At 40.5% G+C, this 144,179-nt stretch overlaps 3 protein-coding genes and 3 pseudogenes across 15 annotated transcripts; 3 read left to right on the top strand and 3 right to left on the bottom strand.

Annotated features, from left to right (window-relative positions):
* Window positions 1–5,427: 5,427 nt before the first annotated feature.
* Window positions 5,428–7,910, bottom strand: LOC309612271 (N-acetyltransferase 8 pseudogene; annotated as a pseudogene). The gene has a single exon. The product of its transcript is annotated as an N-acetyltransferase 8 pseudogene (transcript).
* Window positions 7,911–19,531: 11,621 nt separating this feature from the next.
* TPRKB (TP53RK binding protein) lies at window positions 19,532–30,094 on the bottom strand. Of its 4 annotated transcripts, none has more exons than XM_082356655.1 (6): window positions 30,073–30,094; window positions 27,121–27,280; window positions 22,218–22,340; window positions 20,698–20,874; window positions 19,968–20,003; window positions 19,532–19,803 (listed from the first exon to the last, which is right to left on the bottom strand). In XM_082356655.1, exons 2-6 carry the CDS (start codon window positions 27,259–27,261, stop codon window positions 19,717–19,719), a joined length of 564 nt encoding a protein of 187 aa, XP_082212781.1. In that variant the 5' UTR covers window positions 27,262–27,280; window positions 30,073–30,094; the 3' UTR covers window positions 19,532–19,716. The 4 variants fall into 4 exon arrangements, with proteins under 4 accessions (XP_082212781.1, XP_082212780.1, XP_082212782.1 ...); XM_082356654.1 differs by lacking the exon at window positions 30,073–30,094 and adding an exon at window positions 29,802–30,066; XM_082356656.1 differs by lacking the exon at window positions 30,073–30,094 and adding an exon at window positions 29,410–29,601.
* A 279-nt stretch (window positions 30,095–30,373) lies between these two features.
* Window positions 30,374–46,651, top strand: LOC309611807 (RING finger protein 11-like; annotated as a pseudogene). Its single transcript, XR_014249756.1, has 3 exons — window positions 30,374–30,524; window positions 44,618–44,954; window positions 45,173–46,651. The product of XR_014249756.1 is annotated as an RING finger protein 11-like (transcript).
* Window positions 38,239–57,764, bottom strand: DUSP11 (dual specificity phosphatase 11). 4 transcript variants are annotated; one of them, XM_082356610.1, is made up of 9 exons: window positions 57,508–57,762; window positions 56,027–56,102; window positions 54,915–55,046; window positions 51,511–51,634; window positions 48,129–48,189; window positions 41,652–41,698; window positions 40,957–41,032; window positions 40,546–40,728; window positions 38,239–38,712 (listed from the first exon to the last, which is right to left on the bottom strand). In XM_082356610.1, the coding sequence occupies exons 1-9, from the start codon at window positions 57,606–57,608 to the stop codon at window positions 38,517–38,519; spliced, it is 996 nt and encodes a 331-aa protein (XP_082212736.1). In that variant the 5' UTR covers window positions 57,609–57,762; the 3' UTR covers window positions 38,239–38,516. The 4 variants fall into 4 exon arrangements, with proteins under 4 accessions (XP_082212736.1, XP_082212739.1, XP_082212737.1 ...); XM_082356613.1 differs by having other exon boundaries at window positions 40,546–40,734; window positions 57,508–57,760; XM_082356611.1 differs by lacking the exon at window positions 40,546–40,728 and having other exon boundaries at window positions 57,508–57,764.
* A 1,755-nt stretch (window positions 57,765–59,519) lies between these two features.
* On the top strand, window positions 59,520–74,701 carry LOC309611764 (uncharacterized protein C2orf78-like; annotated as a pseudogene). The gene is made up of 4 exons: window positions 59,520–59,528; window positions 62,091–62,247; window positions 65,437–66,182; window positions 67,451–74,701. The product of its transcript is annotated as an uncharacterized protein C2orf78-like (transcript).
* Window positions 74,702–85,123: 10,422 nt separating this feature from the next.
* On the top strand, window positions 85,124–126,876 carry STAMBP (STAM binding protein). 4 transcript variants are annotated; one of them, XM_082356590.1, is made up of 10 exons: window positions 85,124–85,225; window positions 87,085–87,302; window positions 114,197–114,272; window positions 114,590–114,685; window positions 115,829–116,192; window positions 117,239–117,363; window positions 118,246–118,383; window positions 123,842–123,954; window positions 124,552–124,651; window positions 126,219–126,876. In XM_082356590.1, the coding sequence occupies exons 2-10, from the start codon at window positions 87,100–87,102 to the stop codon at window positions 126,273–126,275; spliced, it is 1,272 nt and encodes a 423-aa protein (XP_082212716.1). In that variant the 5' UTR covers window positions 85,124–85,225; window positions 87,085–87,099; the 3' UTR covers window positions 126,276–126,876. The 4 variants fall into 4 exon arrangements, with proteins under 4 accessions (XP_082212716.1, XP_082212718.1, XP_082212715.1 ...); XM_082356589.1 differs by having other exon boundaries at window positions 85,183–85,299; XM_082356591.1 differs by lacking the exon at window positions 85,124–85,225 and adding an exon at window positions 85,646–85,877.
* Window positions 126,877–144,179: the final 17,303 nt, after the last annotated feature.

The raw sequence follows: 144,179 nt of genomic DNA, 5'->3' as shown, positions 1-144,179 counted from the left end.
ATAAAATCCACATTCACCAAAATTGCCCTCAATTTTCAGGAGTATAAAGGTGTCAAAAGTCCAAAAACTTTGAGAATTATTGCTTCATTCTGAATGTCACAAAATTTAATTAATAGCAATTACATAGTGTTCATTGTGTGGCAGCTAATAGCACTCTCACCTCAGCAAGAGGAGTCCTTGCTATATGGGACTATGAAGCTCGCCTGCAAGAAGGTAGGGCATCTTCTGAAAGGTATCTGTGCTTTAAAATATAAGTATAGTTGTAGGGGTGGATTAAATACCCATCTTCTAGGAAGAGACACGTTTTAAATTGATACATTTTCATTAGAGTACTTCTGTTCCATTTTATTTCTGATATGGCCCCCTTTCAAAGAAGCCATCTACTTCCATGTGAGAATCATAGAGTTGAATGGGATCTTAAAGATCATCTAGTCTACCTTTAACTTTTAGGAAACTGTAACCCAGAGAGAGGTTGCCAGCAAGTCAGGGCCAGAGCTGGGGTTAGAGTCCGGCAGCAGGCTCCCCACCCAGCACTCCTTCAACTGTATCATGTGGAGGACTTGGAGCTCTGGATCTCTGTGTTACTCATCATCTTTTCCCATCACCTACCTCTACCAAAGATGTTTAAATGTTTCTGGTCAGAGAAAAGATTTGGAGAAGAGAGAACCTGACTCTCTTAACTTGAAGCATTTCTTCCAATGTGTCCTTTAATAGAAGTGTTTTCACTAACTTATTAATGCATATATTTGGGTATGCGCCAGGCACTGGACTAGGTACTACAAATGAAAGATAGTTGACTCCAGACCATAAGCAGACAGACAGTTCCAATAGTATGTAGTAATTGCTTTCAAGGATCCATTTACAAAATGCAATTTCTGGCTACTCTGATTAGCCCGACTCCCAGCTTCCAGCCCTAGAATACAACATTTCCTGGCCCAAGCAGATTTTCTCTTCACATCACATGTTCTCCTTGGGATAACTCGTCTTTTTTCCAATGGCCTTTGTTATCCCTTCTCTAACCGTGACTTTTTTTCCAGCTTTACTGTGATATAATTGACATTTAACATTGTATAAGTTTAAGCTATGTAATGTGATGATTTGACATACATTTGTATTGCAAAATGTTTACCACAATAAAGTTAGTTAGCACATCCTTCACCTCACATAATTACCATTTGATTTTTCTTGTTGTTGTTATAGTGAGAACATTAAAGCTCTACTGTCATAGCAACTTTCAAGTATACAGTGCAGTGTTGTTAACTACAGTCACTGTGCTGCATATTTGCTCCCCAGAGCTTATTCATCCTAAAACTGCAAGTTTATACTCTTTGACCAGCATCTCTCCACTCCCCCATCCCTCAGCTCCTGGCAACCACCATTCTGTTCTCTGTTTCTATGAGTTTGATGTTTTTAGATTCCACGTATAAGTGAGATCATACAGTTTTGTCTTTCTCTGTCTGACTTATTTCATTTAGCACATTGCCTTCACGGTCCATACATGTTGTTGCAAATGGCAGGATTTTTTTCTTTATTTATGGTGATTCCATTATATGTATATATGTCACATTTTCCATTATATGTATTCCATTATATGTATGTTCCATTATATGTAGATATATATATCACATTTTCTTTATCCATTCATCCATCGATGGACACGTATGTTGTTTCCATGTCTTCACTATTGTAAATAGTGCTGCAATGAACGTGGGGGTGCAGATATCATTTTGAGATCATGATTTCATCTCCTTCAGTGGGATTGCTGGATCATACAGCAGTTCTATTTTTAATATTTTGAGGAACCTCCACACTGTTTTCCATAGTGGCTGCACCAGTTTACATTCCCCCCAACAGAGCACATTCTCCGCCTCCTCACCAGCATTTGTTATCTCTTATTTTTTTGATAATAGCCATTCTAACAGATTTGATGTGCTATCTCAGTGTGGTTTTCATCAACAGTGACTTTTTAAAATATATGTTTGTTCTTCTTTGCTCTCTTTCCTGACCTCCACTTTTGTGTTTTCAGTTAGTGATTATCCTCACTGTGTCCAAAGTGGAACTACCCATTTTCCTCTCCCACACTTACTTGGGCCACCCACTCACCCGCTAGAAAAGCTGGGGAGCTATTGCCTCCAGCTCCGTGACCCCGCACTGCACATGCAGCCGGCTAGTGCGTCCCGGAGACTCGCCTTCACGATTGCTCCGCAGCCCATTCTCCTCGCTGCCTGCTGCGGGCTTGGCCTCCGCTCTCGGAGGACTGCTCTTCTCCCACTTCTGCTCTTTATCTTCTCTAATCTCTTTCCCACAGAGCCTCTACATCATTAGCAATGATTTTTTTTTCAGATTATAGAAAACTTCGGAAAATATAGAAAAAATTAGAAAGAAGAAAACAAATGTCACTCATAATTCTTCCATCTAAACATAACTAACCCTAGTCCTGTTTCTATGGGGATTTTGCAGAGACCTGTGTTAACACACTTCTTTCTCCCCAGATTGTTTATCATACTATATATACAGGTTTGTAGCCTGCTTTATTTTGCTTAACATTGTATTGTGAACATTTTCCCATAGCATAAAAACTATTTGAAACATTTTATGCTTTGTAATAATTTTATTACAGCCCATAATTTGTTTAACTGTTCTTTTGTTGGAGATTTACATTATTTCCAGTTAGAGTGTATTTATCAAATGCATGTTTGATCATGTTCCTCCCTACTTAAAATCAGTGGCATCCAGTCCCTGATAGGACAGAGCCCAAGGTTTTCACATGGCTACGAGACCTTCACCCCATCTGCTTCCCTCCTGTTCCCCTACATTCTCTCCGTGAAGCCTTGACTCCATTCTTACCAACACTCCCTTCTCCCCACCTCCCCTTTCTGCTCCTAACTATTCTTCAAGACCTACCTCAAGCTTAGTCTCCTCTCTGGTCTTCCTTGACCTCCTTCAATCAGAATAAGTTTTGTTTCTTTTCCTATAACTCTATGTAGCATTTTGTAGATATGATGATCATTTTCTTTTGCATTATTTTTCATGCTTAAAAATATGGTAGTAATACAAAGTCATTATCTTATATTGAAACCATACATTTTTCCATATAGAGTGAAAAGAAGTTCATCTCCACCCCTTATTCCACTTCTTTCCCATAAGTAACCACTATTAGCAGGATTTTATTATGTTTTTATCTGTATCCCTTTTCAGATCATGAGCTCTCCAGGCCAGGGTTCTTTGTGTCCAAGTGTCTAACAGGAAGCTGGGCACACAACAGGCCCACAGCCTGTCTGAGGGACTGAGTGCCTGGAGAGCAGTAGAGCTTATGGAGATGTGGGGAGGAGTGATCATGTGCCTCTGTGGTCAGGTGACCTCACTGCTTTCTGTCTTTCCATCGGTGCCATTTCTAAGGGTTTATGAACAGCTTCCAGAAGTACAGAAAAAGAGAGAAGAGGAGAAGAGGAGATTGGAATATAAGTCATACCGGCTGCAAGCCCGGCTATATAAAAAGGTCAGTCAGTCCTAGAGCAGGATTGATGAGATTTATCAGGGGAAAGAGAAATTGAGAAAAACACATCTGACCTGTTTGAATTAACCACATTTGGAGAGTGAACTTAAGCTCATAATGCATTGTACCACTACTAAAATTTAGAAGATAAAAGCACCTGTAACTAGACTTCAAATCTGAAAATCTAGAAAGGCAAATCTAAAAAAGGCATCTTCCAGGGACTTCTGTGGTGGTCCAGTGGTTAAGACTCAATGCTTCCACTGCAGGGGGCACAGGTTTGATCCCTGGCCAGAGAACTAAGATCCCACATGCCGCATGGCACGACCAAAAAAAAAATTGTTTTAATGTTTTAAAATTGTTTAATAAATAAATAAATAAGGCACCTTCCAGGCATACATTTGGAATGAAACCAAATTTCATACTTGGGTGTCAGTTTAGATGCCATGCTGGAAATGCCCACATCTTTCAGAACTGATGAGTTTTCATCCAGAGTCCCAAATGATAGTTTTATGCCCCTTATGGGTGAATTATATACCACTAGAACTTTTTAAATAAATTGGAAAATGTCCAAGTGTAGCATACAAGTTGGCAGTTTGGGTACTCAGAGCCTTGAAGCCACTACCATTTCCTGCCCACAGCCCCAGTAGAATCAGTGGTACTGCAAGTCCCAGAACCTCACAGGCCAGGGGACTTGCTACCAATTAATTCCTTGAGAAAGCAGATGGGTTACTATGCCTGAAGGTCCAGATCCTCCAGTGTTCTCATTTCTTTCCCAACCCCCTCACTTCACCCCCAGAGGACTCTGAAAGTCAGAAACCAAGAGACGAGTTCATACCAGACCGATGTGGGATTGGAGAGCTGCTTCTGGAGCGCATACCGCAGCTCAGGCTGGGCTCCCTCAAGTGGGGACGCCCCAGGCACTACATGACCTGTCTGGTGTGTCAGCATCACAAGGCCAGGCCTCTTTTTTTTTTGTTTTTTGTTTTTTTTTTTTTTTTTTTTTTTAATTTATTTATTTTTGGCTGTGTTCGGTCTTCGTTTCTGTGCGAGGGCTTTCTCTAGTTGCGGCAAGCGGGGGCCACTCTTCATCGCGGTGCGCGGGCCTCTCAGTATCGCGGCCTCTCTTGTTGCGGAGCACAGGCTCCAGACACGCAGGCTCAGTAGTTGTGGCTCACGGGCCCAGTTGCTCCGTGGAATGTGGGATCTTCCCAGACCAGGGCTCGAACCCGTGTCCCCTGCATTGGCAGGCAGATTCTCAACCACTGCGCCACCAGGGAAGCCAAGGCCAGGCCTCTTATTGTGCTTGTGTGTTTGTGAACTGATGGATGGATTAGTCTATTAGGATTATATTAATATATTTCTGTATAGACTATAATAGACTACAGATCATCTTCCCTAAACACTTCAGGAAGTATTTTTTGTATAATTACCATAGTTTCTGTAGCTGGGAAAGATAAACAAGATTTGGGGAGAACAACACTGGTCTCTTCAGCAGCATGTCTGGGGTGAGGAGTGGCTGTCTGCCTCTAGTGGCAAGAGTATCTAACTTCTTTCCTGCCCTTCTTTTCTTCCACAGAAAGTGACCAATCAACTCTTGGGGAGAAAAGTTCCTTGGAACTGACATAAGAGTATGTTCCTCAGAGCCTTGGAATTTTATTTTATCAGCCTGGAGGAGCACAATCCTTACTTTTATGAGTCTGGTTTAATAAAAACTTATCTTGTTGTCCATGTGTAATTTAGAAGTAGTAACCTTCTAAAGAGTCTTGGGTAGAATGATGACTAAGATTATTAATGGTTTAGGAGCAATACTTTCTCCACAGTGGCCTTACCCACAGGGATGTTTGTTACAATGGTATTATCTTAATTCTAGGCAAGAGTAAGTCCCTTTTTGTATGTGTTCTTATAGAAAATGACTTCTGATTGACTCATAGTAAAGCAAGCAGCAGAGGGTTATTTATTTCCCATCTGTAGAGGTGCAGGGAGCTATGCAGTGTCTCCCTGAGGTGTGTGGGGAACTTCAATCTAAAAGCACCAATCAAGGAAAAGAAATGCAGCATAACACGGTGAGAGCCCTTTTGTTGACTTGGTGTCAGACAGTGTCCGGTTAGGGTAGCCATCAGGTGGGCCCAGAGACTCTCAGCAGACACAGGTGCCTTGGGTCCAGAGCTACCTCCTAGCCTCATTCCAGCTTCCTTCGGAGCCATTAGCCTTTAGTAGACACAACTCAAGAGGCAACAGAAGCTTGATTTAAATCATGACCTGGCCCTGGCCAGTGGGATGTGGGTTGTGCCACTTCTAGGTCTAGTCCATGTCAAATCCCACACTCTGTCCCTGGCTGCCTTCTTCCCCTTCAGCAGAGACCTTGGGGGCCATAGCAGATTGGTGGCATCATTGGCCCTGATCCTTCTTACGTGGATTCTTCTCACACTCCTTCTCCACGCCCTTTCCACATGACTTTGCATTTCCTCTCACTGAAGAGGCAGAGCATGACACCTGGAGATCTAAGGGGTGGCCCAGCCGAGCTCAGCCTAAGCTGCCGACCCACAGACTCATGAGCTAAAAAAATGTTTATCATTATTTTGTGGTGGTTTTTTATGCAACATTCTCGTGGCACTAGATAAATGAAACAGTAGCAACCCCAAAAACTGAATGGAGCAGAGCCACCCCACCACCCAGGCCATTGGGTTCCAATGTGAACAAGCAGTAAGCTTTTACTGTGCCGTCACAGTGAGACTTCAGGGTTTGCTTATTACTGCAGCAGAGCCGATCCCTCCTAACTAATCCACAACAAAATGGATCATAGGCCCCCTCCTTGCTCCAGTGCCTGAGAGACCTGAGCAGAGGGGAGACGGTAGATAAATTGAATTGCAGGGACAGCAACTAGCCTATAGCTTGTGGAGAAGAAAAACTAGCCCATCTTCCAGAAGTCGAGGCACTGGTAAAGGGCCAGGGCAGAGTACTGCAGTGTGCTGGTGCTGAGGACCACTTCGCTGTAGCCCTGGTCCCATGCAGACTTGGACAGTCCTGACCAGGGCTTTTACTTATCCCCTGACCACGGTGCTCCAGGGCCACACGTAGGTGAAGCAGCTGCAACTGCTCATTCCACAGGGTGGGCTTCTTAACGGGCAGCGCTCCCACCATGCCCACCACCTGCCCCTCAGACTCAACCACCCAGAAGCAGGAGCCACTCTCACTGAAGTAGGATTTGGTGATGTCAGACATGTCTGTGTGCAAAGACATGATCTCAAACTGGATCCAGGGGTATTTGGCAAGAAACCTCAGGGCAGCAAGGAGGGGGGGGCTGGCCATGAAGGCCAGGACCCAGGAGCTAGAGACCAGGAATAGGGCAAGGGGCCCCCGCAAGCAAGAGCACAAGGGTTCGGGGCAGCTTTAGGATGTGGTGGAAGGTGGTGGGAAGGTGCTCGGTCATCACCTTGGAGAACAAGCCCACGACCCATTTGCAATAATTTTCCTGGTATTTGTGGATTTGATAAGGAGCCATGGAAGACTTCTGTGTCTGGATCTCAAAGTTCAAGAGAGAGGTAGGAGTCCCTGTGTGACTTCCTGGCAGCCCTGGGGGAGAGAGAAGAAGCCATGTGAGTGGCTTATCCTCCCACCCCCCAGAACTGGGGATGACCCTGATCAAGGATGTGTCTTTCTGCTTCTACCCAAGAGGAAATAGGCCACAACCACTGGGAGAAGGTGTAGAGTCAGAAAGGTCTGCATTTGATCCTGTCTCCATGCATGACCTTGGGCATATTACATAATCTTCTCTAAGAGCCTGCTTTCTGAAGTTGTGTAGCGGATTTAATAAAATAACACATACAAATCTCTGGTTATAAGTCCCCTCCCCTCCCCCTCTTTCCCCTTTCCCTGGCTCTCTCAGCTTCTCCATACATTGGGGTGGCACCATGCAGCAGCCAAGCGTGTGTCCCTCTCCCAGGGACCATACACTGCAGTAGTCCTGTGTTTCCAAGTACAGGTTTCAACAAAGGCTTCTTCCCACTTGCTTGCAAATTTTCAGGCTGTTGAGGTGGCATAAGAGCCAAACACCAAAAATAGACCAGCCTTGAGAGCCAGAGGAGGGTCCAGAGCTCCAGGCCACACCTAAGAACACTGTCCTTCCACCCATGGCCTCTCACCTGCTATCACAAGAGCCTTGAGTGTCCAGGGCAGCCTCTGCCCTCAGCCTCCAACTGGCATCCAGGAGAGACTGCAAGGGCATGCTCCACTTCCAGGGACCAGGTCCTGGATGGCACCTCATTGGCCAGCTCCTGGATATTTGTTAATCATAAATCCCAGGCTCAAGTAGCTGGGCTATGATGGAGCAGGGAGTCCATTCTCTGATCACTGGGTAATTAGCCTGGAGGGGGTACGCAGGGTCTGGAACAGCTCAGGAGTCCTTGCCCTTGTGGACGGCCTACACCCCACACCATGGCAGTCCACCCAGCACCTTGGTGCTCTCTGATGTCCACCCTCAGCCCCTCCACACAGCTGCTATGACCCTGGGGAATTTGCCCCTCACCCTGTGCTCTGTCATCACAGACCAGAGTCCAAGTCCCCTGGCTCAGCATACGAGGTGCTTCACAGCCGGATGAGGGCAGCAGGGACCTGGTCATGCAGGGCCTATCATCCAGGTTAAGAAGTTTGGACTCTATTCCAAGAACACCAGGAGGCCATTGCTATGTTTTTAGCTGGGGAGTAACATAACCAGAGGTGGGGGGTGTGTGTGGTGTGTGCCTATTACTCTGGCTACATGTGGAAAATGGATTGGAAGAGCCAGGAATGGAAGCATATATCCCCCTGCCCCCAGAGGCTAGCACAGCAGTCCAGGCAAAAGACGGGCCTCCAGATACAGACATGCAGGCTGCTCACTGTAAAAGAGCACCTCGTCCAAGAAGGCTAGTGGAACTAAAATCCATGAGCCCTGGCACAGAGCTGCGTCTGACCAAAGGAAAAGGCACCTTTTTCTTATTTGCTCAAAGGTGTCACTGCTCACTGAACTGTGTTTCCAATAGGTTGTGTCTTTGTGAAGGGGGTGCATTGTTCTATGTTCACAAAGAGCCATCTAGGCTAGCAGGGGTCCTACGAGAGAAAGCAGTGACTTAGACCAGAGTTGGGCCATGGGTGTGACCTGGCCCACTTGGAGGTGCACCTTGGGGGCAGAAATGGCAGGAGTTGATGATCTGAGGATGAAGAAGTGGTCAGAGATGACAGCCAGATTTCTGGCAAGAGCATCTAGGAAGACGCTGGAGAGAGACCAGACTTGGAGAGAAAGATCATAACCGCCCCAAAGGTGCCATCCTGGCAGCTGGAATCCAGGGCTGGTGATGGAGACTGCTGAGGCTCCAGATCTTTGGCACGCAAAAAGGCCACAAGGGTTTAGCTAACATGAAGGCAGGGTGGTGAGCCATGGGTATGTTACATTGTTTTCAGTACATTTTAATATTTTTTTAAATGTTAAGCAAAACTTGAACTAAGAATCAAAAGAGAATAGAAGGCTCCAAAATACAGCTGAGTATCCCTAATGAGTCTATCTAATAATAACCAATCAGAAACCTAATAGTCAAGCTGAGGGGCCAGAGGTCCTTGATCTGTCCCTGCCCTCTCTTTCCTGTATTCTCACTGGCTTCTGTGGCTTCCTCAACACCCAATGGCCTTGGTTTACATTCAGGCTTTTCAACCTTCCTCATAGCCATGAATAATGAGGAGGATTTATTGACATGAAAAATAATTGTCAAAATATAGCACCAAGCTATAAAGGTTATAAAACAGTATGTTTTCATTCATTTTTGGAAAAATATAACAAAAATAATTTATACACACAAGCATGCAGAGAGAAAAGTCTGAATGGTTACACCAAACATTGGCAGCATTTGTCTCTGGATAGAGGAATTATAGGTAATTCTCTGTGAAGGAAATGAAGTCTGGAAGTCTCAATACATTCCAGACTCTTGGCCCTGCATGCAGATGATGAAACTGAGGCTTGGCCTACATCAAGAAACAGGAAACATCTCGAATAAACAACCTAACCTTGCACCTAAAGCAATCAGAGAAAGAAGAACAAAAAAATCCCAAAGCTAGCAGAAGGAAAGAAATCATAAAGATCAGATCAGAAATAAATGAAAAAGAAATGAAGGAAACAATAGCAAAGATCAATAAAACTAAAAGCTGGTTCTTTGAGAAGATAAACAAAATTGATAAACCAGTAGCCAGACTCATCAAGAGAAAAAGGGAGAAGACTCAAATCAATAGAATTAGAAATGAAAAAGGAGAAGTAACCACTGACACTGCAGAAATACAAACGATCATGAGAGATTACTACAAGCAACTCTATGCCAATAAAATGGACAACCTGGAAGAAATGGACAGATGCTTAGAAATGCACAACCCACTGAGACTGAACCAGGAAGAAATAGAAAATATGAACAGACCGATCACAAGCACTGAAATTGAAACTGTGATTAAAAATCTTCCAACAAACAAAAGCCCAGGACCAGATGGCTTCACAGGCGAATTCTATCAAACATTTAGAGAAGAGCTAACACCTATCCTTCTCAAACTCTTCCAAAATATTGCAGAGGGAGGAACACTCCCCAACTCATTCTACGAGGCCACCATCACCCTGATACCAAAACCAGACAAAGATGTCACAAAGAAAGAAAACTACAGGCCAATATCACTGATGAACACAGATGCAAAAATCCTCAACAAAATACTAGCAAACAGAATCCAACAGCACATTAAAAGGATCATACACCATGATCAAGTGGGGTTTATTCCAGGAATGCAAGGATTCTTCAATATACGCAAATCAATCAACGTGATACATCATATTAACAAATTGAAGGAGAAAAACCATATGATCATCTCAATAGATGCAGAGAAAGCTTTCGACAAAATTCAACACCCATTTATGATAAAAGCCCTGCAGAAAGTAGGCATAGAGGGAACTTTCCTCAACATAATAAAGGCCATATATGACAAACCCACAGCCAACATTGTCCTCAATGGTGAAAAACTGAAACCATTTCCACTAAGATCAGGAACGAGACAAGGTTGCCCACTCTCACCACTATTATTCAACATAGTTTTGGAAGTTTTAGCCACAGCAATCAGAGAAGAAAAAGAAATAAAAGGAATCCAAATTGGAAAAGAAGAAGTAAAGCTGTCACTGTTTGCAGATGACATGATACTATACATAGAGGATCCTAAGGATGCTACCAGAAAACTACTAGAGCTAATCAATGAATTTGGTAAAGTAGCAGGATACAAAATTAATGCACAGAAATCTCTTGCATTCCTATACACTAATGACGAAAAATCTGAAAGTGAAATTAAGGAAACACTCCCATTTACCATTGCAACAAAAAGAATAAAATATCTAGGAATAAACCTACCTAAGGAGACAAAAGACCTGTATGCAGAAAATTATAAGACACTGATGAAAGAAATTAAAGATGATACAAATAGATGGAGAGATATACCATGTTCTTGGATTGGAAGAATCAACATTGTGAAAATGACTCTACTACCCAAAGCAATCTACAGATTCAATGCAATCCCTATCAAACTACTACTGGCATTTTTCACAGAACTAGAACAAAAAATTTCACAATTTGTATGGAAACACAAAAGACCCCGAATAGCCAAAGAAATCTTGAGAACGAAACATGGAGCTGGAGGAATCAGGCTCCCTGACTTCAGACTATACTACAAAGCTACAGTAATCAAGACAGTTTGGTACTGGCACAAAAACAGAAACATAGATCAATGGAACAGGATAGAAAGCCCAGAGATAAACCCACGCATATATGGTCACCTTATCTTTGATAAAGGAGGCAAGCGTATACAGTGGAGAAAAGACAGCCTCTTCAATAAGTGGTGCTGGGAAAACTGGACAGCTACATGTAAAAGTATGAAATTAGAACACTCCCTAACACCATACACAAAAATAAACTCCAAATGGATTAAAGACCTAAATGTAAGGCCAGACACTATCAAACTCTTAGAGGAAAACATAGGCAGAACACTCTATGACATAAATCACAGCAAGATCCTTTTTGACCCAACTCCTAGAGAAATGGAAATAAAAACACATATAAACAAATGGGACCTAATGAAACTTAAAAGCTTTTGCACAGCAAAGGAAACCATAAACAAGACCAAAAGACAACCCTCAGAATGGGAGAAAATATTTGCAAATGAAACAACTGACAAAGGATTAATCTCCAAGATTTACAAGTAGCTCATGCAGCTCAATAACAAAAAAACAAACAACCCAATCCAAAAATGGGCAGAAGACCTAAATAGACATTTCTCCAAAGAAGATATACAGATTGCCAACAGACACATGAAAGAATGCTCAATATCATTAATCATTAGAGAAATGTAAATCAAAACTACAATGAGATATCATCTCACACCGGTCAGAATGGCCATCATCAAAAAATCTAGAAACAATAAATGCTGGAGAGGGTGTGGAGAAAAGGGAACCCTCTTGCACTGTTGGTGGGAATGTAAATTGATACAGCCACTATGGAGAACAGTATGGAGGTTCCTTAAAAAACTACAAATAGAACTACCATACGACCCAGCAATCCCACTCCTGGGCATATACCCTGAGAAAACCATAACTCAAAAAGAGTCATGTACCAAAATGTTCATTGCAGCTCTATTCACAATAGCCAGGACATGGAAGCAACCTAAGTGTCCATCATCGGATGAATGGATAAAGAAGATGTGGCACATATATACAATGGAATATTACTCAGCCATAAAAAGAAACGAAATGGAGGTATTTGTAATGAGGTGGATGGAGTTAGAGTCTGTCATACAGAGTGAAGTAAGTCAGAAAGAGAAAAACAAATACAGTATGCTAACACATATATATGGAATCTAAGGAAAAAAAAAAAAAGTCATGAAGAACCTAGTGGCAAGATGGGTATAAAGACACAGACCTACTAGAGAATGGACTTGAGGATATGGGGAGGGAGAGGGGTAAGATGTGACAGGGTGAGAGAGTGGCATGGACATATATACACTACCAAATGTAAAATAGATAGCTAGTGGGAAGCAGCCACATAGCACAGGGATATCAGCTCAGTGCTTTGTGACCACCTAGAGGGGTGGGATGGGGAGGGTGGGAGGGAGGCAGATGCAGGAGGGAAGAGATATGGGAACATATGTATATGTATAACTGATTCACTTTGTTATAAAGCAGAAACTAACACACCATTGTAAAGCAATTATACTCCAATAAAGATGTTAAGAAAAAAAAAAAAAAAGAAACTGAGGCTTGGGAATCTACCTGTCTCTGCCTCAGCCAACTTCTTTTTTTTTATTATTTATTTTATCGAACTATAGTTGATTTACAATGTGTTAATTTCTGCTGTGCAGCAAAGTGATTCAGTTATACATATGTGTACATTCTTTTCCAGATTTTTTTCCATTATGGTTTATCACAGAATATTGTATATAGTTCCCTGTGCTATACATTAGGACCTTGTTGTTTATCCATCCTATATATAATAGTTTGCATCTGCCCATCCCAAACTCCCAATCCATCCCTCCCCCACGCCCCCTCCCCCTTAGCAACCACAAGTCCGTTCTCTATGTCTGTGAGTCTGTTTCTGTTTTGTAGATGAGTTCATTTGTGTCATATTTTAGATTCCACATATAAGTGATATCATACGGTGTTTGTCTTTCTCTTTCTGACATCACTTAGCATGAAAATCTCTAGGTCCATCCATGTTGCTGCAAATGTGCCTCAGCCAACTCGTTTTTTTAAAAAAATATTTATTTATTTTTGGCTGCATTGGGTCCTAGTTGCGGCATGTGGGATCTTTTGTTGCAGCGCACCGGCTTCTCTCCAGCGGTGGTGCACAGGCTCAGTGGTTGTGGTGCAGACTTAGTTGCCCCACGGCATGTGGGATCTTAGTTCCCTGACCAGGGATTGAACCCATGTCCCCTGCATTGGAAGGTGGATTCTTAACCACTGGACCACCAGGGAAGTTCCCTCAGCCAACTCTTAAGAGTCTAAAGAGACCCAGCTAAGATTGTGAACTCCTAAAGGTAAGGCAGGTGTGTTATTTTAGTCTATTATTTTATTTTTAATTAACCATTTAAATGTGTACAATTCAGTGGCATTTAGTACATTCACAATGTTGTGTAACTACCACCTCTATCTAGTTCCAAAGCATTTTCTTTACCCCAAAAGGAGACCTGTTAGTCAGTAGGTAGTCACTCCCTATTTCCACCGCTCCCGAGCCCCTGGCAACAACTAACCTGCTTTCTGTCTCTATGGATTTACCTATTCTTGATGCTTCGTTTAAATGGAAACACACAATATGTGAATTTTTACGTTCAGCCTCTTTCACTTTTGTTCTCAAAGTTCACCAATGTCCTAGCATGTATCAGTACTTCATTGCTTTTCATGGCTGAATAATGTTGCATGGTATGGATAGACCACATTTGTTCATCCAGTCATCCATTGATGGACACTTGAACTGTTTCCACCTTTCGGCTACTGTGAATAGTGCTGCTATGAACATTCTGTACAAGTGGTTGTTTCAACACCTGTTTTCAATTCCTTTGGTATATACCTAGGAGTGGAATTGCCGGGTCATAGGGTAACTCTATTTTAACATTTTGAGGAACTGCCAAACTGTTGTCCAGAGCTTTACGTTCTCACCAGCAGTGAGTCTTATTTGGTTTTACTATCTGCCTCAGCACTATGCAGGTACGTACAGGGAAGGAGAGACAGCTGTTATTCACTGAGATATTAGATGCCTGGCACTGTGAGAAAGCACTTTTCCTATGCTGTACTCTTTGATATTGGCAGCAACCTAAGAGCTAAGGTTGATATTGTTTCCATTTTACAAACGGGAAACCGAAGTCCACAAGCCTGAGATATCCTACCCACAACCCCATAGAACATGGCAGGGTGGGACCCAAGCCTTGGCAGCTCTGACTTGAAGGCCTGAACATTTTGCTTTTTCAGTACCACGTGCTGACCCCAACAGGCAGCTGTCTGACAAGTGAATTATTAAGTAGTGTAAAGCACTGTATTCCAGGAGAACCAGCTCTGTCTGCTGGGATGCAAGATTCGCCTCCAAGCCTCATTATGCCCCTATCACCAGCGGTCAGACCATACTTGACCAAATTCCAATACGTGACTAAGGCTCTGTTCTTTCTTCAAGATCCAGTTTAGTGCTACCTTCTCCATCAAGACTTCTGACCCCTCTCAACCAGATGGATCTTGTATCTGCTCCCTCTTTGAAGCCTTTGTACTTCTCATTAAGCACTTATATCACTGTTAATTTATTAGTTGCTTAGCAAGTAACTGTTAACTTATTACAGTTAATTAAACAGTTACAAGTAACTGGATAAATTATTTTATTTTTCTATTGCCTATAGGAGCCTGATTATAATAGGTAATTATATTTTTGGAATCACTGTTATTCCCAGAGTTGTGGGATTTGAGAGCAGCATGTCAGTGAAATCCCATGCTTGCATTTATGAGGAACACTTGCCTAATAGACCAGCTCAGTCCAGAAATGGGCCAATGAAATGGAAGGTAGACAGTCAAGACTCATAGAGTTCCAGAAGCCTCAGAAAGAGAAGGAAAATGTCCTGGAAAGAACACCATCTCCCCTGATCTCTCATCGGGCCTCCCAGTAACCTAGCCTCAGGTCAATGCCCTGGTCTCCCACTGAGAACTCATCACTTAAAAGAGACGAATGAGAGGAAATAACAGCAAATTATTTCAAGGGGAAAGAAAGTGGACTAATAGGTCCTTGGCAGGATGTTCAGAAATCCTAGAACAATGATTCAGCTCTACAGAAATGGTTCTAATCTAACCTAACTTAACCTTTTAACAAATTTAGCAAAAGGGAGATGGTATCAGCACTCAAATTAGGATAACTCAAGCTGATTTTACAGATATAGATCACCAAAGGGCCTAATTATGAAGGTGTGGATGGGTAGAGGGGAACCAGGAGTGTTATTGCTCAGAGGCCTGAAGGGAGGTGGAGGGAGAGGTGACAGGAGTCTGACCCAGGAGTTGAGTAGCACAGACCGCCCTGAGAGGTTCAGGGCCAAAGCCAGCCTAGGGGTCCTTGCAGGGAGGGGCCAGGAGAATAAACACCCCGGCCTCATTCTCCTGCTAGCCTCCCCCCTTCACACACACTGGCCAAACCCAAGTAGAAGCCAAGGGGAAGGGAGGACCTCTTGTTGGGTACATGGTAAGTCAGCCTCCAGGGCAGAGAGAAGAGTGGAGAAAGATGAAGGGTGACCTGGAGGGAACAATGGGAGACTGCTGGCACAGAGGATTATGAAAACAAGAACAGGCAAATCTGATGAATACAAACTTTGCTCATTGCACCCAATCAACCTAGAGAGTTGTGCTTTACTCAGTATTGTAACATGGAGTACAGATGGCATGTCAGTCAGCAAAACAAAGCCAGGAGCAGGGAAGCAGCTGCAACCCCAGCACAGGTTCCAGAGCAGAGGGATTGACTACTGTAGTTTGCAGACAAGTGGAAAGGTCATCAAGGGGAAAAGCAGAATGAGAATGGCAGCAGGAGGCCTGAAATAGCCTGTGAGCCATGAGGCTCCTTCTAAAAAGAAGGTACAAGGCTTAGGAGCAGTTCTTGTAGTTCTTCTGAGTGTGTGGTGGGGAGGGGAATAGGGGATTAAAGACCATTTCACTGTAGTTACAGCCTTAGTTGTTCCCAAGACTGGGGAGAGGGGGATTAACAATGATTGCCTGGGTAAGAGAGCCCCCTCCCCTCACCTTATCCCAGAGACAGCTGGCTTTTTACTTTAATATGTAACCCTTGACTAAGGAGCCAGATAAGGGTGTCCTACCAAACTGCATCCCTTCTCTGCCAGCACCAAAGTCTCTATAATTACTGGGGAGCTTTTGCTGGGGAGCCTTTAGGCTCTGAAGCAACCTGGTTAACTTAGGAACAAAGAACATTGTTCCTAAATTGGATCAATTTTTTTAGAGAAAAAGCTTGTGGTGCTTACGTTAACTTCTTTCCCAGGAAATGGCATTACTTTTTCTTTTTTCTTCTTCACCCAAAGGCTCACAAAGAGTTGAAAACATTATAAATAGTTACAGAAATAAACCCTTTCAAAACACTCTTCATAACAAACTAATAAACAGTTCAACTTCACCAGTAGTCTGACAACTCAAAATGGTGAAAATGTTGAAAAGTTAAAAGGCATTGTTGGCGAGTCTGCTGAGACTGGCACACTTGTGCCAATTACAAGTGCAAAATGGCACCTTTCTGGTATTAAAAAATTCATATCGTCTTCCCTAATAACTCCACTTCAGGGAAGCTATCCTAAAGAAAGAGACGTGTACAGAGATTTATTTGCAAAAGCAAAGTGAAAAATTGAAAGCAATGTTATTGTATAAAAATAGAATTACATATGTGATGTTTCATATTGATAAAAACATGTTTGAGAGTGATGGCAAGGGAAGAAGCAGTATGGAGTCATTAGAAGCATAGAATCAGGGGTCACTCAGGTAGATCTGAGTTTTAATTTTGACCACAAGCACTTTGAGCTTTAGGGAAGCTTTGACTCCCTAAGGTTCAGGGGAAAAGATGCCTTTATAATGGAGAGGTCTGGCAGGGGGTGGGGACCACCTTAATGAAGTGACCAAACTGTATCACCAATGATGAGGCCAAATGACATGATGTGCCTCCCAACAATATACAACTGGAAGGACACAAAATCTACTCTCATTCCCCCAAATTTTTAAACTGACTCGAATCATGAACAAACTCATTCTGAAATTCTGAAACACATCTAGGGTACTCGTCAAAGAATGTCAACATCACTTAAAAAAAAAAAGAAAGAAAGAAAGAAAGATTGTTCTATGGGACTTCCCTGGCAGTCCAGTGGTTAAGACTTTGCCTTCCAATGCAAGGGGTGCAGATCTGATCCCTGGTTGGGGAGCTAAGATCCCACATGCCTTGTGGCCAAAAAACCAAAACATAAAACACAAGCAACATTGTAACAAATTCAATAAAGACCTTAAAAATGGTCCATATCAGGACTTCCCTGGTGGCACAGTGGTTAAGACTCTGTGCTCCCAATGCAGGGGGCCCAGGTTCGATCCCTGGTCAGGGAACTAGATCCCACAGGTATGCTGCAACTCAGGAGCCTGCGTGCCGCAACTAAGGAGCCACCTGCTGCAACTAAGACCCGGCACAACCAAATAAAATAAATAAATATTTTAAAAAATAAAAATACTTATGAATAAATATTTATAAAAAATGGTCCACATCAAAAAAAATTCTTAAAAAAAAAGATTGTTCTAGATTAAAGGAGACTAAGAGACGTGACAACTAAACACAATGTAGGGTGAAGTGTCATGAGGTCTGCAATTTACTTTCAAATATTTCAGAAAAGCAAGCAAATGTAGCAAAATGTTAACAAATGGTGAAATCACATGAAAGTCACATGGATGTTCATTGTATTATTTTCAATTGTTCTGTAGGTTTGAAACTTTTTGAAATAGAGTTCAGAGACTAAATTTGCTTCCTTGAAGGTGGTAAAATCTCTTGGGGTTGTAGAGAGGACTATATGAGGCAGTGCATATAAAGAGCTTAGCACAGCACATGCAAGAAATGCTAACGATGTGCTTTGGTACCTTATTAATGACCACAATGGAAATAAATATGTTTGTCCCCTAAGGATTTCTACCTCTCCATTCTCTATCATGGTGCAGGATCGCACGCCCCCACCCCTTTTGATGTTGGCATGGCCATGTGACTGGACAGTGAAACATGAGATAAGCGGTATCTGTCACTTCCACATGGGAGCTTTAAGAGCCACCATGTAACTCACAGCATGACTTCCAGCTGTGCAGTGACCCACAGAGCGCATGCTGACATAAAGCCTTCGGCTGACTGGATTCCTGAGTCACTGCAATGAGTCTTCCTACTGATTCACAGTGGCTATGTGGAGTGAGCAAGACACAGACTTTTGTCGTATGAAACCAATGAGCTTTAGGGACCCTAAATTACAGCCTAATCTAACCTAGGAGTCCAGAAACTACTGCCCTCTGGTCAAATCTTGCCCATCACTTATTTTTGTAAATAAAGTTTTACTGGGATACAGTTGTGTGTATCTTTTTTTTTTTAATTTTTATTTATTTATTTATTTATTTATTTATTTATTTATTTATTTATTTATGGCTGTGTTGGGTCTTTGTTTCTGTGCGAGGGCTTTCTCTAGTTGTGGCAAGCGGGGGCCACTCTTCATCGCGATGCATGGGCCTCTCACTATCGCGGCCTCTCTTGTTGCGGAGCACAGGCTCCAGACGCACAGGCTCAGTAATTGTGGCTCACAGGCCCAGCTGCTCCGCGGCATGTGGGATCTTCCCAGACCAGGGCTCGAACCCTTGTCCCCTGCATTGGCAGGCAGATTCTCAACCACTGCGCCACCAGGGAAGCCCCCTGTGTGTATCATTTATATACCGTCTGTGGATGCTTCAGCACTACAACAGCAAGAGCTGAGTAGGTGCAGCAGACACCATATGGCCTGTAGAACTGCAAATACGTACTACCTTGTCCTTAACAGAAAAGTTTGCTGACCCCTAACCTACTCTATCTTGACTGACACAATCATATTTTAAGACAAAATAGAAAAAAAAAAAAAAACCCAAAGCATTTATAAAACATGACTTTTAGCTGTAAAACCTTGGGCAAGTTATTTATTACTTCTACAACCTTTTAGTTGCCTTTCTGTAAAATGGGAGTATTAACAGTATCTGCCTCATATGATGCTGTGATAATTAAATGAATTCTTGCATGTAAAAACTTGGAACCAGGAGGCTTGGAACAGCAATGCTGGAGTAGCCAGAAGTAAGTGCAGGAATATGAGCTGAGGGATATAAAGTCATGAAGACAAGAACTCAGTACATTGTAGACACCCAATAAATGTTAGCAATTATTCCACTTACATAAAAATAAAATATATTTGAACAGAAACAGAAGACTAGAAGACAATAACAAATAACAGTAACCATGGTTATCTTTGAAAATATTAAGAGATAGGATCAGGAATGGTTGTGTTTTTTTTTTCTTTGTTACCATTCTGTGTTTTAAAAATTTCTACAACAAACATAATAGATTTTATAATCCGGAAAAAATAATGAATGTTTTTTATAATTGCTGAAAATTTTTAATATTTCTGTCATTTCACAAAACATCTTTTGTTGACATTCTACAAATGATACCATCCAATAATGTCCCAATACTTTCTTCTTGTGAAGATAGTTTATATACCTGTAAAAATAAGAGACAGATTATGACATGCTGACATATTCATGTACTACTTTCATTACACGAGCATGTATATGTGAATTTATTTATTACTCAATTATTGGGATAATGGTGTAAAATCACAATGTGATTAAAATATGGAAAGTAGATGACAATTCATCACTTACGTCAAAAGTTTCAATTGCAGTTATGGTGATAACTCTCTAAACATAGAAATACATTTGTACCAATTTTAAAAGCATACATATAGACATTAACTTCATACTACATTTTACATTTCAAATGTACTGCGTAAGATATAGATATTTAAAATTATCTATTCTTTTAAAAAGAATGCATCAGGCTTCCCTGGTGGCACAGTGGTTAAGAATCCACCTGCCAAAGCAGGAGACACGGGTTTGAGCCCTGGCCCGGGAAGATCCCACATGCTGCTGAGCAAATAAGCCCGTGCACCACAACTACTGAAGCCTGTGCTCTAGAGCCCAAGAGCCACAACTACTGAGCCCGTGTGTCACAACTACTGAAGCCCGCGTGCCTAGAGCCCGTGCTCGGCAACAAGAGAAGCCACTGCAATGACAAGCCTGCGCACTGCAACGAAGAGTAGCCCCCACTTGCCGCAACTGCAGAAAGCCCGTGCGCAGCAACGAAGACCCAACGTAGCCACAAATAAATAAATTTATATATATAAAAAAAGAATGCATCAACTAAGTTTTTAATTATATGTTACATAAACCTGCATTTCCAATTCTTTGCATCTATAATTATTTTTCAAGTAACTTTTAATTACATTAACCTTTCTTAAAAGTTAAAAAAATATATAGAAGCATTGGTGTTCAATAAGCAAACAGTATTATTCCACATCTACCATGCTCTTTCTAAAAATACAGGCTTACAAACCTTTTTGACTTCTGTAATATTTGTTATTTCAGGGAGATTTTTGAGAGAAACTTGATGACCTTCTACCTGAGATATTAGGTATTCTTGATTTATTTGTTTTTCTCCCTCTTCAATATAAGCAATCAGAACTGAAGTGTCATTTGCCGAGATACCAAATTTTTTCAAGGCCTCTGAAATCTAAGGGGGAATAAAAAGACAATAAAACCAGTAGTTTCAAAATCTGAAATCTCTCCCCATTTGTGCTCTTTCCTGGTCAGATTCTTATTTTTCATATCCTAATAGTTTTCTCTGTCTACTGTTTTCCAACAATCCCTTCCTAATATCTACCAGCTCTGCCTCTTGAGTCCTCCCTGCTCAAAGCTGCGCCTCATTCCCATAGATTCAAGCCTGGACTTGGCACGGTGCACAAACACCCACTCCCCCTGGACCTAAGTGACCCTCTAGCCGTGCACTCCTGCCCTCTAGCCAGTCGGGACAGTTTGGGCCTCCCGTCATTTCATACTTTTTTGCCTGGGCTCACACTTTGCCCTCTGCCTGGAGTGCCCTCATCTTTCAAGGTCCAGTTCAAATGTCACTCCCCTTGCACTTTCCTCCTTACAGAATGAATTGCTTCTTTGTTCCCACAGATTTGCATTATTATTCCCATTATATCAATTATCTTAGAGCATTTGGACTTTGTCTTGTTCATCTGCCTTCCTCAGAAACATATTTGTTTCTTCTGCCCCTACAGCTGGAACAGGGTAGGGGACAGATGTTTATGAATTGTACAATCTCCTGAGTTATTTCAGTGATCTCAAAGAAACAATAGTTACCCAGTAATTTTCCCCCAGGTACTGGGGAATTCTATTACCACACATTTTATAAACTTTTCAAACATCTGTATTTTAAACTATGCCATGGGTTTCCTAACTTTTCTCTTGATGTCAGCACTTGATTGTGTTGTTAATAGTAGTAGTAATACTAAAACTTCGTCAGCAAAATTACATTTTTTTTTTCAAATGTGCCCCAGGTAGAATGTTTTTAACTCAATAACTTTGATTACTATCAATATCTCAAACCACAAACTCTTCCTATGCACTGGGTGTGTGAGCATGTGTTAAAGGGCTGTTCTAGGTCCCAGGCAGGCTTCTGGTGTATGGAAAAGACATGGGTTCTATCCTCAAAGAGTTCATGGGGAGAACAAAAGATACACATGATAACACACAAATATCCATGCCTAATTTTTATCATTAGATTTAAATATAATTTAGAGTGATCTTCCCGACTCTATATGGTCAGGAAGGACAAATAAAACTATCCTCACTTAATTTAGCAAAACTTTAGTTTACTCATATGTGAAGTGACTCCAAAGCTTATTTGTCTAGTAAGAGGCAATGCTAAACCTCAACTCTCTGTCCAGCATTCTTTCTTCACTATCATTTCCGTTTGTTACTAACAACAGGCTCCAACCCAACACTGAGTACAAAGGCTACCATGACAAGGTCAAAAGATATAAAGTAAGTAAATTCCATATTAATTACATTGTTATTTGGGGAAAGATTGAAAATAATTTCAGTAGATAGAGTTCTTGTCTTCATTTTTCCCAGTTTGTAGAGGTGAACTGCTTTGTTTGCTGCCACAAGTATCTGAAATGGATCGACAATCTACCAAAGAGAACAAAAAGAATTACACACAGAGAATCTGGAGTACTCTGAAGACATATGCCCTATATCATGGTAACTCCAGTGTCAGGCTCTTTTACTTCATCACAATTCCTATGGACTACATTTTCAAAATTTTCAAAATCTCAAGGGCTTACGGTGTTTAGAAAAATCACAGAATTTTACAGCTGCAAGCAACTTAGATAAATAATAAAAAGTTTTGAAGCAACACTTATTGAGGGCTATTATTATGGGAAAGGCCTTTTCTCAACATTTTACCAAACCCCAAAGATATCAGAAGGAAAGAAATCATAAAGATCAGATCAGAAATAAATGAAAAAGAAATGAAGGAAACAATAGCAAAGATCAATAAAACTAAAAGCTGGTTCTTTGAGAAGATAAACAAAATTGATAAACCAGTAGCCAGACTCATCAAGAGAAAAAGGGAGAACACTCAAATCAATAGGATTAGAAATGAAAAAGGAGAAGTAACCACTGACACTGCAGAAATACAAACGATCATGAGAGATTACTACAAGCAACTCTATGCCAATAAAATGGACAACCTGGAAGAAATGGACAAATTCTTAGAAATGCACAACCTGCCGAGACTGAACCAGGAAGAAATAGAAAATATGAACAGACCGATCACAAGCACTGAAATTGAAACTGTGATTAAAAATCTTCCAACAGGGGCTTCCCTGGTGGTGCAGTGGTTGAGAATCTGCCTGCCAATGCAGGGGACACGGGTTCGAGCCCTGGTCTGGGAAGATCCCGCATGCCACGGAGCAACTGGGCCCATGAGCCACAATTACTGAGCCTGCGCGTCTGGAGCCCGTGCTCTGCAACAAGAGAGGCCGCGATGGTGAGAGGCCCGTGCACCGCGATGAAGAGTGGTCCCCCCTTGCCGCAACTAGAGAAAGCCCTCGCACAGAAACGAAGACTCAACACAGTCATAAATAAATAAATAAATAAATTAAAGAACGTGAATTTCTTAAAAAAAAAAAAAAAAAAATCTTCCAACAAACAAAAGCCCAGGACCAGATGGCTTCACAGGAGAATTCTATCAAACATTTAGAGAAGAGCTAACACCTATCCTTCTCAAACTCTTCCAAAATATTGCAGAGGGAGGAACACTCCCCAACTCATTCTACGAGGCCACCATCACCCTGATACCAAAACCAGACAAAGATGTCACAAAGAAAGAAAACTACAGGCCAATATCACTGATGAACACAGATGCAAAAATCCTCAACAAAATACTAGCAAACAGAATCCAACAGCACATTAAAAGGATCATACACCATGATCAAGTGGGGTTTATTCCAGGAATGCAAGGATTCTTCAATATACGCAAATCAATCAACGTGATACATCATATTAACAAATTGAAGGAGAAAAACCATATGATCATCTCAATAGATGCAGAGAAAGCTTTCGACAAAATTCAACACCCGTTTATGATAAAAGCCCTGCAGAAAGTAGGCATAGAGGGAACTTTCCTCAACATAATAAAGGCCATATATGACAAACCCACAGCCAACATTGTCCTCAATGGTGAAAAACTGAAACCATTTCCACTAAGATCAGGAAAAAGACAAGGTTGCCCACTCTCACCACTATTATTCAACATAGTTTTGGAAGTTTTAGCCACAGCAATCAGAGAAGAAAAAGAAATAAAAGGAATCCAAATTGGAAAAGAAGAAGTAAAGCTGTCACTGTTTGCAGATGACATGATACTATACATAGAGGATCCTAAAGATGCTACCAGAAAACTACTAGAGCTAATCAATGAATTTGGTAAAGTAGCAGGATACAAAATTAATGCACAGAAATCTCTTGCATTCCTATACACTAATGATGAAAAATCTGAAAGTGAAATTAAGAAAACACTCCCGTTTACCATTGCAACAAAAAGAATAAAATATCTAGGAATAAACCTACCTAAGGAGACAAAAGACCTGTATGCAGAAAATTATAAGACACTGATGAAAGAAATTAAAGATGATACAAATAGATGGAGAGATATACCATGTTCTTGGATTGGAAGAATCAACATTGTGAAAATGACTCTACTACCCAAAGCAATCTACAGATTCAATGCAATCCCTATCAAACTACCACTGGCATTTTTCACAGAACTAGAACAAAAACTTTCACAATTTGTATGGAAACACAAAAGACCCCGAATAGCCAAAGCAATCTTGAGAAAGAAAAATGGAGCTGGAGGAATCAGGCTCCCTGACTTCAGACTATACTACAAAGCTACAGTAATCAAGACAGCATGGTACTGGCACAAAAACAGAAACGTAGATCAGTGGAACAGGATAGAAAGCCCAGAGATAAACCCACACACATATGGTCACCTTATCTTTGATAAAGGAGGCAAGCATATACAGTGGAGAAAAGACAGCCTCTTCAATAAGTGGTGCTGGGAAAACTGGACAGCTACATGCAAAAGTATGAAATTAGAACACTCCCTAACACCATATACAAAAATAAACTCAAAATGGATTGAAGACCTAAATGTAAGGCCAGACACTATCAAACTCTTAGAGGAAAACATAGGCAGAACACTCTATGACATAAATCACAGCAAGATCCTTTTTGACCCAACTCCTAGAGAAATGGAAATAAAAACACATATAAACAAATGGGACCTAATGAAACTTAAAAGCTTTTGTACAGCAGAGGAAACCATAAACAAGACCAAAAGACAACCCTCAGAATGGGAGAAAATATTTGCAAATGAAGCAACTGACAAAGGATTAATCTCCAAGATTTACAAGCAGCTCATGCAGCTCAATAACAAAAAAACAAACAACCCAATCCAAAAATGGGCAGAAGACCTAAATAGACATTTCTCCAAAGAAGATATACAGATTGCCAACAAACACATGAAAGAATGCTCAACATCATTAATCATTAGAGAAATGCAAATCAAAACTACAGTGAGGGGCTTCCCTGGTGGTGCAGTGGTTGAGAATCTGCCTGCCCATGCAGGGGACACGGGTTCGAGCCCTGGTCTGGGAAGATCCCACATGCCGCGGAGCAACTAGGCCCGTGAGCCACAACTACTGAGCCTGCGCGTCTGGAGCCTGTGCTCCGCAACAAGAGAGGCCGCGATAGTGAGAGGCCCATGCACTGCGATGATGAGTGGCCCCCCCCTTGCTGCAACTGGAGAAAGCTCTCACACAGAAACTAAGACCCAACACAGCCAAAAAAATAAATAAATAAATAAATAATAATTAAAAAAAAAAAAAACTACAATGAGTTATCATCTCACACCGGTCAGAATGGCCATCATCAAAAAATCTAGAAACAATAAATGCTGGAGAGGGTGTGGAGAAAAGGGAACCCTCTTGCACTGTTGGTGGGAATGTAAATTGATACAGCCACTATGGAGAACAGTATGGAGGTTCCTTAAAAAACTAAAAATAGAACTACCATACGACCCAGCAATCCCACTACTGGGCATATACCCTGAGAAAACCATAATTCAAAAAGAGTCATGTACCAAAATGTTCATTGCAGCTCTATTTACAATAGCCAGGACATGGAAGCAACCTAAGTGTCCATCATCGGATGAATGGATAAAGAAGATGTGGCACATATATACAATGGAATATTACTCAGCCATAAAAAGAAACGAAATGGAGTTATTTGTAGTGAGGTGGATGGAGTTAAAGACTGTCATACAGAGTGAAGTAAGTCAGAAAGAGAAAAACAAATACAGTATGCTAACACATATATATGGAATCTAAGGAGGAAAAAAAAAAAAAGGTCATGAAGAACCTAGTGGCAAGACGGGTATAAAGACACAGACCTACTAGAGAATGGACTTGAGGATATGGGGAGGGGGAAGGGTAAGATGTGACAAAGAGAGAGAGTGGCATGGACATATATACACTACCAAACGTAAAATAGATAGTTAATGGGAAGCAACCGCATAGCACAGGGAGATCAGCTCTGTGCTTTGTGACCACCTAGAGTGTGGGATAGGGAGGGCGGGAGGGAGGGAGATGCAAGAGGGAAGAGATATGGGAACATATGTATATGTATAACTGATTCACTTTGTTATAAAGCAGAAACACACCATTGTAAAGCAATTATACTCCAATAAAGATGTTAAAAAAAAAAAAAACATTTTACCTTCATTTTCTATACTTCTCAAAACTACCCTATGATATCTGTATCATTATTCACATGCAATAGATGAGGAAACCAAGGCAATGAATGAGCTGGAATTCCAGTTCTGTCACTTACCACCGAGGGAACCTGGGCGAATTCCTTAGTGTTTTATCTGTAGAAGCAGATAATCACCATACTTACTTCACAGGGTTGTTGTGAAGATTAAGTGAGTTAGCGGTATATGTAAAGAACTTAGAACAATGCCAGGAACCAAATAAGCACTATATAAAGGTTGGCTACCACTTGCTCAAAGTCATAATAAATGGCATATCTGGGATTTAAGTCCTGCTGATTCTACCACTATGCAATGCCTCCTTTACAGAGATTTTCTAGTTCAGAAGAGAAGATGGAGATCCAGGCATCTGTCATCACATCAGAGCTAGACGACCTTTCACATCTCCAAGGGCAGGCCCTGGCACTTCAGCTTCTATTCACTGTTAAATTCAAGGCTGGCCAAATCTGATTCCACTCTACAGCTTGGACAAGAACTTTTTACCTGAAGATAACAATTTTAGGCCCACCTATAACGTCATGAAAAATCATCATATTCTTAAACTCCCCATATAGTTCACTCATTCCCATGAGTACTTACCACGGTAGGATTTATTAATGAGCCATCAATGGCACCTTCCATGGCCTTTTTTCTCAAGTCTCCAGCATTTTTTACATCTTTAAATAACAGAAGGGTCACCCTGTATTCGGGAAATAGGTCCAGCTGATGTGTCAACTGCATTTCATCGATAAGCAGGATTCTATTGCACAAGACCAAAAGACCAAAAGTTAACAACTGTAAGTCACTAACAAACAAATATCCTTACTAACAATTAAATATATTAAAGTAACTTTAATAATAAGATGTAGAACTGTTAAACTAGAAAAATCCACCCCAAAACATTTGGCATTCTCATGAGACACTGTCTTCCTAACCCTGCTCGAGCTGTTTCTAGCTTCCTTTGCCATTCCTGGGAAAGGATCAAGGTTGACACCTGGCCCCCTGTCAGTGCAGATAAGGCAGGCTCTGATGCATGCAAGAAGGGCAGCTTCCCAACAGACAACTAGGAGCAGAAAACCAAAAATTTTTTAGACCACAGGTTACTTATAGCATTAAGGAAACCTCACTCTAACTTGGTCTTTTTAGCTTTCTGATCTCACCATTTATTTATATTTTAGCAGAACCTAGGCACAAATATAAAGAAAATAATCTTATAGAAGAAAGTATGACACAACTCAAAGATATTCATTTCACACATGGGAATTTAGCCAAGAGGGTACAATTCTTAAATAATAATACTGACCCTTTATAGACATAAATTTAACAAGAAAAGGACATAAAAGACAAATAACTGGAAAGACATAATCTATCTTTGAAATGGAAAAACTAAGCACTGCAAAAATCTGATCTTTAAAACAATTTCAATTAAAGTCCCAGCGAGATATTTGGGTGAGGCAATTTTTTTTTTAAATTTATTTATTTATTTATTTATGGCTGTGTTGGGTCTTCGTTTCTGTGCGAGCGCTTTCTCTAGTTGTGGCAAGCGGGGGCTACTCTTCATCACGGTGCGCGGGCCTCTCACTATCACGGCCTCTCCTGTTGCGGAGCACAGGCTCCAGACGCGCAAGCTCAGTAGTTGTGGCTCACGGGCCCAGCTGCTCCGCGGCATGTGGGATCTTCCCAGACCAGGGCTCAAACCCGTGTCCCCTGAATTGGCAGGCAGATTCTCAACCACTGCGCCACCAGGGAAGCCCGGGTGAGGCAATTTTATAGGTTCATTTTATCCTTTTACCTAGGAGGTTCCATTGCTAGCATTTTTCTTAAGGAATAAATTGGCAATCTGAGGATTTATGTAATAAGATGTCCTTCTCATCATCCTAAGAGTAAAAAGTTGAAAACCTACCTAACTAGTAACAGGGGATTGGTTTTTACTAAACAACCACTAAAAACTAGTCTTGAAGAGTAGTTAAGGATGTGTAAATATAGCAATAAATAGCATTAAGTACTTCACATCTGACTGGAAAACAAAACACAAAATGTGACATAAATTGTGGGGTTTTTAAAAGGTACACAAAAAGAAAAAATATTGAAAGAAAAATACAACAAAAAGTTATCCTTGGGCTTCCCTGGTGGCGCAGTGGTTGAGAATCTGCCTGCCCATGCAGGGGACACGGGTTCGAGCCCTGGTCTGGGAAGATCCCACATTCCGCGGAGCAACTAGGCCCGTGAGCCACAACTACTGAGCCTGCGCGTCTGGAGCCTGTGCTCCGCAACAAGAGAGGTCGCGATAGTGAGAGGCCCGCGCACCGCGATGAAGAGTGGCCCCCGCTTGCCACAACTAGAGAAAGCCCTTGCACAGAAACGAAGACCCAACACAGCCAAAAATAAATAAATAAACAAATGTGGGGTTTAAAAAAAAAAGTTAGCCTTGACTTGCTGGAATTACATCCGATCTTTTCTGTTACAATCAGGAAAGAATAAAATTTGTGAATAATGTCGTAGCACACAGCAGTTCAACCTTTATTATCATGATAACGTCCAATGGAAAAAGAATAGATACAGACAGAATGTATACCCAATTATACAAAAAGATGCACTCAGAAAGCAAAAACATAAAGGAAGCACACCAAAATACGGCCATCTTGGATAGTAGAATTGCAGGTAATTTTTATTGTTTTCTATAAAAAATATTTTTGTGTGTATGTTCTGAATTTTCTGCAGTGTGCACACAAAATATAACGAGTACATATAACCAGGGAGGAAAAAATTTTTTGTGGTTTTTGTTTTTACACTAGGGGAAAAAGGCCCCCTAGCAAACGTCAAAATGGTTTGTTTTGTTTTATATAATTCACTCAGGTCAGAAACTTCGAATCATCGTTGGATACTAACCTCTCACTCAAATCCCATATCTAATCCAAAAGTCTTGTCAATTTTTAAGTATCATCTTGACAGCTCCAATTCTCTCCTATACCCACTGCCTCCACCGTAGGCCACCATCTCTCATCTACATCTGTGACCTCCTAGAAGTGGTCGCCTCACAATTCCTGCCCTCCTATCATCCAACCTCCACCCACGGGCGTTCCAAACTCTATGATCTGGGCCCTTCCTCCCTCTTCGGCTTCCTAGCGCACCCCTCCCCTGATCGCGCTCATTCTGCCACCACCGCACTTGACTTCTCAGCTTCAAGTCACCAAGCTCCCGCCCCCGCGCGCCCTCTAGGACAGGCAGTTCCCCTGATGCAATCCTCCCTCCCTTCAACTCGCCGGTAAGAGTCCACTTACCAGCGCGCCCAGAACCCAGGACTAGCTCCCTATTCCACGAGCTCCTCTGTCACAACTTTGGTGAGTCGCGGCCTTATCAGGGTGATGTATCGTCAGCTGATACATCAGGGAGAGACTAAGCCGATCATTGCCGGGCTGCATCCCAGGGCCGGGCCTCAGGAAGCGCTCGATAAACAAGGACGCCGAGAATCACATCCGTTGTCTAGAAAATGGGTGCCGGGACTGCGTCTTCCGTTCCCGCCCGGCCAGCTCTTGCTCGGCGAGGACTCACCGTCGCCCCCCTGTTCTTCTCGTAAGATCTTCCCCACGGAAACAAAGCTCTGAACTTCCGGAAGATCAACCTCACCTGCGCCCCTTCTCCGCCCTCCTGGCACACCCTTCTTCCCCGGCTTGAATCGCATCAGCGGACGCGAAGGAGAGCCGGGGCTCCGTCCACCACTTCCGGCGAGGGAGGAGGGGAGACTCCTCGGGCGGGGCCGGAAGCTGAGGGTTGGGTATGGGTCTTCTCCCGGTCCTTAAGCACCTTGGCCTTGGACGAGACGTCCTCAGTTTCTTCCCGTGCAAAGAAAAGTATTGGCTCCAATGAGCTCTACGTACGTCTCCGCTGCTCGAGATTCAACAGTTCTTTTTCGAGGCAGGCGGGATTCAGTTTGCTTCTTGTTCTGGGTACGCTCACTGGGGAAGGATCTCCTGGAGCCGAACGCAGTCGGCGACCTACCTGAGGTACTTCAGAGAGAGGTGACAGTACGTTAATGGAATCAACCTCTTCATCCAGCAGGCTCACAAATTTGACTTGTCATCCTTAAGTGTATCAGCCTCCAAAAGAGGAGGTAATCCGCTGAACAGGCTGTAGAGAATTATTTTCCATGTTTTTTATGCTTGGGGCTCATGTTGGTCAATACTTTTCTTTAAACAAAAAGACAGGTAAATAACAAATAGGGTGGATATATGCTATGGAGAAAAAACCAGAGGAAACGGGGTAATGTCAGGCCATGGGTATTACTATTTTAAATAGGATGGTTAAGAAAGATCTCTCCAAAAAGGGCCATTTGAACAGTGACTGGAGGAGGTCTGGAAGCAAGTTCTGTGTGTATTTGAAGAGCAGCATTCCAGGCAACAAAGGGTGTTCAAAGGCTGAGACAGATATGGCCTTAGCCTATTTAAGAAAGAGCAAAGAACCTTGTGGCTTGAGCACAGTGGGAGTATATATGAAAAAAAAAATTGTTCTGACAGAAAACTGGTATCCAGATTATGTAAAGAACTCCAACTCAAAAATTATGAGACAACCTAATTAAGAATAGGAGACATTTTTGAACACACTTCACAAAAGATATATGAAAGGCCAATAAAAACTTGAAAAAATGCTCAACATCATTAGTCATCAGGGAAATACAAATTAAAAACATAATGAGATACTACTACATACCCGTAAGATGACTAAAATTTAAAAGACCTTACAATTTTTAAATACCAAGTGTTGTCATACATGCAGAACTGGAACCCTCACACGTTGCTAGTCTGAGTATAAAATAGTATAACCACTTTGGAAAAGAGGTTGGCAGTTTCTTAAAAAATTAAATGTATTCTTACCATACCCAGCAGTTTCACTCCTTGGCATTTACCCAGAAGTGAAAACGTGTCCACACAAAGGCTTGAACGTGAATGTTCATAGCAACTTGACTCATAATAGCCCCAAACTGGAAACAACCCAATGCCCAACAACACATCAATGGATAAACAAATTGTGGTAAATTGACGTCATGAAATACTATCCTGTAATAAAAGGAATGAACATACTTGCAACATGGATGAATCTAAAAACATGCTCAGCAAAAAAGCAAGAAACTAAAATTATGTTACTGTATGATTCCATTTCTATAAAACTATAGGAATTGCAAATTTATTCTAGAGTGACTGAAAGCAAATTAGTGGTTGTTAGGAATGGGCAAGTGGGAGACACTGACTGAAAAGAACCCCCAAGGGAACCTTTGCAGTGAAGCCAATGTTCTATATCTTGATGTGGTGTTAGTTAAAAGGGAGTATGAATTTGTCAAAATTCATCAAATTATGTACTTTTAAAGAGTACATTTTATAAAATTATGCCTCAGTAAAGTCAATTAAAAAATAGACATAGAAAAAAAAAAGTTGTCCCAGTTCAGTGACTTGTCTGTGACCACCAAAAGCTGGGAACAACCCAAATGTTCATCAAGTGAATGGACAAACTATATCCATACAATGGAATACAACTTGGCAGTAAAAAGGAAATCAACTATTGCTACATAAAATAACATGGATAAATCTCAAAATAGTCATGCTGAAAGAAAAAAGCCAGACATAAAAATAGTGTATACTGTATGACTCCATTTATATAAAACTAATTTATAGTGACAAAGCAAATCACCGGTGGCTCAGGTAGGGGGCCTGGGGTGGAAAAGGCGAATTACAAAGGGGCACTAGGAAACTTTGGGGTAATATCAATAGATGTGTTCTATCTTAATTGTGGTAATGGTCTCATGGATGTATACATGTCAAATTTATAAACCTGTTCACTTTAACAGTTGTACAGTGTATCATATGTCAATTATATCTCTAAAGCTGTTTTAAAAATCATGAGACAACACTACATCTGTATTAGAACAGCTCAAAGAAATGAAAAAACTGACAATATAAGTGCTGGTAAGAATGTGAGCAACTGGAACCATTCCTGTGTCATGTGAAAATAACCCCCCAAATGAAACCTGTACTTCTTTTTATTTATTTATTTATTTTTTAACTTTTGGCTGTGTTGGGTCTTCGTTTCTGTGTGAGGGCTTTCTCCAGTTGCGGCAAGTGGGGGTCACTCTTCATCACGGTGCGCGGGCCTCTCACTATCGCGGCCTCTCTTGTTGCGGAGCACAGGCTCCAGACGCACAGGCTCAGTAATTGTGGCTCACGGGCCTAGCTGCTCCATGGCATGTGGGATCCTCCCAGACCAGGGCTCGAACCCATGTCCCCTGCATTGGCAGGCAGACTCTCAACCACTGCACCACCAGGGAAGCCCCGAAACCTGTACTTCTTGATAAACTGTTAAAAAGGTATAAATATTTGTAGGATCTCAATGTCAAGTCAGTGGAACAGCTCTGGTACTTCTTGGTCTCATATGCGTGGTTGAAAAATTAACAGCTATGACTGCCAGATTTATTAACAAATAATTTATGAATTTTATTATTTTTAAATTTTATTTATTTATTTTTAGATGCATTGGGTCTTCATTGCTGCACACAGGCTTTCTCTAGTTGTGGCGAGCAGGTGCTACTTTTTGTTGCAGTGTGTGTGCTTCTCATTGCGAGTTGTGGCCTGATATGTAGCATTTCCTCCAACTCTAACATGGAGGGATGGCTGAGAATGGAGAGGGCTTGGTATGGAGGCCCAGAGTTTAACTTGGGCTCTAGTCAGCTTAGAGAGTGCTAATTAGGTTTGCTGGCAAAGGCAAAACAGGGGAGTGTGGTCCAGGTGGCAGATGGCACCTTCAGGGAGGAGGAGGAGGTTGAGGGAATCTGAGACCATTCTTAGAACCTATGTTTCACATAACAGGAGATATAAATGAAATAAATGCTAAATAGTGATACAAGGTACCTTGTAGAAAAAGGAGTAATTCAGTAGGGGGTAGGGTTGGGAGAGAAGGCTTTACTGAGGAGAGGGGGCTTCAAGAATGATTTGTTCACAGAGGCTATAGGAGAGCCATTATAGCCAAGGGAACAACCTGAAAGACAAAGATACCGTGGCATAAACATGTATAATGTTGTGGTCAAGAAACGGCTGGCACACTGAAGAATGGAGTGGAACACAGCAGAGGCTTTGAAAAGTCAGCTGGGAGTCAGATCACACAGGGCCCTGACAAGGAGTTGGAAATGGATTCTGAAGGCCGTAAGCCATTAAAGATTTCCAAGAGGGGAATAACATTAACGAGCTTGTTTTAGGACATAATTCTGGGGCAGTTGTTAGAATTACATTAGAAAGGTGGTTCAGACAGGATCTAGATAGGGCCTACCTCCATAGCAGGAGTGTTTGTAGTTGATTTTGTGGGTCCAAATCATGACTTAGGGCACTGAATGGCCTACACTCTTGGGACATGATGCATAAAAATCAAGCTTACCAGACTGAGGTTAAACCCAAAACCAATTTAATTGGCAAAGTCTCATTACACTGGCTAGATTGAACTCATGCCTATATCTCTACTCTTTACTCAAACCCTACCAAGAAGATAAGACTCCTAAAGATCAAGAACTCACAAGAGAATGGGAGGGATGATGAATGGTAGACAAGAGAGAGAAAGAGAGAGAGAGAGCAATAAAAATTTCAAAGATATTAACTCTCAGAATGGAGAAAAATAAAACCTAATCGTGTGCAGCAAGGGGAAGCTAAACAAAAAAGTCAAGGTGACTGACCACCTTATTACAAGTCTACCATACACTTCCATCAGCTCTGAGTGCCTCAATCTTAAGTACTAAATGACAGGCAAAGATCACCAGATATTTCAAGATCACATCTAACAGGAGAGAAAGGCATCAACAAACAGGAAAAAACAAAAAACAAAAACAGCTGACACAGGGAACAGAAGAAACTTAAAAATTGATAACTTTAGAGAGAGAAAAGATAATGCATTCATTTAAAAAAATAAAAGAATGAAGTACCTGGGAAAAAAACCATTCAGAAAAGAAGAGCTAGTAGATCTTGGAGATTAAAAACATATAGCAGGGGGCTTCCCTGGTGGCGCTGTGGTTAAGAATCCGCCTGCCAATGCAGGAGACACGGGTTCGAGCTCTGGTCCGGGAAGATCCCACATGCCGCGGAGCAACTAAGCCCGTGCACCACAACTACTGAGCCCACGCACCGCAACTACTGAAGCCCGCGTGCCCTAGAGCCCGTGCTCGGCAACAAAAGAAGCCACCACAATGAGAAGCCCGTGCACCACAACGAAGAGGAGCCCCCGCTCCCCGCAACTAGAGAAAGCCTGCGTGCAGCAACAAAGACCCAATGCAGCCAAAAATAAATAAATTTATTAAAAAAAAAATATATAGCAGAAAAAATATGTATATAATATGTAGCAGAAAACCTAAACAATCAACAGAAGGGTGGAAATAAAGCTGAGAAAATTCTTGTGATTTAAAAAAAAGAAGAAAGGAAAGATTAAAAATGGAAAATAAAAGAAAAAATATAATTAACTTAGAGGTACATTTCAGAAAATCCAATAGTCAACTAATAGAAGTTCCCCAAAAAGAAAATAGAGAAGATAAAGTGAAAAGAAAATTTCCCAGAACTGATGCATATAGCCTGCCAGACTGGAAGACCTCACTTAGTATCTAGCATTATGAATTTAAAAAATACCCACACTAAGTCATATCATGAACTTTCAGGACACCTGGAACAAAGATCCTAAAGCTTGCAGAAAGAAAAATTACAGGTCACAAATAAAAGTTCTGGAATCAGAATAGCACAAGGCTTCAAACAGCAACAATGAACTATGGAAAACAATGAATAAATGCATTTTAAAGTGCTTACCTACAATTGTACAGTCTATCAAACTATCAATGCAGTGGAAGAATAAAATAAACCCATTTCAGACATGCAAAAGCCTCAAAAAATTTACATCCCATTAATCCTTGGGAAACCGTGGAAGGATATGCTCCACCAAACAGGAAAGTAAACCATGAACGCAGCAGCTGTGGATCCAGGAAACAGAAGAGGGGCACAAGAAAGGACCAGGGTGAAGGCAAAGAGAAATCTCAGGGCAAGAGCTATGCCCCAGGTGTAGAGAACAACCAACGTGCCTGTCATGTGTTGAGCTGTGCTCCTGCAAAAGTCGTATGTTGAAGTTGTCCTAACCACCTGGACTTCAGAATGTGACTGTACTTGGAGATGGCGTCTTTAAAGAGGTAAGTTTAAAGTGAGGTCATTAGGGTGGGCACTAATCCAATATGACTGGTATCCTTATAAGAAAAGGAAATCTGGACGTAGACACAGAGGGAAGACCATGTGAAGACCAAGGGAGAAGATGGCCATTTACAAGTCAAGGAGAGAGGCCTCAGAAGAAACCAGCCCTGCCAACACCTTGATCTTGGACTTCTGGCCTCCAGTACTGTGAGAAAATAAACATCTGTTGTTTAAGCCACCCAGTCTGTGGTACTTTTTAATGGCAGCCCTGGCAAACTAAAAACAGTGCCCAACCTAGAACAGGTCAAGAACAAGTCCAATCAATCCAGGAAAGATTTCAAACAAAAAAGAATCTGATGTGTTTACCCTATCCACACTGAGAAATGTTACAGTAGTGTTAAGAGATTTGGAGGACGAATTAGTGATAGGTTCATAGGAAAAGACACAAACAAAAATGAAGGGGACAAAATGGTGTAAGAATGGAGACATACTCGTACATGATGGTTCAGAGGTGAATGATACTTACCTAGCAAATAACATAAACTTAGAATATTGATTTAACCAAAAGTTGGGAAATAACTATCCTGAAAAGATGAGGGGAACAGAAGTGTGTATGTGGACAGATGATGTGAAAGAGCTAAATTCTCATCTTCCACAGTAGGAAGTCAATAGATAGTATCAGAAACTGAAAAATCAAGATGTGGTAATATAAGCCTAGTATTTAAATATGGAGGCAAATATTAGAAAATAATGCTAAAATACTTAAAGTGGTTGCCTTTGGGTAGAAAATAATGCAAAAATACTTAAAGTGATTACCCTTGGGGAGTGACAATCAGGGGATAGGGCAGGGGTGCTGATGGGAAGACTACTCTTTTTCATGGAAATCTCGGTAGAACTATTTGAATTTTAAACTATTGGGTTGGCCAAAAAGTTTGTTTGGGTTTTCCGTAACATCCTGCAGAAAAACCCAAACGAACTTTTTGGCCAACCCAATACTTATCTGTGTTTTTTTAATAAAAATAAAAAATTTAAAAGCTTAAACAGACCACTAAAGACCTTTAAAAAAGGTTGCTCGTCCCTTTAGCCAGAGGACTTTCAGTGGTGTGATGTGAGCAGAAGCCGGAAACACAGTGTGTTGAAGAATAAATGAGACACGAGATAGCAAAAGGAGACTGGTTTTCAATAAGCTGTTGATAAATGAAATGGGATGGGGACAAAGAGGACAACATGATCAAAGAAGGTTTTCAAAGGTGGCAGTGCTTAAGATGACACTTCTGCTGGCAATGTCCTCCTCAGAAACTGCTTGCCAAGGAATTCCTTAAAACTATTAGATTAGCTGGACTCCCATGCCTGTCCTTGGGTGGTTCTTTTTTTGCCTCACCAGTTGTCTTACTGCTCCAGTATCTTTCCAAGGGAGAGTTCACGATGTATGCGAAGGAACAATTCCACAGTGCAGCCTTCTGGCAAGAAGAACTCTTGTATCTCTGTTAAATGTGGTGGGCAGAAAAAAACTTTCTGAGCCACCACCTAGATGAAAGGTAGCAACCTGACTGAGCTCATCAGACACAGACCAGGGAGTAGCTGAGTTAGAGCACTTCCTTAGGGTCAGGTTCCACATGATGTTCATTTATAACACAGAACAGAGAAAACAACTATCATATGCAGTATCAGACTTTCCATGATACAACGCTTCAAAATCAGAGGCTTAAAAAATGAAGCCAATTTGCCCAAGTATTCATCAAATATTTACCAAGGCTTATGATGTCATGACAGTTAGACCCTTTCTTGAGCAAACAAAGGTTTCTGGCTTCCTCTGCAACTAAAAATAATTAACACCTCCCACATGATCCAGGTGTGTGTTCCAGAGGTAAACTAGCAGAAGGGGCAACTTAGAAAAAGTCAAGGTCAAGGCACGATTCCACTGTGAGAGGCAAGTGGAGAAAGACTACAGCAGGTTACGTTCAACAAGGAAGCAACAACACAAGGAGCCACGCAAGTCTCCCCAGATATTCCAGGCTTTAAATGTCGCACCCTATTCTGTTCATCAAGCAACATTTATAGTCTATAAGAGTTTTCAAGTTTTCTGAGTAGCTCCACCCAGTTGATAACAATTACCCTGTCAGGTAAATTACCCAGCATTTAGCATTTACGTTTATCAATTGGTCTCTCCTGCTCAATTGACAATCAATCCCTAACAGTTTATCTAGTGTTAGATGGCGTATCTGACAATTCAGTGAAAGGAAGTTGGTCAAATCCAACAATAGACTGCCAAAAGAAAGAAAGAAATGTCTAATCACAAAAATACTACAACTAATTACAAATAGTGATTAGGTTCTAAAGAGATTATCTCCTAGGTAGATTTTAATAGAAATCTTGAACAGTTTGGGGGGGGGGAAGATACCCTGATGACTGGGTAATAACAGAACATGACAAAAACACTAAAAATTTTCTGCACACACAGACAAACATTACAAGTCTAGTCAGAAGGAAATACACCAGAAAAGGAAGATAGAATTTTTAAAAATAATTTACAAGGGATGTTCTTTATTACTTTTTATCAGTTCTAAAATATCATCCTCCTTTAAAAAAATTTAAGACTGGAATGACAGATTATTTCCTTCACTGTTGTAAATACTGCAAATTTATCAGCGGAGCTAAGTATCAATATAATTTTTCCTTAAGCTCGAACACATAAGGGAGCACTAAAATAGATTATAAACCTCATTTGACCTGATGTTATAAAAAGTCACTCTGTCTTCAGTCCTGTTCTGTCTCCAGATAGATTGCCAGGGTAGGCTTGTGTCACTTGGTCCATCTATAATAGGTCGGATAGGGTAGTCTGTAGTAACTGCCAGGATACCACCTTCTGTTCTGCGCTGCTTGACTGGCATTTGGCTTTACATTCCAAGAGTACCTCCTTTGTAAACAGTCCTCTCCGTGGGGACCAGGAGGAGGAATACGGCCTCTCTGGTAAATGTTCTGATTCTGTGAAAATTTTCTTAAACAAAACAAAAGTAATACACTATTATTAGTTTTAATAAATATATATAATAAGCTTTATAAAATTATACATAGATACTCTGGTTCTACTGTTTTCTACCTGTGTGATTTTAGCAGATAAAATTGCTTAATCTTTGGATTTCGTAGTTCTTTATAAAATAGAGCTAATAATACCTTCCATCTTCATGGATTGTTTTGAAGGTAAATTAAGATGATATACTTCAATTACCCACCACAATGCCTTGGCACACTGTAGGTTCCCAGAGCCTTTCCACCTTTCCCTATAGAGATAAATGCCCATACTATTCTAATCAGATACATTCTCTCCAAGTGTGGCAGGGTTGACATGAAACAGAATAAGCTATTTATTTTTGAAAACCAGGAACCTACTTTCACTTTATAAGTAAATACATATATGAATTAATTATAAAATGTAGAAATTCTAACCATGGCACACGCAGCAAATTTGGAAAATTAAACTGTTTCAAAAGCAACATCAGTAAATTCTAATATAATCATACAAAAGAAAATTTGGAAATCTGAGAAAAGTAAACACCCCCCAAAACCCCTCAATCCCACTTAATCTAAGTAAACTGGTTAATATTTACTTTTGGTCTTTTTCCCCCTAGCATCTGTTTTTGACTGCTGAATCATAACCTATTATTTTCACTTATCATAAGTAAGCTATCACTTTCAATGGCTTTAGAAAATATCATAGTATGGATATAATAATTTACTTAGCTATTCTTCATCGTTAGAAATGCAAGCTGCTACCAATTTTTCCACTACTGTAAATAATGCTGGGATTAACATCCCAGAACATATACAACTGTATCCTAAGCACCTAGTCCAGAGTCTGATACATAGTAGGGAGTTTGAGAAATGTGCTGAATGATTAAATGCATGTACGTTTTTCCATATTTTTAAGTATTTCTGTAACCTCATGGTGGAATTACCAGGTATGAACATTTTTATGGCTATTACAGTTATGTTTCAAAAGGGCTATACCATTTTTCAGTGCCCCTGGCAAGACAAGCAACACCTTTCTGAAATGTTTACATCTGCTAAAAATGCCAAAACATTTTTTTGAAAACTGAAAGTTTACAATGTGCTAAAGTACTTTATTAACTCATGTAATAATCAACAACAATCTCAAGGTATATGTTATTAAAATTTTATTTATAATATTGTTAAAATTTCCATCTAACTGATAAGAAAATAGAAATTTAGAGATCTTACTCAACATCACATACAGGGTGAACAGCAGAGCCAGGATGCAAACCCAGGTCCAGCTGACAATCAATACACTGGACTACCTTGTCAAAAACTTGCTAAATTAATAGCATAACAGCAAAAACTGTTGTTGTTTTAATTGTACTGAGGTTTTTCCTGTTTCCCGAGTAAAAGTATGTTTGTGATTTATGTGTTCAACCCCTTTGCAAGTTTCTCTACTGGAATTTTACCATTTTCCCTATAATTTGTATTTACTCTTTAAATAAAGCAACCTTCTTTATTCTGAAAACTATACCACTATTAATGCAGCCTAAGAATGTAAGATCCTTTCTGACACTCACATCAAATTATTGGCTTAAACTAAGTTTAAGAATCAATGAAAATTCCTAAGTCCTCTTCCCAACTGCCTCTGAAAAATCACCTATTCCCCCTCCTATACTTGATTTTCCAGCCCTAAATGCAAAATATGGAACAAACAATACCTCCTGGTTGACACTGATCAGCAAGAAAACACCAATTCTTCACATTATAATGTGTTTGCACTAATATATAATATTAATTTCTATTTCAATTCTAGAAAAAGGGAAAGCAGAGATACCTTTCTGATTGCTGAAAATCTTGGGTCTGGGTATGGAAACGCCGAGATGTTGGGTAACCTGGGGTTGGATGTAGGTTATACTTAGGTCCTTGGTTAACAGACTTATTAGCTGTGTGAACTGTTTCCATCATATGCACTGAGTCTTCAAAACCACTTGTTCTGGATACACTGGAATCCCGATTCCTCAAACAGAATGTTTCCACAAAATATTACTGGTCTGCAAATTCAGTAGCCAATTTATTGACTATATTTTGGCCCGTGAAAATAACAATTCCATCCTCCCCCCATTCCTATCTGTTTAGGTTTCCTCGAGCAAGTAAACAAGCTACATGAAGAAGGGATATGTGCAACTTAAATGATATAAAAATAGATCTTCCTAACCACAAATATCACATATAAAATGCAACTTACTTTCTGATGGGACCATTCCGAAGGTCTTCAATGTAGTTTTGTCTTTCTAAGCAATGTCCACGGCTCCTATTGAATACTGAGGAGCGGATGAACTGTTAGAAATAACTGTACAGAAAGCAAATCTTTCCCAGAGAAAGCAGATCAAAGCTGAAATCCAGGGACTTCCCTGGTGGCACAGTGGTTAACAATCCGCCTGCCAATGCAGGGGACAGGGGTTCGAGCCCTGGTCCGGGAAGATCCCACATGCTGCAGAGCAACTAAGCCCATGCGCCACAACTACTGAGGCCCACGTGCCACAACTACTGAAGCCTGCATGCCTAGAGCCTGTGCTCCGCAACGAGAAGCCACCGCAATGAGAGGCCCGCATACCGCAACAAAGAGTAGCCCCCGCTCGCCGCAACTAGAGAAAGCCCACACGCAGCAACGAAGACCCAACGCAGCCAAAAATAACTTAATTAATTAAATAAATTTAAAAAAGAAAAAAAAAATGCTGAAATCCACTGACTAATTATTCAGGCTGTTATATCTCGCTATTTCCAGATACATACCTTTATAAACTTTTGGTAAAAGGTTATCTTATGTCAGAACAAATGAATTACAAACTTTTCTCTTTTTCCAATATTTGAGAAATTCCCCTACACTTCTACCTTCAAATTTTATAACAAGGGAAAAGTAGTGACAACCCTTATACTTACATTCAATTGCATCATCTGGCCACATGCCTTCTACATCAATCAAATATCTACAAAACAACAAAATTCGAGTCATTTGTAAATAAAAAGAAAAGAAAATCAAGTTTTTGCAAAAAAGGTCCAATTTCGCTTTACAAATATAGATATAAAAATCCTAAGAAAATATCAGCACATCTAATCAATAATTATTAAAGAATGATATATACCATGACTACAGAAAGGCTTTATTCCAACGATGCAAGGATAACGCAACTTTAGAAAATCTATTAATATAATTATTTACATTAATACAACAATTTAATTAATAAATGAAAGAGAATAAAATACAGGACCAAACTGGCAGATGTTAAAAAGTTATCTGATAACATACAACGGTCAGTTTCGGTCAAAATGCTTTGTACACTAAAAACAGGAGACTTAATATGACAGAGTATTCATCAAGAACCAACAAATAACAAAAGACAAATTAGGACAAATATTAACATCATATCTAAAAAACCCTATCTAACCAACCATAGGAGCCAGAAACTTAGGAATCACCATCACTGACAGCTATTTCTCCCTCACCCTCATCCTCAACCCACCACCAGTGCTAACAATGATACTGCCTACATACCTCCAGAATCTGTCCACATCTTTCCACCAAAATGACCACCATACCCTGGTCCAAGCCACCATTATGCCCAATTTCTACACAAGTCTCCTAACTTGTTTCCTCGCTTCCACTCTTTCTCCCTGCAGTGTATTCTCCACTCGGTAGCAAAACGATAGGTTGAAAATGCAATTGGGTATGTTCCACACACTCGCCTTCAACAAAAAAAGTTCAGTGGTTTTCTATTACTCTTCAAGTCTGAAACCTTAAACATAAGCCTGCACGATCGAGCTCCTACCCACACCTGCAGCTCCATTATAATGACATGCTCCCCCAACAGCCCCACCTTCCTGGCCAGTTCCTCCAACACAGCATATGCTTTCCTCTTCCAGGGTCTTTTGCTATTCCTTATGCTCAGAAATCTCTCCCCAACGTCCCTATCTGGTTAATACCTACTCATCCTTCAGATATCAGCTGAAACATCCCTAAATAAACCTTCTCTAATCTCCATGATGAGATCAAATCCTCCCTAAAATATGCTCTCATGGTACCATGTCCCTCTCCTTGGCACCTGTCAGAGTTGTAATTCTACATGCAGAGTATGATTCTTGAATATTCATCTATTCCCTCTCTGGACTGCTAGAATTCACAAAGGGCAGGTCAAGTCTCTTTACTCACAAAATTTCACAAGTCTTTTTGCTAGCACCCAGCACAGTGCTTAAACATAACAGATGCTCAATAAGTATTTCCTGCATGAACAACCATACATTGGTACAGTGTAGCAACACCCACAAAAAGCATAAGGGCATAAACTCCTTGATGCAGAAGTCCCATTCTGAGTGAAGTTAACTGAGACAAAGCATATATATTCAAAGATGTTCACACAGGAATGTTCATTACTTTGACGTTTTATAATATCAAAAACTTCTGACTTTTATATGTTCATCAGTAAGCAAAGGAACAATGCAGCCTTAAAAAAAAAAACAAAAACAAACGGGACCTAATGAAACTTAAATGCTTTTGCACAGCAAAGGAAACTATAAGCAAGACGAAAACACAACCCTCAGAATGGGAGAAAATATTTGCAAAAGAATCAACAGACAAAGGATTAATCTCCAAAATATATAAATAGGTCATGCAGCTCACTATTAAAAAAAACAAACAACCCAATCAAAAAATGGGCAGAAGGGCTTCCCTGGTGGCGCAGTGGTTGAGAGTCTGCCTGCTAATGCAGGGGACATGGGTTCGAGCCCTGGTCTGGGAAGATCCCACATGCCGCAGAGCAACTAGGCCCGTAAGCCACAACTACTGAGCCTGCACGTCTGGAGCCTGTGCTCCGCAACAAGAGAGGCCACAATAGTGAGAGGCCCGCGCACCGCGATGAGGAATGGCCCCGCTTGCCGCAGCTAGAGGAAGCCCTCGCACAGAAACGAAGACCCAACACAGCCCAAAAAATAAATAATAATTAAAGGTGCTAATAATTTTTTTAAAAAATGGTAAATTAAAAAAAAAAAATGGGCAAAAGACCTATATAGACATTTCTCCAAAGAAGACATACAGATGGCCAAGAAGCACATGAAAATCTACTCAATATCACTAATTATTAAAGAAATGCAAATCAAAACTACAATGAGGTATCACCTCACACCGGTTAGAATGGGCATCATCAGAAAATCTATAAACAGCAAATGCTGGAGAGGGTGTGAGGAAAGGGAACCCTCTTGCACTGCTGGTGGGAATGTAAACTGATACAGCCACTATGGAGAACAGTATGGAGGTTCCTTAAAAACTAAAACTAGAATTACCATATGACCCAGCAATCCCACTACTGGCCATATACCCAGAGAAAACCATAATTCAAAAAGACATATGCACCCCAATGTTCACTGCAGCACTATTCACAATAGCTAGGTCATGGAAGCAACCTAAATGCCCATCGACAGATGAATGGACAAAGAAGATGTGGTACGTATATACAATGGAATATTACTCAGCGATAAAAAAGAACGAACTTGGGTCATTTGTAGAGACGTGGATGGACCTAGAGACTGTCATACAGAGTGAAGTAAGTCAGAAAGAGAAAAACAAATATTGTATATTAATGCATATATGTGGAATCTAGAAAAGTGGTACAGAAGAACCGGTTTGCAAGGCAGAAATAGAGACACAGATGTAGAGAACAAACGTATGCACATCAAGGGGGGAAAGCGGGGCAGGGCGGGGGTCAGTGGTCGTGAGATGAATTGGGAGATTGGGACTGACATATTTACACTAATATGTATAAAACAGATAACTAATAAGAACCTGCTGTATAAAAAATAAATAAATTTTAAAAATTCAAAAATAAATAAACCTTAATTAATTTTTTTTTAAAAAGAATGAGGTTGGAAGACTGTCAAAGCAGCACACAGATCACACACTCAAGCCCCGGAAGATGGGGAACTGCCTTAAGTCCCCCACTTCGGATGACATCTCCCTGCCTCACAAGTCTCAGGCCGACTGGGCTAGCTTTGGCAAGGGGATGGAGCTGGATCAGGAGCTGCTGCTGCCATATCTGGATCAAGTTCCAGTTTTGGTCTCTCATCCAACACCTAGCCAGACTCGCCTAGCAACTCAGCCGAGAGGAGCAAATTAGGATAGCTCAAAGAATAGGCCTCATACAGCATCAGCCTGAAGGAGTTTATGACCCTGGAAGAAATGGATCAGAAAAAAGGATCCGGGGGACTTCCCTGCTGGTGCAGTGGCTAAAGACTCTGCACTCCCAATGCAGGGGGCCCGGGTTCGTTCCCTGGTCAGGGAACTAGATCCCACATGCATGCCGCAACTAAGAGTTTGCATGCCACAACGAAGGAGCCCACCAGCTGCAACTAAGACCCAGCACAACCAAATAAATAAATGAATAAATAAAATAAAACAAATATTAAAAAAAAAGATCCGGGAGTGTGTGATCTGTATGATGGACTTTGTTTATGAGAACCCAATTTGATTTCTGCTGTGTATGCAGATCACCTGGGCTATACAGATGACTGGCTGATGAGATCCTTCACGTGCCCCTCCTGCATGGAGACAGTTGATGCAGCACTGCTTTTGTCCTACGAGACTAACTGAACCACTGTCTCTCACCTGACTTCAAGTGAACCATCATTTTTGGTGGTTTTGATCTTTTGTCATTGAGCCCAAAGAGCCAGGGATTAGGAATTAAGATCATGCATGAAACTTTCCTAAAGATTCCTGAATGGCTGCAGATGTTGGGGAAAAGCACGTGATATTTTAGAAATTTAGGGGGAAAAGTAGGATGGTAGGATGGTATTTTTATGTAAAGCCTTCACCCAGTGTTTAAAAATATAATTGTATTTAGATCTTATTATTGCTCTACTACATAGGAATTGTGTAAAGTGTTACAGCAGCTATATACGTTTAAATTGTGTGTCGAAGATTAGGATAAAGATAGTGGTTGTTTTTCCTAAGTGAGATAACTTTCTTCTTCCCCCTACCCAAATTCTTTTCTGAAGTTGCTGGCATTTGGGTCAAGGTTTTATTAAAAGCTACATTTTATAACACTGGCACAAAAAAAGGAGTTTTAAGCTGGTTTGCATAGTTCTTTACTTTTTAGAATAAATATAGAGCATTTATTTTTTACTTTATAGGAACTCCACAAGTTAAGGTCCCATTGTTCTTTTGCTGTGATTGTTGTTACTATTGATGTTGCTGTTTTCTGTCTTTGCTGGTTCTTTCTAATCTACCATTTGTCATTATTGGCATATGATCATCTCAGGGTCACAAGATGGCTGCTGTAAAACTAAGTATCATATTCTCACAAAACAAGGAGGAAGCAGAAAAAGAGCCCAAATGGTCATTTTCCTAATGCATATTTATCTTTTTTCAGAGAAAAATATCATTCTCATAAGCACAATAACAGCCTTCCCCTAATTACTCATTTGCCAAAACAGATTGATATGACCATTCATAAGTCAATTCATGGCAAAGAGGGATATGATAATGATTGTCTTAGCCTAACAAGGATTTATCCACTCAAGCTGAATGCTTCACTCCTCAAAAAAGTCATAAAGTTTTATGAGCAAGGAAGAACTACTAAGTGACTGTTAAGTAAACCATCAGATTTGTTTGTCCAAGACCATATGATTCTTTTTTTCCACTGGAAATGGAATTCATTGCCTTAGGTCTTTTTCAATAGTGTACTATTACTGTTGGGGCTGGCTCTGTGCTTGAAAACCAGTTGAAAACCAGTTATAACCTGTTACAAGTGCTATATCTGTTTGCAGTTAAGAAATGCAGAATTCAAAGTGATCTCCTAGCTTGTAAGCCAACTGAGATTCACTGTCCCTCTTCTATAAAAAAAATGAGTTAATGTGTCCAGAAACTAACTCTAGTAAAGTGGGGTTTAACATTACCCTTTCTTATGAGTTTCATCGAATTATTTTGGTTGTTAACATGGTGATAATTAAAAGTCAAGGTAAATTTTAAATATTAAATATTAAGAATTCTGATTTATTGAGCTTGAATTATGCCACCATGCTTATGTAAAAATGAAAGTGGCACCATGGTTAAACTGAGAAAAGTTTCTCAGTTGTAACAATTTTGATTTCTTCTTTCCTGTGACCTCCTTCCCTGTTGTCTTGAACCACGGCAAAAGGATACTGCATGTCTTCTTATTGTAGTGCTGAGGTTATTGAAGTTATATAAAACACATCTCAGTCTCTGTTTCTTGGAAGGAAAGTCCTGCTAGTTGACTGACAATTCTAAGCAGGGAGAACTAAGAGAAATGTGTTTCATGTTTTGCACACAAATGCAGAATTTGTATAATCACGACTTCACAGCTGTGATCTCAAAAAAGAAGGAATTTCTCCTTTATATTTTTCTTGCAATTAATGTAAGAACACTCTGAATCTCTAAGCTTCTGAAGTGTTAGAAGTAGAGATGGTCTAGTAAAGGTGTAGTTGTAATGTTTTACCCATTTAGCATGTGTTTATTTTTCCTTACGTACTCCAAGGTGACATATTTGTTCAGCTCAGTGATATTACAGCTAAAAAAATCATTCATTAGTAAAAGGAGAAGCAATCTCAACCTAACAAATCAGAAGTGTTTCTTATTATTTTATATTAAGTTGAATATTTGACTCTTAACACTTTTTTCTACATACACAAGTCTCTTGAAGGGTTCTTCATAAGTGCATTATACAAGTATTTAGTATGTCATAAGCACTTAAAGATTTGACATTCAACTGTAGTAGTAACCATGTTGGTTAATTTTCTTACGAGCCCCATGATGAGTTTGAGAAAAACTGAAAGAATTAGAGTATCAGGTTCTATTACATTGTTACATGTATCTTGCTTAAGTTTTGGTTCATTAATTTATATCCAACTACATAAAGCAAATTTGACAGAAAAAGAGAATAATAAATAAATAAATAAGAATGAGGTCTCCAAATATTTTCAGAGGAAGATGTCCACCATATATTAAATTATAAACCAGAATGTCTAAAACACTATACCATTAAATCACAGGTACAGTCAGTTCTGTATATCCAACGGTTCCATAACCTGCAGATATGGAAGCCCGACTGTACTACACCATTTTACATACGGGACTTGAGCATCCGAGGATTTTCGTATCCATGGGGAGTCCTAAAACCAATCCCCCTGCAGATACCAAGGGACCACTGTATATGCTTATATCTGCATTTTTTACGTCTGAAAAAATATGTGCTAAATTATTACTGGTGGTAACATCTGAGTAGGGGGCAAAATTGCCTTCCACTTCATACACTTCTCTGACTGCATTTTTTGCATTCAGCTTACATTAGCTTACATTACTATTGTAAACAGAACAATTTAAACAAGGTCTGCCTCTTGGGGTTGGCAACTCACCTGCAGATGAGGTAGCCAGTCCTGTTTAAACCATGGGTACAGTGGACACCAATAAGTCTGTCTATAAAACAGGGAATACGGAATTAAGTAAGTGAAGTAGATACACTAAAAACAAGTTATACAATTTTCTGAAGAGTAGCCTTTATTAGTTACCACAACACTACCATTATCCTGAAAAGGAAAAACTCTGAAGAAAAGAGTGTTTTTGCAGGAAAGTACTATAAAGAATGAACTACTATAAAGTCAAAATTCATTGTCTCTGGGAAATTTTGCATAGCCTCCAATCAGATGCAATAGTGTGGACTGGAGAATGCCCATCAGGAACTGATCTGACTATAGAAAAAGGGAGTGGAAAAAAAAAACAGGCCATCAGAAGAATAGAATTTGTTTTTGAGAGAAACAAATGGAATGCCTTCACTTTTAATGCTCAATATTAAAAAGAACAAGCGGTTTCTGAAGGGCTCTTGGGGTCCCCCAAAGCACTTCCATTCCTTCTCTCCTTCACTGCTCCTCACACGCCACGGGTCTATGTGCCTGTGGAGTTCTCGGGTTAAGTAGCACCGTTCTTATTTCACAATGAAAAAGTAAGGCTTGAGACGTAAGCCGAAGCTGCAGAGCAGGCAAACAGAAAAAAGACTAGAATCGAGTCTCAGATTTTTCCAACTATGCCACAGTATTTCGTGGTCCAGCACTTAAAAAAAATTATATGAGAAAGTAAATAAAAAACAACATGTAGCTGATCTCTGCAAAAGGTATGTCTGTGACTAGGTGGTGTCTGGCATTCATCATCTCCTGCCTGGATTACTACCGCCCTACAATTCTAACAATCTCTTCTATTTCAACTGATCCTCCACATGGAAGATGTTATCTCTCTAAAATATAAACTTGGCTGGATTGCTCTGTTGCTTAAAAATCTTCACTTAGCACAGAATAAAGCCCAAGTTTTCAGCATAGCACTGACAACGCTTTATAAACAAATATCAGTCTGTCTCTCCAACTGAATTAGAAGTTCAAACTATGACATACAAGGACCTACATCATCCACCTCCCTCCTTTCCCCTGCGAGCCTCCCTATCCCATTCTCTACTGCCCTGCCCTCACTCACTTTCCCCTGTCCAGCCACACTGGTCTCCTTTCTATTCCTCAAACATGCCAAGCACAGTCGTGCCTCAGGGACTTTGCACCTACTATTCCTTCTGCTTCAGAACACACCCTCCCACCCCATCTCCACTCTTCCAGATATCCAATGGCTTGTTTCTCACTTCAAGGCTCTGCTCAATCGAAATCTTAATAGAGGGGACTTCCCTGATCACCTACCACATTCCCTCACCTCTTCATCTTGTTTTGTTATTCTCCAAAGCATTTACCACCACTTGACACTCCATATATGTACTTGTTTCTTTATCTCTCTCCCCCACTAGAATGTAAAGTACGTAAGGGCAAGAACTTTATTCTGTTCCTACTTCCTAGAACAGTGCCTTCAACTTAGAAGGTGTTATACAAATATTTGCTGAAAATGAATGTATGAATTCTTTGCCCTTTCACACTACCCTCTAGTCACACCAGAGGCTGCCCCTCCAGAGCACAAGTTCAAGCCCTGTGCCTTTTGTACCTGTTCCCAATACCTGGGCTGTCCTTTCCTCATTCCGGCAAAATCCTCTTCCCCCAAGCCCAGCTCAAATGCTGTCTCCTCAGTCAGGCCTTCCTCAATTTCTCCTCTATATTCCTGCTGCACTTGATTCTTTTATTATAATTAACCCACTTATAGTCACTACATGTATCTTCCTAGATAACTGTAAGTTGCTACTGAACAAAGACTTCTAGTCATCTCTGTATCCCCGTGCCCTAACAACAAACCTATAAGCCTCTCGGTGTTTACTAAAACAATTTATTTTCTGAGTCTCTACCAATTCTAGGGAGTGGATAGTATAGTCTCCTCCTCATTATCAGTGAGCCTGGCACCTGTGGGAGGGGCTTATAGCAGAGGAAGCCACCAAAGGATCATAACTAAGGTCCTGAGACTGCAATGGCAGAGAGCATGGTGAAGTTAGCCCACTGCATGCAGAAGACCCACAGAGGAGTCAGCATATGCAATGGACTACACTTGGTATAACATGTGAACAATCAAGGTTTATAAACGTGTTCTCATGCACTTGTAAGGATCTTCTAGCCCACGTGGAACAGACAGAACACACACAAAGAAGCCTGGAGGAAGTGAGGAGGCCGGCAGCTTCACTCTAACACCTTAAGTGGTAACATTTCTGTGACTACAGTTTACACAAATCAGATAATTTGCCTCCTTTGTAGACACCCTGGTTATCACAGGCAAGGCCAAGCCTCTCAAGTTTTAAAGCTAAAGTACAGGGAAGATCTGTGAAGAGGGCTTAAGATACTTAAGAGCTAGTTACCTGCATTAAGCGACCAGGATATAGAATGAAAATTTGTCTTAAAATTCCAGTCTCTCCCTCTCTCTCTCACCTCCTATCCTCTATCTTCCCACCTCCATCTCTATTCCTTCTCCCTTACTCCCTGTTTTATGTATAGATGTGCAGCATTTTATACATACACGGAATATTTACTGTTAGATTTATTTAATAAAGTGCACACTCCTCAGGCTAAATTTAGAGAGAGGACAAAATGACCACTTTCTCATGTGGGTCAGTGGTGTTCCAAAGACAAAAGATTCCTCAGTCTTAAAACATGGCAAATACCATGTTCCTTCTGATAGTTAGATGCTAGAAAAAGGCAAGTGGATCCTTAAAATTCAGACGCTATTAAGACCTACTATCAACAGAGTAGATCTTAGAGCGGAAACAAGAAAACACCAGCCTTTTAAGTTCTTCCTGTCTGAAGAGAAGAAGAAGAGGTGGTAGTGTTCTTCCTCACTTGTACCCAAAGTGTAAAAGCAGCAAAAATATCTTAAACACATATGATGAGGAAGCCACTCTTCTGGTCCACTCTGTTTTGTTTGGCTTCCAGGGATCTGTCTCACTTCGAACCTTTGCTTTTTGTTTTCTCTTTTATATACACTAAGAACCTGAGAGTCTTAACCTTTCTTCCACCCCTCAACCAATAAATAGGACAAAAGAACATTTTAATTTTTTTATGTATTTTCCATTCAAATTTTTCAAAAAGAGATAAGTAAGCTAGTTCAGTTCCTATTTCTCACAAAAATCACTTTCCAAACTAAACTAAATTGTTTGTGACCATAAACAGGAAAAACACCATACTCTATTAGCACCATCTGACATTTCCACCTTAATCTTATCAAACACAACAGACCTAATGTCAGAGCTATTAAAAATGTTAAAAATCCCCAACCCCACTCAAAATGCATACCAAACTTCAGGGAAAGGAAAAAAAAAAAAGAAAAACAACTCACCATTATCTTTATTTTCTTTCAAAAACCCATTAACAGCACATTGGAATTTAAAAATAGTGTCATCATCTGGCACCTGATGCCCAATTGTACAAATTTTTAAATAACGAATAGTTTCTGGTAAGTCCTATAAGGCAAAACCATGAAAATATGTATTATTTCATTTGTAGGGAAATAATAAAAAATTAATTAGAGAAGGCAGAATATAAACCAAGAGAGTACATTAAACTTAGTATGTCAGTCATTCTGATAAGAGCCATTTTTTCCAAAGCTGCTTTAACCAGTATCACTTGATTTTCATTAAAACTGCAGAATGGACAGTTACTAGGCATGCAAAAGGAAAAGCAAATCCATGTAAATGAATGCACATGTAACTCAAAATGATATAAACAGTTCTACCTACATTTATGTTCTATCTGACATTTCAAGGGCCATAAAGCACCCGTAATTTAAGTAGAATAGTAGAATAGAGTCAGAAGAACTTGGATTCGAATTAGGAAACAGAGCAAATTTCAGGCATTGTTGAGAACTGGTATTCTTGGGGTGGGAGAAAGTAGACTATCAATAGAAGACAGAAAAGGATAAGTGAAAGTTCTGTAGTTCTGAATTTAAATGGAAAGTAGCAGTATGAACCTATGACATATTTTATATTAAAAACAAACACACATATTTCCTAGCTCTGACCACTGAAAAAGTCTAGAAACAACTGATGTCATGTCAAAAGGACTCAGGAGTCACTGAGAAGCTCCAACTGGCCAAAGATAGGGCCTCAGTTAGAATAATAACTGTAATGGAGTCCACGGTGATATGAATAAATAAATTTTAAAAAATTGGTCACCACTGGAGGATATTTGTGAATCAACTCATTATTTTGAAAACTGTTAAATAAAAGAAGAGAATCATGCCTCTACAACTGGGCAACCAAATAGTTGATGACGGGAATCTTCTCCTGATAGAAATATACCCAGCTAATAAGTGAAAAAAGAACAACAGAATTCACCATTTTTTGAAGCCTCAACTGCATTAATGGATGTAGGTATGAATCATCAGTGACTGCTAATATCACAGAAAGAGACAATTATATGTCTCCATGGAAGAACACATCATCACCTAGGTAACTGTCTTGCCAAAACAAAACATGCAAGCTTCATTCTGATCAACTACCAATTTAGAGGAAATAAAAGGATTGAAGAATATGTTAACAACACATGGAATGTAATCATCAAAATCTAGATGGGACAAATTACCTGGTTTCTTTAAAAATAAATTTCAAGGAGGAAAAAAAAAGCGAGAGAGACATGGAGGGAGAACCTATAATAAGACTTCAGAGACCTAACAATCAATGGCAAAGGGTGGACCTTATTTGGATCTAATTCAAAATTCTTTTTTTTTTTTTTAATTTTATTTATTTATTTATTTATGGCTGTGTTGGGTCTTTGTTTCTGTGCGAGGGCTTTCTCTAGTTGCGGCAAGTGGGGGCCACTCTTCATCGCGGTGTGTGGGCCTCTCACTATCATGGCCTCTCCCGTTGCGGAGCACAGGCTCCAGATGCGCAGGCTCAGCAATTGTGGCTCACGGGCTTAGTCGCTCCGCGGCACGTGGGATCTTCCCAGACCAGGGCTCGAACCCGTGTCCCCTGCATTAGCAGGCAGATTCTCAACCACTGCGCCACCAGGGAAGCCCTCAAAATTCTTAAAAGCAATTTTTTATGACATTTAGGAGACAACTGCAAATTTGAGCACTCACTGGGTATTTAATATTAAAAAATGATATTAAGGAATAAAAGTCCTATATTTTAAATATACATACCAAAAATGTATAGGTGTAATTACATGTTGTTTTGGCGCTGCTTCAAGATAATATGGAATAGGGTGAAACAGGTGGGGGTATAGATAAAACATGACAGCCATCAGTTGGTTAATATTAAAGCTTGATGAGTTCATGGGTATACAAGGAACACTCACAGTATTTTGTATACTTTTGTATATGTTTAAAATTTGTGATAATTCTTTAAAAACAAGACGACGTTGTAGAAAACAGTTTGGCAGTTTCTCAAAGGTTAAACGTAGAGCTACCATATGATCCAACAACTCTGCTACTACCTACACTGCACATCTAAAAGAACTGAAAGCAGGGATTTGAACAAATATTTGTACACCAATGATCATAGCAGCATGATTCACAATAGCTACAAGGTGGAAACAACCCAAGTGTCAATCAACCGATGAATAACAAAATATGGTATATACACACAGTGGGATTTATTAAGCCAAAAAAGGAATGGCATTTTGTTACATGCTATAACATGGATGAACCTTGAAAACACTATGTTTAGTGAAATAAGCCAGACATAGAAGGACAAATATTATAGATTCCACTTACACGAGGTACCTAGAATAGGCAAATTCAGAGACAGAAAATAGAATAGAGGTTACTAAGGGCTGGTGGGAGGGAAAATGGGGTTGTTACTGTTTGATGGTTACAGAGTTTCTGTTGAGGATGATGAAAAAGTTTTGGTTATACACAGTGGTGATGGTTACACAACACTGTGACTGTATTTAATGCCACTGAACTGCATATTTATAAATGGTTAAAATAAATATTATTTATGTATATTTTACCACAATAAAAAAAAAGAGGAATAACTGAGTTGAAATTTCAATTCTTCCTTTTCCGAGAGTCAGTTTCATCACCTGTAAAATTAGTAATTATAGTTGTCTATCCTCTGAGCTTAGTGCAGAGTAAGCACTCAGTAGGAGATATCAGTACTACTTCCACTTCAACAGCAAAGGACTGTTGTGAGGATTAAGTCAATGGATATGAAAGAACTTTCTAAATGGCAAACTGCTATACAAATATTAACAAACATTAGGTGTTACTGTCTCCCAAGGCCATGGAACAGGTCAGAAGAAGGATAATTCTTTTGCACTGGTATGTCCTACATGGGCCAAGAGAATATATGGGTTTCTGTATTATATCAGAAGGTATTAGGCAAAGAAAGCATAAAACTTAGAGAACAATTGTCTTTTACCATGATGCTTAAACATGTTCAGGCAACTGCTTAAAATAAGTGCTAAAGACATAATGGACATACCTTTCTTTCCTTTTAGGCTACTACTATTCTTACTAAAAGTTTACTTCATTTTCAAAATATAGAACGTGGAAGCTTACAGAATTTCTTAAGCATATCTAGAGCCTACTGCCAAATACTATAGTTCAATTCATATCTTTAATCTCATTTTGAAACAGCAATTAGAAATGTGTATTTAAGGAAACCACTAGCTTCCCTTTTTGAACCCATGAAAGAAGGCCAGGATTCACCTTAGCATAAGATGATAACTACTGAATTACTATGAATTATTACAGTATCAGAAAGAAGGTCATTTTCAATTACGGGTTCCATTTACCTCTGGCTTATAATAGCGGCGAGTATATGTTAAGTCAATAATCAGCCCAAGTTCTTCATTCTGTTCTTGGATTTTGTTAAAAAGATCCAAGGGGGAAAAACATTCTTCTGGAGCAAGATTCTTTTCAAAACTCTGTCAGAAAGAATAAAACAAGAAAGAACATGTGTTTAAAATCCTTTTTTATATTATCCAATTATTCAAACCCTGTGATGGTAACATATGAGATTCAAAGGAAAGTTTCCTCCTCTGGAATTTACAAGAGATATTCCAATCCTTTCTTCCAGAGAGATTAGACGGAAGAAAACAAGCTCACTTCTATATATTTATTTCTATGTTTGTTTATTTCATGTTGGTCTCCTAACCAGACTGTAAACTCCCAGAAGGCAGGGACCACATCAATTTTGCCTACCACTGTATTGCCAGCTCCAAGCAGAGTGCCTGTAAACAGAAACATAAATAAATACTTATTGAATATCTACATATATGAAGGATGCCTTTCACTGCTAAATATTCTTTTATGTATTTGGCTTATTTATGTACTCTGTTCCATTGATCTGTTTGGTTATTCAAGTGCCAGCAACACACTTTTTTTTTAAATTAGTAGACTAGTTTTAGAGCAGGTTTAGATTCACAGCAAAACTGAGCAAAAAGTACACAGTTCCCACTTATACCCTCTCTCCTTCATCCCACACAGCCTTCCCCACTATCAACATGCCATACCAGTGTGCTTCATTTGTGAGAATTCATGAACCAACACTGACACATCCTTACCAATCAAAGTTCATAGTTTATTGCATTCATGGTACAAGTAACTGACTATTTCTTTATTTCTAGTATAGTCATCCCCACACATTTACATATTGAAACACATATTACTTTCTTTTAAATTACTTTATTTTTTATTTATAGTTAGGGCATTACATTGTTTTTTTTTTTAAATTAAGTACAAAAGTAGATTGTATTTATCTGTGAATTCCATTTCTGGATAGTAAAGGAGGTATTAAAAAGTATTTGCTATAAAAAGGGAAAATGGAGTACGACGGGGTTGAGAGCCAGGGCTCTATATGGTGAATTCAGATTTCTGGAAGAATACAGTATTAACTTTTGCTTACCTTTTTTAAAGGAACTTTGAAAGCAATGAAACGAGTCCCAGGCATCCGCTGTCCAACTGGGAGATAGTCTTTCCACCTATTAATATATTTTTTGTTAGGCACATTTTATGTTAGGCTGTCTCCCTGCATAGGATGCAGGCGCCTTGAAAATGGAAATCATATCCCTCTATAGTAGGTCCCCCTTCTTTCTGCTTTGCAGTTTGCTGCTCCACTTGTTCAACCCCACCTAGTAATAACCTATACTTCCCTTGTTCCTGTTTCCCCATCTTGAAAACAGACAAAAGGCAACCAAACAACGCAAAGGTCTCAACAAATAAGGGATATCCAAAACCAGAGATGGCCAGAACTTCTGTATCCCTCATGAAACCTAGCCCGGTGTTCAATACTTAGGTATCATTAATACATGCGTGTTGACTGAAACAGTTGAAACTCAATTCTTCCAATTCCCAGTTTAGTTTTAGTCCTCATACAAAACCTGATAATCAAATTCCTTAATGCTAGGAATCACAGTGAAAAATAATATCTGAACTGACTTCTGTCAGATGAGTGAGAACTAAGGTTAATTCAGTGTATCTGAAGCATAGAAAGTGAGGGCACAAGTGGCACAAGATGGGGCTAGAGAAGCAGAGAGGATTCTAGACCACGCAGACTGTTAAAGGCCAACAGTGTGTTTTCTATTCTCAAAACAATGTTTGTGAGCGATGTTTATGAGCAATGTTCCAACTTGCTTTGAAGGTTTCTTGTGTGAAGAATGGATTGGAAGGAAACAAGATATATGGACACTAGTTAGGACCTAACCGCAACAGACAGGCAAGTTCAGTATTAGGATGTTGAGGAAGAGCTGACAGATTCCAAAGAAATTCAGGAGATGAACTGAAGCGGGCTTAATGGGGTATGAGATGGAGGAAAGGAAGGTCTTAGGGAATTAAAGGGTTTACTGCACATATAAGCAAAGTCTCAAAATTAATCATTTGAACGTACAGAGGTAGATCTCTCAAATGACACCGGTTAGGAAGCAACAGTACACCCTTTAGAATTCCTAGAGACAACACAAATCAACTGTTTCGATGGAAAATTCGGCGGGACGGGTGCGGTTTTTCACTCAAACTTAGTTCCAGTGCCTATTACATTTTCTGTGTCAAAACAACACAGCTTGAGGAACTGAAGGGGATTCCATTCTGGTAATTAAGGAGTGTCCCCAACACTGACAGTCCCATGTTAAAAAGCAGTCCCTCTGCATTTTACCCGAGGAGCAATGGCCAGAGCCTCCCTTTTAAAACGATGGGGAGAAATCAGAACATCACACACTGTCCCTTTCAGCTACTGTGAACTGAGCCGCGAGACGACCAATAATACCCCCTGGCACAGCGCGGACGGGCCAGCGCGCGGGGGAACACTGACAGGAGACAGCACAAGAGACGAAGCCCAGGCCCAGGGGCTCTGAGCTCCACCGGCAACTCCCAGGGGCCAAGGCCTATTACCTTTCCGGGATGTGGTTTCCGCCCTTCCTCTTGGCCGACGAACGTCCGGAAAAGCCGCGACCCTGACCCCAGCGCCCGTGGGCATGATGCCACTGGCTCATGTGACCCCCAAGAGGCCGCCCACCCAACACCAAGAGTGCCAAAGTCGCCAACACGGCGCCCCCGGTGCCAGCACAAGGCCCCGAACCACAGGCGCCTAGACACAAGCCCACGCAGATCGCGGACCTCCTTCTACTGCGCACGCGCCACCGCCCGTCGAGATGACGTCGTCACGCCGGCCGACTGGGACTCTTGATTAGTAAAGAGGACTCTGATGGCTGCAATTCCCTCCTTAGCCGGAGGGTGGTAGCAGAGGTCCATTAGTTCGTGGGTGTAACCTTCAGAATTCCAATGATACGGGACGTGGAAAGTTGTCCCACTCTCCCAGTTTCTTGTGCGGTTCTTTCAGATATTTCCCAAGTGCTTACATTCACACTTGTTGTATCTTCTATGGAAGTATTTGTACGTAGTGGATATCCTGTATTTTATATAAGAGCAGCATACCATATACATAGTCTACAATCTGTCTTGGATAGTGATTTTCCCAGTTTTTGCGTACATCCATTCTATGCTCTTTAATAGCTGCGTAACATTACATAATTTACATGACCAGTCCAATACTGGTGCACTTTTACTTGTTTTCAGTTTGGGGGTTTTTTGTTTGTTTTTTGTTTTTGTCCTCTGTTACAGATAGGCTGCAATGTGAACATCTTTATACACGTATATAGCTATATATAAATTTCTAGACATAGAATTTCTGGAATGAAAGAAATGCAAACTTAAAATAGTGAAAGATTTTCAATCAGTCTAATCTGCCTAATCAACCTTCAAAAATATTCTATCAACTTATACTCCACTCACAGTGAAACATTTATTGGGTTTCTATTATGTGCCTGGTATCATTCTGGAGGTTCACAGTATGTATTTACATTTTAGACAATACCAAAAAATGCCTGAGAGAGATAAGAGTGGAGCTCAAGTATAACATTTCCTCCCAGGATCAGGCATAGGGATCTGTACCTGTTAGAAAAACTATGAATCCTGCCACAAGTGAAACAGCAAAGAACAGCATGTTCTACAGTAGGTCTGAGGGTATAACAGCATACTAAATTCCATTCTTATTTATAATAACAAATGTTTTTTGTTACTTTTACTTTTTAGTTTCTAATTTCTGAAAGTATCTTACATACACTCTTAGTAATCTTCACAACAATTTGAGCTGGGTAAACTGAGTCAGGAAGGTCAGAATTATTCAATGAATGAATGAGTAAAAAGATCACTAGCTTTAACATATCTGGGACAATCATAGTCTAACCAAGTTTAAATCCACAAGCATGTATTTACAATTCTGAAAACTTCCACATAATTAAAAATGGGACAATATTAGTAAATTACTATTTGGATAAAGAAAAGATACAAGTTAGCACAACATAGTTTACAAACTTAAAATTAGGCACATTCAATTTGGTGCTAAATCATAAAATATTATTTGGCAGTTTATGAAAAATATCCAATAGGCATGGAATGGCCAAAAAGTACAAATGATACAAATATCTATAGACATGACAGTGTACAAATTGTGACATAAATCTATCAGAAACTAGAAAACGTATGTTCGTCTTATAGTTCCAGCTGGCTAAAAGATACAGGCTTTGGGTGGGAACACAAAAAAATCCAGACCTGGCCATAACAGGTTTTCCAGAAAGTATGGCAGCTAGCAAAGAGTAGGCCTCTGGATGGGAGTGGGGTCCAACATGAGATAAAACAATGCCTTAATGGGTATGTAGTAGGCTGGGATGGAAAATATAGGAGCAAGGGATATTTGGGGAATCAGACAGCTAAGTATTTGACACTAACAAGATCTACCAGTATCTGATAGGGCCTCAGGTACCATGCAAGGGTTTCAGGGATTCCAGTATTGAATTAAATCAAAATGTGACAATGGGAAGAATTAAGGAGAGCCTCAGGGGTAGATGAACTTGGTATGTTACACCAAGACATGTCTCAGTTAACCTGATGGGTTCAAAATGCAGGAAGTGGGTATACGGGACAAGACAATACCCTAACTATAAGAATAAAGGTTGAAGGTCAGGGTAGGGCTTGATGTTCCTAAGTGTTGAAATAGAGCTCTTTAGTTTCTTCCTCCTACATGTAAGATACTTTTAGAGGTTAAGATGATGCTGAGCCTGCAAGCTGAAGTTAAATGGCTGGAACTAGGGAGAGAAAATAAGTTACATAGGCTCGGAACGAGGAAAAGCCTAACTAAGGGTTTGCCTAAATAGAATTGAATGTTGGAACTGAATATTTTAATATGTAAACATTTTACTGATACCAAAATTTGTCTTACCACACTTCCCCCAATCTCGCACCACCCACCCTAACCTGCAGTAACTATGGGTCCCTTGATTTCCATGGAAATATAGAGAAAAGAGACACTGATCTGGCTTGCAGGTATTTAGGAAGTTGTTAGCCGGACATCACCTACTAGTATCATGTAAGTAGGCCGTCCGAAGTAGGAAGCTTAGGGGAAAAACCTGGAGGAAAACTTAAAAGCTTAAGCCACACCTCTACACTACACCACCTTTCACAATTTCTTCTCAGATAAGCATCATCCCCATCAGTGAAGAAACTCGTACCTCATGATAGGAAAAACAGGCCTAAAGATTCAATGTGTGTCTTGGGAGGTCCCATCTATGCGATATCTTCCTGGGACCAGAAAAGGCCCCAGGAAGATCAATCTCTGCACCCCTGAAAGCTTACCACCAAGGAAAATGACTAGGTCCATAGATTTCCTCCCTCAAACCAGCTTACCTCACACACAGATCATTAGCAACTCCGCCCTTACTCACATTATCACAGTCACAAGAGTGGTTAGGGAGAAAAGCACTAACCAGGGGAACTAAAACAGAGGCAATCCAGGCCAAGCTGGGCTGGTGGCAGATATCTGCTCCTTACGCTCGGGTGCATAATGCGACTCACCACAATGCCTTTTTCACAGACCCTTTTTAAAGTTTCTCCACAAAATCCAACAGCTCAAGTTAGTTCATGGTGCTTCAAGATAAACAATCGTCAAGAGAAAACATGCAATATGTCTTACAATGTTGGATTCCTTACAAATAGGACAAGGAAATAACCATGTAGACAAAGCCAGAGCATTTGAAAACATCTGTATTCTGCAAACATACCAGTGAATGCTATAAATAAGGTACTATGACATAAAACAAAATGAAAACTAGATGTGAGACTGTTCTCTTCAGTGTACAGACTTCATGGCAGTTGCTGCACTATCTAGCTACTTACATCTATAACTCTCTGTTCTGTTAATACAAAATGAGGCCCAAGTGTGTCAACTTGTTTCCCACAGAAACCAAAAAATCTACATGAATCTCTTTTCTCCTGGGTCCTTTCACCTTACCTGCTCCCAATTCTCCACCAATGTCCTCCTCTTTCTCTAATTATTCTCCTCTTCATTTTGCTTGGCCTTGCACCCAAACATACAAGACAGAGAAGCCTAGAGGTCCAAGATTCTAGAGTGGCTGTTTGCAAGGGGGAGGAGATTACAGTAACTGCCACACTGTATATACTTCTGTGCAAAGAAAAAGGGACAGTGTTCAGAATGTCTCTCACATATAATAAGAGCTGGATGGCAGGATACCTGTGTGGCCCAAGGAACTAGAGCTAGCAAACTATGGGCAAAAGAATTGCAACCAAAGGCTGGAAGAGGAAAGGTCTGCAACCAGCTCTGTCTCCTAGCTCTCTGGTATTTGCTGCCAACGGGCAGAGTCTATTTCATGAAGCATCAAGCACTGAAAAGAAGACTCCTGCTGCTGATAGTTGACAGGAAGTAACATCCAATGCAAGATCAAGGCTTGTCCTTGAAGCAATGCCCATAATGGAAGAAAAAAAAAAAAAAAGAAAGCGGAAGAGAAATGTTAAGTCGCAAGTCCAACCTGGCCCCCAGCCTAGCCCAGCCCAAGGAAGGTAGGAGTCAAGGAGAAGAAACTAAAAGAGAAGAGCCTTGGACCACAACATTCTCCACAAGGTACACTCAACAAACTTCACTCTACTCTTGAACCAAGTTACAAAAAGAGCTTCTTAATCCCTACTTTTGCTCCTTAAAAGCTGCTATCAGTTCACTCATTAGACACATATGATTTCAGAACAACTGTAATAGTTCAAACTAGATGGCTCTTTCCTTCCTAAGGATTATTAATTAAATAAGATCTATATAGCTCTAAGTATATGATACATAAAATAGAATACTCTGTAGAATATAAGTAACTGTTAGTTCATTATATTAATGAACGTCTGTAAGAAATGTTGCAATGATTTCCCTAATGGAAGAGCCTGGGGGAGGTAAATCTGTCTTCTAGGATTTCCTCCCCAGAGCTCAGAAATTTAGGTGTTGTTTTAGCTCTCCTACACTCTCTTCACCCAAGCCCGCCTTCCTGTTGGGGATCGGACCTCCCTATTGGCTCTCTCATACCTTTCAACTGGCTGCTTTGTGACATCACTCTCTTACCAAACCTACTACCACTTGGTAGAGTCTTGGGGTTTCCGTGGAGCTGTTTGGACCAGTAACCAGTGACCTTTGTACTGGACACGTGCGCCGTTCAGCTGCAGCCACTCAGACATCCTCTAGTGTTGTCTCCTCAGCCCTTGTACCTGCAGTTGATGTTTCCTCTTCTCTGACCATGTCAGGTAAGAAAAGAAACTTTTGAAAGTTTTGCGTTCGATTTCTTTTGCCCCTAAATTGAGTAGGAGATTCAAAATAGCATGGAATAATGAGGGAAAGTATTGAACTACAAGTCTGGAGACCTAATTTCACTTTTGACTTTGACGTTTACTATCTGTGTGACTTTGGACAAATCACTGGCTGTCTCACAAAGCCTGTTGCTTTCCTTAACTGTTACGTTAGGATACCACATTGGGTTGATCACTCTGATCCCCTTCTTTTCCAGTATTGAGCCTTAAAGGGTACCCATGTAGAAAATGAAATCAGAGACTTCTCAAGAGGGTTTCAACAGAAACATAGAAAAGCCAGGGGACATAGAAAACTAGCAATATATACCAAGATGTTTCATCTCTAATGGTCTCCCTCCACTAGGATTTCGACTAGTTGAAAAGAGAGAATAGGGAGAGAGGATGGAGAGTACTGGGCTATATAGGGAGGCACAGAGTCAAACGTAAGGAAGTTTAGGATTGTTTTCATTAGCACAGGCCAACAGGCACCAAGAGATGGGAAAAAATATAAGAATGAAGAGGGAAAGCATAGAGGAGCTCTCAAGAAAAACGGAGTTTGCAATGGAATGTTGATGGGAACCAAAGATTTTCAATTAAAGCAGAAACAGCACAGAGGGAAATCTGCTCAGAGCAGGGCAAAACAAAGTTGATGGTAGCAAATCCTTACATTAACAGACTAAGAAGGAAAGTAAGGCCAGAACAGGGGATCACCAGGAAAGGCAGCTTATCAGAAAAGTCATACTCCGTTTTCTTTCTTTTATTGCCTCTCTGAATACAGTTGGCACTTGACAGTTTTGAATATAAACATTTTAGAAATATGTTTTAGAAATGATGCTTCCTATAAACAAGAAACCAAAGTGGTTATCTAGGGGGCTGCTTTTCAATGTTTTATTCTTTCTAATTTTCAAACTATGTAGACATTTTACCAAGTAAAAATTTTAAATGATATCTTCTAAACTGAATCAGAAGGACTATTTCCTTTGTGTGATATGTAGGTTCTAAGGCAAGGTTGCTTTTCATTTTTACAGTTATTTCCTTCCTAACACAGAGAGCACACTGATCAACAGCCGTCGTTCGTTTTTCGATCTTAGCTACAGAAGAAGAAAAAGAAAGAGTCAAGCCCCACATCTCTAATTCCCCATTTAAGGAATTCCCTGGCGGTCCAGTGCTTAGGACTCGGTGCTTTCACGGCCAGGGCCACGCGGTGCGGCAAAAGAAAAAAAAAAATCCACATTTATCTAAAACAATATTGTGCAGTCCTTTGGATTTTCTTACATTTGAAGATCTTTTTAAATTGGATTCTAGGGATGATGGTTTTTTTAGGTTTTGGGATATCATCTTCTTGGATGTTGAAGATGATTCTAATCTAAGTTCTAGGATAAATACAAAAACCTTCTTGATACTTTTTAAGCTTCCTTTCTGCTTATCATATAGTTATATTCTTTGAAATATATATTTCTACTAGGCTTAATACCTGTTACTTGCTGGGTAAAAACATGAATGAGCATGATGGGCTCATGAATGAGCACAATAATGAAATTCTTTTACACTTATTATTTTGCTGTCTGCTTTGTACCAGTTTTCATTGAAACACTTGTCTATATATATTGTGGCTACCTATACATTCACATTTATTGCATTTTGTTGCTTGTTATGCTTTTTTATTGATATATCTTCTCTGTCTGTATGTATTGGCTAGGAATTCATTCAAAATCACCTTCTATCGTGTTTTTTGGTTAAGAGTATCCACTAAAATAGAGTGGGCAAAATTCACTTTCATAATATTGCATGGATGGTACAGAACGTCATTTGTTAGTAAATTCATTATGCTTTGATACTTGCCACATACCTTAGTTTTCATTAATATCTATGGATTTCTTTTTCGTTATGTAATATGTTTTTCATGATTTTGCTTTCTCTTTCTAGAACTTATTGTATCTTCCTCCATATAAATCATATGCAATATATAAGTTTATTCATGTATAATTATTACTGCTATTATTATTGGTGGTGGTGTTATAACCACTTTATAGATGAGTAATCTGAAGTAATCAGATAACTCTTTTCTTTCCAAAAGCACTTAAGAAATTCACTTTCGTAGTGTATATATGTCCATGCCACTCTCTCACTTTACACTACCAAACGTAAAATAGATAGCTAGTGGGAAGCAGCCGCATTGCACAGGGAGATCAGATCAGCTCGGTGGTTTGTGACCACCTAGAGGGGTGGAATAGGGAGGGTGGGAGGGAGGGGGACACAAGAGGGAAGAGATATGGGAACATATGTATATGTATAGCTGATTCACTTTGTTATGGGGCGGAAGCTAACACACCATTGTAAAGCGATTATACTCCAATAAAGATGTTAAAAAAAAAAAAAAGAAATTCACTTTCGGGTAATCATTTTGAGGTAGGATGAGAAGCCAGGCTTGAAGAGGGTAAAAATGACTCTTTAAATTTACCAGTTGGACTGAGCTATATGTGAACTCTAGGTAATAGCGTGGGAGCTGCACAAACAAAGGGAGACACTGAAGATTACAATGGTAATAGCTGTACTGTTTTCTAATGGACAAAAAAAATGCATATATTATAAGTTCTATTTCTCCTGCTTTCTGGCAGTATCATGCTCAGAGTAGAGTCCTGGCAAGGAAGTCAGGATACTTAGGTTCTGAAACCTGGTAATGATACTAACATAATGAGAGAACTTGAACAAGTCAACCCGACCTCTCTGAGCCTCAGTTTCCTTACTCATGAAATGAGACTGAGAAAATAGAAGTTCTCTAAGGACCTCCTAGTTCTAAAATGATTCTAGTTTAGGAAATCACATAGAAGTCAATATTAGTGCAGGCTGAAGGGAAAGACAGGGCAGGAAGAAGGTTGCTTCCAACCTAGAGAACAATGTCTCAACCATACCACTTGGGTCTTCTGCCCATCTGTGCCCAAGATGGGAGCACAGGCAGTTAATACAGAAGAGTGTAAAACTGCTCAGTCCTTACAACCATCATTAACTGTCTGATTTTGGGTTTCTCAGTAAGTATTGATAGTAGAGGTGTCCTGATAGCAAGAACCTTAAGATAATGCTGTTCCTCAAACAGAGTGAGAATTTCTCAACCTCCCTGAGTTTTTCATGACCCTCTTGTTCTTACAGAAAATTTCCAACATCCATCTCTACTTGGAACTCTAAATTCTCTGCAGCATTCTCTTCCTGTGGTGAGCAATGCAACTTCCCTAACACGAAGTGTCTGCAACTTCTCCAGAGTCTCTGCCCCTGCCGTCAGTTCGGCATCGGCTACTGGTACCCCTTTCCAGACACTCATGGGTAGTGCCTACCTTTACCAACATTCTAGCACGACTATGTTATCTGGAGTTACTGACCACAGCCAGATCTCCACTTCAGCTGCTTCCTATTCAGCTGTTCTTGAGTGGGACATCATAGGAAGCACTGAAAAGAATTCTTCTTCACTTGGAGACTTTACTCTGGCAGTCGCTGACCGGCGCACAGTTGCTTCCTCCTTGTTTATGGCAGCCCAGGATGATAAAACTTCAGACGCCAATAACATTGTTCCTCTGTATCCATCACTTTCTGCCAGCCTTGCTCAGGGAACACCATCTCACATTCCAAATCAGGGACATAGCCTGTCACTTCCCTACCAGGAAGGAAGCCAGGTATATTATATAACCAAGGCACATTGGGGTCTTTACTCTATGGAGAACTTGGCTCCTGCCCGCAATCCTATGGCTCTGCGTCATACACAGGAAGTAGGGCCTCTGTGCAACCAGAAATGGTAATGGGACTAAAGGAGATTCAGCCCACAAATATCCTACCACCAGCTTCCACCTCTGGAATCTACTACCCAGTGTCTGCTCAACCCATCCCAGAAACGAGTTTTCAAGGTGAGTACAAACATCAAGAAAGCTGAAGAATGAGGTCATCATTCAAAAATGGGGTCAAATCTACAGCTGGGAAGTGGTGTAGAGACAGGTAGAATTTAGATCCTGAGCCTTTAATATCCACTACCTTTGCTCAGTGCTCTCTGTTTTCAGACTCTATATAAGAACAACTAGGGCTTCCCTGGTGGCGCCGTGGTTAAGAATCCGCGTGCCAATGCAGGGGACACGGGTTCGAGCCCTGGTCTGGGAAGATCTCACATGCCGAGGAGCAACTAAGCCCATGTGACACAACTACTGAGCCTGCATTCTAGAGCCCGTGAGCCGCAACTACTGAAGCCCACGCGCCTAGAGCCCATGCTCCGCAACAAGAGAAGCTACCGCAATGAGAAGCCCGCACACTGCAACCAAGAGTAGCCCCCACTACCGCAACTAGAGAAAGCCCGTGCACAGCAATGAAGACCCAGTGCAGCCAAAAAAATAAATACATAAAATAAATAAGTTCAAACAATAAATAAATAAACATAAATTAAAAAAAAAAAAAGAAGACCTAATGCAGGTGGGAAGGTGGGAGGGACACTGTAAAGGTCATCTATGCTACATGTACAAGAACCCCGACAGCACACCAATAGGTACCACATTTTTCACTGCTGTAGCCGATCATTCCCCCTGTACTACCACACTGTAGCACTCCCTTCCCTCATCTACTGCTAGAGTCTCTTTGGAAGGTGTTTCAGAACTCTTGTTATGAGAGTGCCAGTTGAACTGTCCTCACTTCCTTCATTTATACCAGGATTGAAGACCTTGTGGTCCGAGATCCTGTCCAGAGAGCAAGCAGGCTAAGACTCTGTCTTTGTTGATATATTTCATCAGAAAGGGCTCTACCCCCTCTCCTAGTTCATGGTGTGCAGTGTTCTTAGCCTCTCGGGAAAGTGGGGAGAATTGAAAGGACTCTATATGAGAATGCTAGGCTTTGTAAAACATTTCAGTTTTTTAAAAATAAGACTCATTTTGTATTGGACTACTTATAACAATCCTATGAAATACAAAGAAAGCCAAGAATCAGTGACATGAAATGATCACCAGTAAGAATTACAACAGTCACCGCTTATCTCGTAGCATAGGGCATTGTCCATGATCCTTAAGAAGAGTTACTAGAAATGCCTCGCCCATCTTGCCCCTGAACCCCTTGAAAGGTACACGACTGCTGTGTTAGTGTTTAGGGGGAGCATCTCACTTACCAGGGACTGACTTCTCCCTTGATCCCTTTGTAGTGATGGAGACTTCCCTGGTGATGAAAAATTCCCTGAGATTGCAACCTCCAAGCCAGACGTTTTGTGTGACACAAACTCAAGAACTCCCCAAGTCCTGCAGTAGCAGAAACAGTCACATACTTGAGAGTAACCCACCATCTGAACTTGGGGACATTTCAGTGACAGCTCTAGTCCGGAGTGCCAGTCGTCTCCTGGCCCTGCCTCCAGCTCCAAGCCAGGGACAAATAGAGAGTAAGAACGTGGATGATATCAAAACCAAGCTTTCAAAGCCTCTGGATGCCTACCAGATCCCAATAGAAAACCAAGATCCTCCACTACTCCCTTTAGGAATCCCTGATATTCACCAGCCGCTGGCCTGCACCGATCCCCTCAGCCAAGAGGAGCAGCCTGGTTCTGAAAATGCTGATCTGGGAGAGAACAGCCGGAGTCGTCAGGACCTAGGGACACTTGAAAATGGGATTGAACCTAGCAGTGGTTTTGCAGACATTACTACACTGGCGGAGGATATTCACCTTCCCCAGCTCTTTAATTCTTTGAAAGATCTTGATCAATCCCAAGGTCCCAACGGGATCAAAGCTAAAGACACCAGAGCCATTAAGGTGAATCAGGTGCAGGAAAAGCCAAGTGTCATAAAGGTTCCCTCTGATCAACCCAGGAAGAACAAACAGAAAGCCTCTGAACCTATCAGTGGTGCTCCCAAGGCCAAAATCCAGCCAAAGAATCCAGAGTGCCTGTTAGGGGGAGAAGTGGTTATATGCCACGCTGCAGTCAGTGACAGGGCTCCTGTGAACACGGCCAAGCACTCTCAAGGCAAACCTCAGAAAGCTGCATCCAGAAAGATCAGCAAAACTAAGAGCCACGGGCAGGAAAAGACCAAAAGGATCAGAGGAAGAAACAAGGCTGAAGAGAACAAGCAGTCAGGGAACAAAGCCAAGGCAGAAGACAAGCCAACAATTCCCGAGACGAAGCGAAAGGAACACCAAACTGAGCTTCTCCAAGAGAGCTTTCAAAAGCCTCGAACCTCCCTTGGCGTGTGCATGCTGGAGTCTGTGAATGTTTTTCATGCACTGGGGAAGAAGAATAATAAGAAAACTGGGCTCTCTTCCTGTTGGGTCTTGAGAAATTCAAGCAACCCTAAAGACCCCCAGCCACCCCCAGCTATCCAGCCATGGCAGCATACCCCACGTGAGGGTAAGAGTCCTGAGAAAACTCAAGTCGAAGTCCAGAAACCAGACAGCAGTGCTGAAACAGAGTGTCCATCTCCATCCCAGTATGAGCTGCCTCCTCCTGGGAAGGTCAAGTTGATACCTCTGCCTTTTTCTGCCTGGGACAAGCCTCAAGCTCGACCCGCTCCTCGGAGGCCACAGTCTCTGGCCTCACATCGGCCTGCTGGGGCTTACCGTGCCCAGCCTGGTTCTACTGACTCAGCTCAACCTGCTGCAGTCAATTCATCCCAGCCAGCTCCTGCCTCTTTGCCAGGTCCCGCCAAACCAGCTCAGCCAACTGTGACCAACCCAACCCAACCGGCTTGGACCAACCATACCCAGCCTCGTGTCCCTCAGTCTGCTGCTCCTAGGCCTGCACCCTCCAAAACTTCATCTGGCGCTCCTCTCCAGCGGGAGCCTGTTCCCCCTGCTGTGAATAAGCGCCAGTCCCCACCCAAGCTCCAAACCCAATTTCTACTCCAAGACTTCAGCAAGCAACGAGTTCCATGGAGGGAACCCAACGTGCCTGAGCCAGTCATGTCAAAGCCCATCGAACAAGAGCAGAGGCCAGAGCGAGAGGCCATGAAGAGGCGGGCTCAACAACAACGGGAGAATGCTGCCAGATACACCTCTTCGGGCAAGCTGCAATTTTTCACCGAGAGGGAAAACGAAATGGAAATTGCCGACTACTACGGATACGTCAAGTGAGAGCTGCTAGGATTCTTGGTGCCACCTTGGCTACCAGCTGTTCTTCCATACATAGGTAAGATAGGTATAGAACTGAATAAGTAAATGGAATACAATTAATAGATGAGTAATAAACCTTTCGAATTTTCAGATGCTCCTAACTGGGGCGTGAGAAAGGAAGGACTGAAAGTTGGATGGGAGAATGAAGGAAAGGGGTAAAAACTGAGGAAAGAGGAAGGAACTTGGCCCAGGGCTAGGAAGGCCAAAAGAGATGTATGGATTTAGGAAAGGAAGCAGGAGTGAGGATGAAATGGCAGAAGTAAAAAGCAGGGTCAGAGGTCTGGGTTGAAAGAACACAATTTGAGTAGAGTTGAAGGTGACAGAAGATGAGTCTAGGTTTACTAGGAGAAATAGAAAAAGTCTCTTGGGGACGTTGGCCTTAAGTCTCACAACCACCAGATAGGTATTTCAGAAAACAAGAGGTTCAGGACACATCTCTGAAAGGTTTGAGTTGCCTTATTCAGGTGTGATTATAGTGGGGGAATAGGGAAATCTACCAGAGAAGTGGCTAGGGCTCAGAGTTATCCTAGGGGCAGCTGACGACAGGGGCAGAGCCTAGGGAACTGCTTCATCAGGAGGCCCACGAATAGGGCCTGGTATGTAAATCACCATGTATTCAACACCTAAGCTCGAGGGCAGCCAATGCACTATTCAGTTAATCCTGGCAACGACAGGCAAGGCCAGTATTCCTGTGCCACTTCATTTACAGAGGTGCAGCAAAGGGCTGAGGTCACATCCCATGTGGAGGTACAAGGCCTCAATTTGAGGCCCAAATGCCTCTGAAGCCCTTTGTATTTGCAGATGCCCGTAGGCGGCCAACCTGGTTTTCAGAGCACAGCATCCTGCGGTTACTGGTGGACGAGATCAAACTTCTGCACGCGCCTAAATATTAACTTGAGGGGCTTCCTCCATTGACCAGGGCGCATGCCGCCTTCTGTGAACATCACCATCAACTGAAACGCACGAGAAAAATCTGACGGAAGCATCCACTCTCACGGGAGAGAGTGGTGGGGGCACGCGCAGTGGGCAGCAGCTCCAACAGCCACAGGACGCAGGCGCCCAGGTGTTCAGAGGCTCCCTGGGAGGCCTCGTGGGGAAGCTCGAGGGAGTGACGATGGGAGAGAGCGGCAGGGGTGGGCGTGAAAAGGAATGCAGTGGGGAGAAGGGAGAGATGGAGACAGTGGATAGTCACTATGGGAAAACTGGCAATTTTCATTTTCAAAATTATTTTTTTGAGATGTCATTCACATGCCATAAAATTCACCTTTTGAAACTGAAAATTCAGTGTCATTTCGTACATTCACAAGCCTATGCAACCATCACCATCATCTAACACATCACATTTTCATCACCCCAAAAAGAAGCCCCCTTAACCATCAGCAGGCACTCTTCATCCCCTCCTCCTTCAGTCGCTGTAACCATTAACTTGCTTTCTGTCGCTATGGTTTTGCCTTTTCTGGACATTTCATGAAATAATACAAATGTGACCACTGTCTCTGGCTTCTTTCACTTAGCATAATGTTTTCAAGTTCGTCCATGTCGTAGCATGTGTCAGTACTTCATTCCTTTTTATGACTGTATAATATTTCACATATACACCACATTTAAAAAATCCATTCATCAATTGATGGGCATTTGGGTATTTTTTCACTAATAATGCCCATTTTTTGAGAGTTTATTCTGTGCTAGGCAGCACCAGGCTAAGTTACTGACCTTATTTCACAGATAAAGAGGCTTGGAGAGTGTGAAGAGTTTGCCCAAGATTAAGAGCTAGCAATTGGGGGAACTGGGGTTTGAACTCAGGCAAACTTCAGAGGTAATAGATTCACATGACAGAACACTAGAAAAGGTACACAAGGGTATTCAATGAAAAGTGACCCTTTTCCCCACGTTCCCCAGCCACACATTTCCCTCCTCAGAGACATCTGCTTTGGCCGTGCTGTGGATCCTTCCAGAGAAATATTTACACCCCAACATTTATGTATCACAATTTATTGACTAATCTGTCCCACTGATTTGAAATGTCACTTTTATGGTATAACAGATTCCTATACGTATTTATATTACTCTTTTCAGAGCTGTCCTGACTCTTCTTTGCCTATCTTTTATTTTTGCCATTTCTCTAAAATTCTTTTTATCTTCTTTTTGATTTAAAATTTTTTTCCTTTTCTTGTTTGTTTCTCTTAAGGCATTATCCATTATGTTCATTCACTCGTATTATTTTATTTAATTTATTTAATTTATTTTTGGCGGTGTTGGGTATTAGTTGCAGCAGTGCATGGGCTCTTCCTTGCAGCTCGTGGGCTCTCTAGTTGTGGCGCGTGGGCTCCAGAGCACGTGGGCTCAGTAGTTGCGGCGTGCGGGCTTAGTTGCCCTGCAGCATGTGGGATCTCAGTTCCCCAACCAGGGACCGAACCTGCATCCCCTGCACTGCAAGGTGGATTCTTAACCACTGGACAACCAGGGAAGTCCCCACTCTTGTATTATTTTAAATTTAGTCCTCATTTCTGAAACTTTTTTCTTTTATTTTGAATTCTGTCTTGAGTTCTATCATCTTACCTAATTCTGGTTTATGCTGTTCTTTCATCTTTTTTTTATTATGGTAAAATATACATAAAACAAAATTTATTATTTCAACCATTTTCAAGTATACAATTCAGTGACATTAAATACATTCACAATGCTGTGCAACCATCACCACTGTGCAAATTCAAAATAATTATGTCAAAAGATTGAGCAGGACATCAGAAAGATGGAGGCAGCAGCATAGTTTCTGAATCTCTCCAAACCCTTTCATGGAAGAAGATCAACTAAAACCAAACACCCATAGGTGGCATTTATCAGCATTTACCATTTCCAGAACTTTTCCACCATCCCAAACAGAGACTCTATAGCCACTAAACAATAACTTCCCATTCCCTCCTCGATCCATGTTCTTTCATCTTTTGCATTGTTTTTCCTAACATCTTTTAGCCCACTTTGAAATAATAGGTTACAGTTTTGATCTGTTTTGTGGACCTGTCTTTTCCAGCTTAATTTTATTGTCTGAAGAGATGCTATTCTGCTCCTTATTCTCTTTTTTCTTACACTACCTCTGTACGGGATTTGATCCCAATCCTTTTCTGTTACTGATTTTTGGATGAAAAAAGTTTTACAGCACTTTGAAAAGGTGGTGCGAGGCCATGTGGAAACATGTTCTTCATGGCTGTTTCATCAATGCTTCACTTATACTGCTTTGGAATAACCGTTTTCCAGGAGGCATAAACCAGTGGGCTTTATCATTGGACAGAGTGCAGAGAAAGGACCCCACGAAAGCTGATCACCTTAGCAGAAATGACTTAGTTATGATTTCACCCAAGATTGGTCACAAACCAGCCTGGGAAACTCAAGGAACCAGAGACAAGGCATAATGCCATCTTTTCTTCTCTCTGCCTCAGCTCTCAAGGATTGGTCACCTCCATGTTATTAGTAACTATTATTTGGTTTCTGTTCATAATTACTATCAGAAGACACAGCACTTAGGGGCTTAATTACACTGCCCAGCTACGCACCATTCTTCTTCATTTTGGCTTCCTGTCCACCAGCAGGAACCTGATTTAGTTTTGTTCTCCCTTCACCACAGCCCAGTAATTTTTGTGCATGACTCTCACTCTCACCAGAATCTGTATCTCTCACTCTGCCCCAACATCCCACCCCATCATTCGCTCCCTGAAGTGTACTCCAGAAATTTCGGTCAACTGGATATTTTATCACTGTTCACCATCTCTTATGAAACCAGAAGACGAGCAGCTTTCTTATGGAATGACGGAGAACTTGTAAAGATAAAACACCAGTCTGCAGGAGAAAGGGAAGAAGAGAATGATGGAAATAGTTTCTGGAAAACTAGTTTTACATTATGTTTTGTTTGTTCCTGGTAAAGAAATTGAAATCTTCTAAACATTAAAACAAAATCTAAACCACTAAATTCAATAATACAGGAATATAACTTTTGAAAAAATTTTCTTTGGCTGCGCAGCATGTGGGATCTTAGCTCCCCAACCAGGGATTGAACCCACGCCTGCTGCATTGGAAGCGCAGAGTCTTCACCACGGGACCACCGGGGAAGTCCCAGGAATATAACTTTTAAAGGAGAAGTTATAAACCCCTTGGTTATATGAACTGGAGATTTTTAGTAAGAAGTCATGTATTTTAAATGACTGGAGCTTTAAAGAAAGGAAGGAAGGAAGGAAAGAAGGAAAGAAGGAAGGAAGAAAGAAAAAGGGAGTTCCTTAGTGGTGCAGTGGATAAGACTCCACGCTCCCAAAGCAGGGTGCCCCGGGTTCGATCCCTGGTCAGGGAACTAGATCTCACATGCATGCCGCAACTAAGAGTCCACGTGCCACAACTAAGGAGCTGCAACTTAGGAGCCTGCCTGCTGCAACTAAGACCCAGCACAACCAAATAAATAAATAAATTTTTTTAAAAATATATTAAAAAAAGAAAAAGGAGGTGTGATTGAGAATCGCTTTTCTAACTTCACAGAATTTCTGTTTGTCTGTTTTTTTAATGTAGTATTCAAAAACGTAGTGGCTTACTTTTGGAGGTTTCCTGGCTCTGCTGCCATCCCTGACTTTTATCAAGACATTTCCCTTTGTGCCTGTTTTTCCTCCCAGAAGTTTCTCTTCTGTGTGGGTCACATCCTGGAAAGGAGCTCTGGCTGCTCAGTTTGAAGATGTAGAAGGGCTAGACTGCTCCAGCCCTTCAGACTCTTCTGGGCCCCGGGTCCTTACTCACATTAGGGTTTGGTAAAATCTCTCCCAGTCAGCTGCTGTTCTCAAATTGGCCCACAGTGCTTTCCAATGAATACCTGCTGGCATTTTGAAGGACTCCTGTCTTCATGTCCATCGGATGCTTGCTCCTGTCTGCCACTTCCTTTGGTGCAGATGCTGGGACCAGGCAGGTCTGTGTTGGTGGTGGTCTGACACACCCTCTTGTTTTGGGGTTTCTAGTTTCTCCATAAGTGCTACCCATGGGCACTTTGTTTTGGTTGATCTAGTTCCATGAGATGGTTTGGTGAGATTCAAAAACTGTGCAACTGCCTCCATCTTTCTGAAATTCTGCTCCATCATTTGCCATAATTATTTGAAATGTGGGGGCCCTGTAATTTTCAGTTTCCCGAAGCAGAACCTCATTTGCACTACCCTCGTTAGGATGGGGAGGTTATCCTGGATTATCAGGGTGAGCCCTAAATGTAATCATATGCGTCTTACAAAATGGAGGCAGAAAGAAATTTGATAGAGACAGAAGATAGAAAGGCAAAGTGACCATGGAAGCAAAGACTGGAGTGTTGCAATGCCAGCAACCACCAGAGGCTGGCAGAAGCAAGGAATGAAAGCTCCCTCAAGAGACTCTGAAGGGAGTGTAAATCCTACTGACACCTTAATTTTGTCCCAGTGTTATTGATTTCAGACTTCTGGCCTCCAGAACTGTGAAAAAATAAATTTCTGCTTTTTAAAGCCACCAGTTGTGGTGATTTGTTAGAGCAGCCACAGGAAAAATGCTCCATTGCACAATAATACAATGCTCCAACAACTAGGTAGACATTTGAAAAATAATACATGTGAATTAAAAGAAAAATATTTTTATTTCACTCTGAAATAACCACAATTACTTGCTAATGGAATGTGGGGGACTGTTGGGCACTGTACAACATCTTAAACCTTAGAATTAAATTGGATGCTGCCAGCCTCATTTCCTGCTCCACACTGATCTTCAAGTAGTACTTGCCTTTTGTTACAACTACTGCCAAAATCCCAGGTTCACAATCATATGACGGCACTGAAAGGAATATAGCACGACCTAATGTTGAAACTGTGAACTACCTACCAGCTAGAAGCTCACATGGTATCTAACAGATGTCAAATATTGCTGTGAATCCTTCAAAAAGTTTAAATATCCTGCTACAGGCTGGTGAATTTATGTGGTGTCCTGGGGGGCGCCCCAGTGTACCTTGTGAACCACAGTCCTGACTGGCTTTCCTATTCCCACCCTTGCCTGCCTAAAATTTGTCAACACAGCCACTGTAATGATCCTTTCAAAACATTAGTCAGACCCTGTCCTTCTTCTGCTTGAACCCTCCCACGGCTTCTCATTTTTCTCAGTGTCAAAGCCAATGTCCCTGCAATGGCCTACGTGGCCCTACCTACATTGGGGGTCAACAAATAAACAGCCAGACAGTAAAAATGTTAGTCTCTGTGGGCCAGATTGTCTTTGTCTCAACTATTCAACTCTGTAGTGGTAGCATGAAAGCAGCCATAGAAAATATGTAAATGAATTGGCATTGCTGTGTTCCAATAAAACTTCATTTGCAAAGACAAGTAGTTTGCTGAGCCCTGCTGTACATGATCTACTGCTATGTTCCCTGTCACTCATTCCACTCCCATCAAGCTCAGCCCTTGCTGGTCCTTAAATACACCAGAAAGCTCCTGGCTCAGGACCTTTGTACTTGCCGTTCCCTGCCTGCTGTTACTTCCAAATCTTTACTCAAATCTTTCCAATGAGGTTTTACCTGACTACACTATCTGAAATTACAACTGCCCCCCTGCACTTCTCCTTTCCTTCAATCTGATTCCCTTTACAGAGCCCACTTCTCCCATGGTATTTAGAATCTTCTAATATACTATGTAATGTACTTATTTATCACATAATTGCTTGTAATCCATCATTCCCTCACCCATTACTAGAATATAAGATCCTTGAGGGCAGAGTTGTGGGGTTTTTTGTCTGTTTTGTTGGCTAATATGTGCCCAATGCCTTGAACAGTGTTTGGCACAAAGTAGGTACTCAATAAATAGTTGTTGATTGAATAAATGAATGAATGAATGAATGTTTTTCAAGGAGTATAAATACAGCGGTATGCAATTCTTTATCTTGCAATCAAAGTTATAGTGGTTAGTCATACGGCAATATTTTTGCAAATAAATATGTAAACCAAATATAAAATGATAAAATCCCTCAACCCAAACTGTACAACTCAAATAGTCTTAAAGTTTCTTTTCTCATTTAACTCTTGTTGAAATTTTCAACCTTGAGAATGGCACTCTTACCTAAAAAGAAAGGCTCTCAGCTATTAGGAATAAATCATATAACTCACAGCTAACTAGCAGGTAACAAAGGAAGAAAATACGTCTAAAATAAAATTGACTGCTTATGTACAAATTTAAGCATTAATTGTAATAATACACACACATTTAAAACCTTTACAAGCATACATAAAAAACTCATTTTCCTGGGACTTCCCTGGTGGTCCAGTGGTTAAGAATCTGCCTTCCAGTGCAGGGGACACAGGTTCGATTCCTGGTCAGGGAACTAAGATCCGACATGCTGCGGAGCAACTAAACCCCCACCTCAACTACTGAGCCCACATGCTCTGGAGCCAACGCATCACAACTAGAGAAGCCCACGTGCCACAACGAAGAACCAGTGCAGCCAATAAATAAATAAATAAATAAATAAATAAATATTGTGCTCGCATGATATATCTTTAAAAAACAAAACAGAGTGTCGGGCGCAGCCGTTTCACAAGAGGAACTCTGGTCTGAAGCGCTGGCGGCGAGGCCTCTGCACGTGGCACCCTATGAGCAAGTGAAACGAGACGAAGCACTGAGGAAAGAAAAAAGGTGCACAGGTGACTTGTGGCCAGCATTTTGGACAGCACAGGTCTGCAGAGCAGGAGAGGAACAGGAAAACTACCCAGCACCGACCTCCTTCTAACAGACTATGTTTACTTTTTATTGTTTGTCTCACCACACCAGAAGGTAAGCTCTATAAGAGCCGTGTGGATGAAAGGCTCTTGGTGCTTCAGACAGGCATCAGGGTTGTGCCTCTGAGGTGGGAGAGCCAACTTCAGGACACTGGTCCACAAGAGACCTCCCAGCTCCACGTAATACCAAACAGCAAAAATCTCCCAGAGATCTCCACTCAACACCAAGACCCAGCTTCACTCAATGACCAGCAAGCTACAGTGCTGGACACCGTATGCCAAACAACTAGCAAGACAGGAACACAGACCCATCCATTAGCAGAGAGGCTGCCTAAAATCATAATAAGGACACAGACACCCCAAAACACACCACCAGACGTGGACCTGCCCACCAGAAAGACAAGATCCAGCCTCATCCACCAGAACACAGGCACTAGTCCCCTCCACCAGGAAGCCTACACAGCCCACTGAACCAACCTTAGCCACTGTGGACAGATACCAGAAATAACAGGAACTATGAACCTGCAGCCTGTGGAAAGGAGACCCCAAACACAGTAAGGTAAGCAAAATGAGAAGACAGAAAAACACACAGCAGATGAAGGAGCAAGGTAAAAACCCACCACACCTAACAAATGAAGAGGAAGTAGGCAGTCTACCTGAAAAAGAATTCAGAATAATGATAGTAAAGATGATCCAAAATCTTGGAAATAGAATCGAGAAAATGCAAGAAACATTTAACAAGGACGTAGAAGAACTAAAGAGGAACCAAGCAACAATGAACAATGCAATAAATGAAGTTAAAAATACTCTAGAAGGGATCAATAGCAGAATAACTGAGGCAGAAGAACGGATAAGTGACCTGGAAGATAAAATGGTGGAAATAACTACTGCAGAGCAGAATAAAGAATAAAGAATGAAAAGAACTGAAGACAGTCTCAGAGACCTCTGGGACAACATTAAATGCACCAACATTCGAATTATACGGGTCCCAGAAGAAAAAGAGAAAAAGAAAGGGACTGAGAAAATATTTGAAGAGATTATACTTGAAAACTTCCCTAATATGGGAAAGGAAAAAGTTAATCAAGTCCTGGAAGCACAGAGAGTCCCATACAGGATAAATCCAAGGAGAAACATGCCAAGACACATATTAATCAAACTATCAAAAATTAAATATAAAGAAAACATATTAAAAGCAGCAAGGGAAAAACAACAAATAACACACAAGGGAATCCCCATAAGGTTAACAGCTGATCTTTCAGCAGAAACTCTGCAAGCCAGAAGGGAGTGGCAGGATATACTTAAAGTGATGAAGGAGAAAAACCTACAACCAAGATTACTCTACCCAGCAAGGATCTCATTCAGATTTGATGGAGAAATTAAAACCTTTACAGACAAGCAAAAGTCAAGAGAATTCAGCACCACCAAACCAGCTTTACAACAAATGCTAAAGGAACTTCTCTAGGCAAGAAACACAAGAGAAGGAAAACACCTACAATAACAAACACAAAACATTTAAGAAAATGGGAATAGGAACATACATATCAATAATTCCCTTAAATGTAAATGGATTAAATGCTCCAACCAAAAGACACAGACTGGCTGAATGGATACAAAAACAAGACCCGTATATATGCTGTCTACAAGAGACCCACTTCAGACCTAGGGACACATACAGACTGAAAGTGAGGGGATGGAAAAAGATATTCCATGCAAATGGAAATCAAAAGAAAGCTGGAGTAGCAATTCTCATATCAGACAAAATGACTTTAAAAAAAAGACTATTACAAGAGACAAAGAAGGACACTATATAATGATCAAGGGATCGATTCAAGAAGAAGATATAACAATTGTAAATATTTATGCACCCAACATAGGAGCACCTCAATACATAAGGCAAATACTAACAGCCATAAAAGGGGAAATCGAGAGTAACACAATCATAGTACGGGACTTTAACACCCCACTTTCACCAATGGACACATCATCCAAAATGAAAATAAATAAGGAAACACAAGCTTTAAATGATACATCGAACAAGATGGACTTAACTGATATTTATAGGACATTCCACCCCAAAACAACAGAATACACATTTTTCTCAAGTGCTCATGGAACATTCTCCAGGATAGATCATATCTTGGGTCACAAATCAAACCTTGGTAAATTTAAGAAAATTGAAATCATATCAAGTATCTTTTCTGACCACAACGCTATGAGACTAGATATCAGTTACAGGAAAAGATCTGTAAAAAATACAAACACATGGAGGCTACCCAATACACTACTTAATAATGAAGTGATCACTGAAGAAATCAAAGGGGAAATCAAAAAATACCTAGAAACAAATGACAGTGGAGACACTATGATCCAAAACCTATGGGATGCAGCAAAAGCAGTTCTAAGAGGGAAGTTTATAGCAATACAAGCCTACCTCAAGAAACAGGAAACACCTCGTATAAACAACCTAACCTTGCACCTAAAGCAATTAGAGAAAGAAGAACAAAAAACCCCAAAGTTAGCAGAAGGAAAGAAATCATAAAGATCAGATCAGAAATAAATGAAAAAGAAATGAAGGAAACAATAGCAAAGATCAATAAAACTAAAAGCTGGTTCTTTGAGAAGATAAACAAAATTAATAAACCATTAGCCAGACTCATCAAGAAAAAAACGGAGAAAACTCAAATCAATAGAATTAGAAATGAAAAAAGGAGAAGTAACAACTGACACTGCAGAAATACAAAGAATCATGAGAGATTACTACAAGCAACTCTATGCCAATAAAATGGACAACCTGGAAGAAATGGACAAATTCTTAGAAATGCACAACCTGCTGAGACTGAACCAGGAAGAAATAGAAAATATGAATAGACCAATCACAAGCATTGAAATTGAAACTGTGATTAACAATCTTCCAACACACAAAAGCCCAGGACCAGATGGCTTCACAGGAGAATTCTATCAAACATACAGAGAACAGCTAACACCTGTCCTTCTCAAACTCTTGCAAAATATTGCAGAGGGAGGACCACTCCCCAAATCATTCTACGAGGCCACCATCACCCTGATACCAAAATCAGACAAAGATGTCACAAAGAAAGAAAACTACAGGCCAATATCACTGATGAACATAGATGCAAAAATCCTCAACAAAATACTAGCAAACAGAATCCAACAGCACATTAAAAGGATCATACACCATGATCAAGTGGGGTTTATTCCAGGAATGCAAGGATTCTTCAATATATGCAAATCAATCAACGTGATACACCATATTAACAAATTGAAGGAGAAAAACCATATGATCATCTCAATAGATGCAGAGAAAGCTTTTGACAAAATTCAACACCCGTTTATGATAAAAGCCCTGCAGAAAGTAGGCATAGAGGGAACTTTCCTCAACATAATAAAGGCCATATATGACAAACCCACAGCCAACATCGTCCTCAATGGTGAAAACTGAAACCATTTCCACTGAGATCAGGAAAAAGACAAGGTTGCCCACTCTCACCACTATTATTCAACATAGTTTTGGAAGTTTTAGCCACAGCAATCAGAGAAGAAAAAGAAATAAAAGGAATCCAAATCGGAAAAGAAGAAGTAAAGCTGTCACTGTTTGCAGATGATATGATACTATACATAGAGAATCTTAAAGATGCTACCAGAAAACTACTAGAGCTAATCAATGAATTTGGTAAAGTAGCAGGATACAAAATTAATGCACAGAAATCTCTTGCATTCCTATACACTAATGATGAAAAACCTGAAAGTGAAATTAAGAAAACACTCCCATTTACCATTGCAACAAAAAGAATAAAATATCTAGGAATAAACCTACCTAAGGAGACAAAGATCTGTATGCAGAAAATTATACAACACTGATGAAAGAAATTAAAGATGATACAAATAGATGGAGAGATATACCATGTTCTTGGATTGGAAGAATCAACATTGTGAAAATGACTCTACTACCCAAAGAAATCTACAGATTCAATGCAATCCCTATCAAACTACCACTGGCATTTTTCACAGAACTAGAACAAAAAATTTCACAATTTGTATGGAAACACAAAAGACCCTGAATAGCCAAAGCAATCTTGAGAAAGAAAAATGGAGCTGGAGGAATCAGGCTCCCTGACTTCAGACTATACTACAAAGCTACAGTAATCAAGACAGCATGGTACTGGCACAAAAACAGAAACGTAGATCAGTGGAACAGGATAGAAAGCCCAGAGATAAACCCACACACGTATGGTCACCTTATCTTTGATAAAGGAGGCAAGCATATACAGTGGAGAAAAGACAGCCTCTTCAATAAGTGGTGCTGGGAAAACTGGACAGCTACATGCAAAAGTATGAAATTAGAACACTCCCTGACACCATATACAAAAATAAACTCAAAATGGATTGAAGACCTAAATGTAAGGCCAGACACTATCAAACTCTTAGAGGAAAACATAGGCAGAACACTCTATGACATAAATCACAGCAAGATCCTTTTTGACCCAGATCCTAGAGAAATGGAAATAAAAACACATATAAACAAATGGGACCTAATGAAACTTCAAAGCTTTTGTACAGCAGAGGAAACCATAAACAAGACCAAAAGACAACCCTCAGAATGGGAGAAAATATTTGCAAACGAAACAACTGACAAAGGATTAATCTCCAAAATTTACAAGCAGCTCATGCAGCTCAATAACAAAAAAACAAACAACCCAATCCAAAAATGGGCAGAAGACCTAAATAGACATTTCTCCAAAGAAGATATACAGGTTGCCAACAAACACATGAAAGAATGCTCAACATCATTAATCATTAGAGAAATGCAAATCAAAACTACAATGAGATATCATCTCACACCGGTCAGAATGGCCATCATCAAAAAATCTAGAAACAATAAATGCTGGAGAGGGTGTGGAGAAAACGGAACACTCTTGCACTGTTGGCAGGAATGTAAATTGATACAGCCACTATGGAGTACAGTATGGAGGTTCCTTAAAAAACTAAAAATAGAACTACCATATGACCCAGCAATCCCACTACAGGGCATATACCCCGAGAAAACCATAATTCCAAAAGAGTCATGTACCAAAATGTTCATTGCAGCTCTATTTACAGTAGCCAGGACATGGAAGCAATCTAAGTGTCCATCATCAGATGAATGGATAAAGAAGATGTGGCACATATATACAATGGAATATTACTCAGCCATAAAAAGAAACGAAATGGAGTTATTTGTAGTGAGGTGGATGGAGTTAGAGTCTGTCATACAGAGTGAAGTAAGTCAGAAAGAGAAAAACAAATACAGTATGCTAACACATATATATGGAATCTAAGGGAAAAAAAAAAAAAGGTCATGAAGAACCTAGTGGCAAGACGGGAATAAAGACACAGACCTACTAGAGAATGGACTTGAGGATATGGGGAGGGGGAAGGGTAAGCTGTGACAAAGTGAGAGAGTGGCATGGATATATTTACACTACCAAATGTAAAATAGATAGCTAGTGGGAAGCAACTGCATAGCACAGGGAGATCAGCTCGGTGCTTTGTGCCCACCTAGAGGGGTGGGATAGGGAGGGTTGGAGGGAGGGAGATGCAAGAGGGAAGAGATATGGGAACATATGTATATGTGTAACTGATTCACTTTGTTATAAAGCAGAAACTAACACACCATTGTAAAGCAATTATACTCCAATAAAGACGTTAAAAAATAAAAACAAACAAAAAAAACCCCCAAAACCTCATTTTCCCAACTAGATATTTTTTTTGGTGACAGGAGACAGTATTCTTCAAAACAAACTGCAGGTGGAGCCCCAAACCTCAGAGTCACCTCTATGTTACTAGTTTTACTGCAGCCTTCCCAAGGAACAACTTCTTCATAAGGTAATTCCAACTCCAACTGAAAAGGAACATAATTTCCATGCATTTATAATATACACATGTGTCATACATATATTTTTGTCCCCATTGCTTTGCACAGTGACCCTTAGAGATTAAACACTCATTTTCAATACAATTTTATTGGCGTTGTGACATTAAAAAGTTAGTCTTATGTCCTTTGCTAGGCAAAAAACAGTGGTCTAATACCTCAGGCCAACAATTTTGTGTAGAAAGTAACATAAACAAACTGAAATTTTCAGAAAGAGCTTTCTTTTCCCTGATTTAGAAACCCTGGTAAGTTTAGCCAGGTTTTCAGATCAGCAATCCCTCCTTGAATGTTGGATTTATGTGGGTGTGATAGAGGGGCTATCTGGCAGGAAAATCCTACTCAAAATCAAAATAGTAGTTCTTTCATAAGATTCAAAATTTTAAGTTAATAAGACAATGAGGCAGAAGATCTTTTTTATTATAGCAACTATTTTTAGAGTTTAAAGAAATTGTGGGTATTCTTCTGGACAGCAGTAGGACAAAGCAATTCAATTACTGGGTAATACAATCAGACTCCAAAGCAAATGGGTTTCTATTTCAGTTTTAAAGCGTTTAGTACTTGTTAAGCACACCCATTTATGAAATAGTATGTGTAGATAAATAGAAAAGTACTTGACAATTTTGCAGTGGTCCAAAGCAAGCAAATTCATTGGTATTATATAGTGGTCAAGAACAAATGTATATTGATATAGTATTTCTAGACAATCTTAAATATTAAACTTTGTTCTTTGGTCTACTAATATTTTTTAAAATTTATAAAGCTGAATACTATACACTGAAGCAGGGACAAATTCAAATGTAATATTTAACAAAATTCAGACTAGAAATTGAAACTGCTTTAAATATTAAAACATTTAATGACTATTATGATGACCAAGAACTAATATTGCTAAACTAAAACAAATGTGCACCTGCTTCTTATGTGATGGTAACCCCATCAAGAGAATCAGTTAATCCATGAAAACAGAGAGAGAAATTTCTAGTAACAAGCTGATGAAGTCTTTTCTTAATGAAGCTTTGAAAGGCTTTCAGTTTGAAAAGGAAATAGTTGTAGAAGATATGCTTTTCAAATTTACAGGTAAAATTTTTTGTAACATATGCTTAAAAAAATTAATGATTTAACCAGTATTCAAAAAAGAACGTGAGGGGCTAAAGTGGTGTGCTAAAGTTTACAAAATGAAATTTACTTTTAGATCCTACTAGTGGAAACCACTAGAATGATTGCTCCCCAAATACTCTTCCTCTGGAAACCTTGCCACTAACAAGGATGGACCTTAACAGCCAATGAGTCTAATGTGACCTACCTCTCTGGCCACAAAGATTTAAAACAGAACTGGACATTGAGTTTCTGAATGTGGCAATGAACAAAATTAAGGTGAAATCAAGAGCTGAGACTTGAGTAATTTCTAAAAAATAAGGGAATGGAAACTCAGAGAAAGCAAATTTCCACATAGAGAAGACCCGAGGATATGTATTTAGCAATAAAAATAAAAGTAAAAACACAGCTCATCTCCTGGTTTTCCAATGACTTAGTAGTATATATAGGTCATTGATAGGCTGGTGGGATAGTGTTCAACACCCAATCAATTCTGATAAAGCTCATACAGTTTTCTTCAGAGAACTGGGACAAGGTAGCTTTTTAGGACTGACATAATCATTTAACATATCTCACAAATGTGAAGGACATGAAGGTATGGGGTAAGCATGAAAGTTGCCAGTCTAATTCCAATAAATGTATGATTTATGTAATAGATTTTATCTGATTCCATACTTTCTAAGCTTTTCTAAGGGATGTTGTATTACAACTTGTGTAGCCTTTCACATGGTGGAATGCATCGGTGGTTAGTGCAGACATTTTAGGTTAGCGCAGACATCTACTGCGCTAACCTAAAAATAAAAGTTAGCTTGGTCATTGGGTCCTTTAACTATTTGTTTCCCCTTTCTTCCCCGTTGGTTTTGTTTTACCAAAGTGGCCGCCGCCCCGCTCTCTCCTCATTGGTGGGTTTTTCCGCAGGTGGCAGCTCTAGCCCCGCCCACCAGTCGCCGCCCCTTGCCCTAAGTTCTTGAGAATTAACCGATAGACCAGAGGGAGGGGGCGGGGTGGGCGCCGGATGTGACGTTTCCGGAAGCGCCGAGTGTCGTCCGCGGGGACAGGTGGGGAAGGGTCCCGGGAGTATGGTGGGGCCGGGCCGCTGAGCGGGGTCGGACTCTGGCGGGGAGCGGCCACCGTGAGTGTGGGGCCCTCAGCCTTCTCCCCGCGCCCCCTGCCCGGCCTGCCGCGCGCGAGGCCCCTGACGGCTCTGGTCCCCAGCCGGGCCCAGCACGTCCCCTCCTACCGCACGCAAAAGACCCGAAAACCTTGGCTGATTTTGCCGGGTGTTGACAACTTGGGCTTGAGTGCCTTCGAGAAGGGGGCCTCACGCAGTTGTCAGGAGGTCCATCTCCACTGTATACGCCCCCTTCGCTCATTCCTGCTACTTCCTTTCGCCTCCTCATTTTTCCCCCTCGGTTCTTTACGCCACCTTCCCCACTTATTTACGGATACTGCATCTCCTCCCTGGAGTGTGGCTGAGCCTTGGAGCTCTGGGCACCACTTCCTGGCCTCGGGAGGGGGTTCCATTCTCTACCAAAAGATCCTCTACCGAGAGGGACTGAAGAGCAACAAGCTTGCTATGCTTCAGTTAGCTTTGATGGGCTTTGCCCTGAGTTTATTAATTAGACAATTTGGGGAGTTTTTAGATTTGCTAGTAGCTTTCTGAGCCCCTAAAAAAGCTCGCACAGGAGACGGAATACCTCTACATCCCTGGTAGTCCCCACAACTTTTGTACTATTAGGGTGTTTGAGAAGAAGGTTGGTGGAGGAAGTGTGACCTAGAGATAGAATTGGCCCGGAGAAGACCATCTCTGAGGGAGGGGTTGGAATGGAAAACAAAAACAGTGGATAGACAAATGAAACTGAAATGTCAGGATTTCTGGGCAGATAAGAATCCTGACTGAAGCAAAAGATCTCTGTTGGGAATGAGTAAGGTTTAAGATTGAAAGGACAAAATGAGGCCAGTTGACACAGGGCCTTGAATTCCAAAATCTACTGTAGCTTGTATATTTTACAGCATGCTGGTTAGGATGTGCTGTAATTCAGTATGTATCCAATTACCAGAATCTTTTTGGAAATGATCATAGAGTGACATCTGATTGGAAGTTGGAGTCTGATTCTAACGGCAACAATATCAAGAAAGATTATAGAATGACTGCAGTCTGAGACCCAAGGAGGGAAAACTTCCAGGGTTTTTTGTTGGTTTGTTTTTTGCATTTCAAGTTAGCTTTGTGTCCTTTTGTTATTCAAAGAGTACTTAGTCTTTGAAGATAGATTTGAATAAATTGTTTTCTAGATCTAAATTCCTTGCCCTGAAATGGTGAATGATGTTGTAGATTGACTGGAATAGTGGTTTCATGAGCAGAGTTAGGATTATGAGCATTCATTCCCACACCATTTCCTCTAACTAACCGTATGCTCAAGTCAGTTACCCTCAGGTTAAATGATCAGCTTGAAGTCAGTTATCATCATGAAAGTTGATTGAGTATACTCTGCCAGGTACTGGGGTGGATGGAAGTGGGTAGCTGGGAGGACAGATAATGGAAAAAATATAAGATACTGTCCCTATTTTTATGATGCCAAGGGCAGGACTACCTAATGACATGGAATGATTAGCATGAAGAGAGAATTGAACCCCTCGTGGCTCATTATAGTTATACTCTTTGTACCACCTAATTATGGTGCAGGGATTATGGGTTTTTGAGTCTGCCAATCCGTTCGTCCTTGTGATATAGGCTTCCTTGAGGGTCTCAGGCTTCTTGTGGGAAAGAGACCTTATTTGATATGAGCTACAGCATGTGGTATTTTTCTCTTAATTTCTTTGTAAGGTAGAGGTTTGTGGGAAAAACACAGTGTACTAGGCTGTGCTCGGCTGATGGGGTCCTTGGTGTTGATGCCATCTTTTTTTTTTTCTGTTTCAGAACTTCTTGGTCCTGATGTCTGACCATGGAGATGTGAGCCTCCCACCCGAAGACCGGGTGAGGGCTCTCTCCCAGATGGGTAGCGCAGTGGAGATAAACGAAGACATTCCACCCCGTCGGTACTTCCGCTCTGGAGTGGAGATTATCCGAATGGCATCTGTTTACTCTGAGGAAGGCAACATTGAACATGCGTTCATCCTCTATAACAAGTATATCACGTAAGACGCCTCCAGTTTCCTTTTTCTTTTCCGGTGACTGATGCCTCACTCATTCTGTCCTTGTGCTCGTTTATTTCAGCTCAGAATTGCTAAAACTAGAGAACTTTACAGCATCATTATCATTAATCATTTTTGCTAGCAGCTCCTACATATTGGCTGTCCTTGACATTCAAAGACATGAATACTGAAAGTGTTGTTTTCATGACTCAGTAATTTCATGAGTAAGAGACCTAGCTCTTTGGCTTGTGCCCACATGGCCCAGCTGTTAGGCAAGAGAGTTGGTGTTTAAACTATACATGTTTTGTATTGATGAATGTTTTTCGCTGTCCTCTCTCTATTAAGAGAGCCAATCAGAGAATTATTGTTGAGGTTTAACAGAGCCAAAATTCCTCACCTCTACTTATTTTGTAGCAAATTGAATGACTCAGGAAAAAGTTTTTTTCTTAACCTTAATCATAAGCATAAAAATCATCAAATAAGTATTGATCACCTACAGTTTGTATAGCTCATCATAAGACCTTTCCCTTGAGTTGCTTAGCCTCTTGCAGCATAAATTGAAGTTTTCAGTTCAGTTAACAGGAACAATTGCTAAAGCCCCAGTGATATTGGAAAAGATGTCTAATTTAGGAAGGGAATAATGTTAAAGGGTCTCATTTATAATTTCTAGTTTTGTTCTTTCATGATACCAGGATCTTAAAATAATAATAATTACAGTGTATTTGTATGGCTCTTAAATAGTTTATAGAATATTTCACCTGCATTATTTCATTGATCTTCACAGTTCTGCGCACATTGAGTAAGGCGCATCATCCTCCCATTCTGCATATGAGGAGACACCCTCCGGGTTTAGCAGTAGACTTTGTTCCACAGTTTGGAGTGACAAAACCTGGATTTTCTTAACTCTTAATTCAGGATTCATTCTACAACATAGGTCCTGTTCTTTTTGTTTTCTTTTTGGTAATGTTCCATGAATTGAAGGTAGTCTTTTGAGATCGTAGTCTTGAGCCACACTAATTTTTGGTTATTTTTTATTGTTTTTGAATAGGTAACATGTACGTGTAGTACAGAATTCAGAAGGCACAAAAGGGTGTATATTTAAAAACTAAATCTCCCTACCACTCTTCTTTTCCCCCAAACCTTTAGCTCCCCTCCCCAGAGACAATCACTCTTACTAGTTTCTTATATGTTCTTCCAAAGATGATGTATGCCTATCAATTATATGATACTAAGTTTTTGATCACATGCTACTCTAAAGCAGAGTCTGTCAGCTTTGGTGTTAATGACATTTGGGGTTGAATAATTCCTTGTTGTGGGGAGTGTTCTGTGCATTGTAGCATATTTAGCAGCATCTTTGGTCTCTCTGCTCACTAGAGGCCAGTAGAACCCTTTACCCCCAAGTTGTGACAACCCAAAATGTCTCCAGACATCAACTAATGCTTTTTAAGAGGCAAAACTGACCCAGTTGAGAACCAGTACTCTAAAGAAGAGTAGGTGTAAGAGTGGATTGCCTAGAATTCATATTGTAATTTTAGAATGGAGAAAAGGGACTGCTATTGTTTTTTTTTTTTAAGTTTAGAAATAGTGTCTGTTTCCTCAGAGATCTTGCGTCCATCCATACCATAATGTCCTGTTATGTGGCCTCAATGTTGATAAAGTTTCGTAGAATTATAATTATATTTCTGCCTCTCTTTGCTTTTATGGTTTTTCATTCCTAGGCACAATGGGCACAAAATTTATTTTCCTGAGAAGTTTCTTTGGCTATTGTCTCTCTCTTCATATACTCTGCTGCTGGTAGAATTAGTATTCTTGTATATTTCCAGTAATCTTGTAGGTAGTTCTCTCAGAATGAGGGGCACAATTCTTTTTTTTTTTTTTTTTTTTTAAAGAATGATAATAATATATTTTTTTAATTAAAAAAAAAGAGTACGTGACTATATAGAGACTATTGTGATGAACTCTCCTACACAACAGCCAGCTTCAACTATTTTCCACTTCTGGCCAATCATTTTTTTCATCCATGCCCTTACCCACTAGTCCCTCCCTCAGATTATTTTAAGGCAAATCCCAGCCATCCTGCTATTTCATCTGTAAATATTTAGTATGTATCTCTAAATATCAATATAAGAACTCTTCTTTTATTAAACACAAACAGAGTACAATTACAATACCTAAAGAATTAACAGTACATCTTAATATCAAAAATCCAGTGGGTATTCAAATTACCCCTGTGGTCTATCCAGCTTGGTTGTTCAAATCAGGCCTCAGTTAAAATTCATATGTTGCCATTAATTGAGGAGGCTCTTAAATTTTTTTTAATCTATAGGCAGAGCCAGCTTCAAGTTGTGCAACCTATGCAGTCACACAGGGTCCCTTGCTCAGGGGTATCCCATGCTTGGAGTTTAATGCTCTGCAGTCGCTGTCTTGAAAGTCTTAATAATCGTATCCTTGCATTTGTGTTGTTTTTTTTTTTTTTAATTTTTTTTTCACACACACACACTGTATTTTATTTTTACAAGAGATAAATAGACTGACACCAAGCATTGTACATGGATGACCACAACAAAAGCAACAATGATTGCAATTACCAAACATGAAACACACTCATACTATGTCATAATATTGACATTCAGTCCAGTAATCCTCCACTGTAACAGCTCCTTTACTTTGCAGTGAAAATTGATTTGTATATTCTTTGCCTCTGAGTCCTTGTGGGAGTTTTTTTTTTTTTTAATTCAGACAGAAAGTCACAAAAATTATACTCATCCTCATCAGTTCACTCAGTCCCATGTAATTAATTTTTTTTTATCTTGATCTTTTGTTAGCACTTTTATGAGTTCATCAGTTTTTCATTAGAGTTCTGAAAATGCTTATTCATTCAGTTCAGCAGTACGGTCAGTTACCAGAAACCTGTACTTGTCAGAGTCTTTTCCATGAATTTCTTGAAGATGAAACCCTTTTATGGGAACATATTTGCAAAATCATCAGAGTACACCCAGAACTGTCTGTAAATGACAAAAGACTTAAAAATGACCACTGTTAAAGATTTGATGAAAGTTCATAATAATGCAGTTGACAAGAAAATTAGTTATTTCTGAGATATACATTTTAAAGTAATAACTAAAATTATTACTTATAACATTATACCAGAACATATAAGATTTTTAGAAATTTCATGTAATGTCTGAAACATTTATATTAACATATTTCCATACATATTTCCATACAAATACAAATATAAGATTTTTAGAAATTTCATATAATGTCTGAAACATTTATATTAACATATTTCCATACATATTTCCACACAAATACAAATATAAGATTTTTAGAAATTTCATGTAATGTCTGAAACATTTATATTAACATATTTCCATACAAATAACCCAATGAAAGTTTAGTATTAGTTGTTTTGTTTGTTTGTTTGTTTTTACTGCAGGTTCTTATTAGGCATCAATTTTATACACATCAGTGTATACATGTCAATCCCAATCGCCCAATTCAGCACACCACCATCCCCACCCCACCGCAGTTTTCCCCCCTTGGTGTCCATATGTCCATTCTCTACATCTGTGTCTCTATTTCTGCCTTGCAAACCGGTTCTTCTGTACCACTTTTCTAGATTCCACATATATGCATTAATATACAATATTTGTTTTTCTCTTTCTGACTTACTTCACTCTGTATGACAGTCTCTAGATCCATCCACTTCTCAACAAATGACTCAATTTCGTTCCTTTTTATGGCTGAGTAATATTCCATTGTATATATGTACCACATCTTCTTTATCCATTCGTCTGTTGATGGGCATTTAGGTTGCTTCCATGACCTGGCTATTGTAAATAGTGCTGCAATGAACATTCGGGTGCATGTGTCTTTTTGAATTACGGTTTTCTCTGGGTATATGCCCAGTAGTGGGATTGCTGGGTCATATGGTAATTCTATTTTTAGTTTTTTAAGGAACCTCCATATTGTTCTCCATAGTGGCTGTATCAATTTACATTCCCACCAAGAGTGCAAGAGGGTTCCCTTTTCTCCACACCCTCTCCAGCATTTGTTGTTTGTAGATTTTCTGATGATGCCCATTCTAACAGGAGTGAGGTGATACCTCATTGTAGTTTTGATTTGCATTTCTCTAATAATTAGTGATGTTGAGCATCTTTTCATGTGCTTCGTGGCCGTCTGTATGTCTTCTTTGGAGAAATGTCTATATAGGTCTTCTGCCCATTTTTGGATTGGGGTGTTTGTTTCTTTAATATTGAGCTGAATGAGCTGTTTATATATTTCGGAGATTAATCCTTTGTCCGTTGATTCGTTTGCAAATATTTTCTCCCATTCTGAGGGTTGTCTTTTCGTCTTGTTTATGGTTTCCTTTGCTGTGCAAAAGCTTTGAAGTTTCATTAGGTCCCATTTGTTTATTTTTGTTTTTATTTCCATTACTCTAGGAGGTGGATCAAAAAAGATCTTGCTGTGATTTATGTCAAAGAGTGTTCTTCCTATGTTTTCCTCTAAGAGTTTTATAGTGTCCAGTCTTATATTTAGGTCTCGAATCCATTTTGAGTTTATTTTTGTGTATGGTGTTAGGGAGTATTCTAATTTCATTCTTTTACATGTAGCTGTCCAGTTTTCCCAGCACCACTTATTGAAGAGACTGTGTTTTCTCCATTGTATATCTTTGCCTCCTTTGTCATAGATTAGTTGACCATAGGTGCGTGGGTTAATCTCTGGGCTTTCTATCTTGTTCCATTGATCTCTGTTTCTGTTTTTGTGCCAGTACCATATTGTCTTGATTACTGTAGCTTTGTAGTATAGTCTGAAGTCAGGGAGTCTGATTCCTCCAGCTCCATTTTTTTGCCTCAAAACTGCTTTGGCTATTCGGGGTCTTTTGTGTCTCCATACAAATTTTAAGATGATTTGTTCTAGCTCCATAAAAAATGCCATTGGTAATTTGATAGGGATTGCATTGAATCTGTAGATTGCTTTGGGTAGTATACTCATTTTCACAATGTTGATTCTTCCAATCCAAGAACATGGCATATCTCTCCATCTGTTGGTATCTTCTTTAATTTCTTTCATCAGTGTCTTATAGTTTTCTGCATACAGGTCTTTTGTCTCCCTAGGTAGGTTTATTCCTAGGTATTTTATTCTTTTTGTTGCAATGGTAAATGGGAGTGTTTCCATAATTTCTCTTTCAGATTTTTCATCATTAGTGTATAGGAATGCAAGAGATTTCTGTGCATTAATTTTGTATCCTGCAACTTTACCATATTCATTAATTAGCTCTAGCAGTTTTCTGGTGGCAGTTTTAGGATTCTCTATGTATAGTATCATGTCATCCGCAAATAGTGACAGTTTTACTTCTTCTTTTCCAATTTGTATTCCTTTTATTTCTTTTTCTTCTCTGATTGCCGTGGCTAGGACTTCCAGAACTATGTTGAATAATAGTGGTGAGAGTGGACATCCTTGTCTCGTTCCTGATCTTAGAGGAAATGCTTTCAGTTTTTCACCATTGAGAATGATGTTTGCTGTGGGTTTGTCACATATGGCCTTTATTATGTTGTGGTAAGTTCCCTCTATGCCTACTTTCTGGAGAGTTTTTATCATAAATGGGTGTTGAATTTTGTCAAAAGCTTTTTCTGCATCTATTGAGATGATCATATGGTTTTTATTCTTCAATTTGTTAATATGGTGTATCACATTGATTGATTTGCGTATATTGAAGAATCCTTGCATCCCTGGGATAAATCCCACTTGATCGTGGTGTATGATCCTCTTAATGTGTTGTTGGATTCTGTTTGCTAGTATTTTGTTGAGGATTTTTGCATCTATATTCATCAGTGATACTGGTCTGTAATTTTCTTTTTTTGTAGTGTCTTTGTCTGGTTTTGGTATCAGGGTGATGGTGGCCTCATAGAATGAGTTGGGGAGTGTTCCTTCCTCTGCAATTTTTTGGAAGAGTTTGAGAAGGATAGGTGTTAGCTCTTCTCTAAATGTTTGATAGAATTCACCTGTGAAGCCATCTGGTCCTGGACTTTTGTTTGTTGGAAGATTTTTAATCACAGTTTCAATTTCATTACTTGTGATTGGTCTGTTCATATTTTCTGTTTCTTCCTGGTTCAGTCTTGGAAGGTTATACCTTTCTAAAAATTTGTCCATTTCTTCCAGGTTGTCCATTTTATTGACATAGAGTTGCTTGTAGTAGTCTCTTAGGATGCTTTGTATTTCTGCGGTGTCTGTTGTAACTTCTCCTTTTTCATTTCTGATTTTATTGATTTGAGTCCTCTCCCTCTTTTTCTTGATGAGTCTGGCTAATGGCTTATCAATTTTGTTTATCTTCTCAAAGAACCAACTTTTAGTTTTATTGATCTTTGCTATTGTTTTGTTTCTATTTCATTTATTTCTGCTCTGATCTTTATGATTTCTTTCCTTCTGCTAACTTTGGGTTTTGTTTGTTCTTCTTTCTCTAGTTTCTTTAGGTGTAAGGTTAGATTGTTTACTTGAGGTTTTTCTTGTTTCTTTAGGTAGGCTTGTATAGCTATAAACTTCCCTCTTAGAACTGCTTTCGCTGCATCCCATAGGTTTTGGGTCGTCGTGTTTTCATTGTCATTTGTCTCTAGGTATTTTTTTATTTCCTCTTTGATTTCTTCAGTGATCTCTTGGTTATTTAGTAACGTATTGTTTAGCCTCCACGTGTTTGTCTTTTTTACGTTTTTTTCCCTGTAATTCATTTCTAATCTCATAGCATTGTGGTCAGAAAAGATGCTTGATATGATTTCAATTTTCTTAAATTTACTGAGGCTTGATTTGTGACCCAAGATGTGATCTATCCTGGAGAATGTTCCGTGCGCACTTGAGAAGAACGTGTAATCTGCTGTTTTTGGATGGAATGTCCTATATATATCAATTAAATCTATCTGGTCTATTGTGTCATTTAAAGCTTCTGTTTCCTTATTTATTTTCATTTTGGATGATCTGTCCATTGGTGTAAGTGAGGTGTTAACGTCCCCCACTATGATTGTGTTACTGTCAATTTCCTCTTTTATAGCTGTTAGCAGTTGCCTTATGTATTGAGGTGCTCCTATGTTGGGTGCATATATATTTATAATTGTTATATCTTCTTCTTGGATTGATCCCTTGATCATTATGTAGTGTCCTTCCTTGTCTCTTGTAACATTCTTTATTTTAAAGTCTATTTTATCTGATATGAGTATAGCTACTCCAACTTTCTTTTGATTTCCATTTGCATGGAATATCTTTTTCCATCCCCTCACTTTCAGTCTGTATGTGTCCCTAGGTCTGAAGTGGGTCTCTTGTAGACAGCATATATATGGGTCTTGTTTTCGTATCCATTCAGCCAGTCTATGTCTTTTGGTTGGGGCATTTAATCCATTCACGTTTAAGGTAATTATCGATATGTATGTTCCTATGACCATTTTCTTAATTGTTTTGGGTTTGTTTTTGTAGGTCCTTTTCTTCTCTTGTGTTTCCCACTTAGAGAAGTTCCTTTAGCATTTGTTGTAGAGCTGGTTTGGTGGTGCTGAATTCTCTTAGCTTTTGCTTGTCTGTAAAGCTTTTGATTTCTCCATCAAATCTAAATGAGATCCTTGCTGGGTAGAGTAATCTTGGTTGTAGGTTCTTCCCTTTAATCACTTTAAGTATATCATGCCACTCCCTTCTGGCTTGCAGAGTTTCTGCTGAGAAATCAGCTGTTAACCTTATGGGAGTTCCCTTGTATGTTATTTGTCGTTTTTCCCTTGCTGCTTTCAATAATTTTTCTTTGTCTTTAATTTTTGCCACTTTGATTACTATGTGTCTCGGCGTGTTTCTCCTTGGGTTTATCCTGTATGGGACTCTCTGCACTTCCTGGACTTGGGTGGCTATTTCCTTTCCCATGTTAGGGAAGTTTTCGACTATAATCTCTTCAAATATTTTCTCTGGTCCTTTCTCTGTCTCTTCACCTTCTGGGACCCCTATAATGCGAATGTTGTTGTGTTTAATGTTGTTCCAGAGGTCTCTTAGGCTGTCTTCATTTCTTTTCATTCTTTTTTCTTTAGTCTGTTCCGCAGCAGTGAATTCCACCATTTTGTCTTCCAGGTCACTTATCCGTTCTTCTGCCTCAGTTATTCTGCTATTGATTCCTTCTAGTGTAGTTTTCATTTCAGTTATTGTATTGGTCATCTCTGTTTGTTTGTTCTTTAATTCTTCTAGGTCTTTGTTAATCATTTCTTGCATCTTCTCAATCTTTGCCTCCATTCTTATTCCGAGGTCCTGGATCATCTTCACTATCATTATTCTGAATTCTTTTTCTGGAAGGTTGCCTATCTCCACTTCATTTAGTTGTTTTTCTGGGGTTTTTTCTTGTTCCTTCATCTGGTACATAGCCCTCTGCCTTTTCATCTTGTCTATCTTTCTGTAACTGTGGTTTTTGTTCCACAGGCTGCAGGATTGTAGTTTTTCTTGCTTCTGCTGTCTGCCCTCTGGTGGTTGAGGCTATCTAAGAGGCTTGATGGGAGGCTCTGGTGGTGGGTAGAGCTGACTGTTGCTGTGGCGGTCAGAGCTCAGTAAAACTTTAATCCACTTGACTGTTGATGGGTGGGGCTGGGTTCCCTCCCTGTTGGTTGTTTTGCCTGAGGCAACCCAACACTGGAGCCTACCTGGGCTCTTTGGTGGGGTTAATGGCAGACTCTGGGAGGGCTTACGCCAAGGAGCACTTCCCAGAACCTCCGCTGCCAGTGTCCTTGTCCCCACAGTGAAACAGAGCCACCCCCTGCCTCTGCAGGAGACCCCCCAACACCAGCAGGTAGGTCTGGTTCAGTCTCCCCCAGGGTCACTGCTCCTTCCCCTGGGTCCCGATGCGCACACTACTTTGTGTGTGCCCTCCAAGAGTGGGGTCTCAGTTTCCCCCAGTCCTGTCGAAGTCCTGCAATCAATTCCCACTAGGCTTCAAAGTCTGATTCTCTAGGAATTCCTCCTCCTGTTGCCGGACCCCCAGGTTGGGAAGCCTGACGTGGGGCTCAGAACCTTCACTCCAGTGGGTGGACTTCTGTGGTATAAGTGTTCGACAGTCTGTGAGTCACCCACCCAGCAGTTATGGGATTAGATTTTACTCTGATTGCGCCCCTCCTACCGTCTCACTGTGGCTTCTCCTCTGTCCTTGGACGTGGGGTATCCTCCTTGGTGAAGTCCAGGGTCTTCCTGTCAATGATTGTCCAGCAGCCAGTTGTGATTCTGGTGCTCTCGCAAGAGGGAGTGAGAGCACGTCCTTCTACTCTGCCATCTTGGTTAATCCCCGAGGGGCACAATTCTTTTGGGAAATCATAGTTGAGAAAGTTCAGTAGAATCATGGAATCACTCTACCAGGTATTTTCTGAAGGGCCCTCTGGGTCTTCTTGTCCCACGTAGAAAGTGCTTTGAGGGTGAGGACCATATTCATTCAACAAATATATATTGCATATACCTACTGTCTACTTGACAGTGCAGTAGGTCCTGAATACGTAGTAAGTAAAATGGCCCCTGTCCTTATTCTACTTATGGAAGAAGACAGTATACAGGTAAGCAAATAAATATACAGTTCACAAAATAGGGAAAATGCTGTGGAAGCAACAGAGAGTGCTGGGACAGGGAATAACCAAGGGTATCTAATTAAATAGAGTAACATCTATCTGAGAACGTAAGATTTAAACTTGAGACTTGAAGGATGCCATAGAGTTGGTCATTCCAAAAGCATAAAGCAGAGCATTTAAAACAGATACAGCTGTGTATTCAGAAGCTCTCAGGTAAGAAAGACCTTAGTGTGTTCTGAGGATTGAAAGATCATTGTGTTTGGAGTGTAGCAAGTGAAGAGGGAGAATGACTGCAGATGAAGTTGGAGAGGCAGGCGGGGCCAAATCACGCAGGATCTTATAGGCCACAGTGAGGAGTTTACATTTTATCTTGAGAGCAATAGAAAGCCATTGAAAAGTTTTAAGTGAGGTTGTGACCTAATCTTACTTATATTTTAAAAATATAAATTTTGGCTGCTATGTGGTAACTGGTGGAGGGAGTGTCAAGAGAGAAGCTGGTAGGTTGAAGGAACATGGTGGACTGGAAAGGAGCAGATGGATGTGGTGTTCTGGAGATAGAGTCCATGGAACTTACTGATAATTTGGGAAAGAAGATGGTATCAAGACTGACCTCAGTTTCTGCCTTGAGTAATTTAGGATTTGCTTGTCCATTTATTGAGATGGGGAGAGTGGTGATGAAAAGGGGTTGGGTAGTGGGAAGATTCAAGAGTTCAGGCCTGGTTTTTTGACGTGTTAAGGTGTAAAGTTTAAGTTATCTGTGAGATATCCAAGTAGAGATGTCCAGTAGTAGGTTGGATGTAGCAGTCTGAACTCAGAGAAGAGGTCTGGGTTGCAGATTCAAGCCCAGGAGTACTCAACATATAGTTGGTTCTGAAGCCATGAAAACTGCTGAGACCTTGTAGTGCAGTGGTTATTAATCTGGGGTCCAGGAACCCACAGGGATTCATTGATAAAATTCAGGGTCCATGAACTTGGTTGGGAAAAACTTTTCTTGTTTTTACGAATCTCTAACTAAAATTTAGCACTTCCTTTAATTTTGAATATAGGCGTCAAACCACAGTATTATTAATATTTGTAGTTTTGTCACCAGTAGAAATCAAGATATTTTCGTATTAAATTATGATTGTTGCTGATATCTCAAAATAACATTGATACTTATCACTACTTCAGAATTACAGTACAGAGTTATTAAACCCACAACTACATCCTGTTTTTTAATGTATTAACAATACATTAATGTGCTTACATTAAGTAAGCACATATCACAAATTTTTAATATTTTGAAAACTGCATTACAGTAGAATTGGGCTTTTTGTAATGTTTCATAATTTATATTATATCTTTAAAAAATTATTCTGAGAAGGGTCCATAGGATTTATGAGATGCCAGAAGGATCCATGGCGTATTAAAGTATCAGGAAACCTTTCCTTGAAGGAAGGTTCGAGAGGTAGGAGAAAATCTAGGAAATCCATCACTTTGTCATGGGAGCCAAAAGAGGTCAGTATTTGCAGGACAGTGGCCAGCTGTGTCAGATGGGCAAGGATTTGGGTTTGATGTCATGACGTGATCAGTAATCTTGGTAAGCAATTCACTGGAAGGATTAAAGATTGGAGTGGGTTGAAAGGTGAATGGACAGTAAGAGAGTAGAGACTGTGAGTATAGTCCAGAGATCGGAGAACTTTTTCTGTAAAAGGGCCAGATACTAAATTTTTTTTTTATCATCTTTATTGTAGTATAATTGCTTTACAATATTGTGTTAGTTTCTGCTGTATAACAAGGTGAATCAGCTATACATATACATATATCCCCATATAGCCTCCCTCTTGCGTCTCCCTCCCACTCTCCTTATCCCACCCCTCTAGGTGGTCACAAAGCACCGAGCTGATCTCCAACTGCTTCCCACTAGCTATCTATTTTACATTTGGTAGTGTATATATGTCCATGCCACTCTCTCACTTCGTCCCAGCTTACCCTTCCCCCTCCCCGTGTCCTCAAGTCCATTCTTTACGTCTACGTAGAGACTAACCCTTGGGACCGGAAAGTAGTGGTCTATTTAGTGGACACATAGCTGCCAGACACAGATGTCTGGATTCATGATTTTATGTCAGAATATCTGGTAGAGCTTTCAAAAGTCAATTAATCACTGCTTCTGAGACCTTGACAACTGATTCAGATTTTTTAGCAATAACAAAATGTAGTAGGCTTTAAAAAAAAAATCTTACCTCTGCTACATGGCTCTGACTGCTGTGGGGGATTGAAAAGAATATGCTTATGTTTGATGAAAGGTATTTAACAAGTTTTGTTTTAACAGAGTTGACTTTTCAAAGAGAATTGCACTTGAATTATTACTATAATATTAGAATAAAAATGTTTATCAATAAAAAAAAAGTTCAAACTTTTTTATTCATGTCCTGCCCCTAGTTCTTCAGGACCATTTTTTTTTTTAAGATTCCATATATATGTGTTAGCATACTGTATTTGTTTTTCTCTTTCTGACTTACTTCACTCTGTATGACAGACTCTAGGTCCATCCACCTCACTACAAATAACTCCATTTCGTTTCTTTTTATGGCTGAGTAATATTCCATTGTATACATGTGCCACATCTTCTTTATCCATTCATCTGTTGGTGTACACTTAGGTTGCTTCCATGTCCTGGCTATTGTAAATAGAGCTGCAATGAACATTGTGGTACATGACTCTTTGAATTATGGTTTTCTCAGGGTATATGCCCTGTAGTGGGATTGCTGGGTCATATGGTAATTCTATTTTTAGTTTTTTAAGGAACCTCCATACTGTTCTCCATAGTGGCTGTATCAATTTACATTCCCACCAACAGTGCAAGAGGGTTCCCTTTTCTGCACACCTTCTCCAGCATTTATTGTTTGTAGGTTTTTTGATGATGGCCATTCTGACTGGTGTGAGGTGGTACCTCACTGTAGTTTTGATTTGCATTTCTCTAATGATTAGTGATGTTGAGCATCCTTTCATGTGTTTGTTGGCAATCTGTATATCTTCTTTGGAGAAATGTCTATTTAGGTCTTCTGCCCATTTTTGGATTGGGTTGTTTGTTTTTTTGATATTGAGCTGCATGAGCTGCTTGTATATTTTTGAGATTAATCCTTTGTCAGTTGTTTCGTTTGCAAATATTTTCTCCCATTCTGAGGATTGTCTTTTTGTCTTGTTTATGGTTTCCTTTGCTGTGCAAAAGCTTTGAAGTTTCATTAGGTCCCATTTGTTTATTTTTGTTTTTATTTCCATTTCTCTAGGAGTTGGGTCAAAAAGGATCTTGCTGTGATTTATGTCAAATAGTGTTCTGCCTATGTTTTCCTCTAAGAGTTTGATGGTGTCTGGCCTTACATTTATGTCTTTAATCCATTTTGAGTTTATTTTTGTGTATGGTGTTAGAGAGTGTTCTGATTTCATTCTTTTACCTGTAGCTGTCCAGTTTTCCCAGCACCACTTATTGAAGAGGCTGTCTTTTCTCCACTGTATATGCTTGCCTCCTTTATCAAAAATAAGGTGACCATATGTGCGTGGGTTTATCTCTGGGTTTTCTATCCTGTTCCATTGATCTATATTTCTGTTTTTGTGCCAGTACCATACTGTCTTGATTACTGTAGCTTTCTATTATAGTCTGAAGTCAAGGAGCCTGATTCCTCCAGCTCCGTTTTTCTTTCTCAAGATTGCTTTGGCTATTCGGGGTCTTTTGTGTTTCCATACAAATTGTGAAATTTTTTGTTCTAGTTCTGTGAAAAATGCCATTGGTAGTTTGATAGGGATTGCACTGAATCTGTAGATTGCTTTGGGTAGTAGAGTCATTTTCACAGTGTTGATTCTTCCAATCCAAGAACATAGAATATCTCTCCATCTGTTTGTATCATCTTTAATTTCTTTCATCAGTGTCTTATAGTTTTCTGCATACAGGTCTTTTGTCTCCTTAGGTAGGTTTATTCCTAGGTATTTTATTCTTTTTGTTGCAATGGTAAATGGGAGTGTTTCCTTAATTTCTCTTTCAGATGTTTCATCACTAGTGTATAGGAATGCAAGAGATTTCTGTACATTAATTTTGTATCCTGCTACTTTACCAAATTCATTGATTAGCTCTAGTAGTTTTCTGGTAGCATCTTTAGGATTCTCTATGTATAGTATCATGTCATCTTGCCAACAGTGACAGTTTTACTTCTTCTTTTCCTATTTGGATTCCTTTTATTTCTTTTTCTTCTCTAATTGCTGTCGCTAAAACTTCCAAAACTATGTTGAATAATAGTGGTGAGAGTGGGCAACCTTGTCTTGTTCCTGATCTTAGTGGAAATGGTTTCACTTTTTTCACAATTGAGAACGATGTTGGCTGTGGGTTTGTCACATATGGCCTTTATTATGTTGTGGTAAGTTCCCTCTATGCCTACTTTCTGGAGAGTTTTTATCATAAATGGGTGTTGAATTTTGTCAAAAGTTTTTTCTGCACCTATTGAGATGATCATACGGTTTTTCTCCTTCAGTTTGTTAATATGGTGTATCACATTGATTGATTTGCATATATTGAAGAATCCTTGCATTCCTGGGATAAACCCCACTTGATCATGGTGTATGATCCTTTTAATGTGCTGTTGGATTCTGTTTGCTAGTATTCTGTTGAGGGTTTTTGCATTTACGTTCATCAGTGATATTGGCCTGTAGTTTTCTTTCTTTGTGACATCTTTGTCTGGTTTTGGTATCAGGGTGATGGTGGCCTCGTAGAATGATTTGGGGAGTGGTCCTTCCTCTGCAATATTTTGCAAGAGTTTGAGAAGGATAGGTGTTAGCTCTTCTCTAAATGTTTGATAGAATTCTCCTGTGAAGCCATCTGGTCCTGGGCTTTTGTGTGTTGGAAGATTGTTAATCACAGTTTCAATTTCAGTGCTTGTGATTGGTCTGTTCATATTTTCTATTTCTTCCTGGTTCAGTCTCAGAAGGTTGTTCTTTTCTAAGAATTTGTCCATTTCTTCCAGGTTGTCCATTTTATTGGCATATATAGTTGCTTGTAATAATCTCTCATGATCCTTTGTATTTCTGCAGTGTCAGTTGTTACTTCTCCTTTTTCATTTCTAATTCTATTGATTTGAGTCTTCTCCCTTTTTCTCTTGATGAGTCTGGCTAATGGTTTATCAATTTTGTTTATCTTCTCCAAGAGCCAGCTTTTAGTTTTATTGATCTTTGCTGTTGTTTCCTTCATTTCTTTTTCATTTATTTCTGATCTGATCTTTATTATTTCTTTCCTTCTGCTAACTTTGGGTTTTTTTTGTTCTTCTTTCTCTAATTGCTCTAGGTGTAAGTTTAGGTTGTTCATTTGAGATTTTTCTTGTTTCTTGAGGTAAGATTGTATTGCTATAAACTTCCCTCTTAGAACTGCTTTTGCTACATACCATAGGTTTTGGGTCATCGTGTTATCATTGTCATTTGTTTCTAGGTATTTTTTAATTTCCTCTTTGATTTCTTCAGTGATCTCTTGGTTTTTAGTAGTGTATTGTTTAGCCTCCATATGTTTGTATTTTTTACAGTGTTTTTCCTGTAATTGATATCTAGTCTCATAGCATTGTGGTCAGAAAAGATACTTGATACGATTTCAATTTTCTTAAATTTACCAAGGCTTGATTTGTGACCCAATATATGATGTATCCTGGAGAATGTTCCATTAGCACTTGAGAAGAAAGTGTATTCTATTGTTTTTGGATGGAATATCCTATAAATATCAATTAAGTCCATCTTGTTTGATATATCATTTAAAGCTTGTGTTTCCTTATTTATTTTCATTTTGGATGATCTGTCCATTGGTGAAAGTGTGGTGTTAAAGTCCCCTACTATTATGGTGTTACTGTCGATTTTCCCCTTTTATGGCCTTTGCCTTATGTACTGAGGTGCTCCTATGTTGGGTTCATAAATATTTACAATTGTTATATCTTCTTCTTGGATTGATCCCTTGATCATTATGTAGTGTCCTTCTTTGTTTCTTGTAGTAGTCTTTATTTTAAAGTCTATTTTGTCTGATATGAGAATTGCTACTCCAGCTTTCTTTTGATTTACATTTGCATGGAATATCTTTTTCCTCACTTTCAGTCTGTATGTGTCCCTAGGTCTGAAGTGGGTCTCTTGTAGACAGCATATATACAGGTCTTGTTTTTGTATCCATTCAACCAGTCTATGTCTTTTGGTTGGAGATTTTTTTTTTTACTCATTCAACAAATATTTTTTGACCATATATGCGACAGGTCACTTGGGATATCACAGTGAACAAAACGAAGTCTTAACTCTCATGGAGTTTTTATTCTAGTGTTGAAGACAGATAATAAAAATATATTTTTCAAGTGGTGATAAGTGCTGTGAAGCAAAGAAGGGAGCAGAGTGACTGAGAGGTTCTGTTCAATATAGGGCAGTCAGAGAAGGTGACAATTGCTCTGTTAATATTAACAGTATTAATCAATATTGTGCAATAAAATTATCAACTATTAAGCACTCTTTTTGGTGCCTACAAGAATAAAAATAGCAATATTTGAGTACTTCTAGTGCCAGACATTATTTAACTTACCCTTACAACAAATCTGAGGTAGGTATTATTATTATTTCTAATTTACAGTAGGCAAAAGTGAGCCTTAGAGAGGCTGTTTCAGTTATCTATTGCTGTGTAACAAAGCATCTCAAAGTTACCGACCTAAAACAACAACTTATTTGCTCATAATTCTGAAATTTGGTCAGGGCTTGATGGGGCCAGCACATCGGCTCACATGGATGGCTTGACTGGAGCTGAAGGATGCACTTCCAAGGTGGCCTCATAAATATGGTTGGCAAGTTGGTGCTGTAAACTGGAAGCTTAGCTGGGACCACTGGCAAGGGGCTTCACTTATCTTCCATGTGGCCTCTCCAAATAGCAAGGTTGGGCCTCTCACAGCATGGTGGTCTCAGTGTACTTAGACTTCTTAAATGGCCACTAACTTCTTAAATGGCCAACCTAGGGCACAAATGTGGGAGCTGCCAGGCCTTCTTAATACCTGGGCTCAGAAGTCTCAGAATGTTTTTCTTGCCATATTCCATTAGTTAAAGGTCACAGAGCCAGCCTAGATTCAAGAGGAGGGACTATGAATCAGGGTCATGAATGCCAGGAGGCATGGTTCACTGGGGGCTACCAATGTAATTGAATACTACAGTTTGCCCTTTGGTCTCTAATGATTTATGTTCCTCCTTCATGTACAATTATACTCACATATCCTAATACTTCCAAAAGTCTTGTTCCACTTTTACATTGGCTCAAAATCTAGGATCTACCTGGAATCTTAGCTCATGGTACTAAGCACCTCCCTGTATGCTTAGGCCAGAACCACTCATTCTCCTTAATTCCTCTCACTTTCTCCTTCCATTTCAACCAAGCAACCTATATCATTGACTTTACTTCCTAAATGTCTCCCTAATCCCTAATCCTAACCCTAATCAGTTCACTTCCTTCCTTTTCCACCTCCTCAATTCTAAGCTACCATAATTGCTACCTGGGCTACGGTGAAACTACCAGTTGTCTCCGTCATTCTCTCTTGCTCTTCCTTAATTCAGTGATTCTCAATGAGGGTTGATTTTGCCCCTTGGGGACATTTGGCAATGTCTGGAGACTTTGGTTGTCTCAACTCCATGTGTGGATACATCTAGCATGGAGATGCCAAGGATGCTGCTAAACATCCTATAATGGATGCATCCTATAATTAGCAGCATCCTATAGGACAGCCCCCCACAACAAAGAATTACCCATCGCAAAGTGTCAATAGTGCTGAGGTTGAGAAACCCTACAATCTTTTCTTCACCAAGTAGCCAGAGGTCTTTTTCAAATGCAATCATGTCAACAGTCAGCTGAAAAATCTTTGCAGATCTTCCTACTGATTTTAGATTAAGAATGTGAACCTCTTTTTTTCTGGTGCATAGCGTTCTCTGTAGGGTAGCCCCTACCAGGCTCTTTAGCCTCAGCTTGTGCACTCAGCTCTTTGCTTTCTGTGCTCTAGCCACTTGGGCCTTCCTTCAGTTCTATACATATTGCATCTCACTATGGGACCTTACCCACGCTCTGTCAGAATGCTCTCCCTCCTAACACCCCCCCCATCCTGACCCTAATTCTAACTGTAACAGAAGAACGAGTGCAGGTGTTGGGGGGAGCTGGCATCTGGGAGAGATCCAGAGGCTCCATATTGATGATTCTGGAGCGCTGAGTGAGGCCACTAAATATACCTCTCTGCTCTCCACTCATTATACAGAATCTTTTTAAAAAGGCATGATGGGACCCAGTGGGGAGGGTTGCAGCTGAATGGAGCAGTGAGGTGGGAGCCTGGCATTGCTGCCCTGAGAGGTGCACTGAGCAGTGCAGGCCCTGGTGGCTCCCAGGCTTCTGGTGCTCCCTACACGGGAATACAGTGATCCTGTCAGAAGCAGAGACTCCCAGGATCTTTGTTAACATTACCTGGCCTTTGGTTGGAGAATTTAGTCCATTTACATTTAAGGTAGTTATCGATATGTATGTTCCTATTACCATTTTCTTAATTGTTTTGGGTTTGTTATTGTAGGTCTTTTCCTTCTCTTGTGTTTCCTGCCTAGAGAAGTTCCTTTAGCGTTTGTTGTAAAGCTGGTTTGGTGGTGCTGAATTCTCTTGACTTTTGCTTGTCTGTAAAGGTTTTAATTTCTCCTTCAAATCTGAATGAGATTCTTGCTGGGTAGAGTAATCTTGGTTGTAGGTTTTTCCCTTTCATCACTTTAAATATGTCCTGCCGCTCCCTTCTGGTTTGCAGAGATTCTGCTGAAAGATCAGCTGTTAACGTTATGGGGATTTCCTTGTATGTTATTTGTTGCTTTTCCCTTGCTGCTTTTAATATTTTTTCTTTGTATTTAATTTTTGATAGTTTGATTAATATGTGTCTTGGCATGTTTCTCCTTGGATTTATCCTGAATGGGACTCTCTGTGCTTCCTAGACTTGATTGACTATTTCCTTTCCCATATTAGGGAAGTTTTCAAGTATAATCTCTTCAAATATTTTCTCAGTCCCTTTCTTTTTCTCTTCTTCTTCTGGGACCCCTATAATTCGAATGTTGGTGTGTTTAATGTTGTCCCAGAGGTCTCTGAGACTGTCCTCAATTCTTTTCATTCTTTTTTCTTTATTCTGCTCTGCAGTAGTTATTTCCACTATTTTATCTTCCAGGGCACTTATCCGTTCTTCTGCCTCAGTTATTCTGCTATTGATTCCTTCTAGAGAATTTTAAATTTCATTTATTGTCTTGTTCATCTCTGTTTGTTTGCTCTTTAGTTCTTCTAGGTCCTTGTTAAACGTTTCTTGTATTTTCTCCATTCTATTACCAAGATTTTGGATCATCTTTACTATCATTATTCTGAATTCTTTTTCAGGTAGACTGCCTATTTCCTCTTCATTTGTTTGGTCTGGTGGGTTTTTGCCTTGCTCCTTCATCTGCTGTGTGTTTCTCTGTCTTTTCATTTTGCCTAACTTACTGTGTTTGGGGTCTCCTTTTCACAGGGTGCAGATTCGTAGTTCCCACTGTTTTTGGTATCTGCCCCCAGTGGGTAAGGTTGGTTCAGTGGGTTGTGTAGGCTTCCTGGTGGAGGGGACTAGTGCCTGTGTTCTGGTGGATAGGGCTGGATCTTGTCTTTCTGGTGGGCAGGACTGTGTCCGGTGGTGTGTTTTGGGGTGTCTGTGAACTTATTATGATTTTAGGCAGCCTCTCTGCTAATGGGTGGGGTTGTGTTGCTGTCTTGCTAGTTGTTTGGCATGGGGTGTCCAGAACTGGAGCTTGCTGGTCATTGAGTGGAGCTGGGTCTTAGCGTTGAGATGGAGATCTCTGGGAGAACTCTCGCTGATTGATATTACATGGGGCAGGGAGGTCTCTGGTAGTCCAATGTCCTGAACTCAGCTCTCCCACCTCAGAGGCTCAGGTCTGACACCCGGCTGGACCACCAAGACCCTGTCAGCCACACGACTCAGAAGAAAAGGGAGAAAAAAAATAAAATAAAAAATAATTTTTAAAAATATTATTAAAATAAAAAAATATAATAAGTAATAAAAGAGAGCAACCAAACCAATAAACAAATCCACCAATGATAACAAGGGCTAAAAACTATACTAAGATAAACATAAAAATCAGAAACTAGTCTGTCGCACACAGCAAACCCCAAAGTCTACAGTTGCTCCCAAAGTCCACGGCCTCAGTTTTAGGATGATTTGTTGTCTATTCAGGTATTCCACAGATGCAGGGTACATCAGGTTGATTGTGGAGATTTTAGTCTGCTGCTCCTGAGGCTACATGGAGTGATTTCCCTTTCTCTTCTTTGTTCGCACAGGTCCCTCCCAGGGTTCAGCTTTGGATTTGGCCCCGCCTCTGTGTGTAGGTCGCCCTCTGGCGTCTGTTCTTCACCCAGACAGGAGGGGGTTAAAGGAGCGGCTGATTAGGGGGTTCTGGCTCACTCAGACTAGGGGGAGGGAGGGGTACAGAATGCAGGGCGAGCCTGTGGTGGCAGAGGCCAGCGTGACGTTGCACCAGCCTGAGGTGCGCCGTGTGTTCTCCCAGGGAAGTTGTCCCTGGATCACGGCACCCTGGCAGTGGCGGGCTGCACAGGCTCCCGGGAGGGGAGGTGTGGAGAGTGACCTGTGCTCGCACACAGGCTTCTTGGTGCCGCCAGTAGCAGCCTTAGCGTTTCATGCCCGTCTCTGGGGTCCGCACTGATAGCGGCGGCTCGCGCCCATCTCTGGAGCTTGTTTAGGCGGTGCTCTGAATCCCCTCTCCTCGCACACCCCGAAACAATGGTCTCTTGACTCTTAGGCAGTTCCAGACTTTTTCCTGGGCTCCCTCCCGGCTACCTGTGGTGCACTAGCCCCCTTCAGGCTGTGTTCACGCCGCCAACCCCAGTCCTCTCCCTGCGATCCGACCGAAGCCCGAGCCTCAGCTCCCAGCCCCTGCCCGCCCCGGCGGGTGAGCAGACAAGCCTCTCAGGCTGGTGAGTGCTGGTCGGCACCGATCCTCTGTGCGGGAATCTCTCTGCTTTGCCCTTCGCACCCCTGTTGCTGCGCTCTCCTCCGTGGCTCCGAAGCTTCCCCCTCCACCACCCGCAGTCTCCACCCGCGAAGGGGCTTCCTAGTGTGTGGAAACCTTTCCTCCTTCACAGCTCCCTCCCAGAGGTGCAGGTCCCGTCCCTATTCTTGTCTCTGTTTTTTCTTTTTTCTTTTGCCCTAACCAGGTACATGGGGAGTTTCTTGCCTTTTGGGAGGTCTGCGGTCTTCTGCCAGCATTCAGTAGGTGTTCTGTAGGAGTTGGTCCACATGTAGATGTATTTTTGATGTATTTGTGGGGAGGAAGGTGATCTCCACGTCTTACTCCTCTGCCATCTTGAAGGTCCTCCCTGTCAGTAGTTTTGCAGTCAGCGATCCTTTTTTTTCTTTTCCTTCGTGCTTAATCTAGTTTCATTTGCTCACAGGGTGCCCCGTGTAGAGGTCTTGCCCCCAGCACTTCAGACCAGAGTTCCTAGGGCAAAGTGGCTGCACCCAACACCAGTAAATATTTTTGGCTTTGCAGGCAATTTGATCTCTGTTGCAGCCTCTGCTTTGTAGTGTGAAAGCAAGCCATAGATAATACACGAATGAATGGGTGAGGCTGTGCTCCAATGAAACTTTGTTTATAAAAACAGATGGCGAGCTAGATTTGACCCGCTAGCCGTAGTTTGCCAAGCCCTGGCATAGACAGCTCTTTGGAGAAGTTGGATAGGAAGTAAAGTGGAAAACTGAGGAAGTAATTGAAGGGGACAAGGAGTACATGAATGTGCGTGTGTGTGTTTTTTTTTTTAAGGCAATTTTATTTATTTATTTTTTTGTTTGTTTTTTAATTAATTAATTTGTTTATTTATTGGCTGCATTGGGTCTTCATTGCTGTGCGCGGGCTTTCTCTAGTTGCACTGAGCGGGGGCTACTCTTTGTTGCGGTGCTCTGGCTTCTCATTGCAGTGGCTTCTCTTGTTGTGGAGCACGGGCTCTAGGCGTGCGGGCTTCAGTAGTTGTGGCACGTGGGCTCAGTAGTTGTGGCTCGCAGGCTCTAGAGCGCAGGCTCAGTAGTTGTGGCACACGGGCTTAGTTGCTCCGCGGCATGTGGGATCTTACCGGACCAGGGCTCGAACCCGTGTCCCATGCATTGGCAGGTGGATTCTTAACCACTGTGCCACCAGGGAAGCCCCGCATGTGTTTTAAGATGGGAGATTCTAGAGCTTATTTTTTGCTGATGGAAAGGATACTGTGGAGAAGGAGAGGCTAACGGTACAGAAAAGAGAGTTTCAGTGTAGAAATAAACTCTTATATAAGCAAGAGGGAGTAGGATTAACGGTACACGGATGCTTAAGAAGTTGATTTTTTTTCTGTGATTTGGTGTTACTTTGAGTGATATGAATATCAGTGTTAACAGCAAGACCGATTCGGGGAGTCTGTTCCTGTATGTGGTGTTCTGCTTATAGGACCATTTAACATGAGGAACGAGGCCTAGAGGAGAGGTGAGTGAGAGGAGGGTAGAATGTATTACTTAACTTGTTAGATTTGGGGTTTAATTTGGAACTTTGTTGGATTGGCTAGACCTGGATCAATAAATGTAGCTACCTTCATTTTTCCTGCAGATATCTTCAAGGCCCTAACTCTGATTCTGTGAACTGACAAGCCCCAGGAGTTGCAAAAAAACTTCTAGCTCAGTATTCTTGGTCAGTTTTTCTACCGCAGTTTACTTGGTATATTCCTGTCAGTTAACAACGGCTCACTTTGGCAGTTCTTACACTGAGGAGAGAGGAGGGAAGAGGGTAGGCCTCTACCTCACCACTCTTCTGCCTCCCCCCCAATATTGAGTCATTGTTCTAGACCTTTTTGCATACTTTAACTCAGGATTTTAAAGGGCATGTTTGTTCTTTTCTCTTGAGCAGTTCAGGCGTCTTAATGATCTCAAGCACATTTCTCCCCCCTCAGAGGTTTCCCCTACTGTAGGAATGCTTTGCCTTTTGCAGACCCCAGTATAGAAGAAGGATCTTCAACATATTAAATCAGTACATATTTTCATGGTGAGCACAGACAGTAGTCCAGGCGGTGGATTCTTTCGCAGCTTTTTATGGTCATCGACTAGGCTGCTTAGAAGAGAGTTACAGAGGACTTAGGCAATTCCTGTCTGCTGTGTGAGCCCCTACAACACAGACCTGCTTTCTGAAAATGGCCTGTCACCTGTGTTGAAAATGTTTACCACCAGGATTGGGGCTTATGGACTGAAGAGGGTTTTCATTTGTGCTCATGCTCACTTTGCTGACTAACTTTTAAGATTGGAAGAAATTAGAGCCCTTAATACATCCATGTTATAGAATTTCTGCTTGACTTTTTAAATTATTTTTACACAAAAGTAATATTTGTTCATGATTAAAGCAAATTTTTTTCAAGCCATACAGCAAGGGAAATATTAAAGTGAAAAGAAAATTCCCATTCGCCAGAGGTAATCACTGTTATGTTTCTTGTGTGTTTATGTGTTTGTTAAGAAAATATGCCCATGCAAACACATGGGCTCATGTCTTTATCCTTTTTTCTTAAAGCCTGAATGAGATCATACAATATTTTCTTTTCTACAATTTGCTTTCTTAACAGTCATATCTTTCCGTATCAGGACACATTGATCCAGCATCTCATTCTGCCTTAGGGCTGTTTCTTCTGCCTGGAACAGTCTTATCCCAGATATCGTCATGGCTTACTCTTCCAGTCCTTACTTAACTGCTACTTTCTCAGTGATGCCTTCCTTAGCTGCCCTATCTAAAAGCTCAATCCCTTCCCTGTCACTTCTATTCCCCTTCCCTATTAATGACTTTTTCCTAGCACTGATTATCTGTAATACTTTATATTTTGTCTATTGTCTGTTCCCCCACTGTAATGTACACTCTATGGTGGGGAGGAATTTGTGACTGCGACATTCACTGCCAAATAGCCAGCCTTTATAATAATTCCTGACCCCATAGTAGATGCTCAGTAAATATTTGTTGAAGGAAAGAGTGAATGGTTATGTTGTTTTTCCACATTTGGGTACACCATAATTTATTAAATAATCCCCTACTGATGGTCATTTAGGTTTTCAGGTTGCCCTACTTTTATGAACAATGCTGTATTGAACAGTCTTATACATATATTTTTGTATTTTTATAGGATAAATTCATAGAGGTGGAACTGTGAGTTTAAAGGATATACACATTCTAAATTTTGAATACTTGTCTCCCACTCCCCTTCCTCCCCTAAGGAAAAAGGTATTATCAAATTACAGTCCTGCTAAGAGTGGGTAAGGATACCCATTTCTCTATGCCCTTGCCTACACTGATTGTAATCAACTTTTAAGCCTTTGCCAATCTGATAGATGAAAATGATATCTCATCTTAATTTGAATTTCTTTCATATATAAGTAAAGTTGAGTACCATTTTATATAATTATTTACCTTTTTATTTACTTTTCTGTGTATCTCTTTTTTTCTGTTGTTCCATTAGGCTGTTTTGCTTGTGTTTTGCCAATGCATCTTTGTTTGCTTTGGTACATTTCCTGTCTGTAGGCTGCAACCAGATATAACCCGGAGAACAGTATACATCTGGGCCACAGCTATTCTTTGCCTAGAAAATTTCTAACCCTGGTGTTAACATCTTCATCTCTTCTTCTTGCTCACATTTTTATTTATTAGTAAAAACAAGCATATAAACATATAGCAGATGTTGGCTATGTGCTAGGCACTGTGCTCAGCATTTTATTTATTTTTAAAAATCTATTTTAATGTCATAGCAGCCCTATCAGGTAGTACTGTTTGTCTCTGTATATATAATTTATATAGAAACTGAGGGATGGTGCTGGAGGTCACACAGCTAGTAAGTGCTTAAAGCCAGGATTTGAACCTAAGCAGGGTGGCTCCAGAGCCTGCCCTCCTAACCACCAAGCTCTGTTGCCTCCAGTGTGGGCAGTGGGTTATGCTGCCCATTCTGTTTTCAGGAGATGCTTCTGCCCATATGTCCCCATTCAGAAAACTGACTACAGTTACTGAAACAAGAGAAAGGTATTCATGTTCAGGTCTGGGAGTTTTATCTTATAAGCTAGTTTTTATTACATGGTTCAAAATCGAAATAATAAAACAAAAGGTATATAGTGAAAATTTTCACTCCCACTCTTGTCTCATCCACTCTATTTCCCCTGTCCTCTATTTTTGCTAGTTTCTGTATATACTTCCTGTGTTACTTTATATACTTATAAACAAAATAAATGAATATATATACATGCACACAGGCATACCTTGTTTTATTACACTTTGCAGATACTGCATTTTTTATAAATTGAAGGTTTGTGGCAACCCTGCATTCTCAGATGATTCTTAGCATTTTTTAGCAATAAAGTATTTTAAATTAAAGTGTATATGTTTTTAGACCGAATGCTATTGCACACTTAATAGAGTACACTGTAGTGTAAACATAACTTTTTTATACACTGAGAAATGAAAAAACTTATTTGATTCGCTTTATTGCAACATTTGCTTTATTGCGGTAGTCTGGAACCGAACCCACAATATCTCTGAGGTGTGCCTATATATAATTTTCCCCTTTCTTACATATAAGGTAGCATGTTATATATACTTTTTTGCACTTTGTTTTTTCACTCAGCTCATCCAAAGGTTTTAAGACAATTTTATTCATCAGATATTTTTTCAGTGCCTCTTTATACAAGGCACTGTGCTGGCTTTAGAGGAATATACAAAGAAGCATGAAACACAGAAATCTCTGGCCTCAGGGACTTTACAGTCCTTCAGGCTGAGAGCATAAATGAAAATAAAGTGTGGTGTTTATATGACATGTTACTTTCTTGACTGATTGAGGCCTCAATACAAAGCACACTCAGCCTGCTGAAGGTAGTGAACATGTACCTTGGTCTTTCGAGTTACTGAATAATAGGTCTCTTGAGCACAAGATCTATGCCTTATTTATCCTAATATCCTCTTCAGGACTTTATGGTTGAAAAATGAATCTGTGCTTGTTTTAAGTATAGACTTCAAGGAAACTTTTAATTCATTTTTCATGAACCCAAAGGACAATTTTTAGAATTGTTTTGATTTTGGAATTCATCCCTGCCTGAGGGGTCTTGTGAAATTGGATTGAAATGAAATTTTCATGTGCCTAATTAGAACAGAAGGAGGACGACTCATCTATAGAGGGTGTGTTTTGGTGGGGATCTTCTTCTTTTCCCTTTACTGAGTCTTCCTCCTTTGTTTCCTCCTACCCATGGGCAGAAAGTGAAAAAGAGTCAGTTAATCCCAACTACGTAACAGTGTTTTGTGGCTGTGGGCAAGCTACCCTCAATTTATTTGTTTTGGGTCTCAGCTTGTGTTTATTACAACCTAATTCTATTGAAAGACATCTTTGTTCAGAACCGCTCCAACAGTTCTGGACATTCCAGGAGCCATGAGGAGGCAGTACGATATAGTGGTTGAAAGAGTAGACTCTGGAACCGGCCTGCTGGCATTGAATTCGGAACCCTCCATTTTGGCTATGACAAGTTACTGAACTTCTATTTATTTTCACCGTCCCCAAGTAGACATCATAAGTGTTAGAGGTCTATGAATTGATTCAGTTTATTTTTCCCACTGAGCTTTACAGCCAAGGACAAGAACTGAAAAAGGAAATCTAGCACTTATGTTTCTCTAAGCACTTTTCATCAGAGATCATAATGCACGTTACACATGTAACGTGCACATATTACACGCATATAACACATGAACTGTCTAAGCATCTCAGAGCTTAATCTGGTGCAAGGAATATTCTTCTTTGAAGGAACATGAATCCCAAAGAAGAAAAGCCAGCATTAAAGGTCACACAGAATTAGAAGTAGTAATAGAATGTGGGTTTTCTCTTAGCCTCCTGCCCTTGGCTGCCAAACTGTTCCCTGAAGAATGATTTGTGAGAGGCCTTTCCCTTTGGAAGCCTGTTACTGTCACAACAAGAAGAGAATCTCTTTGGAGGTGTATTTTGGGGCACAGGATAGGCTTTTTCCTCCCCATCGTTTTTGTTGTAGGAGTCTGGTGCTGCTGCACATCTGACTTGGGAGAAGAGGGAAGCACTCTGTTGCTCTTTACAGGGCTAGAGATGAGTGGGGAACATGGCCTGTCAGGGTGTGCCTGTTACCCCTGCATGCCTGCGAACCCATCAGGTAGTCTCTGCAGGGTAAGGGAGTTGCATTGCTTCAGAGTCTTTTGGACATTTGGACATCTTCTTTGCATCACAGTCAATCTGATCTGTTCCCTTAGGCTCTTTATTGAGAAACTACCAAAGCATCGAGATTACAAATCGGCTGTCATTCCTGAAAAGAAAGACACAGTAAAGGTGGGTCTTCACTTTAACTGTTGCCCATCTAAAAGCTTCAGAGAAGCACAGACTAACTCCAAAATATAAGTAGCAGTGTCTGCATCTGAGCATCATATCCTGCAAATAGGAGATAAGGCCATTTCACTAGATCAGTTATGAAATATCAGGTATGGTATGGTAGGGGGTATTTTAAATTAAATTATTTAAATTTAAATTATTATTTAAATGTTTTTAGAAACATTGTTGCCATTGCCAACTTGACTTCAGTCTTTTTACTTCTCACCTTAATTAGCTGGCAATTGTTCTAACTCCCAGTTTTTGATTTTGTGTCTCAGAAATTAAAGGAGGTTGCATTTCCCAAAGCAGAAGAGCTGAAAGCAGAACTGTTAAAACGATATACCAAAGAATATATAGACTATAATGAAGAAAAAGTGAGTATGTAATAGCAAAAAAAAAAAAAAAAACAAAAAGGGAAATTATTTTGGTTTCTTAGGCTGTGACCTAGGATTCTAATAGATATTTCAGCAGATCTTGTGATTTTAATGTGATATTTTACTTTATTGGCAAAGACCAGAAACTCAAAAAAGGTGTTTAGGCTGAGGATTCTAATACAGAGTTACCCTGCTTATCTAAGAGGATGACTTGAGGGACAGAATATCTATTGCTTGTCTGCTATGTCTAGAGCTAGAACCTAAGAACAATGAAAATCGCACTAAAGTATAGGGTTTTTAGATCAGAGAATTTGGGGTATTTGATACACATTTGATTATATCCAACATAGGATATACCTGTTTAAAATAATTGGGGTTTTTTTTCAAGCTATTTTCAAATGATTCTTGTTAGGAAGAGTCAGTTAAAACACATGAGAAGCTCTGCAACAGTGTCATTGGTCTGTGTCAGGTGAGAACACGCACTGCAAGCACTTCCACATTCTTTTGTACACTCTACTGAATTCTGTTCTGGACTCTGATGTTGAAAATCAGAGGAGAGGTGAACAGCTATGTATTTCTAAGGTACGCAGTGAGTGAAAACCTTCATGAAGGAGATTGTTACTTGATGTTTCTTAGCAGTTTAAAATGTCACTCTATATTGGACCAATCACCAGAAAAATTTCAGAGGCTTCATTCAGGGTTAAAATTCAGTAGAGACCCACAACATGGCAGTTGTAAGTTTGGATTTGGTTCTGTTTCACAGCCTTACTTGGAATACAGAATGTATACATGGCACACCAGAGGCTAAAATTGTATGATACAGATTATGAGGTGCAGACAATAAGTTGCCTTGAGATTTTGGTAAAAAAGAGAATGCATTAGTTAAAGTCATTGGGAAGGGTACCGAGAGGATCAGGACTTTAACTGTTTTTGAAGAATAGGTGTATGGTGGTTAGATAGACAGGAGCAGCAGCTGTTCCACGGGTGTAGAGGTACTAAGGGAAGCACGAATTCTGTGTTGGGAACTCACGCTAGAGCAGAAGTACATTTGGGGCAATCTTCCTGCTGAAAAACCTTGTCCTCCTAAGATGTGAAGTCACTTGAGTGTAAAGTGTTAGCCTAACTCCTATTCATTCTTTGTAGAAGAAGGAAGAGGAAGAATTTGCCCGAAACGTAGCCATCCAGCAAGAGCTGGAAAAGGAAAGACAGAGGGTGGCACAACAGAAGCAGCAGCAGTTGGAGCAGGAACAGTTCCATGCCTTTGAGGAGATGATCCGGAACCAGGAACTAGAAAAAGAACGACTGAAAATTGTACAGGAGTTTGGGAAAGTGGACCCTGGCCTGGACGGCCCACTGGTACCTGACTTAGAGAAGCCCTCCCTAGATGTGTTCCCCACGGCACCTGTTACATACACACAGCCTTCGGACTGTAATACAACTGTAAGGCCTGCCAAGCCACCTGTAGTGGATAGATCCTTGAAACCTGGAGCATTGAGCAACTCGGAAGGTAGTGAATTCATTTGCTTGCGTCCTCTTCTATCTCAGCTGCAGCCAAACAGGGTGTCATTCCAGGAAATTCAACTACGACTCCCTCCATGATCCCACTCATTAGGCTCTGGTCACAGAAATCCATTTGATTAGTATTACTATACTGTGTTCTATCACAGCTATATTATAAAGTGGACTTTGCTTAAGACATATAGTTTACCTGGGCCAGGTCGATTTTCTGAAGAGCTAATAACATCCTTGAAAGTCAGACCCTCAGCTTTTAAGGGTTATACAGAGATTTGAAATGTTCAGTGAACTAGAGACCACTGTTGACCTTTTGTAAAGGAAATTTGAGACTTATAGTACCACCTTACAATTCAACCACTGACCTTTAAATAATAAAAAAGAGCTGCTGAATTGTGCTTGCCCTGCAAATGTTCCTAATTGGTAAGGAGTTTAGTCAAGGTAAATATTGTATGTAGTCAGTGATAATTCAGTCTAGCCATAAAAACTATTGAGTCTTTCCTCCTCTCACCAATGTATGGCTATCTGAGAAAATAACAATAGCGGCAAAATGATGAGTATGCCTTGATTATTAGAATAGATCTTTTTGTTAGGAGTTGTCTTTCAAGTAGTCATGTAAGGAATTCAGCTTCGCAGAAGATCCACTTAAAAAGACAAGGTAAGAGTGGGCAAGGGGTGCTGGACTCTTGAAGCCTGGCCTTCAGGGTTTCTCCCCATGTACTCGGCAGGATTGTCTCTCACTATTATTCCTGAATAGCTCAGAAACTTCTTTTAAGCAGTAGTTTACCCTTGTGTTAACTTGAATGATTAAAGCCTCTTTTCTTTCCTTGAAATAACATACTCCCAATGGCTGTGGCAAGAGGTTGGAGAAGAGACTTTATAGCCCTTTTTCTTCTGCCATAAGGATGAGATCCCCACGCACTGCCTACAGTTGCAGGACCCCAGTGATTTAGCATTGCTCTCCCAGGTCTGCCAACTCTGAAGTCTGCTTGGGGAGGCTGTGCCCCATGATCTCAGACGTTTCTTCTTTCTCCATTACAGCTCCTACAATCGATGGACTGCGCCACGTGGTGGTGCCTGGGAAGCTCTGCCCACAGTTTCTCCAGTTGGCCATTGCCAACACTGCCCGGGGAGTAGAGACATGTGGAATTCTCTGTGGAAAACTGGTAAAAGACAAATGCTTTCCTGAGCTGAGACTGTTTCTTCCCCCTTGGCCTCCTGTGACTCTCAGAGAAGATATCCAGGGTCAGTTACTCTTTGTGCCAATCCTTCTGCCAAAGAGCCATGGGCAGCATAATGCAATGTCACCTTGATTTTAGTGACCCTGTATTTGATTGATTTTCAAAGTCCCTTGAACTGAACTGATTATTTTAATGCCAGTGGTAAGAAATACCTAATTCTAAACTTGGTAGGAAGATCCTGTATATCAGCTTTTGAACACCGACTTTATGGCAGGACCTGGGAATATGAAATATGTAAGGCACAGAGCATGTGTCCGCAAAAAGTACCCAAGCACTTTGGAGAGATGGGAGATATACACCAAAAGATAGATAGTATGCTGACTACTATGTACAATAAAAGCACTAGGAATTATGAGGAAAGAAGGATCATTAAATGGAGGTGCTTAAAGAACCCATTACTAACTGCTGAATAAATAAACACATAAGGTGGAATAGACTTAAACTGAGCTTTAAAGGATGGGAAGGGCTTAGAGAAATAGTAAAAGGAAGCTACTCTAGACATGAACAAAGGAAGAGAAATGGTACTATACCCAGAGCTTCTTAAGAGGCATGAGTAGACCTGTTTGGCTGCAGCAGGGAATTCCCACAGGGCTGTGGGCATCTGTGGCTTTGCAGAGGGCCCCAAGCAATGTACTTGGGCAGTCAGGGTTGTGAACATGACTGACATAAGGGACTCACCTCACGAAGAAGGCTCATGCTGGGAGGAAGGGCCTTCGCTTGTACAGATGTTTAACTTTCCACTGCCGTGACAGAGTGGGGTTGCCTAAGTGCCAGGGAATTGTGACAGGCTGTTTTCTCATTTGACAGATGAGGAATGAGTTTACCATTACCCACGTCCTCATCCCCAAGCAAAGTGCTGGGTCTGATTATTGCAACACTGAGAACGAAGAAGAGCTTTTCCTCATACAGGATCAGCAGGGTCTCATCACACTGGGCTGGATTCACGTAAGCAATTCCGAGCTCTCCAGGGGTTCGTCTCCTCTTCTCACATGATGTTATAAACACACTGCTTATTTTTTTTCTTGGAGCAGAGTGAATTGTATCCAGACTATTTAGATGGTTGTATTTCCCTCTGTTGGATGCAGACTTGACTTCCCTAGCATACTTAACTGCTTGCACCACAGTATTGATTTCTGGGCATTACTTAGGGCTTTTTAACTTAAAATTTTTTAATGGAAATGAACTTGTTTCCCTAAAGTCCCAATTCCCCTGTGAGCATGAACAGTGATAGGATGCTAGTCTAGAGTATATGTGGACCTTGACGGTAGAGGCTATGCCTTACTTCGTACAAATGATGTTCCTGAAAGGTATATAAATCAAAATATTTTAAATGAGCCAAGGAAGTTAATTCAGATGCCTCCATTTGGTCTTTCTTAAAGCAGCCTACACTTTTACGTAAATCAGAAGGGCCACCAATATAGGAGATTTTCAACTGTCTGCATGTCTTAACAGTCTTCTGGTAATATTCAGGTAAAATATAATTCCATCCCTAAAGATTTCTTCTTAATTTTTCTTTCTATTCCTTTTCAACCCCTCATTCTCATAGACCAAGCTGTTTTCCATGTTGTGTGACAGGGTTACATACAAACTAGGCAGCTTATTTCTGGATTTGGGAAGATTGCACACACTTGTATGTTAGAATTTGGGAAATACTGACCTGTGAGGCAGTCAGTGTGCCTCTGTCCTTTCATAAATATTTGCCTTTTATTGTGTATCCCCCGTTATAGTACATGGGGAGTAGAAAACTTGTACCTTATCCGCCAGACGATACAAATTTGAGTAAGATATGATTTTAGTCTCATAATGGAGACTGACATATAGACAAGTCATAACTCTTCATGTGAGGCAGAATGTGCCAAGTGCCTAAAGAGGTGCAAACAGCCCTGTGGAATTCAGAGGGAAGGATCACACCTGGGGTGATTTTCTAGAATTTTGACAAGGTGAGCCAAGGGAGAGTTCCATACGGAGGGGACAACATTGGAATAGGCAGACTGTGATCCTGGAGCATTGAGTGGTCCAGTTTTCTGGGGCTTATGGTTCATATCAGGAAACAGCGGTAGGTAAGCTTTCACATGATACATTAGGAGCAGTGTTCTGGAGGGTTTTGGGTGGACAGGCAGGATAGTTCTGCTTTTCAGTGAGGAAGTTGAGGCAGGGAGATCATTTAAGAGGTTAACGTGATGATAAAATCTAATAATGATGAGAGCTACGGTGACGGCAGTGCATTTGGGAAGGAAGAGATAAATGTAGGATTTCAGAGGATGTGGGGAATGAGTAAGAGAGGATGATGAGTAAAAGTGATGACTTAGAGATTTCAGGCCTGACTCATGGGGGTGGCAATGATTAATCATCTCATAAGCAGAAACAGGCTCCAACAGGAGAACTTACTTGGAAGTGGGGCAAATGGTGTCTTCAGTTCTGAGTATTTGACATTATATTGGTGGAGGTAATTATCAGGCAGTTGGAACTTGGGAACAAGGTCTAGGTGGGAAAGAGAACTGGGAGACCTCGGCGTAGAGCTGACCTTGGAAGCCTTGGAACTGGAGGAGGGTGGAGAGCAAGAAGAGATTCACTGGCAGCTTGAAGGACAGGCCACTTAGGGGAGCATAGGGAGTAGTCAGTCATGAAGCGAGGAGTTGTCAGAGAAAGGTGAGGGGAGTGTTAGGGCACAGATGCCAAAGGAGGAGGAACGTCTTAAGAAGAAGCTTCAGGATGTTAACTATGTCACATGCTGCAGAGAGATGAAGACTTCTGTGAGCCCTTTGGATTTGATGAGGTCATTGATGACCTCAATTTAGTGGGTTTTAGGCAGATTAAAAAGGTTTAAGAAGTAATGGGTATTGAGGTTGTGGTGATAGTGAAATATATACTGATTTTTTGAAGAGCTTAGCACTGACTAAAGGATAGGAAAGAGATGGAATGGTGGCTTAAGGAATAGCCAGGTTGAGAGAGTTTGCTTGATTTATGGTTTAGTGTGAAAATGTGTTCTGTTTTTATTTTGGTTTTTTTTTAAGCCTTTATATTTGAAATATATATAAGAAAGTACATAAAATAAATGTGCACTTTAATGAATCATTAAACAAACATCTGTGTGCACACATTACCTAGGTCAAGAAATAGAGCGTCGCCAGAAGCACACTCCCACCTCCGTGTCCTGCCCAGTCACCCTTCCTCTCTGGTATAGATAGTCCCTCACTTGACATTTCTGGAAATTCTTTGCTTTTCTTTATAGCTTTACCACCTAAGTGTGTATCCCTAAACTCGATAGTTTAGTTTTGCCTGGTTTTGAACTTTATGTAAATAGAATTATATAATATGTATTCTTTTGTGCTTGGCTTCTTTTGCTCAGTTTTTAAGGTTCATCTGCATTCTTGTGTATAGTTGTCTGAACATGTTTTGTTTTGTTTTTAATATATTTATTTATTTATTTATTTTTGGCTGCGTTGGGTCTTCATTGCTGAGAGCAGGCTTTCTCTAGTTGCGGCGAGCGGGGGCTACTCTTCGTTGCGGTTCATGGTCTTATTGCAGTGGCTTCTCTTGTTGCGGAGCACGGGCTCTAGATGCGCAGGCTCAGTAGTTGTGGTGCATGGGCCTAGTTGCTCCGTGGCATGTGGGATCTTCCTGGACCAGGGCTCAAACCCGTGTCGTCTGCATTGGCAGGCAGATTCTTAACCACTGCGCCACCAGGGAAGTCCCTGAACATGTTTTTAAGCCCAGTGAGCTGGTGGAGTATAGTGGAACCTGTGCAGGAGATGTCAGAGGTCAGGAGAGACAAGGTAATGTGAAGATAGGAAAGTATTAAATCAAAAGTACAAAAAGGGGGCTTCCCTGGTGGCGCAGTGGTTGAGAATCTGCCTGCCAATGCAGGGGACACGGGTTCGAGCCCTGGTCTGGGAAGATCCCACATGCCGCGGAGCAACTAAGCCCGTGCGTCACAACTACTGAGCCTGCGTGTCTGGAGCCTGTGCTCGGCAACAAGAGAGGCCGGGATAGTTAGAGGCCCGCGCACCGCGATGAAGAGTGGCCCCCGCTTGCCGCAACTAGAGAAAGCCCTCGCACAGAAACGAAGACCCAACACAGCCATAAATAAATAAATAAATAAATTTATTTTAAAAAAAAAAAAAAAAGAACAAAAAGGGAATCATCTTCATATGGGGGAGAAAACACTCACTCCTCTGAGACAGAATTGAAGGAAGAAAGAAAGATACAGAGAGATTTTTGAGGTTATAATTGGAGGGGTTGAGGGAACTCATTTTAGGTGATGTTGCTATCAACAAGGTTGAAGTCTAGATCCACTGCCCAGCAGGAGGAGACAGGTAAGTTTAAAAACTGGAGAAGATGGGGGAAAGTTTGGAATAATTTCTGTTTAGACTTCAGGTAGATCTTAGCCACAAATGAGTAAAAGGATTTTTAATATCAGTGAGGGCCTAGCTAGGAAGGAATTTAGAGCCTAAATTGATAGTATTCCAGCTTTTTTTCCCCATGATATTTCTGTAGCATTCCTTCCTAACTTGGGATTAAAAGCAAACAAAAGCAGACCATAACGTTTGCTCAGATCTTAAAATTGGCAAGAGGAGAAGGCAAAAGGTCAATTCTTCCTTCTCTACCTTGCCAGCTATCAATCAGGTTCCCTGGTCATGTTTATCACCAACTATTGTGTAACCCCCAACTCAGTATTCAAGGCACTCCTTCACCTTGGCTTAGCTGGCATTGCTCTCCTGTGGCTGCTCTACTCATCCAGGCACCCAGGCTGCCCTGAGCATTCACTCTCCTCACTTATTTCTGCTCCTTTGGTGTATTGTTTTCTCTTCATAAAAATGCCTGCCTCTGTCTCCAGCATGGTGGGCACAGTGAGCATAACTGGTTTTTCAAGAAACTTGACTGTAGAGGGAAGGAGAGAAGGTGCAGTAGTTAGTGGGGAGCAGAGGCTCAAACAAGATTTTTTGGTTTAGTTTAACAATTATTTATTGAGCCCCTGCTATGTGTCTGTATATCATCTTTCTAACTAACCCAACTTTAGATTGGAGGCCTTCATCAGCTTGTGTAGGTCTTATTTGTTCTCAGTCAAAATTTCAGGCTGTAACCATGGGATGTAGGGTGTTGGCACAGGCCGTTTGTCCCTAACAGTCTATAGCATCATATTCTTATTAGGTAGAAACTGTTTCTCCCTTGTGGTCATGAAAGTTCTTTCCTTCCCCATGCAGACCTGTGTGTAGATTTACTGTCAGCACTCAGCTAACATGTTCCTGTATTGCAGACCTCTTCCACAATGAGCTGGTCACAGCAGTCTATGCAGTTGTGCTTCTCAGATGAGGCTGCACCTAAGAATCATTTAATGAGCTTTAAAGAAAAAAATTTCCTTCTCAGGATGGATATTTCCAGGGTGGGGTGCAGGAGCCTGTGCTTTTGACAAGTTCCTCAGAAGCTTCATTTTTTGCACAACAGGGTTGAAAACACTGGTCAAGGGCACATATTTATTTTCCGTGCTTTTCTGTCAGTAAAGATTGGTGGTCTTTTTGAGTCATATTGGGTCTTTCTTTTTCCATCCTTGTTATCTCACACCCCCTCTGAGATGAACGTTAAGTCATTATATGGTCCATTTGTGTACAAAGAGTATGCACAATAAAACATTAAATAACTGGGGGATTCCAGTGGTTAGGACTCAGTGCTTTCACTGCTGTGGCCCAGGTTCAATACCTGGTTGGTGAACTAAGACCCCGCAGGCCACGAGGCACGGCCAAAAAAAAAACAACAAAAACCATTAAATAACTGGAAACAAATGAGATAAACTGAATGTAATTTAGATGGTGCTTTAACTGATTACCCTCAAAATTCAATATCTTGGTCTTTTTCTCAAATAAGACAGGGTCCTTTGTGTGATTTAACTACCCTTCTGAAATCCCAGTAACCCTCTGCCTCTCATATCCTTGAAAGATATGCTTTAACCACAGGACAGCTTTGGCCACTTTTGCCTATAGAGCCCCAGACTCATGCTTGACCTTTTAACCCCTCCGTCAGGAAGAAGAATCATTCATCTAACTGTGCTTTGTTAAGTCCTTGACTTCTACTAGGTTGTTGTATTGGGCAGCAGGTACTGTCTGTTCCAGTATGGGAGACTCCATTGTGTCGAGAGAGCTTGTGAGGAGCCAGATAAGTCTTGATGGTCAATTAGAAATTGAGTCTCTTCACATACTCATGTTACACGATACTCGTTTACAGTGCTGGGAAGGAAGTTCATTACTTATTATGAACTTCAGGCATATTCCTCATGGCTGCTAATGGCTTTGTACGTAAGGAGATCATGGCAAGTTATTGAGAATTACTTGGCTCTACCTTCCCTCATGGGCCAGGCTTGACTGTGTATTCTCGCTGAAGGGGTCCCTGCCTTTTTTTCTCTTCTCAGACTCATCCCACGCAGACCGCCTTCCTCTCCAGTGTTGACCTACACACTCACTGCTCCTACCAGATGATGTTGCCAGAGTCGATAGCCATTGTTTGTTCCCCCAAGTTCCAGGAGTAAGTACCTAGGGTGTGGTTCAGGGTTTTGCAAGGAGATAACTGGGGAAAAGCCTCAGAGGAAACGTTCTCCATTCTTAAGACCTTGTTCTCTATAACATATATAGATTGTGGTATTGATTGGCTTTTTTAAAAGGCTTCCTTTTAAGCCCTATATCCTGATAAACCTACTCGACTGGTTTACAAAAGTATCCAAGCAACAACCTAGGTGCTTTTATAAGAAAAGGACATAAAAAATTTGAAGTGTTTGACTTGAAGCAGTAGGAATTTCAAGAGATTGATATCAGATTAGAAAATTTCAAAATCCAACAGATTATCTCCAAAAATTAACTTCTTTTTCATTTTAAATCCTGTTATTTACTATGAATTCTCCCAGTAAAACTAGCGTGGTGGTGGTGATGAGTCATTCTCTAACTCTGATTCATTCACCAGAGAAGAGACCTATGAGCCAGCATACTTTTGAAGCTGTCTCAAAGTGAGCTCTTCACTGCTCTCTCTGTGTGTGTGTGTGTGTGTGTGTGTGTGTGTGTGTGTGTGTGTGTGTGTGATTGAGGGGACACCTTTGCTTGATTCTAGACCTGCTTTTTCTTATTTCAGAACTGGATTCTTTAGACTAACTGACCACGGACTAGAGGAGATTTCTTCCTGTCGCCAGAAAGGATTTCATCCACACAGCAAGGATCCACCTCTCTTCTGTGTATGTATCTATGGAGAAGAAATCGGAGCTGTGCTTTAACCAGGGGAGGCAGTCAGAGCTGATGAGGCACATTGTCCTTTGTGACACACATAGAAGATCAGCCTTGTCACTTATTTTTCCAAATCTTCCTAATAAAAACATACATGGGAAGCGGTGTGGGATAGGAAGGAGTTTGAGTCTCAGCTCTGCTACTTAAGGACTGTGTGTCTTTGATCAAGTTACTTAACCTTCCTGGGCCTCAGCTTTCTCATCTGTAAATGGAGATGATAATAATAATAATACTTACTTGAATAGGGTTATTGACAGGATTAAATGAAGTGATGCACAGGAAGTACCAAGTGCAGTAGCTTGTTTATTACGTGTTAGGTTTTTTCCTTCATCATCATCAGTTGCTAAGCCTGCACTTCAATAAGAGATTTGAATTCAAAAGAAAAAGCCACTTAAGTAAAGTATATTTAATTTTGGAATTTTGCTTTTAATTTGATTTTAGATAACAGGGATTTTTATGACCTTCTTAGAAAGTTTTTTTCCCCAGGTGGTATTCTGTGAGTAAAAAGTTTCAGTTGCTGATAAGTATGTTTCAGTTTTTCCCCTCAAATCTAATGGGATAGTATTGCTTCACTCCATGCTGGCCATGGAGTATTACTATTTCTTCTGGGTTCCCTGAAAAGTGACCAGCATGGAAAAGGGACTCAGACCCTTGTCACATAAAAGAAACTGGGGATGTTCAGGAGAGAACCCCAGGGAGAATCTGAGAACTGACTGCAAGTGTTAGAAGAATTGTTGTATAAAAAGGTATTGGGTGTGACTCCCAGAACTAAAACTTAAGACCCTGTGGGATGACAGTTTTCAGCTGAGTATGGGAAAGAACTTTCTGACAGACTTGTTCACAAATAGGTCAGCCTGCCTTGGAATGTAATAAATGTCTAGGTACCAGGATGTTGAAACAGAGGCTACACAATCCCCCAGAAATGCCTGGGCTTTCAGTTAGGATGACCCCTTATGCATGCCAAGAGGGAGTATTCCCTATGTGAGAGTAGGTGTACTTTATTATCCGGTTGACATAATAACCCAAAAAACTGCAATGAATTCAGCAGTTATTTAAATAAGTGTATATTTTATGAATGACTCTAGAATATACATACATTTGAAAAATAAATGAAGGTATATGTGCCCACATTGATTCAGGCTACAGCCTATTGATGCTGGGTTGGTGGAAGTAATAATTCCCAGACCCCTTACCATAACAGCCATTTAAGTAGCAGTCTGGCTGCCAGCCTGGGAACCACTAGCCAGAATAAGCATTGTAAATAGGAGTTTTGTTTGTTTGTTTGGGTTTTTTTTAAACATATATATTTATGTATCATGACAATATACAAAAGATATAAGAAGTTAGGCAGTGAATTGCTTATTGTACATAGCTTTTAAACTTGCTTTTCAAAGATAAGAAAACATACAGGAAGTTAAGTAAAAGATATCTTCCATGACTTCAACAAGTAAGGAGTTTTAAAGATGACTTTTCAGAATTTTCCAGGACTTCCCCTTTCTTTCTTTTTCCCTATTGCAGAGCTGCAACCACGTGACTGTTGTGGACAGAGCAGTGACCATCACAGACCTTCGATGAGAGTCTGACCCAGACACTTCCCAAGAACTATAAAACCATATCAGTGTACTGTAGCCCCTTAATTTAAACTTTCCAGAAAGCTCTGGAAGCTTTTTAAAACAGAATAGAACGTATCACCTGGGGGAGAACTGATTTTCTATTTCTGGTTTGAAAAGAAATAATTGAATGTTTTTTAGGCACATCTGGAAAATAGCATGATCATGCTAAAGCAACTTTTCAGTCTGCCTGTAACTAAAAAATTAAGTTGAAAAAATGTTGTAATGAACACCTATATACCCTTTGTTCTAGATTCACCAATTGTTAACATTTTTTCCCTCTCAGAGATCCTTCTAACTTCTCTGCCAACTTGTTTATTGTTTACCTTTGGACTAATTAAGGGCATCTATGCAGAAATTTGGAAGCCATTTAGAAAATCTTTGAGTTTTTCTGTGGTTTATGGCAATATTAATGAAGCTTATCATAAGGCTGAGGGAGAGCTCGCTGCATTTGACCAGATGGCGAGGCCCAAGAACCCTGAAAAATGATTTTGTCAGGAGTTACTGTTATTTAACAAATATTTCGGGATATTTTTTCTTCTACAATAAAATAACAACTATATATATTTTTTGTGCTCTAGAATGATCTGTTGGATCAAGCATTGTCTAGAGAGGTTAACTAAATGGTCTGGTTATTTGGGGAAAGGTGAGGGGAAAATGGAATTTGAGATGTACCAACATCGAAGGTATGTCCCAGTTCACTTTTAATTGTTCAGTCTTTTCTCTCTGCCTTTTGCCATCTTCCAGGACTGTGAAGTCATCTCTATTCTTTTGGTGCTGTCTCAAGTCGGTCATCCCATTCACTTCCTCCTTATGCCCTAAAAGCTTTCAGCTGAGGATAATAGAGCCTTTGTTTGGAGTACCAGGTTACACTCCAAATAAATGATTATATTCCCATGCCACCCCACCCTACTAGTTTTATTGTGTTGGCTCTTCCTTTCTGACTTAGGCAACATCTAGGAAGATGTTTGAAGCTGCAGTTGATTCTGTAATTTTTCTATGAGCTGAGCCTAGTGTTATAAGGCTGCCCAGAAATTAGTGGTATTGTTTGTGTCCTCTCTGGTCAGGGCAGGAGAGTAAATGCCTTGGATAGGAGAATGATTTCTTTTTGTATCAAAATTCTGTGGTAAAGAAAATTTGCAAATGTATGAAGTTTTGCTTCATTTTTAAATTTTGTGTCCCGAATATATTCAGTCTTTATTGCTTAGGTTAGCAGCCCTTGAACTTTTCCCCTGAAAGCCAAGTGTCTATATTCTTGTTCTTCTCATGAGTTCTTAACTCCAAAGATACTAGAAATTCTTTCTTCTGTAGTTTCAGAGTCGGTGGGAATGTGGAGGTAGGTGGGTCTGGGCAAGGGAAAGAGAACCTCTCTGGTCACTGCCCTCCTTTCCTGCCGTAGCCCCAGAGGCAGCCTGGACTGCTCTCCCTTGCCCTTAACAGTCCTACAATTGCCTGCCTGGCCCTGCACTTTCCGGGAAATTCACCCCTTCTTTCCGTTCTCAAGGCTACTGCTTAGTTTAGGATCTTATTACCCCTTACTTGAAATATTGCAATAGGCTTTTTACCAGGTCTCTTTGTTTTTAGTGTTTCTTGACTCCAGTCTTTTCTGCCCAGTACAGTCAGGAGAAGTTTCCCACATTACAGCCATCCTCATGTTTCCTCTCTTGCTCAAAAACCTACAATAGCTTTCCACTGCTTAAAATCTAAATTTAGCCCTTATTCCAAACTTTCTACATATGGTCACATAAAGCTCTTAGCCCTGACTGCACATTCAAACACCTGGGGAGCTTTTTAAAAAGTACTGATACTCACACTCCACCACCCCCAACCAGTGAAATCCAGATCTCTGGAGAGGGACCCCAGACATTGTTTGTTTCTGTTTTTGTCTTTTAAGCTGCTAAGATTCTCAAGTGCAGCCAGGGTTGAAAACCACTGTACTAGTCATTTATACCGGGGAGTTTTGAACTGATTCGTCAATCTCTGCACATCATAGACATTCAGCAAATGTTTGTTGAACCAAAGTGAACTGTATCATAGATTGCAACCACATTGATCATTTACTGTTTACCAGATCGTCACGTTTTCTTGCCTCTGCACCTGTGCACAAGAAATCTCAGTAAATGGATGGGTGTGGGAAATCAGTCTGCAGTTGTCCTCTTCAGACCTGCTACAGTCTAGCCACGAAAGCGGTACTTTGCACAGGCCAGCTTTAGTGTCTCACTTCACCCTACATCTGTGGAAGAGACATGCTATCAAGCCAGCTCACAAGGAAGCAGGGAGACTGGGTAGGGCAGTGAGAGAAAAGGAGCCAGAACTGTAGGGAAAGGAGGAAAGGAATATTGTGAATAAAAGGGAGTCAGACCACAAAACCTGAGGAAAGAAGCTTGTATTGAAAGGGTAACAACTACTCGGTAAAGAGACTGACTTCTGGGCTCCTGAAAACCTTTCCACTCTCCCAAGCCACACAAGTGCCATACTTACTGGTCTGAACTGAGTGGGGAAAAAGAAGCAGTATCTGATTGCATCCCAGCTGGCCTCAGAGGCACAGACCCTCCAAAGTGCCATGGGCCAGGTGCAGAGACGCTGGTGAAGACTCTGCTGGGGGTCAGGGCAGGCCTGGGTTTTTTCAGCTGATTACTTCCACGTACTCCTAATTAAATACCACCAAAGAGGAAGAAAAAAACCACTTAAGCCTTATAATGCTCTCTTGGGTACCAGATACCTTAAAAGGCATGGTGGGGAGCATTCACTAGTGGGGGGAAGCATTCCCTAGTGTCATGGTGGATACTTGTTGTTTGAGAGGCAAGGGTTTCCACTTCCATTTGGCACCCCAGAGTTTGAAATCATAATGCCTATCCCCTTGGACTTTGGTCACCTCTGGGTTTCAGTTACCCCAGAGGAAGGAGTTTTTCATGTGGGGGTTGACAGGAGTGGAGGCTGCTAGGAGCAAAGCGTTAATGACACGAGGGCCCAGTGAATCCTGTGACTTTGGTCTGCTTCAAGTGGACTTTGAGAACAGTTTTTGGATCAGACCAGATGTTGTTCCCTAGAAAACAGTCCAGTTTGTATTGTGCCTCCCAACCGCTCCCCACTATATCTCAGTATATTAACCCCACCTGTGTTTGGAGACCAGTTTGTCCAAGGATCTTTCAAGCCTGTGAGCCCAGAGTGGAACTTCAGAGGCAAGGCTCATTTCTTTTTGTGAGGAGCTTTGCTTGAGGCACTGAGAAGGCCTGTTTGGAACACTGGAACATTATCCTCTTGAGAGGAAGTGCCAGACTGAACATTAAAGACTTTGCTTCTAGGCCCAACTGTTCATTCACCAGGAAGTCACTTAACTTCCCAAACTTCTTTAAAATTCTGTAAAGTGGGATCAGTCTAATATACCTACCTCGAATGAGGACAGAATGAACTCCATATGCAACTATGAGAGTTGTAAAAATGCTATTCAATATAAAGATTTAAGCTACATGTTATTTGTATCTCTGGAAGTGTTAGAGTTGAGGTGCCATTACTTCCACCTGCGAGACCTCTACCCCCTCAAACTTCCAGCTAGAGGACTCCTCAGATAGATCACATTCTTTATCACTAACTGAGCCTCAGCTCCAAATACCTTTTTGGTCTGCCCTGATGTTCTGAACTGGAAAACTGAGAACCTCAAGAATCAGAAGAAACATTCCAAATTTCTACTCATTTCCCCTAAGACCCAGAGCAGAGCCAGGACCTAAAGAGATTGCACCGTATCTTTTAACCCTTGGTTCCATCCCACTCTTGTTTGAACCTCCCACTTCTGTTGTTCCAACTATTTCTTGAGGTGAAAGAAGAGGAAGAGAACTTTGATCCTCTTCACAGAAGTCTTTATTCCTTAGTCCAGGGTTGAATTTTTTGTTAACCTTTGCCTACCTGGGGTTAGAAGTGGGCCTTACTCTTACAGGATAAGCCCAGCATCATTCATTGTGCCTGTTGGATCCAGAATCCAGCCCTGTCGCACTGAATAACCATGGGCTCTTGTGTCCTTTGGTGATTAAACCTGCTTTCCTGAGGGCTTGGTTCAAGTTCTACCATCAGTGTCTTCTTGAACTGATAAATTCACTCTGAGGGCTTCCTTCTTTGAGCTCCAGTGGCACTTATAGCTTGTTTCCCACAATTTGTTATGTGGTTTTTTTTTTTCTGTTTTGCAGTGTTTTCTTATTGTTTTATGTGAGTCAGGTCACTGAACTGTCATGTAACCTCATGTCATGTAAGGATAGGACCATGTTTGCTCTCTAGCGCTGTGTTGAGTGCCTTTCAGTCAGCACAGTACTTCCTTACTTTCTTTTGCTGAGCCCTTCCTTGAAATAATGTCCTTGGTGTTGAGTCGTGTGTTAGAAAGCCAGGTGGACTTGTGCTCTAACCTCTGCCTGTGGGAAGCCATCTTACTGCCTTGACTCAGACGTTGTACACTGAGCCTGTGCCGCCACCCCAGTGTCACCTTGTGCCAAAGGTCTGAATACAAGCAAGAGCTCTCAGAAGAGGGAGCCAGCATTTGAGCTCTTCTTCCAGCTGCCAGGACAGATGATTGTGCTGCCCAACAGGGTGGGCGGGGGAAGATGTGCCTGCACTAAAGTCTGAAAGGCGGAGGTCAGAGACGTAGGAGGAAACCAAGAGACAGTGGTGACAAAGTCACTACTATCTCGTCACAGAAACCAAGGAAAGCAGCAGTTTAAAAAGGGGGGAGGTGAGTGGTACAAAATGGCTCAGGAGAGGTTTTCTGGGCTAAGGACCAAGATGAGTCCATGGGATCTAGCACTTAGCAGAGGTCTTCCCTGACAACCCCATCTAAAACACTTCCACCCCGGGACTTCCCTGGTTGTCCAGTGGTTAAGAATCCACCTTCCAATGCAGGGGACGCGGGTTCGATCCCTGGTCGGGGAACTAATATCCCACATGCCGCGGGGCAGCTAAGCCCGTGCACCGTAACTACTCAGCCCACATGCCCTGGAGCCCACGGACCGCAACTAGAGAGAAGGCCGCGTGCCACAACAAAAGATCCCACATGCCTCAATGAAGATCCCGCATGCCACAACTAAGACCTGATGCAGCCAAATTAAAAAAAAAAAGACTATCTAAAAACAAAAACAAAAAAACCGTCTCCACCCCATCACTCTACCACATCTTCTTTACTGTCTGCATACTGTCATTAGCTAAAATCATCCTGTTTATTTCTAGCATATATATATATAGAGAGAGAGAGAGAGAGAGAGAGAAAGAGAGAGAGAGAGAGAGAGTATACTCTGTGAAAACAGCAACTTTTGTCCTGTTCACTCTTGTATTCTCAGCTCCCAGGACAGTGCCTGACAATCAATAAGATAGGAATAAATGCACAGACGTATCCAAAGTCACCCAGCTAATAAGTGGGAAAGCTTTGGTTTTTTAAGGAACAGAGCAATAAATATGCACACAGTTTGAATAATGATTTTAAAGATTTAAAATTTAATTTTAAAATTAACAAATTTAATTTATTTTAAATAAATTAAAGTTAATTTGTTTAATTAACCTTTTATGATTATAGAAGGTTACCTCTTAGAAGGTAAAAGAAGAAAAGCATATGAGAAAATAAAAACTACATATGTAGCCATTTGTCTTTATTTAGAGATGAGTGATAATGCAGTATCACAAATTGAAACTTCTGCACTTTCTACAAATTATACAGAGAAGGAAATTTAGAACCTTAAATGCTTTAATATTTAATAAGAAAGAATCAAAAGGTATGAAATAAGCATTTGACTCAAATTAGGAAAAAGAATAACAAAATATGCTAAGAAAGCCAGGAAGAAGGAAAGGAGTATTATAGCAGATATTGCTGAATTTATAAATAGGAATCTTGGTAGATAAATTCACGATGTTATTCTTTGAAAAAATAAAGTAGACGAAGAGGAAAAAAATATATATACAAAATTAGAAGTGAACAAAGGGATACAACGAATGTACATTTTAAGAAAGTCCTAAAAAAAAAAAAAAAAAGAAAGTCCTATGTATAACTAGGCTAATGAATTTGCATCTCAATGAAATTGTTAAGAAACAGATCTCCAGAACTTTTTCATCTTGCAAAGCTGGAACTCTGTACCCATTAAACCACAACTTTCCTTTTTCCCCTCCCCCCAGCCCCTGGCAACCACCCTTCTGTTTTCTGTCTCAATGAATTTGCCTTCTTTAGATACCTTATGTAAGTGGAATCATACAGTATTTGTCTTTTTGTGACTGGCTTATTTTACTCAGCGTAATGTCCTCAAGGCTCATCCATGTTGTAGCATGTGTCAAAATTTCCTTCCTTTTTAAGGCTGAATAATATTCCATTGTATGTATATACCACATTTTGTTTATCCACTCATCTGTCAGTTGACACTTGGGTTGCCTCTACTTCTTAGCTAATGTGAACAGTGCTTCTGTGAACATGGGTATATAAATATCTCTTGCTGTTTTTAACTGCTGCAGAGCATAGGAAAATAAAAAAACGAGCATATTTCATTTTCGTGAACACAACCTAATCAATCGTATACACATATATTTCACATCAACCTCAACAATATAGATGCAAATTTCCTAAATAAAAGCATTAATAAATTCATCAATATAGTGAAGGAATAACGTATCATAACTGCCAGCATTTGTTGTGCATCCCCATTTAGAACTTGTACATGACACCCCAGCTAGTAAGTGGTGGGCTAGGATGGCAGCCCAGGTCTGCCCAACCTTGCAGCCCATGATGCATTTGATGAGTTTGTTGAGAAGGTAACGTTGGCCCCACAAAAGAAATCCACTAATATAATACCTCACAGAAGAAGGTCAAAAGAAAATAAAGACCCAAGACTCTTTCATAGATAATAATAAAGTATTTGACAATGAGAATCAACATTTATTCTTTATTTTTCAAACTCCCCTAATAAATTAGGAAAGAAAGAAGCTTTGTTAACATGATAAAATATATCTTCTGAAACAACACCCTGCATCATTCTTAATAAAGAAATAATGTTGTTAGGGACAAGACAGACCCTTTCTAACTACTGTTATCTAACAGTGTTCTGAAAGGATAATCTAGCCAATGTACTGAAGCAGAATAAAGAGTATACTACTGGAAAAGAGACACAGTTTTTGGCTGCAAACTAAGTACCTAAAAACCTAAGGATAATCAATCATTAAAAATGGTTAGACCTAATAAGAGCAGCAAAGTTGTCCACTAAAAGATATATATATATATCAATAAAACTTCTTTGTAGCTTTCTAGTACAGCCAATAGCCAGTTGTGATTGGGAAAAAAAAATTCTCATTCACCCTAGCAACCAAAACTATGAAATAACTTGGAACAAAATTAAAAGGAAATGTTCAGGACTTACATAAAGAAAACTAAGCTGTACAGAGGGACATGAAGAAAATAAATGGAAAGACAGATATTCTATATTCCATGAAGGGAAGATTTAATGCTTTAAAGATGTTAATTCTTCTTTAATTAAACCATAAATTTAAATGCAAGTCTACAAAAATTTTATTTTTTAACTTGAAAAGATTATTCTAAAATTAATCTGGAACTGGGACTTCCCTGGTGGCGCAGTGGTTAAGAATCCACCTTCCAATGCAAGGGATGTGGGATTGATCCCTGGTCAGGGAACTAGATCCCATGTGCATGCCACAACTAAGAGTTTGCATGCCACAACTAAGGAGCCAACAAGCCACAATTAAGGAGTCTGTGAGCCGCAACTAAGGAGCCCAGCTGCTGCAACTAAGATCTAGGGCAACCAAAATAAATAAATAAAAATAAATGATTTTAAAAATTAAAAAAAAAAAATTAATCTGGAATAAGTGAAATAACCATTTTTCAAAATTGAAAGATGAAGAGTGTTGGGGGAAATTTTATTACCAGGTAATTCTTATTATAAACTTATAAGTTAAAATGATAGCATACTGGTGGAAGAATAGGTTAAGAATTAGCAAACTTTATTGTTCAAGGAGGTAAGACAATGCTGTAGATAGCATGGACCGTATCTTGATGGAATTTGGTGTTGGTATGATGCCAGTGGCTTTTTTCAAGGCAAAGTGAGGTGAAGAGAGGAGACAGAGGGGTAGAGAAGCTAACTACAGGGAATGAATGAGAAATATCTAAGAATAGTCTTACTTTCTTTAGTCTAGGTGATGTTTTCACTTCTTTCACCCAGTAATAACCCATTACTATTTGTCCAACACAAGTAACATCCTATATTCTCACTCAGGCCTAGGAAAAAGAACAGAAATAACCCGTGGGCCACTGGGGGAGGTTTTTTTTGGAGTTGCCGAAGGCCACAGAACTGCAAATGAGTGGTGTCAGACTTCCCAACCCACACTCAACCACGGTGCAATACTGCCTTCCTAAAATATGTATAGATATATGCATTCATTAAAACTATGGGAAAGAAATACACCGAAATATTAATAGTAGTTTTTTGTAGGTGATAGAATTATGGCATGATTGCTCTCTTTTTTTCCCTCTATACTTTTTTGAGTTTTCCAAATATTCTACAGAGAACATGAATCGTTTTTATATTGGACAGAAAGGACAATGCCTACTATTTTCAGAAACCAAAGCTCCACTGCCCCTTCAATGTGGGAATCAAGCCAAGACCTTATTCTTGGACGGCATCAGTGAAAGGGCCTTAGGAATGCTCTTGGGCACAGCAGCAGAGGCATGTCATATATGGAAACCTTCCATGAGGGTGACCTCACCACTGGAACCCATTCAAAATAAACCTTGCTGCAAGGGCTAGCAGCAGAGATCTTTGGACAAAACCTGGAGGATGGAAAGCTAAGAAAGAATAGACCTAAAGAAGACAACCTCTGGGCTTTGTCCTGAAGAACTCCTGTGCATCCATCTGGGCTTACTGGCAGATCTCCTCTGTGCTCAGTTCCTAAGGAAGGATTACTTTACCCCACCTCGCCCTCCTCCAAAAAAGATCTCCCACAGTGGCCCAAGGGTTATTTCTGTTTTTTTTTTTTCCTGGGCCTGAGTGAGAATATAAGATGTTACTTGTGCTGGACAAATAGGAATGGGTTATTGATGGGTGAAAGAAATGGAAACCTCACCTAAACTAAAGGAAGTAAGACTATTCTTAGATATTCCTCAGTCATTCCCTGTGGTTAGCTTCTCTACCCCTCTGTCTCCTCTCTTCATCTCCCTTTGCCTTAAAAAAAGCCAATAGCATCATACCAAAGCACAATTCCATTAAGATATGGTTCATGCCATCTATAGCATTGACCCCTTTGCCACCTTGAACAGCTCTTAACACCCCTGCCTGCCATGCTTAAACATCTGTGTCTAGAACTTCTTTCACCCAGCTTAGTCTTCTATACCTTTCCGTTGGCTTAGGAGTTCTAAATTATTTTTAATTGAACCATAGTAGACTCAGGATAAGTTCACACAAATATTTTACTTCCCAGTCCCAGTGTTGCTGTGCAAGCACAAGGCCTCTGATATGGCCCTAGGAGCTTCAACGTGGCCTAGGAAGAGACCATATAATGAGAACAGAATCCTGTGTTGGTTTGAATTCTTTTCATTGTGCCTACAGAAAACTCAATTCAAACTGGTGTTCAGGCACAGCTGAATCCAGTGCCCATTGTCATCAAGGCTCATTTTGTGTTCTTCTCTTAGCTCTTACATACTCAATATTTGTTCATTTAATTACATTTTTCCAATATGGTAGTTTTGACAGCTATAGGTTTATATCCTATTGTCTTGGTAAATCCAGCAGGAAAAAGAGAATTTCTATGTCCAACAGTTCCAACAAGTCCTGGCATTGAGTCGTTGGGTCATGACTTTGGTCATGACTTCATCCTTGGACCAATCACTGTGGCCAAGGGGATAGAATGCTCTGATTGGCCAGGCCTGTGTGGTATATTTATACCCCATCTGAACTGTATGCACTAGGAGTGGGGAAACATTCATTCTCTAAAGAAAAATCTTGATGGCATTAAGGGAGGAATGGATGTTGGGCAGGCAAAAGCAACAGATGCCTACAATAAGTGCCTAGAAGAAAAAGCTAGGGCACCATCCCACTGTGGGCACAATGACCCAAAGTGAGCAAGCTAATAAAACGCAAATGAAAACACCAAGTGCTATTGGCTTTAGATAACAGCAGCTGGACTATGGGGTAGTAACCCTTTCACTTCCCAAAAGGTGGGTCACACATCCAGACCATGGGTCCTTTATTTAATTTGCATTTATTGAACACCTACTGTGCGCAGAGCACTCTTTAAAATACACAGGAAGTAAATGTTATACTCTCTGTCTTCAGGGAGAAAATAATGGTGTAAGATAAAGAAACTATACTCCCATGAATTAGCACAAGAGCAATTTCTTCATATTGACGAGTGTACACAGAATGAACACCAACTCTGTGCGTGAGTACTGAGGGAACCCAAGTTAAGGAGAAATGAATGTTTTCATCTTAATTTATTTATACTCTACTTAGGTAATTTAATCTATACTCTGTAATTTTTTTGTATTCCACTTTTAATTCTCTCAACAAATATTAACTGTATACCTACTAGGTGCCAAGCCCCATGCTAGACTCTGGATACCTAGTAGAAACGTTTTCCAGGATATGTAAAATACTACAAAGAGAAAATAAATTGAATGTAGAGGCAAAGGAATATAGAATACAAGGATATAACAAAGCAGATTCAGTAATAGAGCAAAAAAGTAAACCATGATCACTTACATTCCCACCATGGATAGGCCACATGATATGTGGTGTCATAAATAATATAAACATTTGTATAATAAAGCCAAACAGCACATAGAGGGTTACATTTTTCCATATAAAAGATGGCATCTCACTAAAGCACAATATGTAGTAAAAGTAATTCTACTGGAATGCAGGGAGTGGGGGCAGGCAGTATAGTTCAGCTCAGATACCTAGCTGTCTGTAAATCTGGTTTAACCTAGGGATATATTTTGTCATATCTGAGAGCTCAGGTGGACTGCATGGATTTTAAACAACTCCAAGTTTCTCTTTGGTGACATTTTAATAAATATTTAGTGACAGTGAACTTGGAATTGTAATCTTTGGCAAGTACCTGGAGTTTAGCTGCCATTCTTTATTGGCGGCTAAGTAAGATCCGAGGCTGTTGACTTTCAAACTCTTTTTTTAACACAGCTCACCAAGGTGGAGTAAGAGAGCCCATGGCCCACTTAGTACATTGATTCCCACTTTACAGCAGAAAAGGGACTTGCAGTAACCACAAAGGGATTTTGTACAGCAAATTTGGGGAATCAAATTTTGAACAATATGGTTGTCTCCTCATTTATGAACTTGGGAATAACATGGGACTATACCTAGGTAATACTTTTGATCTGTAGCCCTTTTCTGTCCATAGTTTACTAATAAAGACTGTTGTGTATACAGACCATTCCTTTTCCAAAAAAAATATAAAGCTGTATCATCAGAATAAAAAAGGGTATCTCCGTTTCTTTTTTTATAGCAAGGGGCTATGCAACTAACTCGTCCAAAGATACTATCAGTTTTTGTTTTTGTTTTTAATGAGTGGAAAAGTACTGGTGTCAGAACTCAGCCTGGATCAGCCCTCAGGAAACTCCCCCCATTCTGGCCCATGAACTTCCTAGGTGTTATTCAGCGTTTCGTCCCACACGAACTCGCTTTCCAGGGTAACCACTCAAAAACTCTTCTGGAGTCTGCCCTTCTTGCCAGATTCCATTCTCACCACAAGATATTATTGAAGTAAAATATATGTTTTCGCTTTATTGAGATATAATTGACGTATGGCACAATATAAGTTTAAGGTGTATAACATAATGGTTTGACTTATGTACGTGAAAAGATGACCACAGTAGGTTTAGTGAACATCCATCATCTCATATAGGCAGATGAAATAACTCACTTGGGAGAGTGTTAGACTGAAGAAATAGAAAAAAATTCTTTTCCTTGTCATGAGAATTCTTAGGAGTTACTTTGGAGAAGTGTTACTCTTAACAGCTTTCATTTATAACATAGAACAGTGTTAATTATCTTTATTATGTTGTACATTACTTCTGCAGTACTTATTTATCTTATAACTGGAAGTCTGTACCTTTTGATCACTCTCATTCGATTCTCCCCCTCCCCACCCTCTGGTAACCTCAAATCTAATCTCTTTTTCTATGAGTTTGTTCATTTGTTTACTTTTGAAGAATAAGCGACCTACAACACTGTGTTAGTTCCTGGTATACAACATAGTGATTCGATATTTCTATACATTTCAAAATTATCACCATGATAAGTCTAGTTGTCATCTGGCACCATACAAGGATATTAAATAATTATTGACTATATTTCCCACATTGTACATTTCATACCTTGACTCATTTATTTTGTAACTGAAAGTTTGTACCTCTACTTTCCCTCGTCTATTTTTCTCCTCCCCTTCAAAGTAAAATATTTTTAAGACAGTGAAAAAATGTATCCTAAACCTTAACTTTTGTGAAGTCCTGAGTGGTCTCTTACTATTTTGGTTTTTCACAACTTTTTCATTTGACTTGTTAAAGGTTATTTTGGCTACCCAAGAACATTTTGAAAATTAAGGCTGATTCTAAATTATTTGCATTATGTTGTTATGGGAGAACCTCACTTTCAGAACACTACTAGTTCTCAGCTAATACCAAATTGCAAATATATTTTTTCCCTCAGCACTAGGGGAGGACGTAACGCTGAGGTTAAGAGCCGGCTCCAAAGCTAAACTGACCTGGGGTGGATTCCTGGCTCCCTCACTTGCTGACTATGTCACTTCAATAAGTGCCTTACCCTCCCCAGCTTCAAAGTCCTCAACTCTCTAAAATGTGGAAAATACCACGTTTAGATAAGGGAATGCATACAGTTTGTAGCACATAGACCCAACTCACTAAGTAGCAGCTATCAATAATAGTAATAATAATAATAATAAGGCCCAAAGCCAGCAGTTTGCTCCAAATAACCCTTTGCGGGCTCTCGTCTTTCAGAGGAACATCCTTGCCTTTCTAGAGAGATGGACAGAGGATCCTAACAGTCCAGGCTCAGCTGAGTCCCTATATGCTGAGGCCTTTCCCAGGGAAACCAGAGCCCTTAATCACAAAATGAAGGGGGGGGGGGGGGGCGTGTCTTTCATTTAAAAGCCACCCTTCTGTGTGGGTAGGCCTGAAGTGTCAGATAAAGCTTTATTTTTAAATAACCATCCAGCAGGGCTTCCCTGGTGGTGCAGTGGTTAAGAATCTGCCTGCCAATGCAGGGGACACGGGTTCGAGCCCTGGTCCGGGAAGATCCCACATAACCGCGGAGCAACTAAGCCCGTGCGCCACAACTACTGAAGCCTGCACGCCTAGAGCCCGAGCTCTGCAACAAGAGAAGCCACCGCAATGAGAAACCCGCACACCCCAGCGAAGAAGAGTAGCCCCTGCTCACTGCAACTAGAGAAAGACTGCGCACAGCAACGAAGACCCAACACAGCCAAAAATAATACATAAAAATATAATTTATAAAAAAAAAAAAGAACCATCCAGCAGGGAGGCTACCAACTCTACTTTTAAAGCCCTCCAGTCCCCCTTCCCCCATCCTTCCCCTCTAGCTTCTCCTGTCTCCCAGGCTGAAAATAGCCACCTGGGGCACCACACCACAAAGGCTTGCCAGGAAGGATGCAGGCAGGAATGCGGGAGGGAACTGCCTGATAATAAGTAAGGGAAGGAACGGGGATCCATGACACCTTCCAGGTCAGCCCAAGGCTCAGGACTCCTAGAAAGTGGAGAGGGGTGTGAGGTCCATTTCTAGCTCCTCCAGAGTTGGGGTCATCCCTGAGGGCAGGCAGGAAAAGGGCATGTGTCTTTTTACTTAGCTGGCTGATAGGTTTCAGAGTTCTTCCTTTGGCTGTCACTTCTCCATTTAGCACTGACTGTCCAAGTGCTGGCTATCTCATAGCGATCACACGTGGAGTTTTTGGTATATTCTGTGCAAACAGTGCCCCACCTAAACTGCACACTTCCTTGATATGGGAAATCTGGTCTAGTTCAAATGCTTTTACCCTCCCTTAGCCCCACTCTAGGGATACACCCTCCATGGGTGCACCCACAGACTTTCTCTTGGCTTAGATATTGGCAAGAAGGCTGAAGCCCAACCACCTTCCCTGTGCCCATTGGACCTGTGAGGACATCCCAAATGGGGGGTGTCCAGTCTGCTCCACAGACTTCCCCACTGTCTGCCCTGTCTCATTGCCTTCCTCCAAACCCCCTCAGGTGGGCTCAGGGCAGATCAATACAGCCTCTGCACTGTCAGACACCCAAAAGGAGAATGAGGACTATTGCACCTGGATCTTCCAAAGGTCCTCTTGGAATCCCCACTCACTCGGCAGGGGTTACTTATTAGCAGCCCTCCCCTCCCCGCAGAGAAAGGAGAAAATTCCCTCTCACCATAGCACTGCTCTCCTTCCAAGGCTGAGGGCTCCAACTGGGAAGACTCAGTCTCCTTCTCTCTCTAGCTTTCTCACATGGGTGTCTGGGGACTCCGAGTGGGGGGCAGGGACGCTGCTCCCAGAAAGTAGGGTGGTTGAGCCGCCTCTCAGTAAGCCTTGGGGGAGGCATTACGCTCCTTTTTTTGGCCATCTCCTGTAGCTTGTTGTTTGCAGTTGGGACCATAGTGATGATTCAGGGAAACAAAAATGTTCACTCAACGTTCTGTACACAGATAGGAGTTAATCCTGTTGTTCAGATCCTCTAAATCCTTCCTGATTTTTTTGCCTCCTTGTCCTATCAGTTACTGAGAATTTTCTGTGCTAAAAATCTATCAACGTGATTGCAAATTTGTGTCTTTCTCTTTTTTGTTTGGTCAGTTTTTGCCCTTGCCCTGTGTGTGTGTGTGTGTGTGTGTGTGTGTTAGGTGCATATAAATGTGGAATTGCTATATCCTCTGGTGGACTGACTCTTTTTTATTATAAAACATTTCTTTATCTTTAGGACTGTTCCTTGCCTTAAAACCTTTGATGTTAGTACAACTTTCTTTTGATTAGTGCTTCTTTCAGTTTTACTGAATCCTTGCATTTAAGGCGTATCTCTTATAAGCAGTGTTGATTGTTGTTGATTTAATATCATCAAATATGCAGTCAAAATTTTTTTATCTTTATTTTATTTATTTATTTTTGGCTGCATTGGGTCTTTGTTGCTGCATGTGGGCTTTCTCTGGTGGCAGCAAAGGGGGGCTACTCTTCATTGCAGTGCACAGCCTTCTAATTGCAGTGGCTTCTCGTTGCGGAGCTCGGGCTCTAGGCACTGCGGAGCTCGGGCTCTAGGCACCCGGGCTTCAGTAGTTGTGGCTCGCAGGCTTAGTTGCTCCCCAGCATGTGGGATCTCCCCCAACCAGGGCTCGAACCTGTGTCCCCTGCATTGGCAGGCGGATTCTTAACCACTGCGCCACCAGGGAAGTCCCCACCCAATTGCTTTTAAATTGTTCTCTTTATCTTAATATTCCACACCCCGCCCCCCCGCATACCATGGTTCCACTATGATGTGTCTAGGAATTATTTTCTTTGTATTTATCCTACTTGGGATACACAGTACTTCTTGAATCTGTAGCTTAATGTATTTCACCTGTGTTGGAAATTTCTTGTCCATTATTTTTCAAATATTCTTTTTGTCTCATTCTTTCTCTCTTCTCCTTCTAGGACTGCAATTACACATGTTAAACCCTTTCACCATATTCCAAATTTCTCTTTTTTGTATTTTTCCTTTTTTTCCAAAATATGGATCATCTGTGATCTGTTTCTGTTGTTTGCTTTTCCTGTTTCAGTCCTACTTCCTGGTATTCCTAATAATTTTTCAATTGAATGCCAGATACTGTGGACAAATATTTGTACAGGCTCTTAATAGTATTATCTTCCTCTAGAGAGAATTTAGTCTAAATTTTCACAGGTAGTTAGAAATCACCTTATTCCAATCTGTAATTGAACTTATTTTAAGCTGGGTTCAGTCTTTGTAAGGCCTGGTCTATTTCTGGCTTGCCCTTATTCTCTAGAGCATAGTTTTTTATGGGACCAGGATTAGTTAGGGTTGTCCAAAGAAATAGAACCAAAAAGAGAGAGAGAGAGAGAGCGACTGCAGATCCAGGGAAGAATTGCAGTTTGAGTCCAAAGGTGGTCTGCTGGCAGAATTTCTTCTTCCAGGAAGATCAGTCTTCTTCTATTAAGGTCATCTACTGATTGGAAGAGACCCACCCACATTGTGGAGGATAATCTGCATTACCCAAAGTCTACTGATTTAAGTGTTAATCTCATCTAAAAAAATACCTTCACGGAAATACCTCAATTAATATTTGACCAATTATCTGGGTACTGTGGCCTAGCCTAGTTAATACATAAAGTTAACCATCACAGGTCCCAGTGGAAAGCCTGGAGTTTTTTGACAGTACCCCTCCTCCACAGTGGGCTCTGAACTCCAGTGTTTTTCTCCCTAGCCTCATAAGTCTGCCAAAAGTACTGATAAGCTTCCCATTCTCTCAGTTACTGCTTCTTGCTCAACTTCTTGGTCTCTGCTCTATGCTGCTTAAACACTGAAAGATGTCTCAAGAGGAAAATGGCATAGAATATCAAGTTCACCAGAATGAGTTTTCTCTCTCCAGAAACCTGGCCTCTTATGTCCTATTTTGGTAGTTCGCTGGTGCCTTCAAACAGGTGTTTTCAGGTTTTATCTAGAGGGAGGATCATTGAGATGCTGAGAAGACATTTTACTAAATCCAACTCCCAATTAATAACTCTTAATAAACGTTTGGTGGAACAATACTTCCATAATATGTAAAATAATGCATATTATATTGAATTATATTTAATGGGGAAATGCTAGATCATGATCCTCAATGACATACTGGGAACATGCTTCAGTATTATCTGTGTAATTAACCGAACACAGTTGCCTGGGTGCCACCTCAGATTTAATGAATTAGAACTTGTGAGGGTTGTAGGGATGGTTAAGAACAATGAACTAGAGGCATTCTCATTAAAGACAAGGATGCCAGTTGTAAGAGCAAAACATTAAACATTGTTCTGAAAGTTCTAAATAGTGTAATAAAAATAAGAAACTAAATAAAATGTAGAAATATTGGTTTAAATAAATATGAGTTTCAGATGATATGCTATCTGCTCAAAAAAAACCTGTCAAACTAATGAGATAGTTTAGCAAGATGACTAGATATATGTGTATAATAATATATATGTATATAATAAAATGCATGTTTCCTATATGTCAGTAATCAGATAGAAAATATAACAAAAATGTTAATATAGTAGCATCAAAAAACGTAAAAACCTAGTTTGAAAAACAGAACTGTGCAAGGTCTATATCAGGAAAACCTTGAGATGTTATTAAGGGACATAAAGAAAGTTTTGAATAAATGGAAAGGCATACAGTTATGTAAAGGTATAGATGTTTTCTAAATTAATATGTAGGGAATTCTCTGGCGGTCCATTGGTTAGGGCTTCAGGCTTCACGCTTCCACAGCAGGGGGCATGGGTTCAATCCAATCCCTTGTCGGGGAATTAAGATCCCACATGCTGTGCAGCCAAAAATACATAAATACATTAATTAATTAATTAATTAATTGATTAATTAATATGTAAATTCAATATAACCAATTAGGATCTCAACTCTTTCAGGGGATGTGGTGAGAGAATTTCACAAAATGATTCTAAAGTTTTTCTGGAGAATAAATGAGCAATAATAGAAGTATTTGAAAGAGAATAACAGTGCAATATTTACCTCAGCAGATGTTAAAACCTAGAGCTATATTTAAAATGCTGAGATACTGTGCAGAAATGGGCAAATAAAGGAAGACAGTAGAATATAGAAAGAGAGAAAATT

This window comes from Balaenoptera borealis (assembly GCF_965194805.1).
Source record: "Balaenoptera borealis genome assembly, chromosome: 15".
Taxonomy (NCBI): Eukaryota; Metazoa; Chordata; class Mammalia; order Artiodactyla; family Balaenopteridae; genus Balaenoptera; species Balaenoptera borealis.
Note: the sequence above shows the minus strand (reverse complement) of the source record. Positions and strands in the feature narration are given on the sequence as shown.

Excerpts from the sequence above, each read along its gene's own strand:
- TPRKB (XM_082356655.1), bottom strand. The coding sequence starts at position 27,261 with ATGCAGTTGACACATCAGCTGGACCTATTTCCCGAATACAGGGTGACC. Across the intron at positions 20,875-22,217 it reads ATCTTTCCCCAAATAACAAT|ATTTCAGAGGCCTTGAAAAA; the intron begins GTAATTAATATG and ends ATTCCCCCTTAG. Across the intron at positions 19,804-19,967 it reads CTGCAATTGAAACTTTTGAC|GTATATAAACTATCTTCACA; the intron begins GTAAGTGATGAA and ends TTATTTTTACAG.
- DUSP11 (XM_082356613.1), bottom strand. The coding sequence starts at position 57,608 with ATGAGCCAGTGGCATCATGCCCACGGGCGCTGGGGTCAGGGTCGCGGC. Across the intron at positions 48,190-51,510 it reads GAAAGAAAATAAAGATAATG|ACAGACTTATTGGTGTCCAC; the intron begins GTGAGTTGTTTT and ends CCTGTTTTATAG. Across the intron at positions 40,735-40,956 it reads CGGAATGGTCCCATCAGAAA|TTTGAGGAATCGGGATTCCA; the intron begins GTAAGTTGCATT and ends GGAAACATTCTG.
- STAMBP (XM_082356590.1), top strand. The coding sequence starts at position 87,100 with ATGTCTGACCATGGAGATGTGAGCCTCCCACCCGAAGACCGGGTGAGG. Across the intron at positions 117,364-118,245 it reads GAATTCTCTGTGGAAAACTG|ATGAGGAATGAGTTTACCAT; the intron begins GTAAAAGACAAA and ends CTCATTTGACAG. Across the intron at positions 123,955-124,551 it reads TGTTCCCCCAAGTTCCAGGA|AACTGGATTCTTTAGACTAA; the intron begins GTAAGTACCTAG and ends TTCTTATTTCAG.